Here is a 134,164-nt window from a genome sequence, read left to right as displayed (position 1 = left end):
AGAACTCAATAAATGGAAAAAAAAAAAAGAGAGAAATAACTCAATAAATGAAGTTAAAAAAATGCAATAGAGAGAATCTGCAGTAGAGTCAAACAAGTTAAAAATAGGGTAATTTTGGGATGCCTGGGTGGCCAGCAGTTGAGTACCTGCCTTTGACCCAGCATGTGATCCTGGAGACGTGGGACTGAGTGCCACACAGGGCTCCCTGCTTGGAGCCGGCTTCTCCCTCTGCCTATGTCTCTGCCTCTCTCTCTCTCTGTCTCTCATGAATAAATAAATAAAATCTTAAAAAAAAATAGGATAAGTTAGAGGATACAAATTTTGAAATAATCCAGTTAGAGGCAAACAAAGGAAACAATGAAAAACAAAGATAGCCTATGTAATCTACCGGATTCTATCAAAAGGCTAAATATTAGAATAATTGGGATTCCAAAAGAAGAGAGGGAGAAGAGAACAGAAAATTTACTTAAAGAAATAATAGCTGGAAAAAAAAATAGCTGAGAATTTCCCAAACCTGGGGAGAAAATTGGACATCCAAATAAGTAAAGCTAATAGATCAGCACATTTTAAAAAAATTTTTTAAATTTCTTTTTTTTAAAGTAATATCAGCGCCCAGCATGGGCCTTGAACTCACAACCTCAAGATCCAGAGTTGCACATTCTCTGACTGAGCCAGCCATATACCCCTAAGATCAGCCTATTATCCCCTTACAAAAAGGCCTTCTTCAGGACACATTATAATGAAATTGTCAAAACTCAAGGATAAAGAACAAATTTTAAAAGGGAGAAAAAATTATAACCTACACAGGTATCAGTGGATTTCTCAGTAGAAACCCTATTTGTCTGGACGCCTGGGTGGTTCAGTGGTTGAGCATCTGCCTTTGGCTCAGGCTGTGATCCCGGGGTCCTGGGATTGAGTCAGGCTCCCGACGGGGAGCCTGCTTCTCCCTCTGCCTATGTTTTTGCCTCTCTCTCTGTCTCTCATGATTAAATAAAGAAAATCTTTTAAAAATAAAATAAAATTTAAAAATGAAGGAAAAACAAAGACTTTCCCAGACAAACAAAGGAGAGAGAGTTCACACCACTAGATCTGCTTTGAAAGAAATGTTGAAAAAATTCTTCAGGCTGAAATTAAAAGAAGCTAATTAGTGACATGAAAACATAAAATGGCATACTGATAAAGGTACATGTACAGTCAGACCTAGAAAGTTCTAAATATGCAATAAAATGCTGTAGCCACTTAAATATAGTATAAAGGTCAAAGGAAAAGAATATTAAAAATAATTATAGTATTATATTGTGTTAACAAATGCACAATATAAAAAGAAGTCAACTGTGATGTCAAAAATATAAAAAGAAGGGAGTAAAAGAGTAAAGCTTTTGTGGATGATTGAAGTTGCTATCAGTTTAAATGGGGCTGTTTTATCTATGAGATGATGTATCAGATACATCATCAATAAGGAAATGATAGACCTGAATGATACAATTAGATCTAATGGACCTAAAGACATTTACCAAATATTCCATTGGTTAGATGCAAAATACATATTCTTTTCAAGTGCACATAAAGCATTTTCCAGGACAGACCATATGATAGGACAGAAAACAAGTCTCACTAAATTTAAGAAGATTGAAATAGTCATAATGCATTTCTTTTTTTAAGATTTTATTTATTTATTTGAGAGACAGCACAAGTTGGGGGAGGGACAGAGGGACAGAGGGAGAGGGAAAAGAGAGCTCTCTGCTGAGCATGAAGCTTGACTTTGGGTCAGTCCCAGGACCCTGAGATCATAAACTGAGACAAAATCAGACACTTAAGCAACTGAGACACCCAGGTGCCCTGCCAAGTTTCATAATGGCATGAAATTAGAAATCACATGAGGAAAGCAGGAAAAATCTACAAATTAGGTAAAAATTAACACACACCTGAACAACCAGTGAGTCAAAGAAATAAAAAACACAATCAGAAGATATTTCAAAAACAAATGAAAATGGAAACACAACATACCAAAACCTATGAAATACTGCAAAAGCAATTTTGAGAGGGAAGTTTACAGTAATAAATGTATATGTTAAGAAAATAGATCTCAAAGAAATTATTTTTTAAAAGATTTTATTTATTTTTTCATTTTTCATGATAGACACACACACACACACACAGAGGCAGAGACACAGGCAGAGGGAGAAGCAGGCTCCACACCAGGAGCCCAATGTGGGACTCAATCCTGGGACTCAATCCTGGGACTCCAGGATCGCGCCCCAGGCCAAAGGCAGGTGCCAAACCGCTGAGCCACCCAGGGATCCCCGATCTCAAAGAAATTAAACCCTAACTTTGCATCCCAAGGAACTAGAAAAGGAAGAAAAAACTAAGCCTATAGTTAGCAGAAGAAAGGAAATGATAAAGATCAGAATGGAAATAAATGAAATACAGACCAAAAAGCAACAGAAAAAAATTGACAAAACTAAGGGCTGTTTTTTGGGGTTTTTTTTGTTTTTTGTTTTTTTTAAAGATCAACAAAATTGACAAAACTTCAGCAAGACTAAGAAAAAAAAAGACTCAAATCAGAAATGGAAGAGATGTTATGACTGACACTACAAAAGTTCATAGGATCCTAGGAGACAACTATAAACAACTATATGCCAACAAACTGGGCAACTTATAAGAAATAGATGAATTCCTAGAAACATACAACTTACCAAGAATGAATCAGGAAGAAACAGAAAATCAGGCCAGCAACAAGTTAGGAGATTGAGTCAGTAATCAAAAACCTCCCAACACAGAAAAGCCCAGGATAAGATGGCTTCACTGGTGAATTCTACCAAATATTCAAGAATACTAATCCTTCTCAAACTCTTCAGAAAAATCAAAGAGGAGGGAACACTTCCAAACACTTCCAAACTTCCAACACTTCCAGCATTACCAAAGCCAGATACCAAAGCCAGATAAAAACCCTACAAGAAAAAAAGAGAGAGAGAAAAAAAAAAAAAACCCTACAAGAAAAGCAAGCTATAGAACAATATCCCTGAGGAATGTAGACATGAAAATTCTCAAAAAAAAAAAAAAAAAAAAAGAGCAAAGTGAATTCAACAACCCATTACACAGATTACACATGACTAAGAGGGATTTATCCCTGGAATGCAAGGATAGTTCAAAATACACAAATATAATACACTATATTAATAGAATTAAAGCTAAAATTCAGGGCATCTAGGTGGCTTAGGCAGTTAAGAGTCTGCCTTTGGCTCAGATCATGATCCCAGGGTCCTAGAATCGAGCCCCACCTCAGTCTCCCCAGTGGGGAGTCTGCTTCTACCTCTACCCCTCCCCTTGCTCATGCTCTCTCTCAAATAAATAAATCACATCTTTTAAAAAAAAAAGATAAAAGTCATATAATCTCAATAGATGCAGAATAAGCATTTGACAAAATACAACATCCTTTCATGATTAAAATCCTCAACAAATTGGGGATAGAGGGAACATTACATACTAAAGGTAATATATGACAAACACATTGCTAACAGTATACTCAACTGAAAGCTTTTTTTCTAAGATCGGGAGTGAGAAAGGTGCTTATTGTCACCACTCTAGAAATCATGGCTAGAGCATTTAGGCAAGACAAAGAAATAAAAGGCACTCAAATCATAAGAAAGAAGTAAAGAAAGAAGTAAAATTGTGGTTATTTGCAGATGATATGATCTTATATATAGAAAATCCTACTTAACAAGAACAAAATTACTGTTGGAACTAATCAATGAATTCAGTAAAGTTGTAGGATATAAAATCAATAAACAGAAGCCAGTTCTGTTTCCATACACTAACAACAAAACATCTGAAAAAGAAGTAAAGAAAACTATCCCACTCACATCAAAAAATAATAAAATACTTAGGAATAAAGTTAATCAGGGAAGCAAAATATCTGTGCAATAAAAGATACAAGACCTTGATGACAGAAATTAAAGAAGCCACAAACAAATGGAAAGATAACTAACATTTATGGATTGGAAGAATTAATATATTCAAGATGCCTATACTACCCAAAGCCATCTCTAGATTCAATACAATTCCTATCAAATTCTAATGACTTTGTTTAATTTATAGAAATAGAAAAAAACTCCAAAAATTTGTATGGAACACAAAAGACCCTGAATAGCTAAAGCAATCAGGAGAAGGAGAACACAGCCAGAGGCATTATACTTCCTGATTTCAAACTACTATAAAGCTAGAGTATATAGAACAGTATGGTATTGGCATAAAAATAGACATACAGACCAATGGAACAGAGAGCCCAGAAATAGACCTCCACACATGTGCCAAGGGAGCCAAGAACACTTAGTGGAGAAAGGATATTCTCTCTTCAACAAATGATGTTGGGAAAACTGGATAACCACATGCAGAAAAAAATGAAATTGGATCCAAACCTAATACCACTCACAAAAATTAACTTGAAATGGATTAAACATAAGACTTGATACCATAATATTCTTACAAGAGAACATAGGGAAGAAACTCAACATTGCACTGTGCAATGGTGTTTTGGATATGACACCAAAACAATAAAAGTAAAAACCAAGAAATGGGCTACATTAAACTAAAAGCTTCTGCACGGCAAAAGAAACCATCAACAAGGGGCATCTGGCTGTCTCTGTTAGAAGAGCATGTGACTCTTGATTCTGAGATTGTGAGTTTGAACCCCATGTCGGGTATAGAGATTACTTAAGTAAATAAACTTTTAAAAAATTAAAGAAAAGAAACAACAAGATGAAAAGGCAACCTACAAAATAGGATAAAATATTTGCAAACATCATATATAAGGGATTAATATCCAAAATATGTAAATAACTCATATAACTCAAAAACAACAAACAATCCTATTTTTAAAAACATGCAGAGGAACTAAATAGACATTTTCCAAAGAAGACATTCAAATAGCCAACAGGTACATGAAAAGATGCTCGACATCACTAATTATCAGGGAAATGTGGATCAAACCCACAATGAGATATTAGTTCACATCTGCTAGAATGGCTGCCATCCAAAAGATAAGACATAACAAATGTTGGCAAGGATGTAGAGACAAGGGAACCTTGTTTACCTGTTGGTGGGAATGCAACTGGTTCAGCCACTGTGAAAAACAGTGCCAGAGGTTCCTTTAAAAATTAAATATAGGGCACCTGGGTGGCTCAGTGGTTGAATGTCTGCCATTGGCTCAGGTCATGATCCTGGGATCGGGTCATCGGGCTCCCCGCAGGTAGCCTGCTTCTTCCTCTGCCTGTGTCTCTGCCTCTCTCTCTCTGTAACTCTCATGAATAAATAAAATCTTCAATAAAATTTAAAATAGACCTACTGTATGATCCAGCAGTTCCACTAGGTGGAATTCTGAGTGTATATCCAAAAGAAATGAAAACAGAAGTTTGAAGAGACCAAAAAAAAAAAAAAAAAAAAAAGTTTGAAGAGACATATGCACTCTCATGTTCATTACAGCCATTATTTCCAAAGCCAAAACATGGAAACAAGCTAAGTGTTGATCAACAGATGAATGGATAAAAAAAAGTTGTGGTATGTATGTATGTACACATGTATACATATATATATGAATATATGAATATTATTCAACCATGAGAAAGAAGAAAATCCTGCCAACATGCAACAACATGGATGGATCTTGAGGCAGGGGGAAGATCTTATAGTAAGTAGAATAAGTCAGAGAAAGACCAATAGTGTATGACATCAATTAAATATGGAATCTGAAAAAGCCAAACTCATGAAAAACAGAGAGTAGAATGGTGGCTACCAGAGGCTGGGGGTGGATAAATTGGGAAATATGTTGTTTAAAGGTACAAACTGGAAAGTAGTAGATAAGGAAGTCCTGGAGAGCTATACTGTATTATAGACTTTGAAGAGTTCCTAAAAGATTAGATCTGAATTGTTCCCGCCTCTCTCTCTCTCTCTCTCTTACAGATTGTGAAACATGATAAAGATGTTAACTAACTCTATGGTGCCAGCATGTAGCTATTATTTAAATGTGCTCATTTTAATGTTTAGGTACATTTGTGCTGTCCCTAGCTGTAGGATTTTATAAATTATATATATATATATTTTTTAAGATTTTATTTATTTATTCATGAGAGACACAGAGAGAGGCAGAGATCTAGGCAGAGGGAGAAGCACGCTCCCTTCAGGGAGCCCAATGTGGGACTTGATCCCAGGACCCCAGGATCATGCCCTGAGCCAGAGGCAGACCCTCAACCGCTGAGCCACCCAGAAGTCCCTATAAATATTATTTCTATGAATATTCTAGTACATGTCTTTGGGGAGTGGAATTGCTGAATTAGAGAATATGTGCATGGTTATCTTTACTGGATAATGTCAAACTCTTCTCAAAAGTGGTTGTAAATTGTACCCCCACCAGTGTGAGTCACAGCCAATTTCTATCTTGGCTTTACCAATGTTTGGTACTTTTTCCTTTTGGCCAATCTGGCAGAGATGTGATGGACTCATTTTGGTTTTGTTTTGATAACTAATTAGGTTGACCACCTTTACATGTTTATTTGTTTAGTTAGGGCGATTGGATTATACTTGTTGTCCCAGCATAGTTATTAAAAGGGACTGCTTTTATTTTCTAACATGTCAGGACAATAAATTACCCAGTACCCTATTCCCTGGGGAGTTCCTTCCCTAAAAAGGAAATTTCTTTCTTGCTCTTTAGAATTAAGGATAATACTCGTGTGCCCAAGCGGCTCTATAGGGAAGAAGAAAAAACTGGGGTAGATACAGAGGATGGAGGGAAAAATAAATGAAAAGGAAACCAAGCTTATTAACTATGATTACTCAGTCTGACTCAGGGGGACCATTTCCAAAACAATTTGAGAAGCAGCCTTCTCGGGGGCACAGGCAGATGGACTTGATCATAATCAAGCAGTCAAAGTGGAAGAATTTGCTCATTTATTTCTCAGAAATGACTCAAGCACATTGTTTCAAAGCTGGTCACAGTGCCTACTGCAACCACTCATTTCCCTCTCAATCTGTAATCTCTTAAAAACTGGCAGGTAAAGCCAATCAGTACTTTTCTGACCTTTACATCATGTTAAGTCCCCCTACTCTTCTCTTCAAAGATATATTTATTTGAGAGAGAGAGAGAATGGAGGGCAGGGGCAGAGGTAGAGGGGTCCTAAGCAGACTGCACTGAGCGCAGAACCGGACATGGGGCTCGATCCCACAACCCCAAGACCACCATCTGAGCCAAAATCAAGAGATGGACACTTAACCCACTGGACCATCCAGGTGCCCCTCTCCTATTCTTGTATAGACTCAGCTGTCCTGATGCTGTTGAACCACTTCCATGTTATACTTAAATAATGCTCCATTTCCTCCCATCCCCAAAGGGGGAAACCAGTGACATATTCATTATAATTTGGGAGATACTTCACAGTGTTAAAATGGTTTATAATGCTTCTAATGGTTCTAGTCTTTCCTCAAAAAAAAAAAAAAAATCCTTGAGAAAGCATTTTCCCCCTAGCTATATAGATAAAACATAGGAAGCCCATGGAGGCTAACTGAGTGGCTCCTAGTCATTAAGGAGAGGAAACAGAGTGGTTGCTTCAGAACTGATCTTTGGTTTAGTCCAGCACATTTCCCAGCAAAGCACATTTTCTTCCTAATGTGAGCTACTGGGGTTGCAGTTCACACTTGTGCTGAGGACCAAATGTTAAACTATTTTCTCACTTTATAGTTTTCCACTGTTATTTCTAATAGGAGATATTTCTATCTTCCGTATGTCCCAAACTATATATTGGGCGACTCATCAATTGGTGTGTTATGGAGATCACATGTCTATATTGTCCAATACACTAGCCACTAGTAACATGTAAATATTCCATTTTAGTTACATAAAATTTAAAATTCAGGAGCTCAGTGGCCACATGTGGCTAGGGGCTGCCGTATTGGATAGTGTAGATGGGACATATGTGCTTTGCTGCAGAGAGTCCTTTTTTTTTTAATTTTTTTAAATTTATTTATGATAGTCACAGAGAGAGAGAGAGAGAGAGAGAGGCAGAGACACAGGCAGAGGGAGAAGCAGGCTCCATGCAGGGAGCCCAACGTGGGATTTGATCCCGGGTCTCCAGGATCGCGCCCTGGGCCAAAGGCAGGCGCCAAAATGCTGCGCCACCCAGGGATCCCCGCTGCAGAGAGTCCTATTGCATAGTGCTGCTTCTCAGTGTGGTGGTGAGCAAGATTCCCTAAAAAGCTCTGGTGTCTACTTTGTGGACTGCCTCATAACTCATTTCAAAGACCAGTGCCTTGCTGGCTGTACCCCATGCATATCACTCTTCATCAGACCAGGGTGCCTGTTGGTTGTCTACACACTCTCCTACCTCCACAGGAAGCCTCCAATGTAGAAATTCACAGGTATGTTAGGGAAGAAAGCCTTTGGGACTTCTAGAGCAAGGTGACAAGAAAGCTAAGCTCATGAGTGTAATCTATATAGTTCTGCTGACTTTATTTAACTCTTGATGTCAGATCCTCCAGATATCAGCTGGTCTCACCTATAAATGTTCCTGGCTACAGGTGAGCAAGGGGCCATCCTTCCAGTCTCCACCCACCCAAGCTCACTTCCCAACACACCCTGCCCTGCAGGTGCTCCACACTGCTTAAGTCTCCAGGCTTGCCTGACTCTCACATCTTTGTTTCTTGTCTTGGCTAAATCCACTACATCTTTAGCTGACTTCTTTCTGGATTAGCAGCTAAGTTTATGTACATACCAGAACAGAAAGAAAACCTACCATTTCTGAAGAAGTGAGGCAGTAAATGTACAAGGCAGGACAAGATTAGGCAGGATCAAAAGGCAAGAGTGGGATGCTCATAACAAAGCAGTTTTTAAATTATAACCGTAATTGTTCATTCTGTTGGAATTTACTGGCTGTCAGCACACCGTGGGTGTAAATTGTAAGGCATCTGGATGAGTGATCCCTCTTCTCATTCTTCCTGGCTGATAACATCCCTTACAAAGCTCAATGTCATCATTAAAACATAAAGAACAAACAGCACACTAATGAATTAATTTGCTTGAGTGCAAGTATTTGACCAGCTCGACTCACAAATTTGGAAATAAGGAAATACGTATTTTACATAAAGCAAGTATAAGAGTATGAAATTAATTAAGTACATGGAATATCCTTTTTAGTTATTAGTTAATAGCCCACTTATTAGGGTTCTTCTGAGAATCAGAGCCAATATTATGTGTGGGGTGGGCAGAGTGGGAAGAGAGATTTATTATAATGAATTGGTTGCAAGTCTGTTATCCACAGGGTGGGCAGGCTGGGAGTTCTTGGCAAGAGTGGATGTTATAGTCCTGAGTCTGAAGGCAGTCTGGAGTCAGAATTCCTTTCTCGTCAGAGGACCTCTTTTTATTTAGGACCTACAACTGATAGGACGAAGCCCACCTACTTGGTGGAGGGTAATCTGTTTTACTTAAAGTCTACTGATTTAAATGTTAGTCATATCTGAAAATACCTTCCTGAACACATCAAGACTGATGTTTGAACAAGAAGGTACCACAGTTTAGCCAAGTTGCCACATAAAATTAACCATCATGGCCACCAAAATCTAATGAACATAAAGAGTGGGTGTTTGCTAGTGCAACAAAGGACTACAGACTGGTTGGCTTAAACAACAGAAATGTATTTTCTCACAATACTGGAGGGCTAGCAGTCCAAGATCAAAGTGCTCACAGAGTTGGTTTCTTCTGAGGCCTTTCTCCTTGGCCTGTAGGTGGTGATTTTCCTCTTTGTGTCTTTTCTCTCAGCCTCTCTGTGTCCTTATGTCTTCTTCTTATCAGGACATCAGTCAAGTTGGCTTAGGGCCACTCCTTACCTCATTTTAAGTTAATTGCCTCTTTAAAGATTATCTAAAATAGTCACATTCTGGAGTATAGGGATTTAGGACTTCAACTTAGGGTGTTGTGTGTGTGTGTGTGTGTGTGTGTGTGTGTGTGTGATGGGGAACATCATTTAGCGCATAATAGTGGGAAACTATGAAATAATTTAGGAATGGTGGTGGCTGTAAATTGTGCTGAGAAGTGCTGAGTTCATTTTAATCATTTGCAAGTGATCCATTTGGGGGGATCTGGAAGCAGGTCATTGGTCTGTTTTGACAGATGGACAACTTTCCCTGTGCTAAGCTTTACAATGGTCTTCACATTTAAAGAATGAATGTTCACAGCTAACATAGTACTCGGTGAAAAACAGAGTTTTTCCCTTAAGGTCAGGAACAAGACAAGGATGTCTACTCTCAACAATTTTTTTCAACATAGTACTAGAAGCCTAGCCCCAGCAATCAGACAAGAGACTGCAAGGCATGTTACAAAACAGTAGTAATCAAAACAGTATGATACTGGCACAAAAATAGACACATAGGTCATGGAACAGGACAGAAAGCCCAGAAACAAACCCATAATTTTACGGTCATTTAATCTTTGACAAAGCAAGACAGAATATGCAATTGGAACAAGACAATCTCTCCAAAAAGTTTTGTTGGGAAAATCGGGCAGCTACATGTAAAAGAATGAAGTGAGATCACTTTCTTATACCATACACAAAAATAAACTCAAGATGGATTAAGGACCTAAATGTGAGACGTAAAAGCATAAAAATCCTAGAAGAGAACACAGCACAGGAAAGGAAACAACCAACAAAACTAAAAGGCAACTTAAAGAACAAGAGAAGATATTTGCAAATGATATCTCCCACAAAGGGTTAGTATACAAAATATATAAAGAACAGATACATTCAACACCTCAAAAATAAATAATTCAATTAAAAAGGGGCAGAAGACATGCACTGACATTCCTCTAAAGACATACAGATGGCCAACAGACTCATGAAAAGATGCTCGACATCACTCATCATCAGAGAAATGAAAATCAAAACCAGAATGAGAGGGCAGCCCGGGTGGCTCAGCAGTTTAGCGCAGCCTTCAGCCTAGGGTGTGATCCTGGAGACCCGGATCAAGTCCCACATCGGGCTCCCTGCGGGGAGCCTGCTTCTCCCTCTTCTATGTTTCTGCCTCTCTCTGTATCTCTCATAAATAAATAAAATCTTTAAAAAAATAAACAAAAACAAAACAAAAAAACCCAAAACCAAAACCAGAGTGAGGAAAAACAAAAACAAAAAACAGAATGAGGGACATATGGGTGGCTCAGTGGTTGAGCGTCTGCCTTTGGCTCAGGGCATGATCCCAAGATCCTGGAATCGAGTCCCACATCAGTCTCCCTGCAGGGAGCCTGCTTCTCCCCCTGCCTATGCTCTGCCTCTCTCTGTGTGTCTCTTATGAATAAATAAAATCTTAACACACACACACACAACAAGGTACCACCTTGCACTTGTCAGAATAGCTAAAATCAAAACCTCAAGAAACAGCAAGTATTGGTGAGGATGTGGAGAAAAAGGAACCCTCTTGCACTGATGGTGGGAATGCAAACTGTGGAAAATAGTATGGAGGTTCCTCAAAAAGTTAAAAATAGAACTACTGTATAATCTAGTAATCATGCTACTGAGAATTTACCCCCAAAATGCAAAAATATTAATTCAAAAGGATATATGCACCCCTATGTTTATTGCAGCATTATTTACAATAGCCAAATTATGGAAGAAGCCCAAGTATCCATAGATTGATGAATGGATAATGTATATATACACATACACACATACACACACAATGGAATATTATTCAGCCAGAGGAAGAATGAAGTCTTGCTACTTGCAACAACATGGATGGAGCTAGAGTACAATGCTAAGCAAAATAAGTCAGAGAGAGACAAATACCATATAATTTCAATCATATGTGGAATTTAAGAAACAACTGATCAAGGGCGGGGGGAAGAGACAAACCAAGAAACATACTTTTTTAAAAAAAGATTTTATTTGAGAGAGATGGAGAGCGGGGGGAGAGGCAGAGGGACAGGGAGAGAGAGAATCTCAAGCAGACTCCATAGAGTGTGGAGCCTGATGTGGGGCTTGATCTCATGGTCCTGAGCCAAAACCAAGAGCCCAGCACTTAACCAACTGAACCAGCCAGGCAGCCCCAGACTCTTACTATAGAGAACAAACAGATGATAGTTAGAGGGGAGGTGTGTGTGTGTGTGGGGGGGTGCGGGACATGGATGAAACAGGTGAAAGGCATGAAGACCATGCTTATCTTGATGAGCACTGAGTAATGTATGGAACGATTGAATCACTATATTGTACACCTGAAAGTAATAAAACTTTGTTAACTAAGAAAAAATTAAGAGTGTTTGTATGCCCTATTATTGGGTTAAAGAAACTGAGATATAGGATAGGGAATTAATTTGTTACTCCAAAATATAGGAGTGGAATTTCTGGGTCATACGGTCATTCTGTGTTTAGTTTTTTGAGGAACTGCCAAGCCATTTTCCAACATGGCTACACCATTTTACATTCCTAAGAGCAATGTACCAGAGTTCCAATTTCTCCACATCCCCAGCAATACTTTTTAAAGATTTTATTTATTTGAAAGAGAGGGTGAGACAGAGAGATAGAGATATGGGGGGAGCAGGGAGGGGAAGAGAGACAGAGGGGGAGAGGGAAGGAGGGAGGGAGGGAGAGAGGGAGGGAGACAGAGAGAGAGAGAGAGGGAGAGGGAGAGGGAGAGAGCGCTATTACGAGCAGGGGAAGAATAGAGGGAGAAGCAGACAGCTGAGCAGAGAATCTGATGGGGGACTTGATCCCAGGGCCCTGGGATCACGACCTGAGCCAAAGGCAGACACTTAACCGACTGAACCACCCAGGCGCCCCTCACCAACACTTATCTATCTTTTCATTCTGACCATCCTAGTGGATATGAACCACATTTTATTTATCCATTCCCCAGTTGCTGGGTGTTTAGGTTGTTTCCATCTTTTTACTATTATGAGTGAGTAATGCTACTACAAAACATTTGTGTACAAGTTTTTGAATGTATGTTCTCAATTCCCTTGGGTATAAACCTAGGTGTGAAATTGCCAGGTTATATGTAATTCTATGTGTACATATTTGAAGAACTGTCGAGTTTTTTGTTTTGTTTTGTTTTTTTACAGTGGCCACACCATCTTATGTTCAGTCAGCAATGGATAATACTGCGTGCTCTCATCGATACTTTTTTTTTCGTCAACATCATTTAAATGACAATTTAATAATTCTTAGTAGTATATAAAATAGTGCACATCAGTTATGTCTCAGCCAATGAAATACTATATGCAAATTTTCTTTTATTTTTTTGCCTTTTTCATTTTGAAATTTTCAAATAGAGATATGCACAGAGAATAAACATTTTTATACTTAACACCTATTATTGAGAAAGTAGCATTTTTTTCACTTCAGGTATTTTAAAATAAAATATAACAGACAAAAATTCAAGCCTCCTCTTCCCCTTCACCATAACTGTTATATGTTCCCTTTTCCAGAGATGATTGTTATCAGAAATTTGGCATTTACTCTTCTAGACTATAGTTTATTACTATTAATAAATATTATAAATGTAGTTAAAAAAATAAATGTAGTTGTCCTTCATCCTGAAATTCAGTCATTTTTGTATGAAATTTTTTATATATCTATTGATTTTTTTTCATTTAACTCTGGTATTTATTTATCTATCTGGAGTTGATTGTAGTGAATACAGCAGGATATTCTAGAACTTCAAAGTCCAGACCCAAAATTAGATAACATGGCTGCTCCTCTCTGAATCTGAGAGAAATGTTTAACTTTGAAATTTAAAAACCAAAGCTAAGATGTGTGCAGTGTTGTACTGGTTACTATTGCATTTGGCTTCCAGCAACAAAGAACCACATTAACCATGGCTTAGGTATTTATTTCAAGTGATAGGAAGTCCAGGGCTGGTAAAGGAGGCAATGGTGCCATCCTGGACCTAAGTTCCTACCATATTTCTCTGGCATCCTTTGCTTGTAGGACAATTTTCACATGCTTATTACCTCATGGTTACAAGATGACTGCTGCAGCGCCAGCATCAAGGCAGGAAATAGAAACAGTACTTGGATCAGGTGCTTGTCACAAAAGCTGGGCAAGTATTTTTAGTGGAAATATTTTCTCTTATCCTCTAAACAGAATTGGCATTCTGTTTGGCTGGCAATAGGAGAAGAAGGGAGACGCCTACCACAAGGGTTATTTGAAATGTAGATTTTATGTACATTAATTCATAGCAGCATCAGAATGAATGAATGCCGGGAACTTATTCAGAATTTTTTTAAAGATTTATTTCTGAGTGACAGCATATGCAAGTGGGGGAGGGGGAGGAAGAGAGAGAGAATCAAGCAAGCTTCACGCCCAGTGTGGAGCCTGATGAAGGGCTCAACCTCACAACCTTGAGATCATGACCTGAGCCAGAACCAAGAATCAGACGCATAACCGACTGAGCCACCCAGGCACCCCAAACTTATTCAGAAACTTTGACTACCTAAAACAGCACAGAGCACACTTTGCCTCGTTGGTCACTATTTTGTTCATTCCACACTACCCATGAAGTATCTAGGTCTCACTTCTCATTCCCCTTTTTACTAATTCGAGAAGAATGTAAAATGTGAGAACTGACAAATATTTAATGAGGCACATGCTATCTTATGAGGAATTTCTCAGGCATGTCTCATGCCAGAAAGTGCAGAAAACTTTAGAAGTATAGGCTGTGCGAGGCAAGCACATGAACTTAAAATCTAACTGGTTATTTATTGTTTTGTGTTTGTAAGACAAGTCTCCTTTAGTGTCTCATATTATTAACATAACTCATAAGTGGTTCTTTCCAAAGGTGAAAACACTCCGCACAAAAAAAAAAAAAAAAAAAAAATAAAACAACCCCAAAACACTCAGCAATATGATATGTGCAGGCGGGACCAGAGAGGGTGTGGTGCCTTTATAGACCATAACTGAGAGGTGAGTCACAGGGATGCTGTAAATTCAACAGGAAGGAGGATATCTGGACATGAAAGTAGAGCATACGTTAGATTCCACAGTGATTAGACTTTTCCATAAAAGTAGCATCTGGTTTTGGAACTTGCAAGAAGAATAAAAAAGATTTAAAGGAGCTCTGAAGGAAAGCACTAGGACTCATTAAGTCAGTAATTAACGAGTGAGTGCTGAGGCGAAAGGCTGGGCTGCCAAGTGTCGTCACCGACCTGCCCCCCAGGAACGCCCTGCAACTGGGCCTGCACCTGCACTGAATCACCGTTAGCAGCAAAGAGCGTAGCTGTGCATGTGTGCCTTTGCGTCACTCTTAATCTTCACTTATTGCAGTTACACTTGTATCCATTCCCCATTCTTCAATTTTCTCTCTTCTGGTAGAGAGCACAGAAACAGTTCTCCATCTACAAGTGTTTCTTTTAATATTTCGTATTCCCAGTGGAAGGATTTCATTCGAGTTTGCTGGATTCTAGACTTTCTGATAGAAGAAAAAAAACTTGGGTGATGTGCTCTCTGGTCTCAGACAACACAACGTGAAGCTTAGCGCCCTGTGCCTCTGCAGGAGTGCATGTGTAGAGTAACGTGAGGCACACAGATTACTACCAAGGATGGTTTCCTTCACCACGGCTGTGCGTTAGATCCCTGTTCGCGCACACGTTCTTGTGTAAGGGAGCCAGAGAGCGACAGCGTCAAGCTGCTGTGAGGACGGGACACGGCAATTTCTATTGCATACCAGTCGCACAGGGGATGCTTAGTAGATGCCAGTTCCTTGCCCTCTGTCTTTCAAGGGCCATCTGCATGCTAAGTTTGACTGTATTACATAGGTTTAGCCCTTGCTTTGGCAGGGCCCTTAGAAGGAACAGAGAGAGGATTCTGGGAGCAGGAGCTCTTCCTCCAGAGCCCGTGAGGTCAGCCTCCTTCCTGGTCTTGGAGCAGCTCTCAGACATGTAGGCTAACGAAGCTGAGAGACACAGGACTCATTTCACAGATTAGCAGATATCAAAAACCCACACGGGGAAAGGCCTTACCTCCAAATAAAGAGACCCTTAATGGGAGATGTTCAGAGTGAGACCTGTGGCTGTGGATCTGGGTCTAGTCCAGGGCTCCCCTGGAGATAGAGTGGTGCCTATTGCAGCATAGAGCTGGGGATCCTAGAGTCTTTTCTGTAGCTTACCTGAACATTGGCCTGAAGCTTATTTGAGTGGGAGAAGGAGGGGAATTTCTTTTTCCTAAAGATTCTTTTTTTAGAGAAGTTTTAGGTTTACAGCAAAATTGAGAGGAAGGTTCAGAGATCTCCCATGACTCCCTGCTCTCACTCACATATAGTCTCTATTATCAGCATCTCTCACCGGAATGGTGTATTTATTACAACTGATGAACCACATTGACACGTCATTATCACACATAGTTTATGTTGGGGTTAACTCTTATTGTACATTCTATAATGACATGTGCCCACCATTATGGTATCACTACCCTAAAAATTTTCTGTGCTCTGCTTATTCATCCTTCTCTCCCCCCTAATTCTGGAAACCACTGATCTTTTTACTATCATCCTAGTTTTGCCTTTTCCAGAATGTCTTATAGTTGGGATCATACAGGATATAGCCTTCTCAGATTGGCTTCTTTCACTTATTAATCTGCATTCAAATTTCCTCCATGTATTTCCATGGTTCCATCAGCTCATTTTTTCAGTGCTGATTCAGACATTCCATTGTCTGGATGGATTCACCTGCTGAAGGGCATCTTGGTTGCCTCCAAATTTTGGCGATTGTGAATAAAGCTGCTATAAACAGCTATGTGCAGTTTTTTTGTGCAGACATAAGTTTTCAACTCCTTTGCTAGAACTGCTAGGTGTATGGTAATAGGTTTAATTTTGCAAGAAACCACCAAACTGTCTTCCAAAGTGGCTGTATATTGCATTGCATTCCCACCTGCAATGAAAGAAAATTCCTATTGCTCCATATCCTTGCCAGCATTTGGTGTTGTCAGGGATCTGGATTTAGGTCATTGTAAAAGGTGTGTAGTGGTGTCTCACTACTGTTTTAAAGGAGAAGTCCTCAGGTAAAGATTCCCTTTATTTTCCTCCTGCGTAGAGGATTTGCTTGAGGTCCAAACTTATCATTTCTTGGGCTCTGACCATGGTGCTGAATCCTCTGTCTCAACAATGTTAACGCCCACCCTGGCAACTGATTCAAAGTCTCACAGTTGTGGGATATAGGGTGAGGGTATACACCCCTTCTTTCTCCTCTAATTCCACTAACCACATATTAGTTCTACTCTCTTTGACCTTTTTTGAGGAATAGGACTGGGGGAGAATTTTTGCCTAGAATTTACAGACTCTGATGCTCCTTGTTCCTGAACTACATCTGAATAGGAGTAGAAGATTTTTTGAATAGTCAGTAAACTGAATTCACAAGAATATTCCCCCCTTCATCTCTAGGGAATAGCAGCAGCTATGCTATAGTTCCTAAAACCATGACTGCAAAGCGGCTTCTGCTTCTCAGTGTGGAGGCCCCTGACTTCAGTGTAGTCGATTTCACTACTGACATCCAGTAAGTTTGTGTTTACATAAGGCTTTATTACAGGTTAATCTTCTGAAGGTTTTTGGGAACAGAATAACACTTTTCATGCCAATTCATCACAGAAGGCCTACACTGTGCTAGGCACATGGACCCTGACATCAAGAAGCTCACAGCTTATTAGGTAAGAAAAACATTAATAAGAGGGACTCCAACGGAAGGCAGAATGTCCTATGGGCTTTAGCAGAGATACCACGTATTAGAAAAATTGTGACAGTACAATGATACATTCTGATCTGGAATCTAACCAGAGAGTTCCCCACGGTCCAGAACTCTGGTCTTAACGTCCACTCATGTTCCATTTCAGGAGACGGGCAAACATATCTGAGTTGATGAAGTCTGGTCAGCCATAAACCTCTCTTTAGAGATAAATTCCACTTTGCTAGGAGATCCTGCTTGTGACTTTCAGGACTCTTGCTTGCTGGGAGCTGGGGTAGACTGCATTTGTTCCTTTGAGTACTGTCAACCAGCGAGGGGACAGTCACAGATGGGTTGGGTTACTCTGTCCCATGGACATAAATGCAGCTCCATCTCCACCAGCTCTCTGCCAACAAGCAAGGCAGGACGATTAGTGTTTTGTGTAAACAAAAGGACACACAGGTCTTTGTATAGGAAGGACAAACCATATGATCAGCCTTTCCTCAGCTGACTTGGGAGGATATTGGTCAGCAACAGGATCAGAGTATCTTTCATCTAATTAAACATCAGGTTTTCCTCCTTCTATTCATAGGATTGCCTCCTCAGAATTTTTTAAAAGATTTTATTTATTTATTCAGGAGAGAGACAGAGAGGCAGGCAGAGACACAGGCAGAGACAGAAGCAGGCTCCATGCAGGGAGCCTGATGTAGGACTCGATCCCGGGACTCCAGGATCACACCCTGAACCGAAGGCAGGCGCTAAACTGCTGAGCCACCCAGTGTCCCAACAGCATGGATTTTTAAGTAATTGCATGAAAAGATAGCATTTGTGATCAGTTTACCAATATCTTGATGTGGAAAGGACCTGAGCAGCACAGTTCTGGTTATGTTACAGGGAGACCTCTATAGGCAGTGCCTTGAACATTGTAGATGTTCAACAAATCTTTATTCAACCAAATTATTGGTGAGCTACTAAAGGGATGGGAGATGGGGGATGGGGGATGGCTGCTTCCCAAGGCCCATGTTGCACTCTCCAGAAGGCAAAGAACTGTTCACATGTTCCGGTCCTTGGAGACACTCGCACACTCAGCACATGGTAATTCTCGCATTCTGTAGCATGGAGGAACTCCTGCTGCTGAGATGAGAGGTGTGGGCTCCGGAGGAGCTCACGCAGGGGCCCAGAATCTTAGCCATCTCTGCCGGCCACATCATCCTCAGTTGAAAAAGGTTAGTATACATGTCTACTACCCATCTGTTTCTCTTTAGGGACGTTGCTACTTTGACCTTTAAGACATGTCAATGAGGTATTGCTATTGGCCTTATCTTTTAGTAGGAAAATGAGGCTACTGGTTTCTTTCATGCACATCAGTGTGGAAACATGACCTTTTCAAGGACATTTCAAAGTCATTCACAGGTAGGACATTCTTAGGGAGATCCTATCTGTTCGCTGTTTTGTCAGAGCTCTGTTCCCTTACATGTGTCCCAGCCTTTCCCCCCACCCAACTGTTTTTTTGGTTTGTTTTGTTTTTTTGTTTGTTCTCCATATGCAGGAAGTCAGTGAGCTAGGATTAGAACATGGCCCCATGTACAGTCCACACCTCCTTCCTTTGTCCTTGTTCTACTGCCTGCCCTTGACCTTCCCTCTGGCCTGTTCAGTCACAGGAAGGAAGCCCAAAGGGAGAGGCAAGGCAGCTGTTTTCAGAGACTAAAAATGCCTCCCACAAAAGTATACCCAAAGGCTGTGCTTTTTTCCAAGACCAGTTCTGACAACTAAGGCGGCTGGCACCCAACTGGCACCGTCCAATACCTTTGTCCTGTCACCTCCTGCCACATCAAGCCTTTGGCACAGTATTGGCTACTTAGCATCTGCCAGGCTGCACCAACTCTGCCCAACCCAGAGCGGGTGGTGTCCAATGTTTGAGGTTGATGCATATTGGTATGGGGCCATTATTTTCCTGACTTCCCCCGCCACCGCCATGGAGGCAGGATTTGTACCACCATCCTTCCTCCTGCCTCCTCTGACTTTCTCCTCTGACTTCTGATGAACAAGCTCTTTGTCCACTTAGAGACCCCGCTTACATCCCAGGAGGAAGAATTATGTGCTCACTGCCCCTCATCTCCTCTCTGCTTTTAGAAAGTGCTAATCTTGAAACAGCAAGTCTGTACAGTTTGGCCTGAAGCTTCCCGGCCGCACCCACATACCAGGGCAGTGCCAGCTCAGGCACTTATCTGTGGTTTCCACACAGTGGGCAGGGCTGGCCATCGGGCACTAAAGGCCACCTGGGTGGAATGAGCCTTTTCAAGGCAGGGTAGCTCCAAAGCAGTTGGCTAGAGTTTCTTCCTTGGCCCTCAGGAGAGAAAGAACATAAACGAGGGGTGTGGGGCCCAGAACATTCTCTAGAAGCAAATCATGGGAATTAAAAAAAAAAAAAAAAATGAAGACACTAGAGCCTCTTCCCACCCCTCATTGACCCACTATGTGGGTGTTAAGACAACAGTTCTCCCTTCTGATACCCCTATTTAACCAGCTGTAGAATGGGGTAAATACTGTTAAAAAAAAGATTTGGAAATAGGTTTTAGGGATTATTTCACTGGTAGAGCTGCTGCTTTCATTACATGCTGTAGGAAATGAGCAACATAACTTCTACTCAGCCGACTTGACTCCGTAAGGAAAATTATAGCATGCAAAAAAAAAAAATTACTAAGGCACAGGCAGGTGGCACAAAGGTCCAGGTGTGTAGCATCCATCCAGTCAGTAATAATCCCACTGGGGCCGTACACCTGGGGTTCCAAGTTGCCTCCACCAAATGATGACAATTAGTGTCACAGGGCTGACCTCAGCTCACTTCAGGTCCAGAGAGAAGGAACTGTAACCGCAACGTTGCTCCAATTTCTGGGTAGTCTGTTAGTAAGGACCCTTGACAATTCCCCATGACCTCCACTAAAATGTGCATTGTCCTGCTCCTCCTCCTGCCCCTCATCTTTCTCGGCAATAGAGAAAACAGCTCCGTTTGTCAGCCACTTAACCCACAGCCTGAAACAAGCCCATCTTCTCCTTAGCCTGACAGGGCAAGGCACACACAGAGTCCTGGGAGGGGGCTGCCCCTCAGGTCCCAAGGAGCTAGAAATAAAGACCCAAAATAACGTAGTGTCGTTGGGTACATGGTGATGTTATTAGCTAGTCTGTAGTTCAGTTTAGGCTGTTTTCCTGACGTTGTGATTCAAGATTGTGTGTCATGAGAGACTAATGGTCAGGGAGGCCACTGCTAATGTCGCCGGTACCGTATCAGATGCCTGCCGGCCACGCCACCGTTGAGCTTTCTCGCCATGAATCCATGCCACTTGTCATGGTGAGCAGATGACAGAGGCTTTTTTCCATCTCTGGTCAGTCCTTCCACTGGTGTGCCAGTTAGCCATCATCCACAGCCACTTAAATCTCAAAGCCCCTTTATACTCTCTGAACTGAATTCAAGACCAGCTCTTGGACTCCAGCTTTTTTGGTTTCCTGACAGTACACTGAAATTACCTCATCAACTTTAAAAAAAGGCCAGCTTCAAATGTCATCTTTGAAATCTATTGTATTATATTTAAGCCAACAGCTTTGGGAATCAATGTTAGGTCTTAAAGTGACCTCAGAGATGATCTCAGCCAGGGGTTCTGAACGTGGGGATGAATGCCCATGGAGGGTTTACGGAAGGCCTTTGAGGGCCTTCTAGAACACACTCAATTTTGTATGCACGTGCATTATTTTTCTTAAGCGGAGAGGGACCACAGCTTTCATTAGCATCTTTAAAAAGAATCCCAATGGCACCAACTCGCTTCAGAGGGGAGAAAACTGGTCTGACAAGTAAAGTGGCAAGGCGGCTGGCACCCGGACGTGGGTCGCCTGACTTTGAGCTCTTCACACTATACAATATTCATCTTAAAAAATCGCACAGACGTTCACTTAAACCCGGTCACACGTGGGCTTGTCGATGCCCTTCGGACACCCCACTAATCAGACGATGAAGAAGCAACTTAAGCACGAGCCAGCAGGACGAGACCAAGAGTCACAGCAGCAGGTGCGAGCGGCCCGAGGGCGAGGGGCCAGGACCCCGGGCGGCCCAGGGACACCCGCTCTGCTCCCCGTCCTCGGCGCCGCGCCCTCTGGGGAGCCGGAATTGGAGAAACTGGGCTTAGGGGTACGAGGCACCCCCAGAGACGGGCCCCGGGCCGCTCCTCCCTCGGCTCAGCTTCCGGGCGGCCGGGGTCGGTCGCCGCGCCGCCATCAGCCCCCTTGCCCTGCCCGGCTCCCAAGTTAGCCAGGGAGGGGACGGCGCCTGAGGTCCGGGAGGCAGACGGGACAGGAACCGTCGCCCGGTGTTGGATGAGGCAGGCGCTGGCTGCGGGGCCCCTGGATTCCTCCCCGAGACCGCCAGCCTTTGTCGCCCTGGAGCTCATGTCCCCGGTGACAGCTTCCAACACACTCCCTCCCCCGCGGCCCCTGCGCCCTGGAAGCCATCTTCATCCTTGGAAACTTCGGAGAGATTCTGTTCGAGCCTGATACAACCCCCAGCAAGAGACAAAAGGTCTGGCTCTGCGGAAACTAGGCCAGACCCAGGGAGGCAAGGCCCCCAAACCTCTAGTGATGCTGGGGCTCCCCGACGTCTCCGCCCCGCCACTGTATCAGCTTCCCGCTGCTGCTGCGACGAAGCACTCACTTAACCCAAGTCTTCCTGTCTTACCACTCGGAAGGCCAGAGGTCGGCTACTCGGCTACTCGGCTCACTGGGGTAAAATCCCTTTCCGGGGATCCCTGGGTGCGCAGCGGTTTGGCGCCTGCCTTTGGCTCAGGGCACGATCCTGGAGACCCGGGATCGAATCCCACGTCGGGCTCCCGGTGCATGGAGCCTGCTTCTCCCTCTGCCTGTGTCTCTGCCTCTCTCTCTCTCTCTGTGTGTGACTATCATAAATAAATTAAAAAAATAATTAAAAAAAAATAAAATCCCTTTCAGCAGGGCTGTGTTCCCTTCTGGAAGCTCTCAGGGTGATGGTCTCTGCTTTTTCCAGCTTCTAGAGGCCAACCGTATGCCTTGGCCAGCACATTGCATTTCCCTGACCGCCGCTGGGGAAGGTCCTCTGCCTCTACGGACTCACGGGATTGGGTTGATCCCACCTGGGTAACGCACGCGGCTCTCCCGGTCTCAGGGCCCCTAACCCGAATCACCTGTGCAGAACCCCTTTTGCTATCTAAAGCACGTTTTCACACATTCTGGGGATTGAGATGTGGGCATCTCTGGGAGGTGTTCATTCTGCCTACCACAGATCCTAAACCGAGGCCCAGGAGTTGATAAGTACAAAGTAGAGAGCGCTTTCACCAGTTTTAAGGCCCCATCCTTAAGTGTGAATGGATAGCCAAGAATCTACAGCCATTTGAGCAAACTTCTAATATGAAAGATGAAACTGAAACCAGGACACAAAGAACCTAGAAGAAACAAAGACACTGTCATGACCAGAAATCTTCAAAAAGGAAAAAATAAACAAACCCCAAAACGAATTAACATCCTTAGGAATGTTTGTGAATCTTCCAAACAAAATTCTAAGACAAACCTGTCAGATATTAAAAATACATTAGCAGAAATCAGAATTCAGTGTTAAGTTCTGGAAATAGGTGAATTTTCCCAGAAAGTAGGACAAGATCAAAAACAATGAAAAACTTAGAAAGGAAACAAATGTGAAAAATCACAGCGTTACTCCAGGAGGGCCAATGTATGAAACCGGAGTTCTAGAACGAGAATAGTGAGTATGGGGAAAGGGAATTATCTAAGAAATAATAGAGGGGAGAGACATTTTCTAGAGTTATGAGATGTAAGCCTCCAGAAGGAAAGGGACACTTAACTCTTGGCCAAATCAATGAAGCCACCCTCTATCCTGCCATATAATTGTGAAATTTAAACAACTCAGGGGATAAACAAATTCTCCTAAAATTTCTGGAGAAAAAGGGTCAGCAATCAGCATTGTCTCAGATTGTTCAACAGCTCCGGGAGCCAGATGGACATTATGGTTCTATAGAAAAGACCTGGCAATGAGTAAGCACGTGGACAATTAACAATATTTTAAAAAAGGAAATTAATTTCAGAACTTAGTTTTTTAAGATTTTACTTATTTATTCATGAGACACACAGAGAGAGGCAGACACAGGCAGGGGAGAAGCAGGCCCCCTCTGCAGGGAGCCCGATGCAGGACTCGATCCCAGGACCATGCCCTGAGCAGATGCTCAAGCAGATGCTCAACCACTGAGCCACCCAGATGTCCCCAACTTAAAAAGTTTTAAGAGGAAATCTCAAAATGCATAGCCATGGGGTCAACGGTATTGATAGAATGATCAACTCTCACTCAATTAGTATTCTTGATTTAACCCCAAAGCATGTAGTAACTAAGTTGTGAAGGTGGAGAGAGTAGTATACATAGGAGTGGTGGTGGTAGGAGCGAAATCTTCGTTTCCATGGTAGAAACATAAAGTCAAAACCAAGAAACAGCAATATGAGCATTTTATATGGAGGGAAAGAAAAGAAACCGATAAATGGGCTGAGTGAGAGTGGCTGCTTTGAGGGAGGGTAGAGGACAGCCCTTCATTATTGTAGGAATCGGAGCCGCTGACCTGTTGGGTCTATGGACACATATGACATTGACAAAAATAAAAACATGAATGTAAAGAACCACCCAAATGCCCATCCAACAGATGGGTGGATAAACAAATTGTGGTCCACCCACACAATGGGATAGAATTCAGCCATAAAAGGGAATGAAGTGCAGACACATGCTGCAACACGGATGAACCTTGACAAGTCACGCCAAGTGAGACGCCAGTCCCCAAAGGCCACATATTGTGATTCCATTTATATGAAAGTCTAGAATAGGCAAATCCACAGAAAGCAGATTAGTGGTTGTGAAGAATGAAGAGGACGGGGGAATGAGGGGTGCTTACTTAATAGCCATGGGGCTTCTTCTGGGTGTGATGGAAATGTTCTGGAATTAGTTGTGATGGCGGCACAATGTCATGAATGTACTAAAAGCCACTGAACTGTACACTTTAGAGTGGTTAAAATGGCAAATTATGTTATGTGAATCCTACCTCAATAATAAAAAAAATTTAAGGAACACAATATAATGGATTCTATCTAGTATACAAATTCTATTTTATTTTTGCCTAAATGAGAATTGTTTACAAAGTCTCTACAACATGTTTATACATTCTTTGGTTTTAGTAAACAGAGGACAATGCATTAAATTGAAGCCTTGATGATTTATGGTTTCCATAGTATCTGCGGATCATTCATCATTTTGAATAAGCCAAGATTATATTTCAGGCACAATAGGCAGAAATGAATTATGTACTAACTTCAAATGTGGTATTAGAAATATACATGCGGGGTAGCCCTGGTGGCTCAGCAGTTTAGTGCCTGCCTTCGGCCTGGGGTGTGATCCTGGAGTCCTGGGATCAAGTCCCACGTCGGGCTCCCTGCATGGAGCCTGCTTCTCCCTCTGCCTGTGTCTCTGCCTCTCTCTCTCTCTCTCTGTCTCTCTCATAAATAAAAGTAAAATCTTAAAAAAAAAAAAAGAAATATATATGCGTGCAGTTCTTCAGTAAACCCAATAGCTTGCTTTTTTGTAATCTGACACTTTTGTTTCAAAGTTGAGAAGTGCAGAAAAAAAAATGAATTCAGAGTTCTGGGAAGTAGTAGGTTATAAATGAGGTTACACTGTGTTTTGCTCCGTTTTTCCCAATTATATTTTATTTCTCTCTCCTTTGGCACCCCCTCTGTAAACTTTTCTATTCTGTTTTTCTCAGTAGTCAGCTATTGAAAATCAAGGAGTCCTGGCGATGAAGAAGAGCTGGACAGTGAAACCAAGAAGCAAACCTCGGCCACTAAGAGTTGGGGCCTCTCGTGTGTATTAATTTCCAGAGTTCAAATCTGTTTCTGTTATTTTTTTAATTACTTATTTTGGTTCTTTGGTAGGTCACCAAGATTTTTAAAGTCCTGTTTTGCTTAATGGCTTTTTAGGATCTATACAAAGCTTACCTAAAGTCACCTGATTTTCTCATTATTCACCTTGTTAAAAAAAATTCAACCAGGAGAGTGTGTGTGGAATTAGGATGTCCTTTCTTTCAAGCAACATCACTCAATCTTTCCCAAAAGCTTTACTTTCATATGGATTGTTCTTTAAGGATCACCTGGAAATGCTGCAAAATAATGCAGCTCAGTGTTTAAGCAATTAGGGAATAGAAATTTTTATTACCCTTTTACAGATTTACAAAATGTTTACACCGATTAAGCATTTGTAAATTCATTGTAAAATTCTGGTAATACAAATTGATACTAAAGGAAAACCCAAGAAGACTAAGTGACTTGGCTAGGATCACACTGCATTGGAATCAAGAATAAAGGAAATCAGGTCACTTAGATAAATGGTTTCCATTTAAATACTTATAAGAAAACTAAGACTCCACATATTAAATAAAAATTAATTTGTACCAACATGATAATGCAAAATAGCTATTGGCAAATCTGATAATCTTTGATAATCCTATTAAATGAAAATCAAAGTTTTAGTTTGTTAAGGAAAAACACTACTTTTTATAAGGTAGACTTGACATTTAGAATTTCTGACTTGTTGGGGCCTTAATCATTTTTTTTTTTTTTTTATGATAGTCACAGAGAGAGAGAGAGAGGCAGAGACACAGGCAGAGGGAGAAGCAGGCTCCATGCACCGGGAGCCCGATGTGGGATTCGATCCCGGGTCTCCAGGATCGCGCCCTGGGCCAAGGGCAGGCGCTAAACCGCTGCGCCACCCAGGGATCCCTCATTTTTTATTTGTAGCCATTCCCACCTACCCCTCAGTAATTTCACATAATAGACATTTGAAAATAGATTTTATTTATTTTATTTAGAGACTGTGGATGTCTGAGCAGGGGGAGGGGCAGAGGGAGGAGGGAGAGAATCTCAAGCAGAATCTCCACTGAGCGCGGAGCCCAACATGGTGCTCTGACAACCCTGAGACCATGACCTGAGCCGAAACCAAGAATCAAAGCCTTAACCGTCTGTGCCACCCACGTGCTCCTACACATTTTTCATTAATGGTTATTTTTCTTAATAATTATAAGCAAGACTCCTAATTAAAGACCTTGCTAATATTCCTTTATTATCTGTGAGTAGTCTCCCAGATTTTAGCAAACGTGTATTTCTTCTCTCCTGACACACACACACACACACACACACACACAAGCACAGTTATGAGGCATGATTATCTCCTAGGCCATTAAAATACGATAGCAATCCTAGCACAGAAAAAGGACATCAGGGCAGCCCTGGTGGCGCAGTGGTTTAGCGCCACCTGCAGCCCAGGGCGTGATCCTGGAAAAAATAAGACTACATAATAAAGCTTTGTAAAAAAAAAAAAAAAAAAAAAAGAAAAAGGACATCAGTGGAAAAACTAGTGAGATGTGAATAAAGTCTGAATTTTAGTCACCAGTAAAGTGCTAATGTGGGTGTAGTATTGACAAATGTACTATGGTTATAGGAAATACTAACAACAGGAAACCTGATGAGTGGCAGAAAAACTACTCTATTATCTCTTCAACTTTTCTGTAAACCTAAAGTGATTCTTCAACAAAATGTTTATTGGAAGACAAACTAGGTACCATAAGCAGGTATCTGAGTCTAGATATGAGTACTACAAGCTGTAATAGTCCTCTTTTGCTGCATAACAAATAGCCCCCCAAAATGCAGTGGCCTAAAATAATAAACACTTGTTATGCAACAATTTCTGTGGATTCTGTAGTTCAAGGTGTCTCTGGGCTGCAGTAAGGTATTGGCTGGAGCTGTAGTCATCTCCACGCTTGTTGAGAGGATTCGTTTCCAAGCTCATGTGGCTCTAGGCAGGTTATCATGAGCTGTTGCCTGAAGACATTGGTTTCTTTCTACCTGGGCCTTTCCACTGAGTAGCTCCTGAGAAGGCAGGTCACTTTCCTTAGAGAGAGAGAAAGAGTGCATGAGCAAACATGAAAGCATGATCATGGTTACAAAGGATCAGCCCCTTTGTAACCTAATCTTGGAAGTGACACCTCACCTTAGCCGTATTCTATCTAAGAGAAGCAAGTCACTTGGTCCAGCCCACACTCCAGGGGAAGGGACTGCACAGGGTGTGAACCCCAGCAGGTGGGGATCAACGGGGACCATCTCAGAGGCTGCCTACCCAGATGAGTGTGCCCACAATTACTACCATCAACCACTTTGAAAAGAATAGTACTAATTATAAGCATAGGCAAAGGAGTCAGAGAGATCTGAGTTTGTTTGTATACCTGCCTGAAAACTTGACAGTTACATGATCGGGGACAAGGACAAATTGTTTGTCCAAACAATTTGAACAAAGAATTTGAACAATTTGTTCTTTGTTCATCTGCAAAATGGGAATGATGAGAATTATAGTAACTACTTCCCAGAACTATTTTGAAAGTTAGAGTAAATTAGGTAATTCACGTTAAATGCTCAGCAAATGACCAGCACAAAATAAGAGCTCAGTGTTGGCTGCTATCATCATCGTAATTGTTTACTGTCCAATTTGGAATGCAAATCTACTGTCGACAAGCTGTGAAAGCCCAGGCAAGTTACTTTTCTGTGCTTCTACTTCCTTGTCTATGACTTGGGGGAAATACTACCCACTTGGCAGGGCTGTTGGGCACAATGGGCAGTGATCGTGCAGTTGGCACACAGTGGCTGTAAATTATTATATTTAATGGGCACAGCCTGCTCAGCAAACTCTAACCCTGTTAGAGTTAGGACACATCTGTTTTTGTGTCTTTGCTGTTCTCTAAAACAGGACAACAATCCTTCTAATAATTATTCTCCCCAAGGCTAACTCATTAAACACATCAATTCTTAGTACTTATGTGCGCTGAAGAAAAAAATGTGTATAATCCATCATGAAATATACATCAAAATTATATTTAAAGGTTTTAGAAAAGGATACGCACCCTTTGAAGCAGATTTACTGTCTTTTATTTAATTTGGGTCATTCCCATGAATCTGGAAAATGAAAATGGGAGAGAAACCCTGAACTGGCTGAAAAGCAGAAGCACAGCCCAGAAGGATCCTGCACACATATATGAATATGAATTGAATGTACATAGTGTGTACATTCCTACCACTCCTCTCAAATCCAACGATCTTACAAGCCAGCAGAGAAGACTGGTAACTACGTAAGTCATCACAGGACAACATGGAGGGTGACGTGAGGTTCTAAGGGAGGACAGGGAGAAAAGCCACTGCCAGTGCTCTAAGCCTCAAAGTTGAAGGCAAAGCGAAGGCTGCACTGACATGCATGCACACACGAGCCAGGGTTTTTAAAGAATTAGCTAGAGCTCTCAGGCTGAGGATGATGGAGTGGGGAGGGCCGGGCAGAGGCCCAGGCTCGGAAATGTGAAGGTATCTGGAGCAAGGGGCTGAGTGAGCTCAGGAAACAGGCTGGGAGAGCAGGAGTGGAAATCATGAAGGATGGAGAAAGGACGAGGTCCCATGTGCATTCAGAAAGAGAAATGGTGGCAACACAAAGGGTGACATTGAAGGTGGGAGGTGGGGCAAGAAAGCTACCTAGGAGGCTCAAGGCTGGATTTTAAAGAGTTGAGGGAGGGGCATCTGAGTGGCTCAATGGTTGAGCATCTGCCTTTGGCTCAGGGCAGTGATACCAGGGTCCTGGGATCCAGTCCCCTGCATCGGGCTCCCTGTGGGGATCCTGCTTCTCCCTGTGCTTGTGTCTGCTTCTTTTTCTGTCTCTCATGAATAAATAAGTAAAAAATCTAAAAACACCCCACAACAATAAAGAGTTGAGGGAGAAAAGCCACAGGACTTGGTGGGGTGAATGTGTTGGGGTGGTGTGGGTAAGGGCAAGAACCATCCTGCAAGTCTAAGGTGTCCAGCCTTAGAGCAGGGGGAGCTAAGTTTGGGGTGTGGCTTTGGTTTATCAAATTGAGGCAGGTTTAGAATAGCAGGTGGAACTATCTAGATGCCACTGAAAATATGGAAATGAAGAGTTCTGAAAAACGATCTGTAGCTAGAGCTCTAGTTCAGGGGGCAATCCATACATGCTGGGGGTCCAGAATCAGGGGAGGGAGTGAGATTAGTCAGGGAAAACAGAGCAGGTAGGAAAGCAACAGAGAGGGTCCTGGGGAAACAGTAATGACAGGACAGCAAAAGAAGTGACATGACTTCACTTGATGTGGTCGTAGACAAGGTTTTGGCTGCAAATTCCAAGTGTTTTCCCAGACAAATAAGAAGGAGGTTGAAAGGAGAATGTGGGTGTGGGAGGGGCAGGGCAGGTAGAGAGGCACGAGCTCCTTTAAGCAGGGTGGAGGTCACTTGTCAGGCCATGTATCCTTTCCAGGAAAGAGAGAGACTGGAAGTACAAGGCCCGGAATTCCATCAGGTGTCCTCCCCCCTCGACCTTTGGCTAGATCAGTACCTGTGGTCAGCAGCAGCACTGATGATCCCGGGAGCTCATTCTTAAGCCTTTTCTCCCCACCTTGCTTGGTTCTAGAAAACCAGTGCTGTTTTTAACCTCACCACTTCCCTTTCCATAGTAAGAAGGTGTAATTTAGGATTGTTCAAATATAACCTCTGGCTTTCTTTACCTTGTTTACTAACTGAACGGAACCATATTAACTTAGTTCTGTCTTAGACACAGAAACTTGGTTATCCACACCATCTTTCTTCATGCACCTTGTTAGACTGAACTTCTAGCCAGCCTGAGGCTGGGTACTGCCTTTTAGGAAAGTGACCTGGTCAACCATGGAATGAGCCCTGTCACCAGGCAGGAGGTCACAGATGAGGTCATGCATGCACATGTCTGTGAACAGAATTTACTCCCTCGATGCTCCTTTCAAATGACCTCCAGTAGTCTGATTTTATCCATTTTTTTTTCCTACATATCTAGCATCAAAACAAAAATCCTCAGAAATTCTGTGGAAAATTTCTCAACTAGAACTCTTGGCAATATGCTAACAGCTAACCGTGTACCAGTGTTATAACACACACTATACATGGCAATGAAATTCAACTTAAAAATTGAAAAGAACTACTTCGGTATTTCTGCTCTGTGACTTCTGTTTTCTCCAGTTCTTCTCCGTGGCCCCAAAGGTCACCAATATATTTTCTCTCCTTTCATCAGCTTCAGGGTGCTCTTCCCCAATCATTATAACCGATTTCAGATGGTGCTAGAAAATTATATTGACTCTGAACACCAAAAGAAATCAGTCATCCTCTAAGGGGTCACAGGAGGACGTGAGAGGCGGGAGGGACCAAGGAGCAATAAATCCGCCATGTATGTGGCCCTTTAACCCTCACATGATGGAGTCTGTCCTATCGAGGAGTTCTTGCACAGAACGAGTACACAGTTTTAATAAGAAGACATCCATAGAGTTAGCTTGTTAAACATGACACAACTGTTGGCAGGGTAAAAGGAACGCATCAGCTACATCATGCAGATGCTCACAGCCATATGGTCTTTGCTCTGAAATACTTCGGGGTCGTCCCATTCATTCCTTTTGTCACTGGTAGTGCAGCTGGCCTCCCCCAAGAACACTGATTTCAAATGGTGCTAGACAATCACTATTTAAATCTAAACCACCATATGAAACCAGCTTCCTGAAGAAGCTTTATGATCTATTTTTTCTTCAGAACGCTCTCTTACCATAGGCTCAATACAACCTAGAAAGGAAAAAGTTGAAACCTGGCTGCGGCTATTTGACTCTGTGGTCTGAACAGAGCTTTCGTGAATCATGTATGCATGTACCATTATCACCAAATCTGTGGCTGGAAGGGGTGAGGGGAACACACCTGTGCTCTTTATTCTTGATCTGCCCAAAGGTTTAGTTTTGTCATTCAGAGACAACAGCGCAAGTCAACAACCATTTTACTCTCTATGGGAAGTCAAGGGAGAGAGTCTTTACTTGGGTAAAACAGCAGAACTCTTCCTGGAGTCAAAGTACCCAGGTGCCAGACATCTAGGACCACAAACACGTAAAGAGTACAAAATAAGCAGGTGCTCTGGTAGACACTGAAAGAAAACTCTTTTTCCTAAACCTTACTTTCTCTTCGAGATAATTTCTTTTCGTTCAAGGGATTACTATGATTTTAGGGTCCAAGGAAGACAGCAGAACAGCTCAGAGGCAAAGTCATAGGCTGACACTAATGAGATTCTAATGGTTCTTTTTCCAGGACGAATTCCTTCAATTGCGTCAATGACTGAAAGATTTTTGTTAGCTTTGGGCAGCCCCGGTGGCGCAACGGTTTAGCGCCGCCTTCAGCCCAGGGCGTGATCCTGGAGCCCTGGGATTGAGTCCCACATCGGGCTCCCTGCATGGAGCCTGCTTCTCCTCTGTGTCTCTGCCTCTCTGTGTCTCTCATGAATAAATAAATAAAAATCTTTAAAAAAAAAGATTTTTGTTAGCTTTACTTAAGGTTCTCCTCCCCTACAACTCAAGAGTCAGGCTTTGACCTCTCAGTTTTCCTTGGCAGGTTATTTTTTGCTGTTTTTCTCCTTCCCATTATGGTTCCTGATATCATTTTATTAGGAAGACTGATGTCATCCCCTTCATGTTCTTTCTAGGAATCTGAGAAAATACTCACGCATCCAGGCCACAGGCCACTAACACGATAGGCATTCATTTTTAAAAAACTGTTATGAAAAATTCAGAAATATGTTAAATTAGAATGACGATAAAATGACTTCCTGGGTGCCTGGGTAGTTTAGCAGTTAGGCAGCTGCCTCGGGTTCAGGTCATGATCTTAGTGTCCTGGGATCGAGCCCTGTGTTGGGCTCCCTGTTCAGCGGGGAGTCTGTTTTTCCCTCCCCCTCTTCCCTTCCTGCTCATGTGTTCTTTCACTCTCAAGTGAATGAATAAAGTTTTTTTAAAATAAACTTTTTTAAAAACAAAAGATTTTCTAAATTCATACCACCAAAATTCAACCATTGTTCATTTTTGCTTTAGCTACGCTGTATATAAGGAACATGCATATTTCTGTGGATTGTTTGAAAGTAAGTTGACAACCATCCTGACACTCTGCTCCTAACTTGTTGAGCAGGTCTTAAAACATGAGGTCATTCTTCTACATAATTATAATACCTTCATCCTACCTAAGAAAATGAGCAATTCTTAGTATCCTCTAATACTGAGGCCATATTCCAATTTTTCCCATCAGCCCAGATTGCATCAGGGTTCACTCACTCAGACTCTTTTTAACACAAAAATGCTCCTCACCTTTTCTCAGTTTTATTATAACAGCATCACCTTGAGAAGATGGGTTCTAATCCTGGTGGCACCATTCACTGGGTCTGTCTGTCCTCTTGGCTTAAATAAATTCACTGATCTTCAGCTTCTCCTTTTGATTGTCCTTATACGTCATCCTCATTTATCATCTGTGATGAGTATGGGAAGAACATCTAATTATGATGTGCCTGTGGCTGGTGATTTCAAGTGGGTTCAGCAGGTGCCAAGTCAGGAGGGGTGGGGGCAGTGGGGGGGGATTTGGCTTAGGTCTGATGAATGTTCTTACGCTTTAGAGGAGTGCCTCCTCTTCCTAAGGAGATCCCAACACAAACTCCTCTTTCTTCCGGGAAAGGCATCTACTGAACATGTTTCCTGCTCCTGCTGGTTTTCTCATCTTCTGTAAGTAAGAGAATGAAGCCCATGGGCTTATAAGAATATACAGTCTTTACTGCAGCAAAGATGCAATGAAAGCTCCCGGACTGTGGATGAAAGCATATGCTCTGTGAAGCGACAGGCAGTTAGTTACCGGTTTCAACTGATAGTCAATTCAAGCATTTACACCCAAAAGTAGAGACAGAAGAATCCCCATAACTCTTCAATAACTGTTCCATGAATTTTGTAACTACTTTAGGGGTCCATTGCATCTGTGTATGCTAATATAATTCATAATACCAGTATGGAAACGCACAGAGGCAGCCAGATGATTCTCATCAGTTAAAAAAATCCAAAATCATGGGATCCCTGGGTGGCGCAGCGGTTTGGCGCCTGCCTTTGGCCCAGGGCGCGATCCTGGATACCCGGGATCGAATCCCACATCGGGCTCCCAGTGCCTGGAGCCTGCTTCTCCCTCTGCCTATGTCTCTGCCTCTCTCTCTCTCTATCATAAATAAATAAAAATTTAAAAAAAAATCCAAAATCTGAACAGAAAGGTCTGCTTATTCTTTCTTTTTTACAAATGACGAATTGCAGCTTTTGCTTCCTACCAGTTAGAAGTGTTTTTCAAATGACTGATGCTTCAGTTATGGGGGAAAAATCTTCTTAAAAAATTAATTTCTTCCTCTTATGTTTGGTCACATCATACATATCTCCTACCTCAAATGGACATCAGACCCATATATACACATACATGAATGTGCACACACACATGCTACATACACGACCATCGGTTTGGCTCCCTTAGCAGAAACAGATAGATATGGTAGGTTTTCTGCATTATATCTTAAGCCTGCTTTTCAAAAAACTTAGCAGAAGAGCAAAGGTGGATATGCTCTTTTGCATCCACCTGTCTCTTCCTGTGAGCCCAGTCTGACAAGGTATTTCCAGCAGGAAGAACTTCTTAAGTACAGCAATTTAGCATACTTCTCTGCAGTTTTTAAGCCTTGGGGAGAAACTGAGGTACCGGGCCTCCGTTTTCACATCATCTTCTTTTTTAAAAGATTTTTAATTTATTCATTTGAGAGAGAGAGAACATGAGTAGGGGGAAGGGTCAGAGGCAGAGGGAGGAGCAGACTTCCCCACTGAGCAGGGAACCCCCATGCAGGGCTCGATCCCAGGACCCTGAGAGTATGACCTGAGCTAAAGGCAAATGCTTAACCTACTGAGCCACCCACGTGCTCCTTCATACATTATCTTCTAAAGCATGAAGCCAATTTCTTGAAAACAAGTCGACGTGAGGAGACTGGAGACCGAATAACACGGGGAAAAGTTGCACTGTTTGCTAGTAGGGACATAAAAAAAGAGTAAGTTGATGAATTAATAGGGCTTCATTCATTCCCTTTCCAGGACTTGCACAAAGAAACAGAGTGACAGCGACTGATTCCTTAACTTAGGTGAAGAAGTATCTGCTTACTTGGTTGAATCTTTCAGTGACATTCAACGACAAGGAAAGCCAGTACTCAGGGAACACGGGCAGGCTTCCATTTCTCCATGGCCTCCAATCTCCAACAATCAATCTGATTGTTCTGTATTTTTAGGCCAGGATATGGGGAGGGCTGAATTTCTGAAACTCTGGGTGTTTCTATTTTAACCATCAACAATTTTAAAGTACTGCACCGTTTGAAAGGAGTGTTATTTATTTATTTGACCAATTCTTTCTCAGGCATAGAACACACACCTAAAATTGTTCAACTCTCTGACTCCATTATTAACATAATCACCTTTCAGGAACAAAAATCCTTCCTTGGCATCTCTTGGCCCACAGGCCATAAGAATGGGTTTCCATTTCAAAATCCAGTCTGTACCAGCATCTTCATGCTGTTTTTGAGCAAGCTGTCCTGTCCCTCTGTATTTTTTTCTTCCAAATCTGATAGGAAAGCTGGAGCCTGAAATGTGAATCAATAACCCATACCAGGAACTCCTGTGTGGCAAAAGCGGAACAGTGCAAGTACATCATTGTTTTCACTGAACTGAAATGCCAGTCCGTTCTTGCATGAACAAGCTGGATTAAGGTAACTGCCCCAGGGGCTTGAGGATTTCACAAGAAGACTGCATCTGCCTAGGACACTTCTTTAAGAACGCAGCTTCAAAATGCGGCAGACACCAGGACACGACTGTCCTAACTTGAGTACTTAGGCCACACTAAAGATGCGTGCTCGATCATTCAGTTCTAGGTCATTCTCCTGTTGACTTACATGCCTTTAAAGAATGCTTCCTTGCAAGAAGCAGACGAACCAGCGGCACAGGATCTGGGGCTGTGGTTCTGAGTTAAAGTTTTGCCTGTGCTGTTTACTAATGACGGGATCTCGGGCAATCATTTAATTTTTCCTAGTTTCAGTATCCTGAGCCAGAGAATGGAGCTACACATTCATATACTGGAGTGGTTGTCTGGGTCACATGGAATTCAGGATATGAAAAGAGTCGGTCTATTATTTTTAAAGCACTACAGACACATCTGTCATTTTATTAGATGGCTCAGGGCTGTGAAGTGCCTTTTTCAGGGTAAAGGCTGAAATAAACTCAGAAGTAGTTGGGAAGGCAGGGCACCTGGGTGGTTCCATGGCTGAGGGTCTGCCTTCGACTCAGGACGTGATCCCAGGGTTCTGGGATTGAGTCCTATATTGGGCTCCCCAAAGGGAGCCTGCATCTCCCTCTGCCTGTGTCTCTGCCTCTCTCTGTGGGTCTCTTATGAATGAATAAAATCTTAAAAAAAAAAAAGAAGTAGATGGGAGGGCATTTTGAAAAATAATGATAACTCTCATTTATAGAATGCTTCCTCTGGCCAGCACCATGCTACATGCTTTGTGTGCATTTTCTCAACATTCACTACCACCGAACAAGGCTGGTGGTATCTCCATTTTCCATGTGAAGGAACAGAAGTTTAGAGAAGGAACATGACTTGCCCTTCGTCACAAAGCTTATGAATGGCAAATCCAAACCCCGATGTGCCTGATTCCAAGCCACCATGCTTTCCTGCTCAGTGCTTTGTGATGCTGTACACGAAGCTAATCTTCAGTGGCCACCTGGACCTCTGAGCATACACTGGCTCCAAGTTTCAGGGTTTTATCAATGAGCCCATGAGTAAATCAGTAAAATCAGCTTTGGTTCTGATTAGCAGAAGCAGCACCAAATAACCCACCAAGAGGAAGGAGAAGACTTAGGAACAAGTAGGATTTGGCTAGCACTGAAGGAGCAGGGGCTGGACTCTCAGCCGCAATTCTGATTTGCAGTGTGACCTGGAGCAAGTCACATTCTCGGAAGCTTTGTCTTTTCATTTATCTTAAGGAAGCTCAAGTCAAAAGATGATGGTAGGAAAAAAAAAAAAGATGATGGTAGGCTAGCCCACCAGATCATGCATGCAATTGTGACAGAGCTAAAATACCGTCTCCAAAATACAGCCCAGCCATTTCTCCTTCTGTGTTTCCCATTTCTGCAGGGGCAGTGGGGCCAGAGGGGCCCTGCAGGCTTCTGGATCCAGAGTGTCAAGCTCTGCAACCAGCTCCCTGCACCGCCTTGAGTGAGTTACTTTGACCCTGGGCATCAGTCTCCTCACCTGTCAAACGAGGGTCAACAGCAGTACCTGCTGCATAAGGTTGTGACAATTAAGATACACAAGGAAAAGCAATTTGACTTAGAAAGAGCTCAAGATAAACACTCAGTAAATGATGGCTATGATGCTAGAAATAAGAAATCACTCTTCCTTCAGCACATTATAAGCAGAGATGTGTCTAAGAAATCTGTCACAGTTTGAAAAATGCCAGGCTCACAGATTCTGCTTGCATACATTTTGCTGTACAAGGATGCATTCCAGAGTAGCTAGCTATAGAGGTGTTTGGAGAATACTCGCATCTGAAAAGATGCCCTGGGATGCCCAGATGGCATCTCCAACTGAATTAAGTGAAATGGGTATCTTTAATATTTTCTAACTTCTCCTCTTCCCATTCTAAGACCCAAATATGGGATCCATACCCTTGCTTTTAAGCAAGAGTTCATATTATAGGCTTTTTTCAATAATAAATTGGGGGCTGAGTGTTTAAGGGGAAAGGTATAGAGATCAAACACTGATGATCATTCACAACAATTTTACTGTGGAATCACCAGCAACAAAATAAGACAAGACTCCCATAAGGTTGATTTACCAACACAAGCCTCTACTTACACAGGGATGTAAACGCAATCTGTTGACAGATATTTTCCAGGCACAGAAATCCTCAGAGGCATTCATTCCCGAGATCAGCACCTGGAATTTAAATGTGTGTGTGAACCCTCAGGAAATATCCCAGAGCAACAGATGAAGTAAAAGTCAGCTCCACCAACGTCCTAAAGAGATGAATTTTAAAAAAGAGAAATAAACACCACCTTCTCTTTCCTGCTTAAGACCCAGAGTTTGGGGAAATACCTGCACTATGAGGGACCTCATGCTGGTGCTCTCGGTCCGGGGCTGGCCACCACCACGGAAATCATCTGCTGACATGAACGGCGCATTTCGCAGATTGTCAGCAAGATGTTTTACGAAATGATACATGGTATAAACCTAGAATTCCAATCACAGAAGAAGGCATAAAGGCAGCCTTCCCCAAAGATGCGAGGAGGTTTCTATTTTAAAAGTTTGACTTTGCAACCTCATGCTGCAGCAGCAGGGACTCCAGAAGGCCAACAGAGGGCAGCACGAGCCCGGAGGTACCACCTCACCCGCCTGGGAGTGGGGCGGGCTGGCAGAGGGCAATTGAGAACTGAAACTGCAAAACTTTCCCCGCTCCGTGGTCGAACTCTAAAGCTGGAATGCACCTTTCACCACATCACAGGAGAGGAAGCCCATCAGAGGTCTCCTGTGCCTGAAAGCCAATCGCTCAAGGGCACTTTAGTCTTTGACATGCGCCCTGCCACAGCAAAGGGGTCGGGGGAGTGCCCGGGGAACAGCTCCATGGAGGGTTCCTCCCGAGGGGCTCCCATCCCCCAGCTCACATTGCAGCCGGCGGGCGCCCGGGCCCCAGTGACTCAGCGGTGTGATGGGGGCAAGTCTGTCCTGTCAAGTTACCACTGATCGCCAATTCTCAGTTAATGATTACAGCTCCACAGATGAACTTAAACACAGCTGAGGCCACAGCGCCGGCCCTGTGCTTATCGGTGCCCGTGCCGGTGGCCGGGTGGTACCGTCTAGGTCCAGGCATCAAAGCCGGCTGGGGAAGGAAACTGGACTGCTTTCTAAGCCCCCCACCGACTGCCCATGCGCTTCAAGATGCTATCACAACAGGGACCATTATGCTGGGAACGTTCTCAAGAGCTGGGACTGAAATTTGAGACGATCTTGACAAGAGAAATGTTCAAGAGAAGCCACAGTTGTATTCAATAGGGTCTCACAGCAGAAAAACCAGTCTAAGACATTCAATCTGAGAAGTACAAATGAGAAGACCTGCCAGGTTAAACACAAAATTCAAACCAATGTGGACTGTTAGATTACACACGATTCTGAAATATTTAAATACTGTTGTAGAATAATAGCATGTTTCCACACTTGTCTGATCACAAAAATGGGGGCACGACCCAAAGTCAGAAGGAGCTCTTTCCCCTTTCAACAGTAACTAAGATATGAATCAGACTGTGAGGAATGCCAGGCTGATTGTTTTCTGGAGCTTTTCAGTATTTGGAAAAGCCTCTGGAATAGTTCGTTCAAGATGCTGAGAAGTCCCGCTTTAATTAACTTTGTCCTATAAATGCTCATGAGAAAGCCTGATTCTGAACATGCTTTTCCCAGCCTTGCCATGGTTCCTCTGTGAACACTGCACCTGCAGCCTCCTCAGGTTCATGAGTCTGTGCATTATTTACAGACTGGAAGACCACAACACAAAAAGGTCTGGTTAAGAATACTGTATCAGTTAGTGGTAAGGCTTCTCCAGCTCTGAGGATAGGAGTTTGACAAATCCATGTTCAGCTTCCCACTAGCACCCCTGCCTCCCCTTAGGAGCACTGAATCTGTGCTTTCCACAGTGGCTCATGGGTTTTTTTTTTTTCTTAAAGATTTTTATTTACTTATTTTGAGAGAAGGAGAGAGAGGGAGAGGGGAGAGAGAGAGAGAGAGAGCACACGGAGCACACATAAGCAGGGGGGGAGGGGCAGAGGAAGAGGGAGAAGCAGACTCCCTGCTGAGCAGAGAGCCTGACGCAGGCTTGATCTCAGGACCCTGGGGTCATGACCTGAGCCGAAGACCAGCGCTTAGCCAACTAAGCCACATAGGAGCCTTTGGTGGTTCTAATCTAAGTGCAAGGCTAAGGCCTGTACCAAACCTCTCCCCACAGGGGAGTGCGACAGCCAACGAGTGTGCTTCACCACTGGGATTTCAGCAGCTTTCTGGAAAGGGAGTCAAGGGTCAACCTGCCTTCTCAACAGGACAGCCTTGGTCACAGAGGACTCCCATAGGGGTCATCCCCCTGGACATTTTAGGTCTTAGAAGCAGACCTCTATCAATCCCTGCCTAGAATCAAAACTACCAATAAATATCATTTCCCTACCTTTGTCTTTCCTCACTAGTCCCTGCTTGTCTGAGTTAATGAGCTTACACGTTGCCTTTTTAATGTCAAGTGCAATGAAGTGACTGCACATTTAAACTGGAAACAGAAGTGAGCAGTGTAAGGTTGGGGACCAGAAAGACCTGAATTCAAATTTTGCCTCAGTCAACCTGTTACACAGTTTGAGCAAACAATTTATCCCTTTCTGAGCTTCATTATTTGTGAAAATATAACTTAAATAAAACACAAGGTATGTAGATCTTCAATACATGTGAACCCCACTTCCACCCCCAAGCCCCACATTCTCCTGCTATCCCCATAGCACATCTAACACTTTGGATCAAACTTCCAAAGGTGGAAGACTAACCCTAACACTGGACATTAGTACATAGAGGCTGTGGGGCTAGGGGCTTCTCTCAGGAGAAAGGACAGCATGTAAGCCAAGGATGTCACAACAGGGATTCAGGAGTCTGGAAAAAGACATACAACCTGAAACTGGGATGAGGATCCTGCAACCTGTCCATCTGCCTATTCCTGCATCACTGACACATGGAGGAGCTGTATGAGGCTCAGAGGGTATGTGTGCAAACAAGGCAGATGAGTCTGGTGTAAGTAAACCTATCAACAGATGATGACAGCTCCGTATGGGAGTGGGGTGTCACGCTGGGACAGTTACGTCCTTCACAGAAGGCCCAGCCACAGCAATGCTGCAGAGCCCCAAATCCCTGCTGAACATTACTGATAAAGACAGATCCATTAAAATCAATTAATTGGCATTCACTGATGGCCCCCAAGAGCCCAAGAGCTGAGCTAGACACCGCTAGGAAAATACGTAGTTAGATGATGTGACTACACTTGTCTGTGACCTTTAACTGTGGAAGGAAGTCTAAGCCTAGGGACAAACGCAGTCTGAAGTATGTCTTATCGACAGAGATGACAAGGGTCATTTAGGATTACAGGAGTGACTGGTCTATGGGCCTCAGCGGAGCTCTGCAGGGTGGCCTGAGCAGGTGAACAGGGAGGCTTTCAGGGAGGGGACAGTACATCGTGTTAAACACAGCACGGAGGTGATGATCAGTGAGGATGGGGAAGCCACTGCCATTTGGCAGGGGGACTTCGGGGAGTGAGACTACAAGGGACTTGAGAGAATGCTGGCCTGCAGAAGGACAGAGAGATGGTGCACTCACGGATATAGCCTCCCACCCACCCTGGCCCCGGCCCCCTGGCACTCACACGGGGTGAGAGTTTTGGGATCAGGGATGGAACAAGATGAGAAAAAACATGAAATGTATGACGAGCAGGGGAACGGATGTCTGTTAAGACCAAGCATGTGGGGAGCACGACACCGGAGACGTAAAGGGAGGACTGGGCACTAATCCTCGGGTAGCTGGCAGGTTGGCAGGGGTGTAGACAAGTAAACAGGTGGTATCAAGACAACGGAATAGGTACCAGGAGAGAGAAACTCCAGGAGAGAGGAACTGTGGGCCCTGGGGACCTCCCATTCTCCATCTCCACAGAGGAACGGGCAAGAAGAGATGGGGTGGTCACTGCCTGTGGGTTTCCTTGAGAGGCTGGGGGCCTCCTTCCAGGATGCCTTAGCAAAAGGGGTATCCAAGCACCCATTTGTCTGGAATGCAGTTTCACCTGGGGACGGAACAGACTGAATGCCCTGTAAAATGCCCTTCAGGAGGACAGGAGGCCCGGTCCCTCACTCCAAGCCTCTAGAAGGCCAGAGGAAGATAACTGTGTCCTGAGATGCTGAACCACACACATGCTGAGGTGAAGTAAAGGCGTGACTTTCACATGCACAGCTGAGATAGTTCCATACGTCCATCAGGACCAGCGGCCACCAGGACCAGTGCTCAACCAGGGCTGACATTCACCATGACCAGTGGCCACCAGGACCAGCGGCCACCAGGACCAACACCCACCAGCACCAGCGCCCACCAGGACCAGCACCCACCAGGACCAGTGCTCACCAGGACCAGTGCCCACCAGGGCTGATGTTCACCATGACCAGTGGCCACCAGGACCAGCACCCACCAGGACCAGTGGCCACCAGGACCAGCGCCCACCAGCACCAGCACCCACCAGGACAAGCGCCCACCAGGACCAGTGCTCACCAGGGCTGACATTCATCAGGACCAGTGCCCACCAGGGCTGATGTTCACCATGACCAGCGCCCACCAGGACTAGTGCCCACCAGGGCTGATGTTCACCAGGACATCACCAGACTGGCGGAGAACACCAGTGGGGAGGAGGGGCTCTCATACACTGTCCCCAGTCCCCACCGCCTTGCCTCATGGAAGAAGGCTCTGAATACAGCACCACCCCAAGTTAAGAACCAGCAAGGGTAGGTAAAGGGCATGCTAAGTCAAAGCGAACATCAAAGTCTTAAGAAAACAACACAAGTTGCTTTCTATCCCATTTTTCCAGCTTCCTGGGTAATTCTCTGTTAGGAAAATTTTACCCACAGCTTAAATTTCAAACACTTGCTACATGATAATTTTTTAAAGTACACATAAATATAACAAGAAAAAAAATCCAAGGTAGATTTCAGTTAAAGCACTACCCGCATGCCTCTCCGCGTCACTCAGGCAGGTGCCAAGGTGTGCTAATGTCCTCTCATGTGACGCAGTCCCCAGGGAAGGCCACATGGACACAGGGCATTCTGTACAGCCAAACACTTCTGCCTAGCTCCGTACAAAATGAACAGTCTACCTTAACAATGAAGACAGTACAGTGATGAGAGGACAAAGTATGGTTATTTATCTGCTAGAAGCTAAACAAGGGATGATTTTTCTTCCACGTTGTCTTCAAGGGCCAGGAGGACAGAAGGAGTGGCCCCTGCTGTTACTAGGACTTCCTTCTATGCAAAGATCTTGTTGAGAGATGCTTCCCCTATGACATCTTTTAGTTTACGCTTTTAGGGCAAATTGCGTTTTGTAATCATCATGCCACTAACGTAACGAAGCAATATGTGACAGCTGCTTGACACCCTCCTGAAAGGTACGTTTCAGGATCTGCTCCCCAGAGGGCTTGTGGCCAGGAATCTGGTGCAGGTCCCTGCTCTCTGACTGGTTTTTCCTCCTTAAGATAAATTATCTCATCTCTTGGTTCAGGCTGTTGCCCTTCTAACAAATAAGGGCAACATCCTCTTCCTAGGCACCTAGGTGGGCTCGGGTGACCTGCCTGCCCTATGCTTTTCTGGCTCCCATGGCGACGGCAGGTGGCACGGGGTCCATAGTACTGGTCCTGTGTCGGGAGGCCCCAGCAGGGTCACCGGGTCACACCCTGGCTTCTGGGGAAACGAATCTTCCCTGTGGGCTTCCGGACATCCTCCAGTCCTCCTCCAGGCAGGAGGAGGCTGTGCCAGCTGCTCTTCCAAAGCCTTCCTCCTCCAGTCTGTCCTGTGTCTCTGCCCTGTTCTTCCCCCACTGCACCCCCTTCACTCTATTACCAAGAGGCACTTTCAAGCTCCTAGAGCATCCTCTAAGTATTACATTTACTTAGTGCCCAAAAGAGTACAACATGTTCTTAGAACATTGCTCAATTCTTTCTCCTGTGGGAAGGATTCAAAGTTTGTTTTATTAAGATCTAGTGTGGCATAAGTTAATTCTCATCCAAAAAAAGAAAAAGAGAGAGAAAGAGAGAGAGACGTGTATCAGGTCTCCTACTTTGGCAAGGAGATAGAAATGTTATTCTTATTTCTGCCCAGGAGCTAATAAATTCACAACACTGACAAAGGAGATTTTGAAAAAGCTGCTAATGACAAATAAATGACTGATTTGTTTCCTTTTTTAAAAAATGAAGTTCTCTGTTCTGACCTAAGTAGTTTTCTAAACATTCCTCAAAGGGCAAGTGGCCTCTCCTGGCTGGTAGGCCCTAGGCATGCGGGAGCCTCCTCCCAAGGCTTGGACGAGGGCTGGCGTGGCCAGAGGAAGGAGGCCGGACATGGACTGGCCTTTCCTTCGTCTCTGTGGCCTCCAGCAGACCAAAGTCCCTGCATCGGTTCTTCTCTCTGAAACAGAAAAGCTGTATTTGATCATTTGCCCTTTGCTCTAAAATAAGAGGATTCTAAAATACGACATTAAGTGTAAGGCTGGTTTCTGCTCTGGATCTCACCTAAAGGAGTTTCAGTCATTAGCCCGTGTATGTGGAGAGAGAGAAACATTCTGAATCATTCAAAGCCATTAAGAATGTTGGCTGGGACTTCTAAAGGGCAGGATAAACAAATCCGTGCCCAGGCGGGAACTCACTTACTGGATGTCTCTGCCCTTTTAACTCGTCATCGCCCAAGTGCTGCCCGTTACCTTCTAATGGCTTTGATGCTTCCTGCTATCACACTAGTCCTACTGACACAACCTTCTGAAAGGGTGGGCATATGTATCTCGGTACCGAATGCTCATTTACTTCTCTGCATGTTCACCTGATTGGCTTTTTGCAACCTTTATCCAAAAGCAGGGGAGTCTTCCCACCCCGTGTGGGTCAGAGAATAAAAACCTCTCTCCTTAAAAAAACCTCTTTCCCCAAACTGCACTCCAAACCCAGTGAGACTAGACTAATTCTCTTGACTGAAATGGATTCTAGTACAACCAATGGACCCTCTAACCTTCAAATGCTTTTGGGTTCAGCCTTTATCGATCTGAAATCACAAAGGTTGTAGGGATCAGCATAGAGTTCTGGTTTCTAGTAGAACCCACATCAATTCTTCTGCCCTACAAGAAAACTAGGGAAGCTTTTACTATTCCATATATTTCCATGGCTATTTTTTTTATACATTCAGGATTCATGGGAAGTAAACAAGAATAAAGGAGGAAACCGTGAGCTCTATCTGTGTGGGCCCCAGGGAGGTCACAGGGCATGTGCATACCACCCAGAAACTCAGGACAATCTGCTCAGGAAAAGACAAGGTTAGGTTTTTGTCATTAGAGACACTTAGCTACAGAGAATTAACCAGTCAATGAGGAGTAAAGTAAAAAAAAAAAAAAAAAAAAAAAAAAAAAAAAAAAAAAAATTCCCATACCCCAAAAGTGATCAATATGATGCCACTTTCTGTAAGCTTGAAAGCTCACAGTGGTGACAAGCAGTTAAGCACGTACATTTGCAATCAGGCAACTGACTAATTGTCACTGGACTTTTTTAATGGCCCTTATAGGAACTGAGTAAGCGGGTAGTATTTCCTAAGAATCATTGCTCAGTTGTGAAAATGTAGAGAGCTTTTTACTTTTGTTTTTTTGGAAAATCCTGATTAGCTGAAATGATGACTAGGTAGGCAGACCTGTACTTCTTTTGCCACTCGATAAGCGCTTATTCTGCTGGCAAGGAGAGATGTTAGAGTTAACTTTTTTTTTTTTTTTTTTTTTGACTGAGGTCATCTCTATTCATTGGTGTAGTAAACAAGCCAGACCTTTTCTTTTTTTTTTTAAATAAATAAAACCTCCTTTCAAGAACAACAGTACGTTTTTATCTCCCTGGGAATGAAATAAATTTAGAAAACAACATCCAACAGAGAATCTATGAATAATAAAAATGTAAAAAAACAAACCCTACATCTCATTTGATCATTTCCTAGAATACTAACAGCTTACATAGCTCTCCATTTTAGTTTTTAAGCTCTCTTAATTCATAAGCTCAAGCAGAATTTTAAAATATCACTTTAAAATCCTCTCCATTCCATTTTTTAAAGGTATCTGTAAATGGATAATTTTGGTGTGTTTAAATAAAACCACCACAGGCTGTTAACTGTAAATGTGAGAAAAATCCTGTGTTTTGCCCAAGACACCAGCTAGGGACTACCATCAGGTAAGTTCCTTTTTGGTTCTCCAATGGGTCTTATTTCACTTTTTTATGGGCTCAGTGATACACTAGATGCATCAAGGAGCCCATTTTTCTTTTGCTCTCGCTGTCTCACTGAGAGCCCTTCCAGAGCCAGGCAAGGTGGAGCGTTGCCGGTTTGCCCAAGCTGGCCTCCATAGGGCACCGTTCCCAGGGTGGTGACTCAGCTCTGGAGGCCACCTGCTGCGTGGGTGCCATCTTCCGGGTCATTACCAGTCACGAGGGTAGAGGAGCAGGGTAGAGCTGAATGGACCCAAAGGATCAACAGCTCAGAGCCAGGTCAAGGGCAGCGCCAGAAGGAGAACCTTTTTACGAAAGATCTGCCCCCCTCACAGTTGAGCATTAAATAAATAGTAAAGGGCTTCATGCCTGGATCCTAACTTCTCGGTCTCCACATGGCCATCAACGCCATGATATAAAGTGAAGGCAGGGCCATGGGGCAGTTCCCACTTTCAACACCATTTTAAGTCCATGGATTTCAAATGCAATAAATGGCTCCCATTGCCTGCAAGATATCCGAGTGCTGTGAGGCCTTTCTACCACCTTTAGCACTTTCTCTACTTCCTTGGGGTAAACCCTCTGCCGCAACCAAAAGGCCCTAAGAAGCCTTCCTGGACCGCCCTGTCAGGGCCCCCTCTTCTGCACTCAACATTCTTGCTCTTACTGAGTCTTGTAACATGTTAAGCTACTCCATATCAAACATTTAAGGGATACATACGCCATGTCAGATGCTGTGTCAGCGCTTGCAGCACCAAGGAAAAAGACACATGCTTGTGGCAGGAGGAGCCTTCCATCCCTCAGAGGATGAGAGAAATGGGCAAGTGCCCTTGGGCACATGTGGGGAGCCATGGGAGACAAGGGAGCAAGGAGGCTCGGCAGGTCTGCCTGCTGTGCCTGAGGATGCTCTACTGAAGAACTCTAGGTTTACTCTTAAAGGAGGGATAGAGTTTTTTGTTTTTGTTTTTAAAGATTTTTTATGTATTCATTTGTATTCATTTGAGAAACAGCACAAGCAGCAGTAGAAGCAGAGGGAGAAGCAAGCTCCCTGCTGAGCAGGGAGCCTGATGGGGGGCTCTATTGCAGGACCCAGGGATCATGACCTGAGCCGCAGGCAGATGCTGAACCATCTGACCCACCTAGGTGCCCCAGGAAGAGTAGAGTTTTAAAGGAAGAAGGGGTCCGACAAGGAAGGGAGATGAGGAGGAAAGAACCACACATGGTGCCTTTTCCTCAGCATCACTGCAGCATGGGGTTCAAGGTTGGGGGGGCCCATGAGCCTGGGGGGGGTGGACCAGGTCTCTCCCACGCAAGAACTCCGCACGGCTGAGTGGCTAGACGAGTGAAGTATGACAGCTGAGTTACCTCCGAGTGAGAGAGGGGCAGACAGCAGCACTGCTTGGAACTGGGGATTTTACAGCAAAGAGGCACCTTCACATTCACTACCTTGTTTCATCACCACCGCATTCTTGCGCCACTCATTTGGCAATTAATCACACAGCACCCTGTGACATGTTCATTTCTGCTATCTTGTTCCTTAATGTCTCCTGCCTCTTTTTTGTCTTCTCTTTTCTCCTGGACTATCAGGTTTTCACAGGCACACAACCATATCTTCTTTTTTGATGGTTCAAAAAAGAACCATCAAAGTGACTAGCACAGCACAGCTGCTTAGACCCACAGACCTGCAATTACATATGTCTTAACTGAAATTTTAGGATGTGCTTTTGCCATATTGCCTGTCATGTAAGTCATCAAATCTATCAGCAAATAATTCCTGAGTCCTAGAATTCAGATGGTCCTTAGAGCACATGTAAGAAGTGGCGTGAAATATAGGTGAGGTGGGGTCATGCCAGGAGGTCCTGGACTGCCACGCTGAGGAATCTGGAACTCTCGTATAGAAGAGTTTTGAGTAGGGAATTGATGGGATTGAAGCATACTCAGAAGAGATTACTCTGGAAGGAGGATGGGCTAATGGAGACAGAGAACAGTACAAGCAGAGGTTATTAAGAGGTTTTGCTTACTGAGGTGAGAGTTTCTCAACCATCTGCACGGATACAAGGGCCTTTGCTCTGGGGACCCTTGGGCTTAACTTCATTGTTCCGAGCTCCATCACACCTAAGGGGAACACTTGAGGATTTGGGGTCCTCGCCTGCTTTTCTTCCCCTTCCCTTTATTTCTAACAGCCATGGAGTAACAGTTCTATGCCAAAAACTGTGGTACGGAGATGAAAGTCCAGTATCTACTATAGGGCAGAGGGTTTCCCAAAGGAGGTGAAAGAGTAGATGGATCTTCAGAATGAGCAGGTGTTAACAGTTAAACAAAAGAGGAAGAGAGAAGAGCACATGCAAAGATGCAGCCCCGGGGCAAAGGAACTGGGCTCGAGGGTCTTCTGGGAGATGTGCTGGAAACCTAGAAAAGGAGGAACCATTAAAAGGCTTTACCAAAACCATCAGATTTCCATTACAGCAGTATCATCGGTCTGGAGTCTGAAGGTAGTGACCCCACTGGAGTCAAAGACAGGACAACATATAGATATGACAGAAGCAGAATGGTTAAGCCTTAGAGATGAAACACAGGTAGGGAAAAGGTGACTGAGAAGTCTTTGCGAAGGACCTTTACAATTGATGCATTTCACACGGGGGTCCGGCAACAGGTAACACACGCAACTGCCTGGTGCTGGCCACAAGGTGGCAGCCACACACAGCCATTCACCCCCCCCAACCTCCCCACCCCGTGGGTTTGCCAAAAACACGGGGAACAGACAGAAGTGGCTGGCCCTTTTTTAAGGCTTTCTGGAGTAACAATTCCAAGTAATAAAGAATATTTATCATTACTGTGAAGTAAATTTAAGACATCAGCTATTGAGGGTGGTTTCTCTTTGCCCCCATGAGACCTGACAAAATATCAGGTTTGTGGCTTGCAGACAATCAGCACTTTACTGCCCTCATCTTGTCTTTCTTTCTATCCCCAGACTGCTCACCTGGTTAGCACTCCCTCAGATTTGTAATGCTGCTTTGCCAGTCCCCATGCCTCCAGCAGGGCAGCAGAAAGACCTTCTCTTGCCTGGGCAGCAGCCTTTAAAGACATCATTCTTAGAGGTGCCTGGGTGGCTCAGATGGTTGAAGCGTCTGCTTTTGGCTCAGGTCATGATCCTTACATCCTGGGATGGGGCCCCTTGCTGGGTACCCGGCTCAGAGGGGAGTCGCTTCTCCCTCTCCCTCTGCTCACACTCTTTCTCTCTCTGTACCTGTTTCAAATGAATAAATAAATTTTTTTTAAAAAGTGTCTTTTTTAGTGGAAGATTTATATGGAGCCACCCAAACTGAAAAGAGAACAGGGCTCTCTGCCACGCAGGGCAGAACCGCTAAGTACATTCTGGAAGGGAGCCACAAGACAAGCTTTGTAAGCTTGCCCCCTAGACACACTTTCCTCCTTCTGAAAACCTTTCATGGCAGAAGCCATGACGTATCAACTGATTTGGGGGGAGCAGCATGAAAACCTCTTCTTGCCTCTCAGTGGGCTATTGTAAGGATGGCCAGCTGAGTCCTCAGAGAAGTGTGCTGAGCATCTAAACAGTGTAGGATGAGAAGTTTCAATGAAAGGGTTTTCATCCAGGAGAACCAGCCAGTGAAGAGCTTGGCCACCGTGACTAAGTCCGACAAAACCTGAGACGGCAGGAAAACTGGCGAATGCTGCCTGGGGACCTCAGCAAGCGTGGAGGGCCTACGTCTTCATGTCAGCACCTCTGCCTACCTGAGGCCCCTGGTCCCCACCGCATGGAGATTACCTGAGGGCAGTGTCAGGGCATGTGTTCCATGTGAGGCCGAGGGCAGCCACTTGTTCTGCTGAAGTGAGGACTGCTGTCTCAGCATCAGGCGGACGGAGGCAGGCGCATGACGAGGTGCCAGCCTGAGCACTGCTCCACAGCCAAAGGGCACTGGGGACCGCCTGCCCCTTCAGCTTCCCTGGTCCATCCTTCGCTCTGACTGGCTCTCCTGTGAACGTGTCGGCCACTTAGTACCTGCCGCTCAGGAGCAGAACAGCCTGAAGCACCGGGAGACAGAGCCGTAGATTCCGTAACCTGGAGCACGGTGTCACTCTGCAGTGCCTTCCGGGCATTTCACTTACTACCCGTTCGACCCTCGCAGTGGCCCCGTGAGATGGGTACTATGACCATTCTCAATTCGTGGGTGAGGAAACCGAGGCACGGAGACATTCAGTAACTGCAGGCGCCCAGAGGCACGCAGCTAGTAAGTGGCAGAGCCGGGATTCAGACCCAGCAGCCTGCCGCCTCACCTTGTCAGTGGGCAGAGTGAGGCCAGGTAACCCGCACAACCACAAGGGGCACTGGGGGTGGGATGGATGTGAGGTGTGGGAGGACGAGGCCACACTCTGGCCTCCTGGTTCCAACCCCAGTGCTTCCTTCACGTGCTGTTTTTTCTATGCTCGATAGCCAGGACAGACAGACAGATAGAGCCTCAATCAAAACATGCGTCAGCCAAGTAGAAGCTCCCTAAGAGAAGCCTTCCCTTGTACGGAAATCGACTCACACTTAAGGCCCTGTGGTCTTCAAAGGGATTCTGGAGAGGGTCCCTCCACCCCAGACAGGATTCCTTCCATCAACTCCCCTTAAGCTGTACAATTTATAACCTCACTGAGGTTTTTTTTTTTTTTAAAGACTATTTATTTATTCATGAGAGACACAGAGAGAGAGAGGCAGAGACATAGGCAGAGGAAGAAGCAGGCTCCACGCAGGGAGCCCGATGTGGGACTCCAGGATCACGCCCTGGGCCAAAGGCAGGCACCAAACCGCTGAGCCACCCAGGCGCCCCTCACTGAGGTTTTTAGTTGACTTAACATTGCCAGTGGTTTAAATCAGCACACCATAAGCGAGAAGAACCCAATCGCAGAGGTCACGCTGTTCTCAATATCAGAACTGTAACACCTGTTTGAATCGCCTCACAGGAAAAGAGCAACAGAGCAAACCGGGTCCTCAGGCGCCAACTTCCAGGGAAAACTCCTCTTCTGAGGCAGGGGGGTGGTCTCCAGGTCACAGCAGGACACGGGGAGCCCCCCTGGAGGCCGTCTGCAGTAACATCACACATTTGGGCTGCATGGAGGGACCCTAAAAACCAAGCCCATAGTGTGGGTGTCAAAGCTACTCCTTTGTCAAGTCAGCAACCCACAGCCCTCATGAATATTCTGAAGTAGAATATGGAAGTGAAATGCGTTATATTCTAAATTAGAGCAGATGCACTTACCGCTGAACACCCTGCTGGAATTACTTGGGGGCTGGGGGGGGGGGGGGGAACAGTGGGAACCAGTGTTTCCAAGCAGCCCTGATGCACTAAAAATATCTCTTACTTCTCCTTTCATCTGTCTGGTCACTGTCCCAGACGCAAGCTCAGCATTGCCTGGTCCACAGAACCTGCTAAACCGCCGTCTACCTCCACTTCTGGACACAGAGTGAATATTCTCAGATGTAAGCACGAGGTTATAGACTATGACATAGCAATGTCCTACTCAAAAAACAGCTGTTGGAAAGAACTGCTTCAGATTGGCATCTCCAGAACACTTGGAAAATAGAGTCCTTTTTTTTTTTTCCTTAAAAAAAAGGATTGATTGCTTTCACTCTGGACCGGTGAGAACAACTCACTCCAGAGATCCAACTAAATTGCTGGCACCGAAGTTCCTAAGGATACTCAAGCAAATTAAATCTTATAAAGGAAAACTTGTGCATAATATGCCTGTGGACATGGTGCTCTGACCTCCTCCTGCAGCTTCAAAGATATCCTGCTCTATTGCATAACCCATAGCCTTGAAAAAAAAAAATCAGCTTTTCCTGCCAGCAGCTTTGCTGCATCCACCTGTCCCTACAGGTAGTAAAAGATTAGAAAGATCAGAACCACAGTGTTTACACAACACGTTCCAGTACTCTCTTCCTTCTAGCCCCCACCCTAAAAAGTTCAAAGTTCATTTCTCTAAACCAAGGGCAGAGGTGGTTCACAGAGCACACGGGGCCAGAGGGAAGGAGCCTTGCTTGCTTGTCCTCCGCACCCCCATCCATGTCACAGGTGGGCATCACAGGCAAACGGAGGCCCTGGGGGGAGGCAGCTTTGCAGCAGGAGAGGGGTGAGGGGCTCATGAGAGGCAGGCAGGGCCTGAGGCCACCCGGATGCTCCCTTGGGATCCCCAAACTTGCAGAAGTTTAAAATTAGAAAGAGGGCCCCGTGACCGTCCCAGAGGAAGCAGGTTCATTGAATGCAGGGGACGACCTTCCCCAGAATTGTGGGGGGCCAGCTCTGCAGGTTTCACTTTCAGAAGAGCCAACATTGTGTTCTTTACTCCTACTGCCCTGCCGTGCTCACCACCCAGGTCTTTAACCCACAAGACCTGCATGTGGGAGCCACGGCAGAGCTCACCCCATCCATTTAAAGTCATTTTATGGTCCCGTGGGCCTATTTTTCATGCTTTTTAGCACCTGAAATGACTCCTGGTTTCAAGTTCACTAAAATCTGCTTTCACTATTACGTTTTTGTTTATTCTCCTTAACAAGTGACATTAACAGGAAGAGGAGAGCAGCAAGCAGTCTCTTGGGGTGAGGGCTTTCCCCTTTTTTTGGTGGGGGCGCTTTCCTAAGAGCCTGAGGGATGCCCTGGGCTGGGGACACTCACAGGGTTATGAAGAGACCCCAGGAGACTTCTGAGATTGACGCCTTCCAGAGCAGCAGCCGAACAAACCCAAGGCCTCCGAGGGGCCATACCTGCTGGCCTTGCCCACCCTCATCCTGGGCCACACCTGTCTTCATCCTCAAAGGCCAAACATGTCCCCACTCCAGAGCCTCTTACACATGCTGTCCTCCACGCTTGGAACCTTCACCCCCAACTCCTCCACCCACGCACTCCTTTCTCAACCTTTGGCTCCCACTCACCTTAGAAATTATCTCCTCAGAGAACTGCTCAAAACGAAGCCCCCTTTCATCTTGGAGCACCTTTTCCCTCACAGCATGTAGCCTGAGTTTGTTTGTTTGTTTACTTATTTATTTATTTATGAGAGGCAGAGACACAGGAGGAGGGAGAAGCAGGCTCCATGCTGGGAGCTCGACGTGGGACTCGATCCTGGGGGATCCAGGATCGCGCCCTGGGCCAAAGGCAGACGCTAAACCGCTGAGCCACCCAGGGATCCCCGCCTGAGTTTTGTTTTAAAGATTTTATTTATTCATGAGAGACACACACACAGAGGCAGAGACACAGGCAGAGGGAGAAGCAGGCTCTATGCAGGGAGCCCACCGCAGGACTCAATCCCGGGTCTCCAGGATCACACCCTGGGCTGAAGGCGGTGCTAAACTGCTGAGCCACCCAGGCTGCCCGGGTTTTTTTTTTTTTTTTTTTACTGGACTGCTCTTCTGGGCACTTCCTTAGCTTCCATGATGACAGAGATCACGCTTGTTTTTTTAATCACTACCACCACCACCATCATCATATGGGTGCCAATCGGTGACTGGCACACCGTAGATACTCTCGAAAGCTTTGATGAGTGAATGAACAATGACACCAGCCTCTTCTGACCTCCCTGAGCTGCTCTGATCTCTGAATGACCTATAGGAGGTGCCTCTAACCACATCTCCATCTGTCTCTGACCTTCCCCTCTCCCTCGCCCAATAAAACCATAATGAATGCTAGTATATCTGACTGCAAATAACCAGGTCTAAAAGGAGAAGTTCACAACTGACACTCCCAAACAATTGCTGAAAGGATTTATGAACTTGGCCTAATGTTCAACTGTGGTGGCAAAATTAACTTCTCTATGAAATTAAAAATTCCTCCCTGGGGGCACCTGGGTGGCTCGGTGGTTGAGCATCTGCCTTCAGCCCAGGGCGTGATCCTGGAGACCTCGGATCGAGTTCCACGTGGGGCTCCCTGCATGGAGCCTGCTTCTCCCTCTGCCTGTGTCTCTGCCTCTCTCTGTCTCATATGAACAAATAAATAAAATCTTTAAAAAATAGAAAATTCCTCCCTTGGTAACAGCACCGGGAATACCTAGAACAGAGCAGGGTTGAAGAAGAAATCCCGAATTTTATAGCTTAGGAAATGCTGCCCACAATCTCTCTCTCCCCCTCCTCTGAGCACACACTATTGCTGGGGCTCCCTGCCTGTGGTGATGACACAGGCCCTGCATCCCAGGTAAGTCATTCACATCTAGCTCTGTGTGTCCACAGATGCTGCCAGCTTCCCTGCTTCCACTCTGCTCCCCTGCAGGCCTGTGGAAAGCACCCCAGTCTATTATTAGGATCTGTTCAATGATACCGCCCCTCCAGCCAGCAACATCTTCCTTGCCAATCCCACCAGCCCCCCACTCACATCCTCTGGGGCTCACTTTCTCGCTTCCCCGGGGAACACACACATCTCACCCTTATTTCTCACTCCCCAACACACCACAAGCTTACATATTCAACATGCTCGCTGGCTCGCTCAGGGACTTCACTTGAACTCCCCCAGCTCTCTCCACTTTTCCACAAAGCTCCAACCCCAAGGGGAAGAAGGGCTGCAGCCAGCCTGGTCTGAATACAAACACAAGATTCACTGTCAGCACCTTGACACTTGGAAAGAATCCATCACATGTCAGTGTGAGGCTCTCATTGGGAAGGTAGAAGGATGTCACAGGGTGGAAGGAGAGAAGTGAAAGTCTGTTGATTCTCCCTCTGGATCTTGCTGGTTAGGACAAGAAAGACACTGTTTTTGTTAAAGACTCTAACACCTGTGTTACTGGCTGGCCTCGAGATATTCACACGGTACATTAGAGTGTAAGATCTGGGGTCAGTAGACCAAGGCTGAAATCCGGTAGTCCTCACCCTTCTCCATGGTTTCACTTTCCAGCTACCCATGGTCTCAGTGACCCGTGGTCACCCTCAGTCTGGAAGCTGATGATCTTCCTTCTGACTTATCATCACAAGGTCAATGACAGCCGAAGGCTATGTCACCAGCGCCTTATGTCATTCACCCCACAGCATCTCACCACAAATCCATTTTATCGTCTCACATCATTGCAAGAAGGGTGAGTGCAGTAAAGATATTTTTTTAAAGATCTTATTTATTGGGGGGGGGGAGGGAGAGAGCAAGAGGAGCCGAGGGGGAGGCAGACTCCCCACCGAGCAGGGAGCCTGACAACGAGGGGCTGGATCCCAGGACCCAGAAATCATGATCTGAGATGCTTAACTGACTGAGCTACCCAGGGGCCCACAATAAGGTATTTTGAGATAAAAGCAGCATTTAACTAACTTTTATTATAGTATATTATTATAATTATTCTAACTTATTGTTAGTTACTGTTGTTAATCTCTTACTGAGTCTAATTTATAAAGTTTATCATAGCTTTGTATGTACAGGAAAAAAACACAGTAATTAGGGATTTGGTACTATCCACGGTTTCAGGCATCCTCTTGGGGTCCTAGAACACATTCCCCCAGCAGGTAAGTGGGGATTACTATACTAACCATGTACAGGCACCGGGGCAAGCAGATGTTTCCAGGTTAGTACAATAGGGAATCAAGAAACTGACTTCCGAGAGTTGCTGTTAGGATTCATTAACGTCATGTATATGAAAGTACCTTATAATCTGCAAATATGAGATCCTGCATGAATTATTTTCCATTGTCATCAAGTATGTCATTTCTACCTCTCTCTCATTCCAACACTTGTTCAATGTCTGCCACTGTCAGGCACTGTCTTGTGTGTCAGGGTGTTTATCCAAAAGTAAATAGTACTAATCCTGGCTCTCACAGTGTCAGTGCAAACCAGGGAAGACAGACAAGAGACAGAAGTTGGAGCCTAGTATGATACATGCACAAAGAGTAAGCACAGCATGCTGGGGAAGCATGCAGGTCCTGAGCAGTCAGGGGAGGCTACCTGGAGGACCTGGAGGAGGATTCACCTGAAAGGAAGAGTAGTGATTGGCTAAGAACAGAGCGAAAGAAAGCTTCTATGTAAAGGGCAAGCATGACCAGCTTCATTTGGCTGGTCCAGAGACCACAGAATAGGGGTAAAGTTGGGGGGAATACCAAGAGATGAGAGCAGAGCACACAGGGCCTCCGTGCCTCACTGTGGAAAAGTAGCTTTCCCTGATGAGGCACTGTGCAGCCAACTTAGCAATAATATCTGGGACAACAGATTTTGGGGTCCTGACAGCAGACCTGAGTTTACTGGAAGGTACATTAACAAGCTCCCATTCATTTCCAAAAATAAAACAAAGGGGCTTCCATCAAGGGCCATGCCAAGTTGGTTTTTTCAAAAGATGGGATATCTGCTTTGTTAGTTACCTTTTTTGGACCTACTCTCTCATCACCTCCAGCACATTTGCTGGAGTCATGGGGGTGGGCTGTGCTAATATGCACCATTAAAAACAAGCTGTAACCAGGTGATTTAGAATAAGGTATGGCACTGGAAAGCCCAACTGTGGGGGATGCACCACAACAGACAATTGACTACATGAAGTTGATTGGCCCCAAAAGATAGAAATGGCTCTAAAATAGGAATCATTTATGGAAACTGAAAATGACACAAACTAAGTGCTTGGGGCTTAGGAGCCGGGCTACTGTGATCTGCATCTTGGGTCCCCCACTTACCAGCTACATGATCTTGGGAGAAATGACTTAACTTCTCCAAGCCTTAGTTTTCCATCAGAAAAGTGGGTATGATGATAGCACCTGCCTCATAGGAATGTTTACTAAAGCAGATGACCAAGTGGAGGACTTGGCACAGCCTGAGCACAGATGATGCTCAGGCAACAGTGCTAGCTACTGCTGTTACTACTGGCATCATGAGTCTCCTGCATCTGTGCTGGAGCAGATGTACACTCGCCTCCAGTTGACATGAGTGAAAGAGTGGAGACCTGAATACAGAAATGAATGATCCCTGACCCCAGAACATGGATGCCACAGGAAATGCAACTACAGTGACCTGGCGTTCTAGGTTGGTCATGGCCAACCTGTATTGCCTGTATTACATCATAGCCTGTATTACATCACAGGTCACTGACACTTTCTCAACGATAGTAGGGATACCTCAGTTTCATAGGAGAGGGCTCACAGTTAAATCAGCCCATTAAAGAATGCTATGCTGGAAAATATTCCTCCTCTATCGAAAACACTATTTCTGGGCCCCATGTCGACTTTTTAAAAAAATTCTTCAGAGTAAGGAATATTTCATGAGCGCCTTCTCTTCATGGTAGCTATGTTAAAAGTTAAAGGAACTACCACAAATATCTCATATCTTCCTTCCTAACCTATTCAACAATCCCATTGCCTGTGACTATGTCTAAACTTTATGTTTTAATTTAAACTCATCTTAAAGTTATTTATATCTTTGGCATGTTAACACCTTTGCAGACACTAGGTTCCAACACAGGTGTGACTCACTTGTAAAGTGGCCTCCTTGGGACTCCCAAGGCTAACATTCTGGGATCTGGTAAATGAACTTCATACTCACTCGGTAGCATTTATGATCTCACAGTCTTACTTCCTGCACATCTAGCCTGGAAGCGAAACCTTAAAACAAGCTGTGGACCGAGGAGATGATTCAGAAACTTGATGCCCAGCACGGTAGTGAATGGTGGGAAGAGTCAGTCTTCTTCACGCTTTTCACTGTAAGGAAAATGGCAGGTTACAGTAGCGCTTTCTAACTGCTCTCCCTTGCTCCTGGCAAATTCATGAACACCAAGTAACCTCAAGCTGCTAGTATTGGCCTATCTACAGCATGAAAGGCAGCCCTGGGCTGAGAGTGGGTAGCATGGTAGGGCTCCTCTGGGCGAGAGACGAGGGCACGGGTAAGGACACAGAGCTGCTTCTCAAAGACAGGGTAACAGGAAACAGCTTGGCAGGTTTGGGAAGCAGCAAGCTGACTCTTAAACGCAGCTTATTTCACTGTTTTTCTGAAAATCATTCACTCAAACAGGATGCCTCTTTTGAATGCGGATGTTACAAGAATACCAATTTAGATTATGTTAAATTTTTTCAGTAAAGCTGGTCCTTCAATGCTAAGCATTCAAGCTGGCCAGAATTCTAAAATACTACAGCACTGCTCACCGAGAACATGAAATTTAGAACAGGGGTGACACTGGACCACCACAGAGTGAGTCTCCTGGAGGTCAAGGGGGAATGTGCTCAGTAAGCAGCCAGTCAGCTAATCGGCTTCCTGTGAGTAAGGCTTCCTCTGAATGATCTCAGGAAGGCCCCCTCATCCCTTGCACAGGAGCTAACGGCTTTAACATTCTAGCCCTAGATCTCAGAGTCTGGTGAACTTCATCAGTGGTCATACCTTGGAAAGCATTATTCAGAGAAACTGAAAAAAACAAAACAAAACAAAAAAACAAAAAACGACCTTCCCAGATTTTTGAAAAAGGGGTGGAAACTGACCTATATTCACTGTTGTAGATTAAAATTTATCACAGATTTTAAGTGAAGAAAAAAATTTTTCCACATAAATAAAATCAACTCATTTTATAAACAGTAAAATTGAAGCTCAGATGGGGGTAAAAACAGTACAAAAATTAAAACACCATTAATGTTTGGTGGTGACCAACCATAAGGTGAGTCTAATTTTAATCAGGCTGTGCATCTTCCATTCAACCAGTTGTTATGCCGTGCTGAGAGGCAGATGTGGTAGGTCAGTTTACTGTAAGATACAGCTGCGAGCCCATCTCTAAAGCCAGGGTGCTATCAGGCCTCAAATACTCATGGGAATTTAGGGAGCTCATCAATTAGGCTGGAGGAGGTGACCCTGAGCTAAGGTTTGACCTGATCACTCACTATGAACCAGGGACACACAATGCCAAACAAACATTCGTAGGCAAGGTTTGGGGTGATAAGCTGCCCTGGGCAAAGCGGCCTTTATGCTAAGGGCTCCCACAGCAGAGCCTGATGATGGCACTTGGAAAGTGACCTGACTCTGGCAAAAGTTTTCTTATAAAGGGGATCCCTGGGTGGCTCAGCGGTTTAGCGCCTGACTTTGGCCCGGGGCGTGGTCCTGGAGTCCCGGGATCGAGTCCCACATCAGGCTCCCGGCGTGGAGCCTGCTTCTCCCTCCTCCTGTGTGTGTCTCTGCCTCTCTCTCTCTCTGTGTCTATCATAAATTAAAAAAAAAAAAAAAAAAAAGTTTTCTTATAAAGCCTGATGTGCCCAGGCAGCCCCTTTGCTAGCTTGGACACGGCCCACTCACCAGACTTCTACAAGCAACCCAGTGCCTACCGTGTGCCCTTCTCGTCCTCTCTTATGTATACTCTTCAGCTCCAACCAAAAGAACAAAAAGCAAGTGTATTGCATATGGGAGGATGGAGCCCATAAGAGGGAGTTGTATTTGAAAAATAAATTCATCGTATGTGAATAATAGTCTTAAGCCTTACAAATCAAGACATATTCATAAAATTAGATTACCAAAACATATCTTGGAAAGCAGCTTCTCTTCGTATTTGTTATATTAGTACAGTAAAATAGTGACCATCATAAGTAGCTGAAAGTTTCTTGGCAATCAAACCTACCAATTAGAGAAAAAAACAGAATGGAAGAAAATGTCTGATACTCCACTTGAATTCAAATCATGATTCAGGAGTTTTAAAAATTGTCACACGAACAGACCAATGATAAAGGGAAAAAATGGTAAAATATTAATTGTAGAGTCCAGTTGGTGTGTGTGTGGGGGTCACTGTAAAATTATTTTAACCTCACTGTAGACTTGAGACTTTTAGTAATAAAATGTTGGAAAAAAGTATTATCACACCCTCCACTCAGGTACCAATATCCCTCAAAATTCGTGTACTCTTACAGCTAAATATAACACTAAAAGGTCTTGAAGTATAAAATAAAGGAAGCATAAAAAATTAACTAGAGAAAGAATAGTGACTCCATATAAGATGCTGGGGGATGGACTACATGAAAAAAAATCCTTTACACTTTACTTCTAACTTGGTGAGTTTAATATAAAAAAGGGATTTTTTTTTTTTTTAATCAGAAGAGTATCTTTTAATTTCTGGGTGGGAATTCCTAAACCCATGTTAACAGGACAGAATCACACAGAAAAAAAAACTGATAAAAATCACTTATTTAGATTTAGGGGCAGCCCGGGTGGCTCAGCGGTTTAGCGTCGCCTTCAGCCCAGGGCCTGATCCTACAGACCCAGGATCGAGTCCCAGTCGGGCTCCCTGCATGGAGCCTGCTTCTCCCTCTGCCTGTGTCTCTGCCTCTCTCTCTCTCTCTCTCTCTCATAAATAAATAAATAAACAAACAAACGTTATAAAAAATCACTTATTTAACTAAATAGAATGTAGAATGTAAACATTCTCTGTCTTGAAAGAATCATAAGCAAAATTGAAAATCAAAGAAGCTAAGAAAAATATTTGCCCTAATATCACTAACACACACACACACACACACACGTCCCTCAAAGTGTAAGAAAATTGTAAGAACAGTCACACTTTGATAGAGGAGATGATAAAGGACATGAACAGAAATTTACAAGAAGACACAATGGATTAATAAACACAGGAAAAAGTTAACTTTTCCTGGAAGCCAACTACAGAATGCCATGTACCTAGCACAGAGTAGGCAGCCAACAAACAGCTGCCTAGGGGCCCTAGGGTGGCTCAGGCCTCTTGACCTCGGCTCAGAGCTCACATCTCCGGGTTGTGAGTTCGAGCCCCACACTGGGCTCCATGCGCTGGATGTAGCACTACTTTAAAAAGAAAAAAAAAAAAAAGCTGTCAAATAAATGAGCCAAAAATAGTGTAACATTTTTCTCTCAAAGATAATACTCAGGATGGATGAAGGGCATTTCATTCATTGCTAGAATGTGGGTAACTCGCTACAAAGCCTTCTAGGAAACAATTTGGCAAGGGTTCTCAAGAACCTTTAAAAAGTTTAATTCTGGGGTGGTTGCCTGGCTCAGTCAGTAGCGCATGTATGTGACTCTCAGTCTCAGGATTGTGAGTTCAAGTCCCATGTTGGACATGAAAGCCTACTTAAAATGAGATAAATAAATAAATAAGTTTTAATTCCCTCAACTTAATAAACTCACTGCAAGAAATCTCTAAGGAAATATTTTAATATATTATTTAATATTAATACATTCTTATTTTGTAGTAATATATTATCAATGTTTTAATATTAATATCATTAATTATTTAAATATATTTTAATGAAAAATGGCCAAGACTCATGTATTTAAAAAGATAATCATTATAACGTAAAATTGGCTTTTATAAAAAATGGAAGCCCAAGGCCCCCTGAGTGGCTTAGTTGGTTAGGCATCTGACTCGACTTCAGCTCAAGTCATGATCTCAGGGTCTTAAGATGGAGCCCCACATCGGGCTCCCTGCTCAGCAGGGAATTGGCTTGTCTCTTTCCTTCTGCTCCTCCCCCTGCTTGCTCACTGTTTCTCTAAAGGAAAAAAAAAAAGGAAGCTAACTAAACACTCTCAAATTTTGCACTGTTAAAATGTTCTTAAAGCATTTTTAAACACTTGGAGAAAATTTACGAAATGGGATATAAAAGTTCCTATACAGAATGATGCCAATTCTGTAAGCTGTGTGTGTGCAGGAAAGTCTTGAAGGGAAATACACACGTTAACAGAGCTTTGGGTGAGGAAACCAGAGATAATTTATATTTCTTCTTTATTCTATTTTGTATTTTAAAGAAGTTTTACTACACGAGTTAGAAAAAAAAACCCAAATACCATATAAACTTTGGATGAGTGATCCGCTGCTTTCAAAACCGGTCTCATCCGAATCAAGACCACCAGTAAGAGAATGGCTTTAGGCTGGACGTCTGGGTCCAAATCCATACAAGCCAGCTTGCCACTTTCCCAGGGTCCCAGGGTCCTACACACCGCGTGTCTGAGGGCAGTCTGCCACGTGCGAACACTGCCTTCTCTTCCCTCAGACCTGCGGCTCCTCTCGTATCTCACCTTATGGTGAATGATGCCACTTCCTCGCCTCACCTCATCACCTCTCTCCCCTTTCCCACCTCGCTAACCCCCACCCCGAATCTGCTGTCCTGGGCATCCTCATGGTCTCCCTGCTGAGGGCTCCGGCCGGAGCAGCTCTCTTGCAGTCAGGCCTCCCTGCCTTGCCTGCCGGGCCCTGCCTCCCTCCCCTCCACTCATTCTCTTCCAGGCAGCCTGGGCCACCTTTCCACTTTTCCCCCTTCACCCTCCCGGACAGAGACCTTCAGGCAGATGTGGTGTGGCTCCGGCTTCACCTCCTCTCACTGCTCCTCTCTCACACCCTCCACCGGACCTCACAGCCTCTGGCCCAGTGCCTCGCCACTACGCTTGCCTCCCTTCTCTGGCTAACTCTCGGCTAACTCCTTGAAGGTTTATCCTGCAAGAGTCCAATCAGACATCACCTTCGTCACGAAGTGTCACCAGGTCCCATAGTGTGCTGATTTTATGCAACCACAGCACTAACTGTATACGGTGATCCCCGGTTTTGTACCTTTGCCTCCTCTCCCAGAAGGTGAGCACCTAGCAAAGGAGGCCCTCAGTGTTTGTGGAATGAGTGAAGAAATGCTTTCCCCCCATCTCAGACATAGTTACCTATTCTCATCTTCCCTCCACTTGCCTCTCCTCTACTTGATCATCGTGGCAATTGAGGAGGTCTCTCTTATCTATTCATCAGCCAACACGTTTATTTATTATAGGCCTTATGTTCTTACAATATCGCTTTGGTTTTATTGGAGTCCATTTGCTCCTACCCCAGCCTATCAAAGAAGTGTCACCAACGTCCCCACACGGGACAGTCATTTAAGGAACTGCAATTTTGTGAAAGCAAGGCAGTGTGTGAGCTACCAGGGATAGAAAGATAAATCAGGCTCTTATTACTCACACAGACCATTAGCAAGGAACCCCTTAGCTTTTTTCGGACTGAAACTCCCAGTCACTTCATCCTTTGCTAGAAGGATGTGTAACTTCTGTTGCTTGTGTGTCTGCTCTTCACAGTTACCCAAAATCTCTTTTCAAACGTGACTGAAATTGGACACAATAACGAGTGTGACTAATGCAAGTCTTGTTTTCTTACCCTTTTATGTCATACTTCTGTTAATACACCCAAGATTCATGTCTATTTTTTTCCACAACAGCCTTACAGTACGAGCTTGAATTTACTTGATGGGCAGTAAGGCTACAGTTCTTCTAAATGTTTTTTTTCTGTACTCAACTAAACCACCTTCCATCTATCTCCACCAGATTTCTTGTGCTCAAGGAGAATAATTTTCCAGTTTGTTACAATAGTTTTTAATTATATTTCTGGAGTTCAGATGATTTGTAGTCTCGTCTAATTTGGTAACATACACAATGGAAAAGGCAAAAGAAAGAAAAGAGATTTCATTTTGTATGAGAAAAACTCACCCCGACTGTTAACTGTGAGTCTTAAAGTCTATACCAGAATTCACAACACACACTACAAATTTCATGGATAATATCCATTTGGAAGTTTTGAGAATATTATGCATTCTTTTTATTTAACATTAGTTACGTATTTTCTTCATCTTTCCTTTTTTTCAATCTTTGCCCCCTCCTACCCCCGACCTAGCAAACAGAGAATAACTTCTTTCTGACTTGGATGGCTCCTCTTTTAAGTCAGAGTATCTACTGGGAAGCTCAAGAAATCACGGCAGAAACATAAGGTCTGACTCTGGGCTGGTGTCCTTAACCTGGGGGCCACAGATGAGCCTCACTGAGCTCAAATACCTCGAAAACACAGGCAAATGCTTGTGTATGAATGTAGCAAAAGATTCGTGGCTTCCATCATAATTTCAAAGGGGTCCAACACCTCCAAAAGGCTAAGAACCCCAGCTCTAAGGCACTCAGACATAATAAAGCAGTAAACTGAAGAAGCAGCACCAGAATGATTCAACTTTCTACTCTGCCATTGAGAAAGAGAAATTCTACAGTAATTATACATTAAGCATCTTTTGCATCAACGAAGAACAGGACTTAAGGTTGTGATTTAGGAAATCCAGCATATACAAAATAATACAGAAGCAATAATCGAACACTTCAAGTATCAGTCACTCCAAATATCTGAGTTTCCACTTTTCACAAAGTTTGATATACTTTCTTTGTCCTCTTTTGATACCTCTAACTTATTTGATAACATTGGTTTAAAACCAAACCACCAGGAATCAGAAGTTTCTCTGCACACGTTACTAACCAAAAACATGTATTTTTTCACCAGCTCTTACTAACTGTATTATTTTTGCTAGAAGATCCTGTTCTCTTCCATACTTCATCACCAAAAAAAAAAAACACTTAACACAAATATCTCAAAATCAAAACCGCCTTCATGACAACATGCTGCAAAAATCAATTTATCTTAAGTCACAACTTCTACTGTCATCTACAGATTATGCCATCTTTTATAATCATCACCACATCCCGAGCATTTCCTACAGGTAAATGTGAAACGTAGCATAAATGGGTCAGGAAAAGATGCTGCCAAAAGCTTTATCCTTTGATGAAATGCCACTCAGAAATTTAGAAGAACCCGTGAAAACCAGAAACTGCTGTCATCCATACTCACCACTGAGCAGGACACAAAGGACCCCGAAGCGCAGGCTGGACTTGTCATGGGATTGAATTCCATTAGGAGAACAGGCAAGCAGAGACAGCAAGTGGCAACACTACCTTGCTCCAGCTCATCTTATTTGCAGACACACAGATTTTGGAATCTTCCAGGACTAACAATGAAAACCACACTAGGGTTGTTTTCCCAATTCCTATGAAATGAGTCAGTAGGTCAAACAACTTATCCACTTGGGAGAGAGAACAATTTCCTTCAACGGCACTCACTGTTTCCAGTGACTGTAATTCCCTCCCTATGCCCCCTGGATAAGCTACTGGCGAGCCAGCCGCGGGAGACACATCACAGGTACCGCCAAGAGGGGTGGCCTTCTTCATGGGATACTTTCTCCTTGTGAATATTTATAAGGAAAAAAAAATCCAGTTAAGAGGAAGATGTGGAGGAAGTCTCTTCATTTTAAAAAAGTCGGCAGAACTTTTCTCTGCTGAGACCGTGTAGTCAGTCACTTCTATCTCCTAAGACGGCAGAGTGATAACTTTAAATATAGAAAAGCAGTAACTGTACCTTGAAAAGCCCCCCACAAACTGCTTCCTTCTGTAAAACTTCCTTTCCTCCTCAAAAGGACTGGTATACTCAAAAAAAAAAAAAAAAATCCCAATGATTATTCAATCAATCCACATTCTGAAAAACCCTTCACAGGCTTCTGTGAGTCCTGCAATTCTGTCCATTAAACCATATAAAGCAGAAGTATTTACGATCTTGCCAGCAGTCTTTTGAATCCACAATCCAAGACCTTGAACCCTGGCTTAGCAATAATCACTGGAATCCATCACCTACTCACTGGATAGAACATTTCTTGTAGTTAGTGACCTTCTGCACTGGAAATCACCAGCTACCAGCAATGAAGCCATGGTTCTGAGAACTCACACATTCAGCCAGATACATGGACGTGTATCTGTAAATACAGGTACAGAGATCTGTGACAGTTCTTCATTTAGGAGACTGGAAGTACTTTTGCTTTCTGTATCGAGAGTACTTTCTTTCTTTTTAAAGAGGAGGTTTCGTTTTGATCTTGAGAAATTCTGATAAAACCACCAACTGAACCTGCCATTAGAAGCGAGGGATTTCACAACGTTCATTCCAAAAAAACTGTGGCTATTCATTTCTGGAAGTGATTCACTGCGAAAGAATCATTGTTGGCGGTGGAGGGAGCGTTCATTTTTAGAAGGCAGCCTGCCCTCCAAGCAGCCAGCAGAGCCCTCAGACACAGCAGCCACGTGCCTTGCTGACCCCATCCCCGCTCCCTGAATCACTGTCCCTCAAGATGACGAGCAATGACCAATTTCCTCTAACTCCCTCACTATACAAAACCCCCTTTGGTCTATGTGCCCTGGATTAATCCTCTGCTCTGGTGGAAATGTGCAAATAAATCTGGGAGGGCTGCAGCCGTATTCTCCACCTGTCAACGTTCGGTCGCTGGCGGGTAACCAGCATATGGATACTCACTTCCTGTGAGTCTTTCTTAAAAGAGCTTATGATATTTCCTTTGGAAGGAAAAAAAAAAGTGGGGAGGCAAGCAACGCAGGGATGAGAAGTAACTCCAACAAGCAAAACTAAAAGCATACAACGCGATCACTGTTTACCAGCCACGCCTAATTTTAATTTGGTTTCTCAACCCCTGTGTAATTAAGACAGCCAAGAGAACAGCATCGGGAGAAAGACGAGGGGAAAAAAAAGACATTTCACAAATGCTTAGACCTTCAGTGCGCGTGACCAGAAAAGTAATTTTAAGATTCAAGTGAACCAATCCGAAGCGGGTTAGAGTGTTAACCCTTTAAGAGTTCTTTTCACTTGTCCCCAAATTTCAAATATGGAAATCATCTCTCCACTGGGGCGCTGAGACACTACACACACAGTCTCTGAGTGCCATCCCCAGGGTTTGTAAGAAAGGTTTTTTCAGATTTGTTTGGGATGAGGAAGAAACATAGTTATTTATAGGACTCTCCGTCACATTAACAGGTTGGCCCTGTGGCTTTCACACCAGAGCACCCTTTGAAAGCTGGCCACAAAGGGCTAAAATATATGACTTCTTCTATTTCTCTTGGTGCTCGCCAAACCTGATCATTTATGCCAGAGTGGAGTAGAATTTCTTAACAACTGGGCAAATTTAGAAAGATTGCTTTTATCCCACCTTTGGGAATATCAGTGGTGACAGACCTCATTTTCTGAGGAGACTAGTAGACATTTTGAAGGAGGAGCTTTAAAAAATCCTGTCCTTTATTTTTAGGCTGTTCATGTGCTCCTGTCTTGGGTGAAAATGGCAGGAGGGAGAGCTCCTCAAGGTAGGAGGAGAAAAATATAAGCTTCCACTCAGTGTGAACAGGACTAAAGACCAATGAATCAAATGCAGGCACTCCCCTGTGACACAGCGCTTTGGCCCTTAATTTCTAACACTGTAGCACTGTGCCATTTTTACTGCGACTCCTTTATTTCTCTTCAAATACTCAAAATAAGCTAAGGAATATATGTGAAAATTTTTAATAAAGCCATCTGTATTTTATACTATGGAAGGAAGATTTCACCAAGGTGATAGGTTTTTATAATCTTTGCCAAATGGGTATTTTGAAAACAACAGTAGGGGAACCACTTGCATGATATGAAAACAGCACTGATGATTGGTGCTAAGAATTTTAATTCACACCAGAGGCGCCTGGATGGCGCAGTTGGCTAAGTGTCTGCCTTTGACTCAGGTCATGATCCCTGGGTCCTGGGATCGAGTCTCACATCGGGCTCCCTGCTCAGTGGGGAGTCTGCTTCTCCCTCTCCCTCTGCCCCTCCCTGCTGCTCCCCGTTTGTGCACTCACTCTGTCAAATAAATAAATAAATAAATAAAATAAAAAAGAATTTAATTCACATCAGCAATACTACCCAACAGTCACCCTTCTGTCCTCACTCTCAAGACCCTATGAACTTCCTCCTCCATGGCAAGAACAACATTCTGTAAAATGTCAAAAGAACAGGAAACTATTACAGGTAAGAGCAATTTGAAATACCTACAATTTCAAAAAAATCCTATTGCTACTGAGCTTGGTGAAAGGAAAAGCAATGACAACTCCTCAAATATCAGAATAGACTATCCAATTTCCTCACTTACTAAAAAGTCAGCCTCCCCCTCCTACTGGGTCATGTTCACACACATGTCTGCGGGTCTCAAAGCTTCTCTGCACTATGTTCCCATTTCAGACCTTGCTTTATAAGAAAGTTCCTCTTAAGGCCTGGGTGGCCAATGCAGCAGTTTTAAGAAGAGAAAGGAAAAGTAGAGCAATGCAGAATAAAGATCATGCTTGGGGTGGGGTGGGCGGAGGACAACACATAGAACAGGAACCCAACAGGTGCGGCCACTGCCAAGAAGCTGCTGCCCAGTAGGACTCCTCTGCCCTGTGGGGGCTGATGAGGGTTACTTCTCGGGTTGTCCATTTGAGCGTGACTGAACTACAGAGACTGTCCAGGTCTTGTTGCACTCAGCTATGCTGTGGACATCACTCAGGGGTAAGTTCACCGATTCCATGTTCACTCTCTACACCTCTGGGCCTGCTGTCCCCCAACCTTGTCCCATTCTCCCCAAACAAAATAAAATCCTGCAACAAATGTTCTTTACGTCCAACCTGACTCAAAGTTTTCTTTTACGGTATGAAAAGGAGTGCCCTCTTAGAGGCACTTTTCTAGAAAGGGGGGGCACGTGGCCTCACAAGAGGAAGGGCACCAGACTGTGGGAAGTCGGAGGGGCCTGCAGAGTTTTGGCTGTTCCTTTGGCTATGCTTTGCTCTGGTTCAGAGGCCCCAACCCCTTTAAGCCAGTTTAATCATCAGTGGTAAGAGCAAAATGACACACAGGGCTGGCTCAGACACCTCCAGGAGCTGTGCACATACCGACTCACTGAATTCTTACCTCGCTCCCAAATTCCATTATTATCCCCAGCCTATAGACAAGGAAACTGAATCCCAGGGAGTTTAAGGACTTGACCAGGGTCACACAATCAGTAGATGGTGAGGCGAAGATTCAAAACCAGGGAGCCTGGGCTTGGCCACTCTGCTCTGGAGCCTTCCATCGGCATGTCTGCCCAGTCACACCAGGCTGGGGCGCATGTGACATAAAACAGGAAACTACCTTTGAACTATACTTCAAGGCAGATTTTTTACTCATGCCACATGCAAATATTTTCTCTGCAGAATTTAAAGGAAACTAATGACAACTAAGTGCTGGTAACTCTAACACCTTCCTTTGTTCTTTGAGAATAGCTTCATTTAATTTGCAAACTACTGGGATCCCTGGGTGGCGCAGCGGTTTGGCGCCTGCCTTTGGCCCAGGGCCTGATCCTGGAGACCAGGGATCGAGTCCCATGTCTGGCTTCCATGTCTGGCTCCCATGTCTGGCTCCCATGTCTGGCTCCCATGTCTGGCTCCCATGTCTGGCTCCCGGTGCATGGAGCCTGCTTCTCCCTCTGCCTGTGTCTCTGCCTCTCTCTCTTTATCTCTCTCTGTGACTATCATAAATTTAAAAAAAAATTGCAAACTACTCTTCTTTGCAAAATCTGTGAGACTGAGTTTTAGAGATAGAAAGTATTTAGAAACTATGTTTTCAATCAGTGTGGTTAAGGGAGGCTCATGGTTACAGGGTTACAGTTTGAATCTCCATCTAGTAACTCCTGGAGTGGTTGCTGCGTCACAGTCCATGGGGGTTGGGGGTGCACGTGGAATTCTGAGACACTTCTCTGGTATTTTTATCTGACTGACTGGAATCCATTCATTCATGTGACACATGTGTGTGTAATACTGGTTCTTAGAACAAGCATCAGTTACAAACTTTCTTCAGAAAAAAGATAAGATGAGAAAAAATATCTTTTCTTTCCATTATTATTATTTAAAGATTTTATTAATTTATTTGAGAGAGAGAAAGCACATAAGCAGGGGAGAGAGTAGTTTCCTTGTTAAGCAGAAAGCCCGATGTGGGGCTCAAATCCCAGAATCATGACCTGAGCCAAAGGTAGACACTTAACCGACTGAGCCACCCAGGTGACCCTATTATTTAAGTCAGAGAAAAACAAAGCCTCTATTAAAGGTCTGCCTATGAGGAACACAACTGAAGTTCTACCTATTTTTTTTCCCTTTAAACTTGCTCATATGCAGACTCTTTGATGTCAAAGAAATTGTATTTCCCACAATGTCATTAAATGTGGCCACAAGAGTAAGAAAATTTGGGGGACCCCTCTGCTTAATGGTGAATGATGATTTAAGTCATTTACTCTTCAAGGAAACAGAAATTTCCTACTCAGGGTCTTCAAAGCTTTTCATGCTCTGTATTCTATAGTCTGGCCCTATTATATTCACTTAGAACCTTCTGAATGGTTCCATATTATGTTGGGTCACACCAAAGATATATGAAAACGCCCAGTCCTAAAACAAAGACATTGGATGACAAGAAAAGTTAAGAAGAGAAAGAAGTAAGACCACATTCTTGTATTACTTCCACTTAAGAGAGCAAAGATTCTGGGAAACCTATGTACGTTAAATTTATAAGCCGGCACTTTTTTTCCCCCAAAGATTTACTTGGCATAAAAAGTTACTTCCTGTACTATAATCATAAAGTCAAATGTTATTTGCTCCTATCATAACCATTCACATACTTCCTGTCATAAAAACTTGAACTTTGCTGGAATATTAAGTGAAACATGCCCCAAAACTACAGCTAGGAAGTGACCACATGGATACATATTGTAAATTCATATTCCAATCTAAGCAAGAGACGAGTCATCCTTTCTTGGAAAACCAATATTTTATCGTTTTGGGTGACTAATTCATCATTTACGGCCCACAGAATCTTTAAGTGTAAAAAGGGCTTTCCTTATTTACTGAATTTAATTAATAGTTTTGTGGCAGCTTTAAGATGTCTTTTGGAAGTACTGTGTGTGTACTGGGCTTCAAGGAACTTGCAGAGTTCATGGCCTGGAGCTAAAATCATGAAGATTCAAAACCTTATATAGGGTTAGATGTACACATTTTAAAAGCATGTGCCCATTTTTCTTTGATGCCTTCATACTTCTAAAAGAAAACAAGCTTTTAAATTACTAGGCTTCTGCGTGTCTGGAGGGAAAAGTGGAGCTAGTTGTACACACACGAAAAAAGTGTGTGGAAAGTATGCACGAACAGATTTGTTTACAAAACAGGGCCCAGCAAAGTCTGTCTCTCAGGGCCACAGCAGGATCCATCCAACGAAACAAACACATAAATGCAGAATCTATGCAGGCAGCTCTTATTTCTGAGGAAGGTACAAGGGTTAGTGATTTACGATGTAACAACGTGGTCCAGTCTTGAACTGGGAATACAAAGTCACAAAGTCCAGTTGCATATACTTACATGTAGTACATTGTTTCAGTGCTCCTTCTTTGGGGTTTCAGTCTCACATTTGTTTTTTTCAGCCTTGTCACGTTCTCCTACTTTGAATCCCTACATATATCCATCTGGAGAGGGTGGTCCCTCCTTTAGACACAGTCAGGAAACAACAAAACAAACTCTTATTTTAATTCATTGTATAGCCATCCAGGGAGATTTGCAAGTTCAGCCTTTGACTCCCTTCTACGTGAAGCCAAGTATGAGCAGCATTCATTTTCAGCGACCACTGGCTTTGTCTTCCCATCCCTTTTCCACTGCCAATAAACATGGAAGACCTCTGTCACTTTGTTCCTGGACACGCATGATGGCCTTTTAATTGGTTCCCTTGCCAGTGAGCAACTACCTATGTGATGGGAAAACACAGTAAAGGGTGAGAAGATGGGGTTCTAGGTTCAAGTCTGCCAGATACAAACCAGGGATCACCTGGTTGATGATCTCGAGATCATCGAGAAAACTTCAATTTTAGGACACCTGGGGGGCTCAGCGGTTGAATGTCTACTTTTGGCTCAGGACATGATCCAGGGGTCCGGGATATGGGATTGAGTTCCACATCGGGCTCCTTGCAGGTAGCCTGCTTCTCCCTCAGCCTATGTCTCTGCCTCTCTCTGTATCTCTCATGAACAAATAAAATCCTAAAAAACAAACAAACTGCGATTTCTTTAGACCTTACTCAGTGTACCCAACTACAGCATGAAGAAAATGACCATCAAATCATAGGGTTTAATCCATCAGGCACACAGTCACCAAATATAATCTGAAATTTAGTTTCACCGCATACCTTAAGAATCTTTAGTGACTGCTAAAATTTAAGTTCTTCTGCCTTAATTATATGTGCAAGTCTTCTGTAAACTGGAAGGCACTACACAAATGCAATAGGAACTCTAACAGGGATCATTTCTTGAGTTAGCACGCACTAAGTATTATCCAGGACTTTTATATACTTTTATACACTTGGGCTCTAAGTCCCCTGGACATTCTGAAAGGTTAGTTTTATTACTCTACATTATATATCAAAAACCTGAGGTTGTATGAATAACTTACCCAAGGTTGCATAACCTCGTTACGTGCCAGGAAAGTGCACACAAACCTCCATGTGGTTGATTATCAAGCCTACTAAGCCATACTGACTGCTTTATTATTATTATTATTTAACATTTATTTGAGAGAGAGAGCATGCACACGCAAGTGTGGGGTAGAGAGGGGGTAGGGAGAAAGAGGCTCTCAAGCAGACTCCCCAACAGCTGAGCAAGGAGGCTGACTTGGGTCTGCATCCCATGATGCTGAGATCATGACCTGAGCCCAAACCAAGAGTCAGATGCTTAAGCAACTGCGCCACCCAGGCGCCCCGAGTGCTTTAACTGTAACATAATATGGGGGGGGGGGTTTCCCTAATTACTTGAGTCATCATTCTCTGAGCCCTGTAGTGACCAGCCTGCATCAGGAAGCACAGGTCATCATAATATAAAAACACTGACAAAGTGATCACTTAATGCTCTGTCCTCAACACCAGCATCTATTCCTGCTCACTTTTTAGGTTGCTAAGTATCACAGAATACAAAGACAAATGCAATGTAGTTCACCTGTGACAGTTAACTTGAACAGTTAATATCGGAGAAAGTCAAAGGCAACGGAGATGATTTCATGAGAGGCAGACTCCTCAAGAGAATGGTTTGTATATCCAAAGATTACAAAACGCCCTTGAGAAAAAGTGAATGCTCACACCAAAATCGTTCTCTTCATGATTCTCCCGCAGAACTTACCATTCAATCTCTGTTCTAAGAAATAACATACTGTTGCATCATATCCCAAATTTCTATTCTATAATGTAAACCAAACTTAGATTTGACTTTTTAAACTTTTCAAGACTTAGTCCTAATAAAGTCTCTTAAAAATGTTTTACTGTTTGTCTTAAATGTTTGATTCAATTTCAAGTGGATTCTCTTAGTTTTCTGGTGCCAGTTATTCTCAGATAATAAGGACATTCTGAAATGGTAGTAATAGAAAAAGAAAGGATGAAAGGATTATTGATAGGTAAATGGTGGTCAACAAAAAAGGGGAATAGTTCTCTGGTCCATAAATGAAAAGTAATGTCTTAGTTATCCTCCCACTTGGAGATTCTCAGGCTCACCTAGTCCAAAGTACTCATGATGAAGCCAAGCTTATCAGTACCACCACTGTATCTACTGGGGCACAAATATGGCATCATATGACACCCTATGGAGAAAGTCTGACCATCTAGCAAAACCAGAGTGCAGTCCAGTAAATAGTGTAATAAAGCCCAACTTTACAAGATTCACTCCATCTACTCCAACTCTATCCAGTTTCATGATGATCTTTACTTTTTTTCCCCAGAAGACAAGAGTTTATAATCTGGAAGAATTTGGTCTTATAAAAATTCATTTTTAAAAGGCCTCACAAAAAATAAAATAAAATAAAATAAAATAAAATAAAATAAAATAAAATAAAATAAAATTCCTCACATATCAAGATCCTTCCCAACATAAACTGTGTTTATATCCTCGTATATTAAACTTAATGGTTTTGCACAATAAACAAGTGTTGTTGAGGGTGTACAAAAAAAGTAACCCACGTGCACTGTTGGTTTCCATGGTGCAGCCACCATGGAAAATATGGAGGTTCTTCAAAAAATTAAAAATAGAACCATCCTACATCCCAGTAATTGCACTACTGGGTATTTAGCCAAAAAATACAGAAACACTAATTCAAAGGGATACATGCACCTCTGTTTATTGCAGTATTATTTACAAGAGCCAAATTATGGAAGCAAAGTGTCCATCCATAGATGAATGGATAAAGAAGATGTGGCATATATACACATACACACATACACATACACGTACATATATATACATATATACACACACACACATACATACAAGGAATATTATTCAGTCATAAGAATGAAATCTTGCCATTTGCAACAACATGGATGGAGCTCGAGAGTACTATGCTAAGTGAAATAAGTCAGCCAGAGAAAGAAAGGAGGAGAAAAAATACAACTAAATGGTTTTGGCTCCTGCAAATAACCTTCAATCAAAAGTTCAGGAAAGGGCTATTTTGAGAATGATTTAATGGAATTTATATTATAAAACCTCAAATGCATATTGACTTAACCAAGAGGACTCTGGAAACAAAGTGTGATTATTGTGCTTTTTCTAGTGACTATAATGTCCACTTCCAAGAATCTAATAAAATAATGTCTCTCATGCCAAAAAGAAACCCAAGAAGGCATGCCCTCAGAAGACTGAGTCTTAGGTTGGTAAAGTCTGACTGTAAGGAATCAGAACAGTGTTAGTGACATTTTCACCTTGCAAAGTTGTTGTCTACTGTAGGGATCTCAGTTTGCTCATAAAGAAACAGCAGTTCTCTTTATAGCTCCTTCTGAAGGAGCTCCTTCCATCTGAAAAGCAAAGGGTGTTACTCTTCATTAAGAAAAATGAGTCTGTGATCTACACATCATAGTAGACATTCTCTTTCCTATTTGCAAAGGATATAGAAGCTCAATAATACACAGTGCAAAATCAGCATGTAAGCATGCAGAAGAGCCTTTTTAGATTTCAGCAATCTGAAACTGGGGAAGGGGGTGAGCAGAAGTGGGATGGGAAGGAAGAGGTGGCAATTCAATAGTCTTGAACTTCTGACTATGATTCCAAAAGACACTTAACACAGGACTGGTTTCCCAAAAAGGGTTTTCTAGCACTGACCCCAAAGGCAGCATAATGACGTTGTTGTAGTGTATATTAACGAAGGCCACTGATAATGATATTCTTTCTCTTAAGACAAACCAGAAGCTGACAATGCAAGCAGACAATGTAGAGCAATGTTGTGGTTCCATTTACAGTCCTCAGAAGCAGTGAAGCCTGTGCTTCAGCAGCTCAGGGTGGAATGCTTGTTTTGGAGAGCATCCAGCAGAGAGCATTTGGTTTCCTCCATTTAACCAGGTCACCCAGGCATGGAATGCACAGCTCTGCCAGACAGAGAGCATTTTGGATGCCTGAGAAACAACAGCTTGTCCAGGCTACTGATGCGAAGAGAGGCCACGGTTTCCTTTTTCTCTGCTTTGAATGGCGGCCTTGACGTCACAACAAACTAGGAACCACTGGAGAGACAGATAACACCGCACAAGCCAAGAGCGCCCTGCTCTGTTGCTCGGCTGCTCTAATCTCATTCTTATATCTTCCCTGGCCACAGAGAGTCAGCCTGAGCAGAGGTAAAGGATGGAACTTAAAAATAAGGGCGGTCTCTGGGCTGATGAAACAGATCTTGGCTACGCTAATCACCACCTTCAAGAAAATTCAACGTGTTTTCAACAGGGTAGACTTCCTGGCGAATGTCTGCAGTGATTCTGCTGATGGTTTAGACATCTGCGCTTTTCCCTGAAGAGCTAAACTTCCTGGGTATCAAAACAGAGCTCTTCTAAGAGGCGCGTGAAGTCCTGGGAAATGCAAGGAGCTTATGAGAGCAGGCCAACAGTCTTTGGACGAGACTTGTCTTGTTTTCCCGGATAAAAGCACCCTTTTTAAGGGATTTTATAATTTACGTTCGAGCAATTAAACATGCACAGAAGTACCCAACTGCAGGTGTCTGGACAAATGGTGAACACTGTTCAGATGCTGGCAGGTTCAACTCACTGTTATTTAAAATGAGTTGTCTGTGTTAGTCTTCAGAGCAGTCTGAAAAGCATGATCTTTCATGTTTCAACCTTACCTCAAAATTATAAATTATATTTAGCTATGTGAGTGTCAGATCATTATTTCCATTATAAAAGCAATGCTAACTACAGCCATACGAGGCAATGTGCAGACAGGATCTGAAAGCATCACCCCACCACTTTCATGAACAGAGAACAGTTCTCTGCTGCTGCAGGTATGCCCTAGGTTTGGTCCTCCCCGTTGGGAGCCAAACCTAAGCCCTAGCCCAAATCCACAGTGCTCAGGGTCCTTCGGGACAGGTGAAGCTGGAAGTCCAAGGACTAGAGGTTGGTTCTGAGGGTCTGTGTGTGTGTGCGATGCTCTCATAACTTCTATGCTTTCTGGAAAAGAAGTTCAGTGGGAGGAACAACATGTCCGTTTCTTTTCTTAATTAAATGAGCACTCCTAGTGTGGTCACTGGGTCTATCTTGTTTCAAGAGAATCATCTGCTGTGAAGACTGACTGACTTACCTTTGAAGACAAAAGAAGGTAAAATTCTGATCTAAAGCTCTCATTTGAGACCTCTGCAACAATACCGCCCTTCTGCCTCCGGCTGTCCCAAACAACCCTCACCCTCTATAGGTGTCTCAGGCCTGTTCCGGAAGCTGGTCTTTGGACTCAAGTGATCTTACCTGGGTAGATAACAAACTCTGTGTCTCTTTCCCACTGTTAAAAAAAAAACCTCCCAGTACGTTCAGTGATTAGATAATGGAGAAGATGCAGCAAATACTACTTTTCACCTACATTTTTTTTTCAAATGCTGGTTATACTCAAGAGGTGAAAACTTATTCTAGCCCTACCTGTGTTTTTACGTTATAGGAGCTCTTAATGGTTTAGGAACTATGATTAAATCTCCTCTGAACTGATTTATTAAATTTAAGTTTTCAAGAAGACAATGAAAGGATTTCTCAAACTTAAGGAAGACAATTTATTTTTGTCTAACATAAACGACGAGAAAACGAGAGGGGAAAAATAATTTTTTTGCCATCCGTATCTTGATTAGAATTTTCTGATGTTCAAATTCCTGGTTATAAACCACAGTAAACAATCAGTCATTCATTAAGGAGCAACTATTGAAAAGGCGATATTTAAAAGAGGAAAAAATAAAACATGATGTGATTAAAACCCTACGCACGTCTTCACTTCAAGGCAAACGCTGTGCCCATCTGGGTATTTAGGGGGTGCCAAATATCATTGGGATCTAGATTTAATTCATGTCATAAAGAAAGCACCGTATTTAATTTGCTCATAAAAAACCTAGAACCTCATGGAAATGATGACGGTGATAAGGACAGTGAAGTGAACTTATTACTAAAATGAGGTATTCATTTTTAAATTATTTAAATGCAGTATCAGTCACAAACGTGAATAAACTTTCAACAATCTAGTGTTCCACTCCTAATGAGAAAGAGTAATTTTGAAGACAATTTTCAGCTTAAATAAGTTTCTGCTCTAATTTGCTCCTCTGTTAGGAAATCTTTAAAAATTAGTGGGTTTAAAAACCCTGGCTGTGTTTAGTCGGGAGGCCAAAGAACAAGAGACAACATTTGTTCCCAGGGAACTCAAAGACAGATCCTGAGAATTTATAGACACTAGACACATTACCAGAGCTGAAGGCACTGACTTTGTTTGCGTTAGCGGATGCTGAGGTCTGAGGATAACCTGAGTCCATAGTCGTCTTTTTGAGTGACAGGAAGCTAGACACGCGTCGGGCCAAGCAGCCCCCACCATAGGTGCAGAGGTACCCAGCATTTAGATGTGAAGCCTGCATCTGCCTACCTCTGCCTCCCAGGATGGTCACCCTCTCGTCTGGCGGCTTCCTTAGGTCCCCCCTCTCTTGCTCACTGAGTCTCACATGAATTGCTGACCTGATCCCTACTTTCAGTCCAAGGGTACTGACGGGATTTTTCTACGCATTTTCCTTAGGGACAACAGCGAGAAATGACCTCTCCCTTTTCCAATTCCCTTTTCAAAATGGTAGAGAGTATGTCTATCTTAGCTCTAACTATATTTGTAAAAAATAAAATTTAAAAAGATTTTTCTCCTCCAGTCTATCACAACTCAACCAACGGTCATCATCCGATCCCGTAATGCACATGAGAAATTAGTTTTCACAGACTGTCACTTGTGCTAGTTAGAAAAAAACTTTGTAGGGTACGTATCTATGTACCTACGTCCTATATGTACCTATGTATCAATGTATCTACCTAGCGGTCTGTACTTTACCTATAGGAAAACAAATTCATGATACTAATCTCCAAAAGTGATTCTGTACTAGATACTTTATAAAACCAAGATCTTAATGCTTATAGATCTACCCTCTAAAAGGCAACAACAGAACAGCTCTTGTCATTATCCTTAGTTTCTGAACATGTACATGGAGAGTTACATGCCCTGGTGTTAACCCAGCTTCTTCCCTATACGTGTTCTTTTCCTTCACATCACGTCATAACCTACAGTTGCCTTTGTGTGCTTGCATGCTACCTGTTTCTTCCACTAGCCTGTATATTCCATGAAGACAGGATTAATGTCTGTGTTATCCTTGTGTCAACACTGTGGATGAATGGAGGGAGGGAAGGGAAAAGAGAGGGGGGAGGGAAGAAGACAGAAGTGGCAGGTAAAGCAAGGGAAGGGAAGACACGTTGCATCAGCAGCTATGCTGGTTGCAGTAAACAGAAGGACTTCCACGGTTTCATTAGATTTTCACTCAGAGAATTTTAAATTCTCTGTAACTAAAACTTCATCATGTCTCATAACTTCAAGTCATCCTTTAAACATTAAATTAAAATTATTACTTAGGACACAAGGCACGGGAAGGGAGGAGTAATCCGCTCCTAGGTCTTTTATGTTGTGTCTATACAACAGCCATTGAAGCAAGTAGTTCTGCTTCCTGGCCTCTTAAGTTACCTGTTTATAAATACAAAGCTGTTTTAGTGGGTAGTTTAAGAATTGGGATAAAGTTCCAGTATTTCTTTCCTTTTGATTCATTCAACATATCCTGGAAACACAAAGCCTCACTTTTAACTTTGGTTCTATTTATGTACAGGAAGAACTCATTCTTAAGAAGTCCTTCTCATTTTTACCGCTCACGTAACAATGGAGTTTCTGAAAGAGGACACCAGTCATTGAAGAAACCCTTTGCCAATAATAAGCAGGGTCACTGGGCTCAGGGCAACCTCAGGGTTGACGGCTACGAAGGCAGATGTGTCACTAACAAGAATTCTCGGGAGCCCTGATTGCCTGGCTGGAGGTGGGAGCCCCTGACATGTTCTTCCTCATACAACATATCCCACGACGAGCCCAGTTGTCAACACATAGGACAGATAAGGACCTGCCCGAGCTCACAGAGCCCCATGCCTCCCCATGGGCCTCACTGCTCAGTCTCTGCAGGTGACGCAGGCTGCAGGAAGTGGCAACAAAATCATGTGTGCTGCAGACAAGGCGTGAACGCTGACTTTTTCTACGGGAAAGAAAAGAAATAGACCACTATGGGTTGGAAGCATCTTGTCCAGGAACCATTACTGGCGGGAAATTCAACCTGCGGAGCTGAGAGCAGTGCCCAACCTGTCTGTTTTGCCACAACTGCCTAAGGCTCTCCTACTGAGGCAGAGACCAACGTCTAAACTTCCATCCTTGGTAGATGCCCTGGGGATTGTGAGAATTAACAGAAATAATGTGTGTCTTTTGCACCTCAATACTGTGGGGCTCCTGTGAGAATCTTCCCCTATGAAAAATACATCCAAACCCAGCTCTGACCCAAATGCAGTCAGACCACCCTTGGAAATTCAGCTTTTATCTTGCTGAAAACTTTCCTTCAGTGGCTTCTCAGTTTATCGAAACAGACTGATTATTTGCAGAGGGTCCAGAGTACATGTAAGCATTCTTCTGGTGACAAAAGTAATAAATTGCTCCCTGCACTTTCTCACTCAAGTAGTTCATAATTCAGATGCTCTTCCCTCCCTGTTCCTGGATGCCTTCACCTTTTCCTTGACTGATGTGGCTTTGGAAAATAAGGTGCATTCACAAACCCAGGAAGCTACCCTGCATGGCACCCTGTCACAGCAAGAAAGGCATAGAGGTCTCCCTCTTGACGGGTGGGCTAATTCACTTGGGTCCTGACCTGTATCAGCAGTGTCCTAGGAATGTAGCCTTCACCATCACACCCTCCTGATGGCAACCAGCTGTGGCTTGCTGACTCTGTGGGTAGACCATCGAGCATTCCAGCTTCATGTGCGAGAGTATTTCCTGGTCCAGCTGCAGCCTGTGGCAACAGCAGAGGTCTGAACTCCTTCAGCAAGCCTTAGTGGGAGATGGACTTGAAGCCAACAATCCAGAATCCATCCTGGTGCCAGCGTGGCTTTGTCAACAGCCCTCAAGAGCAAATCGTGTTTTCCCTGGCTAGGGCTTGGCTTCCTTGCTTTAAAAAGGATTCTTAGTATTTATTGCAGTAAAATCGAGCACTTTCAAATTTCTGCCAGATTCCCCTGGAGAAATTTGGTTTATTAATACCAAACAAATGTGATGCCTGCAAGGCAAGGGACGCAGATTCTAGTCCCTGGCCCACTACTGACTCGCTGGGTGGCTTCAGGCAAATCACTTAAATCAAGGAAGCATCCTATTCAGCAGGCAGAGAATGGGTCCCTGGTAGGTGGGCAGTGCTCTGTGAGGTCTGGGGCCAGGTTCAATGGTGAAACTAAGTCAGTACAGACAAAACCCTTTTGCTAGGAGCCACTGCCTGGAGCACCATCTTGTAGCTGGGATCAAAGTGGCCACTCTGAAAGATGACCCTACCATTTTTTAAGTCTTGAAGCTGAAGAAACTGGGTCAAACTTTGAGGGGCAGTCTCACATAGTAGCCAAGAGCATGACTCTTAGGAGCCAACTCTGTGGATTTGAATCCTAGGTCTACTGTTTATGAGCTTTAGTTTTCTCATCTGTAAAAGTGGTATCTACCGGTCACAGGTGGTTGTGAAGATTATTAGAGTTAATACTTGTACTGGGGAGGTGAGCATGACCTCTTGGCACCAAGTTAACAAGGGAGTAAAATCAAGTATCACTAAGCATGTATTCTTCTGGATTACAAAGCAGATCCATACATGTGGTTTCATTTGCGACTCACTTGCACTTACAAATAATCTTTATATGGCCCTTCAAGGTATGCAAAGACACTTTCCCCCCTATTTTCTTTGAAGCTCATATTCTCATTTGTTCTTTTACAAATCACACTTCAGCAAAGCTACCAGGCAGGTTGGAAAAACAAAAACAAAAACAAAAACAAAAACAAAAAGAAGCTTTAAGGAAAAAAAATTCTGAAGTAAAAATCTAATAGCCAGAGAAATAATGATTTAGATGCCATCCACATGCTATCTCTACCTCAGACCTCTCTCCTGAATTACAGACTTTAAAATCCACCCGTCTACCCAACAACTCTATGAGAATTCTAATGGCCATCTCAAAGTCAACATGTCTAAAACAGAACTCCTTGTTTTGCTCCATCCCCCCCCCTAAACTAGGTAAGAGGTAGAATAGGATAAACTCACACACACTGAAATACTGTAGCAGCATATAAGAAGAATAGCTATATCCCAACAAGATGAATGAATTTTATAAACATAATATGGAGAGAAAACAGAAGCTGCAAAAAACTACACACATAATTACATATCTCAAAATACCTTTAGCAATGCACATTTATGTGCTAAGATATATAATATATATATACTTCTTTAAAGAAAGGTAGAAATGAAGTACAGAAAGATCCAGAAGTATTTGAGATGTTTTAATTCTTAAATACGTGGCGGCGGTTCACCAGAGCACATTTTTTTAAATTTTGCTTCAGTATTTTACACATAATGTTTCGTATATATAAAATAATCAAATTAAAAAGAAATACAACTAATAAAAATGAATTGTGTTGAAAGTTACGCTTCAAAACAATAAACGAAGAAGCACTGCAGGAAAGTAAATCTTACTAAAAATAGGACTAAATTCATGTATGTTAATAACATTAGTTATGAAATATAATTACTTTATCAAGGATGACTAAAACACACAAGTGGTAGATGGATCCAATGCCAAGGGAAAAAAAAATATCCCGACCAGGTTTACAGGTCAGAACAAATTTATTTATCAGAAATATCTTTCCTATTTTGCTAGGTTCTCTTTGTTAAAAACAAAATGGATTCGCGTTCCTTGCTTAGCGTTTTTTTGTTTTGTGAGCAGACAATCTACGGCCACTAAGGACGAGGATGTCTCCCTCTCCCTGGCCTGCCCCCCTTGAGGCTGAGGTTTGTGTAGGAGAAGCGCAGAGCCACACCTGCATGGTTTTACATTTATTCTTCTTTCCTGCATCAGCACTGACAGCAATTTGTTGTAGCTAGACTTAAAACACGCTTTCTTCTGTCTAAAACATCTAAGTTGTAAGTCCTTTTTTTTTTTTAAGATTTTATTTATTTAATCATGACAGACACAGAAGAGAGAAGCAGAGACACAGGCAGAGGGAGAAGCAGGCTCCATGTGGGGAGCCCGATGTGGGACTCAATCCCAACACCCGAGGATCACGACCTGAGACAAAGGCAGATGCTCAACCACTGAGCCACCCAGGTATCCCTAAGTTGCAAGTCTTAAATGAGCCACAGTATAAATGTCTATTTTAGAAGGAAGTGGCCAAACTCAAAGCAACGCTAGGCATGATATGCCTTGTTTATCTATCTGTTTGAACAGGCAGGTATAAAACAAAAAGAGGCCTGTGGATTTCTTGTCCTTTTCAAATAAGAACTGGATCTATTTGAATGGCCAGGGAGGAGAATATAGTTTGATTTAGATTTGGCATGGATTTAAGGGAAGAAATGTCTTTGTAGCTGGTCCTAAATATTATGGTAACTTGGACTGAGTTAGTCTCCAAGGGAGAAGTCGCCACATGTTATAACAGAAGCCACTGGGCTTGGCAAGGAAGGGAATGAAAGAATGGCAATTAAAGCAGTACCATTTCACCATTATGGTGAAGACACGCCGGCCAGGACGATTCCCTGTCCTCTTTTTCCAAGGCTGATCCAATTAAACCATTTGCCCTTTCAAGTCAGCCTTCACCATATTCTAAAGGGTACTGAGGGCTGAGATGAATCTTAATCTCTAATGAATTCTTGAGAACTTTTTCTTCCTTCCTACTAAGAAAAGAACAAATCAACAGATTCAAAAAGAGGAGTGCCAGAAAAAAAGTCTGAGTTTGAGAACATTGCGAAGGTACATTTTTCAAACTTACTTGTTACTTTTGTGGCTCTAATAAGACTGTGTTCCGTTTTGATGCATGCTCTACCACTCCAAATTTAAATTTCAAAAAATTACATTCTTGCTTATATCTGCCTTATTTTGACTGGTCATTCCCAAACATAAACTGATCTACTCTGAGGCTTTCCAAAGCTGTAAGGCAGTGCATTCTGGTACAAAGTAGGCTGTTAATGAATTTTTACTGAGTGAATCTGCATTCTTTCCTGACCTTGATTTGGATATAAATTATAAGACTTTTTATACCAACAACAATGGAGTTTCTAGCCAGCCAGGTTTTTTTTAAGGTGAAGAAAAATTATAAAAGGCATAAATCTTGGCTCATAGATTAAGGATGTACACCGACCCATGTATTTTATGAAACATACAAGCCCAGAGGTGACTCTTCTAGACCATATCATTTGTTTTACAAAGAGAAAAAAAGAAAATTCACACTATTTACTACAGGTCTGCAGAAATCATCACCTACTTGCATGATTAAAGGCAAGAATATAAGGCTAAGTACTGAATGCTGCTTATTCTTATATTGTTTTGTCAAACTCATCATAATTTACTATTTCCAGGAGGAAAGATAAGCTTATATGATGGTGCTGATTACAATATCTAGTTTCCAGCTAGGAGAAGCAAAGGAAATGAACTCTGAGGAAAAAAATGGGACAAAATATAAATGTAAATAACACAGTTTTGGTTTAACAAAGTGGTTTTCCATGTTCTTCATTTGAAAAGAAAGGAGATATGTTAATTAGATAGGTGATAAACTAAGGCGTGTGACTACGTGAGTGTGAGTGTGAATACAAGTGCATCTGTGAGTACAAGTGTGTAAGTGCTCACGTGAGTGTGATATGGGTACGTGTGTGAGTGTGCACGTGTGTGTGTGAATGAGTGCACATGTTAGTGTGAGAATACATGTCAAAGAGAAACAGCAGAGAATGAGAGGGAGATCTGGAGTAATGGAAGAAACAGAGACCTTTAGGGATGTCTTACAAACATATAATTCGACATCTCCTTAAAAAGCATCAATATTATTTAGATATTGTCCTATATCAGTATACAGCACAAACTATAAATTATCAGTCCTGAGTGCTAATGACAGAGATATACATAACATCATTTAGAGGTCTTTGGAAAGGACATTTACTGATAGAGCCATGCAGTACCTAGCTGAAGGCCAAGCTGATAGGCTCATTCTGAAACCCAGAGAAAATATCCTCCAACAGGTGCCTGAGAGCTAACTCCACAAGAGTCCAGAGTACCCCCAACAGATTGCTCTCTCTGGCCCACAGCTGGTTGGTGGTGATCACAGAGAACAGTGAGTTCCATCACTCAACATCCATGCATTAAATACCTACTATGTGTCGGGCAGTTCCCTTGGTAGAACTATGAACTATGGTAGTGAACCCAGTGAAGAAAAGTTCCTGCCCTCATGGAGCTTACAGTCTAACAGGGAAGGGTGGAGAGTCTCAGGAAGGTACAGCAGAGAGACTGAGAGCACTGGCTGGTGTCATTAAGATAAAGTTTAAATCCTGCTCTGCTACTCACCTTGAAAACATTCTTGAACTTCCTAATCACTGCTTTCTTTAAATGTGAAAGGCGATGCTAATGTTGAGAAGACTCCATGAGATATGTTTGTAAAGCACCTGTTAAGAGTTCTGGCACACAGAAGGCCCAGTAAATGGCAGTTACGATGGTTATTCCTGTAGAGAACCAAGGGACATACACATAGAAGCTTGCTATCCCCTTCCTCAAAACACATCCCAAATTGCTGAACAAGGAACCAAACCACATCACTACTTTATCACTTTTCTATATGATTTTGGCAAATCAGATGGCCATCAGTGTTTTAAAGCTAGACAGCGGGATCCCTGGGTGGCGCAGCGGTTTGGCACCTGCCTTTGGCCCAGGGCGTGATCCTGGAGACCCGGGATCAAATCCCACGTCGGGCTCCCAGTGCATGGAGCCTGCTTCTCCCTCTGCCTGTGTCTCTGCCTCTCTCTCTCTCTCTCTGTGTGTGTGCGACTGTCATAAATAAAAAATAATAATAATTTAAAAAATAAAATAAAATAAAATAAAGCTAGACAGGAAAGTCTAGTTGCTAAAAATATACCCCAATAAGAGGCCCAAATTGCTGCTGTAATGGGTATGTCTTCTGTTCTCAAGGAATTAGCAAGCAGTTATCATCAAATGGCCTCTTAGAACTTACATAACTTATACGCATTTTCTCTTTTGAAATAAACCATATTAGGGATGCCTGATGGCTGGGTCCTGAGATTGAGCCCCGCATCAGGCTCCCTGTTCTTCCACTACCCCTACTTGTGTGTGTGCACTCTCTCTCTCTCTCTCTCTCCCCCTCTCTCCAATAAACAAACAAATACATAAATAAATCACTACAATCTTTAAAAAGATAATAAAACCCTATAAAAAATACCACTACCACAATCAATGTTCTATAATGACTCCACAAGGAGAGATGAAGAGCTATGCTCAGGGCATCTATGCTGAGAAGTAGTAGAGTGGAATGGTTAGGAGCACAACGTCTGGAGCCAGGCTGCTTGGGCCCTGAGCACCCTCTATCTCACCACTGTACACCAATGTCCATGCCGTTCACTGGGACTCGTGTTTAAAATCTGTAATATGGGGATAATATCAGATCCTATATTACTGAGTAGTCATATGGATTAAAATCATGAACATCTATAAAGCAATTAGATTAATACCCAATATACAGAAAACATTCCGTAAACGTTAGCAACCATGTTATGTTAGCATAACCTTTAGCAACATAAAGTTACTGCCAAACCCAGTAACTTTATTATCTTGCTACTAAAAACATGAGAGCCAAGTACTGAGACAAGAATTGGACCACACCAGAGGAAACTGAGGTTTTTTTGGCTCTCCCATCAATTTTATGCATCACGGGGAGTACATTTTACATCCCTTCCACTGTTCACTTTCCTCATCTATACAAGCTATATACAAATAGAAGTATAAATATATATGTGTGTGTGAATGTATGTATATACACATGCACATACATATACACTAAGACTGCCTAGAGAGACCTGGTACAGTTTTTCGTTAATATCAACAGCAGACGAGCAATTTAAATGTCTGTATTTTCCTATCTATGATAGTTATGATTCTCAACAACTAAGATGTACGCGTGCTTGCGTGCATGTGTGTGTGTATGAGTCTGTCACCGTATGAAAGTATGGCAGAGAGAAAGATGGAGAATGATGGAGATTTATTTTAAGGAACTGGCTCAGGTGATTATGGGGGTTGGCAAATCTGAAATCTGCAATCAGGCTGGTGATCCAGGGAAGAGCTGTGTGGCAGTCGAGCTGGAAGGCCAACCAGGGACAGAATTCCTTCTTTCTTGGTGGGAGGGGGAAAGGAGGAAGGGCAATCTTTCTATTTTAAGGCCATCAACTGGATGAGGGTAATTATGGAAGATAATTTGCTTTACTAAGAGTCTACTGACTTAAATGTTTAACCTCATCTAGAAATACCTTCACTGTGACATCTACACTGGTGTTTCACCAAATACTTGGTACCCTGACCTAGGCTAAGCTGACACATAAAATTAACCATCACACTATCCTTTGCAAGAGAGATGATGTTCAGGTGGTACTTTGATGTAGGAAAAGCCCCTAGAATGCACAGCAATTTCACTCTCTGAGATCAGATTAAAGGCAAGATATTCAGATGAGGCTCCTATTTTTCTAGAGGTGAATTCTAAACAAAACATATCAAATAGGGGATCCCTGGGTGGCTCAGTGGTTTAGCGCCTGCCTTTGGCCCGGGGCGCGATCCTGGAGTCCTGGGATCAAGTCCCGCGTGGGGCTCCCAGCATGGAGCCTGCTTCTCCCTCTCCCTGTGACTCTGCCTCTCTCTCTCTATGTTTATCATAAATAAATAAATACATCTTAAAAAAACATATCAAATAGATGTAGAAGATGATGGCATCGGGACAGCAGGATGAGTGAGGAGAATGAATGCACTCAAGGCCACAGAAGGGACAAGCCTTTAGAACGAGGGTTACAAACAGCACCGTGAGAGCCAGGCACATAACACAGATGAGTGACTCAAACAGGGTGTGGGGTGCGTGGAATGCACAGTGCACATCGCATCCTGAAGAGCTGCCCTACTCTGCTGCTTGCTGCCAAAGCCTCCATTCTTTCAAATCCAGCATTATTTCTGCAACGGCCCAAGGATGCAGCCTGGCTGGGTGGGAGGCTGTCAACTTCCAGTGAGGCGAGGGGGCCCGGTCTCCTAGCTTGACCACTTGTCAGCACGATCTGGAGTAAGTTACCTACAATGCCCTGGGCCTCTGTTTCACTTACATTACAGAATTATTATTATCAACACTCAGGGAATGGTGCCTAAATTGTGATGGCATGTGTGCATATACATTAACGTACAATATATATTATTAGTTATTATAACATGTGTGTTTCCTTCTTTGCTTTTATTAACCATCATTTGTTATCATTTACTGTGCCCAAGGTGCTGCTTTACGACTCGTGTGGTCCTAACAACAACCCAATGAGGTGGGTACTCATTTTACAAAGGAAGCACAGAAAGGGTTAGTTTGAAAAGCAATAGGACACATTCTAGCAAATTCTAGGAGACTGTCAAACAAATACAAAATAGCACAATTCATCATTAGATGCCATAACAGACTCACTTCTCAAGCTACCATAGCCTCTCCTTCTTTTCTTTCAACCAAAATGTGTTGCAAGTGGGGGTGATACTTGCTGCAGTACTTGGTGATTCCCATACACTCCCTAATTTCTGGCCTGGCCATCACCTCCAACACTCCAAGGAGCTGCTCTCTTTCCCAGCATGGTCTACTTTGGGCTCATCCAGGGAAGGTCCCTCACCAGTCCGTTCCTCCTGAGCCTTGCACTAGCGGGGCGCTGCTCAACACCTCCTTCTTTGGCATAGACCTTCTTTGGTCTTCCAAGACTCTGAACTTCCATGTTTTTCCTTTTTGAAAATGTCTCCTCAATCTCCTGCCACCTCTAAACTCCTCTCAGAGGTCTGGCCCCGGGTCCTACTCATTTTGTTCTCATGCTTTTGCTTTTCTTTGCTTGCTAACGCTGTCATGCAGTCCATGGAAATCACATTTCCAGCGCACATCTCATTGCCCAGCTGCTTGCCTCCTCAACCGGTGGTGACTGACCTATGCACTGACCCTCTCTGCTCCAAGTCCAGCCAACAACCTTTGTGACCCCCTCACCTCCAGGTGAAAACCCCCTCATCTCCCACAGCCCGCCTCCGCCCTCCACTTCACCCACCTGCTCTTGTGACCTTGTTCTCTTACCATCCCTTGAACTGCTTCACTTGCGAAATAAAAAATCTGGACATCCCGTTCTCTGGCCGCAACCTCCTACCCTTCATCTCTCATTTCCTGTATTCTCCAATTGCCAGTTACTCAGAATAACCAAACCCAAGCAATTCTCAACTCCAAATCTGACCCTTCCACTATGCCCTCTGGCTAAATTTCAGCAACTACTCAGCTGTCCATCAGAAACTTGCATGTTGGGAGCCTGGGTAGCTCAGTGGGTTATGCACCCAACTCTTGATTTCGGCTCAGGTCATGATCTCATTGGTATATGAGATCGAGGACCACGTTGGGCTCCTCAGGGAGAGTCTGCTTGAGATTCTCCTCCTCTACCCCTCCCCCTACTTGAATGCATGCGTGCTCTCTCTAGTAAGTAAATAAACTTTAGAAAAAAGAAACCTATATGTTGACTTTTATTCCTCTCTCTCATCTTCCATACCCAGCACATCCCCAAATTCCATCACATCTACCACTCTTAAATATCACCCAACCTCTTTCTCCATGCAGGTCACCATCATCTCTCACCCAGATTCCTGTCTCCAACAGTCCCTTATGTGTTTTCCTGCTCCCACACTTGCTTCCCTACAATCTATTCTCCAGCAGACAAAATGGACATTTATTCATTTATTTACAATTTATTTTTAAGTAATCTCTGCCTTCAAAGCAGGGCTTGAACTCACTATATAGAAATCAAGAGTCTCAGGCTCTTCTAACTGAGCCAGCCAGGCACCTCAAAATGGGCTTTCTAAATATGAATCTAATCATGTTACCTCAGTGCTTAAAATTAACCAACACTTCCCTGCATTCTTAAGATAGTTATAATGGGGGGGTGTTGGCAGCACCCAGGTGGCTCAATCAGTTGAGTGTCTTGATTTCTGCTCAGGTCATGATCTCAGGGTCATGGGATCAAGCCCCATGTCAGGTTTGGTGCTCAGCACAGAGTCTGCTTGAGATTCTTTCCCTCTTCCTCTGCCCCCCGCCCCAACTCTAAAATAAATAAAATCTTAAAAAAAAAAAGAAAGTAATTGGATTATTTTGCACAGTTTCTGAGGCATTTCCTGATCTAGCTGCTGCCCATCTCTCTAGCCTTAACTGATATACTCTTACCTCATTCCAGTCATATTATGTCCAGTTCTTCAGATATACTATATTTCTCTCTTGCCTCTGGGTCTAGTACAATCTATTTCCCTTGCCTAAAATATGCCTTTTTTCACTTTATCATGGTACTCATCTTTGGGTGTCCTATCAAGTACTACAACCTCTTCAGAGACCTTCTGCGTCCCCAGATTTGGTTATGTCCCCTGGGTGGCTTTTCTTATTGCAAACCTGCACTTCCCCCTACATTATACTCAACCCATAGGGTGGTGTCTCCCTCCTTAGCCTGCAGTTCTGTGAATCAAGACTGTGGCTTGCTTGTCTCTCACTGTATTCCTCTGCCATGTAGGACTGGTCCAAAGGACACTCAACAAGTATTTACTGAATAAACAAACATGCAGTTGATTCTTAAATTCCGATCCTCCTGACTTTGTCCTGGAGATCAGTTTCCCATCTCTGGTCACCTGATGGACATCTTACCAGCACCTAAACTGTGTGTATACAAAGTAACAGAGATCACCTTCTCTCACATCTGCTCCCTCCCAAACCTAGCAGAATAGAGAGAATACAGGCGTGGAAATCAGGGACCTCTGTAGGGCCCTGTTCTATATCCTATTAGCTGTACAACTTGAGACCAATCTTCCACCACGCCTTAGATTTCTCATTTCTGAAATAAAGACAAAAATACCAACTTTATACAACTAGGATACAATCAAATGAGATGACGTATGTGAAATACCTGACAGATGCAGAGAATTAATAAATAGCACTTGGGTTCTAAAATTTAAAATTAGTTCTCCTTCCATCCTTCCTCCCCATCGGCCAACCTCTGTTACCCCAGCAGTTCTTAAACCTAGTTTTCTCTATTCCAATTGCCTCTCATCTGAGCCCTCTTCCTCTCCTCCCTGGATGGTTTCCCCAGCTCACATGGCTTCCCGCTCTGATTCTCTCACTGGCCCAATGCCCCAACACTGACACTAGATGAAGCTTCTTCTAGGACAGCTTCCACTGTCACTCTCATGACCAGAACTCTTCCACTGCTCCTCAATGGCTTCAGATTAAGTTTAAATCATTTCATCATCTGACATTCATGGCCTTCCCGGATCTGGCCTCAACAGACCTTGGCTGCCTTATCTCCTCATTAGTCACTTTTACACACATGGTTGCCCGGCAACAACAAATCAGGGGCTGCCCACTCCATCCACTGGAATTTCCCATCCCTCTCTATGCCATTGCTCAGCTCTCCTTGGACTTGGATGCTCTCCCTCCAAGGCTTCAAGTCCAACACTACCCTTCTGTCAATGCCCAGCTCAAATGTTCCTTAATCCATAAAGCATTTCTTGATCACCTTGGCCACAGCAGAGCTTTCTTTTCTACAAATGTGTGGTGTATTTAGCTACCTATATGAACACATCTCTCTCTCCCTCTCTCTCTACATTCATTCTGTCATCTGTCCACAGAATCGTATTGCAAGCTCTGAGGGCAGCATCCAGGCCAAGCCCACATGGCCAGGATCAGAAAAGCACCTAGGAAATGGTGGCTGAATGTACAGCCCCACAGAGTCCTACTGAGTAGCACCAGCATCTGGCGTCTATAACCAATCAACTCGCCTTCTGAGCAGCTCCTTGAACTGTGCCTGCCACAGAGTGACACTCCACAGGTTAACTGTTAAATGAACTTACCCACAGAGAGATCAACTATTGGCTAGAAGACAGAAATTTTGTCCCCATGCATAAAATCTGAAAGAGGATGTGAAGAAGCCTTTTCTCTCCCATAATACTTAGAAATGACAAGTTTCAGGTCTCCCACAAGCTATTCATCTATTCTCAGCAATAACTATGGCATGTCATGCTTTGGTATATTGAGTATTTCAGAAGTACCTAATTTTAATATGTAACTAAGAATCATTCTTCAAAAAGGTCTCCTTTGGAGAGTAATACAGTTATCCTAAAAATGTCAAAAAAATTTTTAAATTTATTCATAACTTTTTTTTATTTTGTTGGGGAGGAGCAGAGATAAAGAATCTTAAGCAGGCTCCATGTCCAGCTAGGAGCTCCACAAAGGGCTCAATTTCACAACCCTGAGGCCATGATCTGAGCTGAAATCAAGAGTTGGATGCCTAACAGACTGAGCCACTCAGGAATCCCAGATATCTTCTTTTTCTTTTAATCCAAAGAAGTTGTGATTATAAGGGCACCTGTGTGGCTTAGTCAAAGTTTTAGAGTACTTGTCAGGATGTAGTGTTAGCTCTGTATACGTCCTTTATCCCACTCAACTGTGTCTTCCAGGTCCATGGTGTGTTCACTTTGGAATCTGCAGTCCTTACTATTGGAACACAGTAGGTGCCTCAGTAAATGTTTACATGAATCAATGACTCAGATCAGTTATTTGATCCTAAGAAGTCTGTTCATCAGACCTAATTACTGGATCCTTGCTAGCCTCAAAGGACAGAGAATTTCACCACAGGGGGTGATAAAAAAAAAGGATGGAAGGCTCTTAAAGCAGTAACAAACAAAAACTTCTAAGTGTGTCTTTGGCAAAGGTGGCATTGCTTATAGTAGTAGCAATTCTTCCCAGGTGACAGGGTACTTTAAAAGGAGGCAAAATTCATTGGCATGTCTGTATGTCCTTTGCTATGTGTGTTAAAATATTCATCGCATTACTTCAAAGTCACACTTTATAGACGTGTTTCATTCAATTCATTTATTTGGTTCCCCTGAAATGAATATAAGACAGATAACCAAATTAGTGTTAAATCACACCTTGGAAACTATAGTTAGCGAAGCACCTTGTCGAATCTCTAAAATTATTACATAAAAACGACGAAGAGACTTCCCCAGCACTGTGTACCCTTCAGTGATTGGGAAATAATCTACTTTTCATTATCATTCAATCATGCAGACTAACGTCAGTCTCCAGAACCTACACACTGCTCTTCCCAAATTCAACAACATAAGCACATCTACAAAGAAAGCTCATTATAAGTTGATGACAAATTGGAAAAAAAAAAAAAAAAAATTTAAATAAAATTACACACGACTCACAGTTGGGCTTTCCAAACACTGATGGCTTAAGGGACACCAGATTTCCTTGTCACAGGAGGTACTAAAGGCCAGCATACTCTGGAAAGTCCAAATCTACTGCCTGGGCAAGCTAAACAGTGTGTCAGGACTGAATCTTTTTAAATGACTGTTCACACTTTGCTTAGGTACATAAAGATTGAAAACAGAAACAACCAAAGACATTAGAATTTTTCAGTTGTATGAAATTTTTATCAAAGACAAAATATTACTTCATATTCTCTTAAATATTTCTGAAAACAGCACATATTCCTTCCCTTTCAAGAGGTGGAAACTGAGGCAAGAAAGTTTGATCATTTGGTTAGGGCACTCTACATTTCAAAATAATTAAAAGCCAGGACCCCAAATTAAATTCTCCGATAACCCATTCCTATTAAAAAGGGGCTAAAAGGATTATTGCCCAACTAAAGGATAAACAATGCGAACTATTTCAATGACTGGTCCAGTAAACCTTAGTAGACAACTGAGTAATATGGGCGTCGGTTAACACCCTTGTTCATGGTTTCCCTTATGATGACATGTGTAGATATCATAGTTAACAGGCTGCCTTGATTTTAATAAGAATAGTATTTCTGGGGATACCTGGGTGGCTCAGTCAGTTAAGCATCTGCCTTCAGCTCAGGTCATGATCCCAGAGTTTCAAGGACTGAGCCCCGCATTAGCTCCCTGCTAATCCCTGCCTCTCCCTCTGCCTCTGTCCCTCACCCCCTCATGCTCTTTCTTGCTCTCCCTCTCTCATAAAAAAAAAAAAAAAAAAAAAAAAAGGAAGTATTTCTATACATCCCCAGTGGACAGTTACATGCTGCCATCTTCTGATTGTGCCCAGTGGAGTGTAAAAATTTTTTCATGAAAAAGCAAAATCGATAAAACTAAAATCCCCACTTCATCTGCCAGCAGTGCCCTCAGAAACAAGAGGAGCAAAAACACCAACACAGAGATTACAACACTCTCAGACATAATTCAAGCAGAATTCTAAATGGATAAGCACGTTATAAACTTTTTTTTTTTTCTTTTGCAAGTGCCTTGCATGCTTATGTTACTATTCATTCTGAGATAGATCATCAATGACCTTCTGGGTCACTGACTAGGGAGAAAGCGGACTATAAAAAAGAGTGGGAGAAAAAATAAAGGAGGGGGTGCTTCCTTCCACTCCAGGCCCCCTACTGCCTTGAATGAAAGAAGACAGATGGTAGCCACCTTCCCCTTTAATTAGGAGGGGCAGCTCAGAAGGGGACAGCCCTGTTCACTTGGCACCATCTTTTAACAAACTGTTTCGATGGTAATGCTCTGCTCATTCCCACCCTTGTTTCAAACTGTTCTCAATCTTTAATTTACAAACCAAATCTCAGTAAATTTAAAATCTTAGCTCTGAGTACATAAAGAAGGTATTTAAAGAAGTTTGCTGAGTCAGTAATTCACAGACATTCACCTAAAGAGCCCAAGTCCTACCACCACCACCTTGAGATAAAATGTGAATTCCCATGAAACAGAAGCCCTAACTTAAATTCACAGTATTCCATGCTAGATTTAGAAATAAGGTCTTTGATCTCTGCTTCCAGTGGCGGACCACAGTTACACCTTACACCGCCTCCTTCTACCTTCTAAGTGTTTCAAGTTGAGCAAAGTCCACTTTATGAGGAAGGAGAATCTAGTTGCAAATCACAAACTACACTGCATTTCCATTTGCATTGCATTTTCAAAGCCATAGAACTTTATATTAAAAATATACTGAACCATGCAAGTGCTCTGGAGCTAGGATCTGATAAAACACAAACAAACAAATAGAAGACAGGGGTCAAGTGTCAGAATTAGGCTGGTGTCCTAAAGTCACCTACACAGGTGATGATGCCTCTTAATTATTTTCTGAAAGCCACACATTTTCTATAAATCTATAAGACATGAACCTTTTTAACGTGAAGGTAATAAACTTCAGTTTCTACTGCCAAGTTTACATCGTTATACGTTTTAGCCCATTCTTATATGAAGTCTTTTTTTTTTCCCCCACCAACATTAAATAATTTGTATTCCTCAGCTCTTTCCATTTCCTGATAGGCTTTTAAATTACAGCCTCTTGTCCAGGCACCATTCCTGCCCTGTGTCTGCAGTTCCCACAGGAGGACTCCCCGTTTTCACATGTGTCTCATACACACACCCCTTTTGCTTCCTGAAGTGAACTGGGGCTGTTTTCCTAGATGTGCTCCTGGCCACACCACATAAGAAGCTTTGCCCGTGTCATTGTCATTTAATTAATGGCAAAGTTCTTGGACCGTTTAAAAAAAAAAAAAGAACTTTTTGTTTTCTAATTGATAATAAATTCCAATCTCCTGCTATCTCCAACAAGCCAGCCAGCCTAGCGCTAGATAGAGGAAGAGAGACAGAAAAGATAAAAGAAACAATTAGCTTTTTAACAAACTTCATATCCTACTTCCTCAGTGAAGGGGAAAAAAACTTGGCATTTGCCAGATATTGAGCATCTAATATAATGTTAGCAAGAGAAAACATGTAGGAGCGATTGGCTAACAAAGAAACAGACAAAACTTACTTTGTTTTCCAGCAGAGTGAGCAGGTCGGGAATGAGATGAGGGTAATTCCTTCCTCGAGGCCCCTGCTTTCACTTTGAGCGCCGTGTTTACACTTACATCCAGATTTGCTGGGGCACTCCAAAATGCCTGCACTGCTCAGGACGCCCCTTTACAGTTCATCTCAGAAGCCCCATGGACCAGGCGGCGACCTCTGGGCACCACGTGGCGTCACTGCTGTTGCCAGCACACACACATCGGGGACACCCACTTATTACCTCAGGAACCAGGCCACCAGCAGATAACTGCTCAGATAAGTGTCCAGAGTCTCCAGCCTCTAGCATTCTCAGGTTCGACGTTGGAAGATGCATTGAGATGAGCACCACGCAGTCAGCAGTATGGTGTGCCATTAACTTTCTGCTACTTCAATGCCTGCCTAAAGAAGAGCAAAAGGTACAGAGTGACAAGAAATATTTTACTAGTGATTGTGATTGACAGTTACTGTGTACGAGGTCTTATCTTGCTTTCTAAAACTGCATCTAAGAACCCCTACGTCAGGGGCATCTGGGTGGCTCAGTGGTTGAGCATTTGCCTTTGGCAAATCTGGTCGTGATCCCGGGGTCCTGGGATCGAGTCCCAAATCGGGGTCCCTAAAGGGAGCCTGCTTCTCCCTCTGCCGTGTCTCTGCCTCTCTCTGTCCCTCTAATGAATAAATAAATAAAAGCATAAAAAAAAAAAGATTCCCTGAATCAGAATTATTTTCACTTCCTGTGAAAACTAAAAACAAAGAAAAATTATAATTCTGCTTAAAAATGTTAACCTTACTAAATCTCATCTGCTTAATTTCTTAAAACCCAAAAATGTAAAACAAACAAACAGAAAGCATATAAATTCAGTTTGTTTTGAAAAATTACTTCATCCACATACTGTCCAACTCATAAAAACAAACCTTCCAGCAAAACGGGGCACTTTGACCTTGTTTACTGCAGGGTTTTGAAACCACCAATTCGTAACTCCTGACGTCACTGGACACGCATTAGCACCTTTACTGCTGTTGGCTGCACGTGGAGCTACCTGGATGGTCTTCAATCGTCCCCAGTTGAACAAATCCTCTCCCAGAACAGTAAGGGTACTGGCGTTAGCATTAAAGCCCCGAAACTCAGATGATATCTTTTCTATGTGTCACCTCTCTGATCACTTTTATAAGAAAGCAAAAGCCTTGAACATCTGATACTTTTTAAAGTCCCAGAATCCAGACCTAGTACGGATCATTCTTTCTTCTGACCCCTTTGCCTGCCCAAGAGAGGAGCTTCCTCTGTCACCAATCACCGTATTGGCAAGAATTTCTGCCACAGAGCTTTATGAACAGAAGATCCCGACCTACTTTCTCCCAAAGAAGATTCTCACAAACTTTCCTAGAGGATAGTTTATTTTACTAAATTTTAAGAGTTTCAAAGACTACTGCATTTGAAATTTTGACAAAGTCCTATTATTCCATTTTTTAAAATTTGTGGAATATGCTTTTGGTATTGTATTTGAATGTTGTATTTTTAAAGAAATCATTTCCTCCTGTGAGTCTGACACATTCCCCTTCAAGTTCCCCAACTCTTATTCTGGATATATCCAAATCAAATCAAAGAATAGTAGTAATCCCTGGAGCAATTAAATTTTGAGGAACCATTAAATTTTGAGGAACATCTCCCATAATCCACCTCTTTAAATAAAACTCAATTCTGGTGCTATAACGGCAGTGCAATTTTACAGACTAACTAAAAACCCAAGTTAACCTATCTGAAACCAATTGATAATATTCTTCTTTTCCTGAAACAACTTAACAAAACACCAAGTCCTCAAACTGTAGTCACCAAGAAATAAGGAACATGAAAAATAGATATTTGAGCAATTATGGCCCTTGTTTGTCAGACAGACATAGGAGAGAAAAACATCCAGAGTTAATAAAATTAATTAACTCTTGCTAAAGACTTAAAAGCCCCTCCAAATGTCATGCTGTTACTATGACAACTTCAAAACTGCTTTGAGAAAATGTGAAGGATTTTAAGATCCATGATAAAACAAGTGTCATCCAGCCTGCGAGAAATTACTTTCACTTATAGCAGGCAGCAGAAAGGCTAAATGGCCATTTACAATTCTGAAATATCAGATCGTCTGTTACCTTTTGAGAGATGCTGCACTCTTCATTCAGATCATGAAAACAGTAATAAGTAAACCAACAGCTCTCTCAGTAATCGGAACCATTTTGAATTCAGTCCTGGAACTCTACCACTCCCACAGTCTATCTAGTTGTTACATTATTTTTTATAATGAAAGCAAAGTCTGATTCAATCTGAAAGGGAGGGGACAAAAAAAAAATCCCTAACCATCTCGTTTCCAAGTACAAATGGGCAGGCACACACTCACTCTGATTTTTTAGGTATCAATAACGAAACAGAAAAAGAAAACAGTATTCCCGCCCCCCTTAAAATTCCTGCTTTTAGGTATTTTGGACCGATTTATATTTTACGTAATCTTGATGGCTCAATCAGGAAGTGAACATTTTAAGTGCGTGTGTTACAGACGGGAAGGATCATGTGACCCACAGCAAAGAAAATTATGTAGTAGACTAGCACACTAAGAAAAATAAGCTTAAAAAAAAAAAAAAAAAACAAAAAAAAAAAAAAAAAGAAAAATAAGCTTAACAGAGTTTTTAAAAATACTGTCTTTAGGATTCACTGAGTCATGAATATAGTATTGGCTTTTGAGAAATAATAATTTGTTTGGAAGCCTTGGAAATAAGCCCTCAGGACATTTTAAAAAATATTATGAGATCAAAGCAATTCACAGGAAGAAGTGAAGGTTTAATTAATAAGGCGACAGTTTCTGTGAAGATTATATTCTAAAACTCAAGGTTTATTTGAAAGGATATTTTTCGAAGTTATTTGAAGATCAGGCAATAGTAATTGTAATCAAACAAAACATCAGTTGCAGCTACGTATACATACTTATGCTTTATTTAATATATAGAGCTGTGCATTCCTGAAGCACAAACGAGGAAACTGTTCAGATTTATCCAGCCTCCACCCAAGTTCTACAGATTTGAAGTGGCCACTATATTTTATCATAGCAAATACATTCTCAAGAGGCAAACGTCAATGCATTGAAATGTTCATCTGTGGATACAAACTAGTAAAAGATAATCATGAAAATAGTATCTGAATTATTCTTTTGTGTTAAATACATCACGCCACAGACATCAGACCATGTTCATTTGCTCTGGAAATCAAAAAGTGGAAGACGAATGTTAAAAAACATTCATGACAGTAATCAACTGAGAGATGACTTGTTACAAAAACTACTTAAGACATTTTCTCTGTGCTACCTCTCTAAAACGGAGTATGTTAATGTAAAGATACTTGAAATTGGAAAGGTTTGGCCTGTGGTTGTTTCTCAATGTATTTTGTTACTGATGTTAATAATTTATTAATACCTATAATAAACAATGAACATGGTTGAGAGTAGGTATTTGTATCTCATCGACGTTACTTTTATCACTTTAATGTTTTGCCATTTACAAAATGCTTTTTCACATTTTTATTTCAGTTTTTCAGAAAAATTTATACCACAGCTCTGGGCAAGTGGCAGGATAAGCTCTGGGTACTGCTTGATTACTTGCTCATCTTTCTTTAATTCTTTTTTTTTCTTTCTTTCTTTAATTCTTAAACATAAAAGACTGCTGGGCAAAAGAAGAAATTATTAGGAACAACAGAAGTCTTTCTGAAGGGAAGCTTGAGGCAGATTAAAAGGTAAGAAACATCAATTCTCCAAGGTACAGTATTAAATGACATTGTGATCGCCTTACTGAACTTGCTATCATCCTGAATTAAGGAAAGTTGATATAGTTACCAAGAAATATCCCCCAAAAGATTTACAGCACAAACTAGCCCTGCCACTTGCCTAGACCATAATTTATTGAGACTAAACCTCAGAGAATATACAACTCAAATCCGTAAGTCTATAAGTCAGGAAATTAGAGAAGTTAAGAGACTTAATGTTGCACACAGATGATTGACTGGCAGCTGAAACTGGACCCAAGATTTCTTTTTTTTTTTTTTTTTTTTTAAATTCATGATAGTCACACAGAGAGAGACAGAGAGGCAGAGACACAGGCAGAGAGAGAAGCAGGCTCCATGCACCGGGAGCCCGACGTGGGACTCGATCCCGGGTCTCCAGGATCGCGCCCTGGGCCAAAGGCAGGCGCCAAACCGCTGCGCCACCCAGGGATCCCTGGACCCAAGATTTCTGACTTTCTCAGGCTAGGGCTCTTTTTCACTACACGCTGCCTCCCATCTGTAATCTAAAGGTTCAAGTAATCTCCAAAGATCAGAGCCCTGGTGGCTTATCTTCACTGTGAATAACTGAAGTAGGGTCAAGACTTAGAGGGGCTCACTCTGGACCACTTAGTCCCTAACGCACAGGCCTCCTGACCCTTGTTACTGCTGCTATTTGGGTCCTCCATTGGTCTGTGCTGAGCATCATACTTCCTGAGCTGGAAAGAGACAGGGCAGGTTCTGGGATGAGGGGTTAAGTTCTGAGAGATGGTGCTAGTCCCTCTTCCTGGCTCTGCACTTCCACCTATCAGAGCCTCCTCATTTTTCTCCAGTGGGAAAATCAAGACACTAAAATAAGAAAAAACATTTGTTTTGGTTCATATCTCAGCTTCCCTGGGATTTTGGACAAAGATGAATAAGAGAATATTCTAGAAAAACTAAAATTAGTTCCTGCTTTATAACCTTCACCAAAATTAATTCTGTGAAGATTAAAGAGTTAAATGTAAATGGAGGGAAAAAAGAATACAATTAGAAGGAAATATTTCTGAATCAAAGATAGGAAAGGGAGTAATGAAAAAGGTAACAAAAGGTTACATAATGGGAATCAATCTGACTCCGTTAAAATGTTTACACTTATGTAAACAGGTATGTTTTGTATATCCAAAAGCAGCTGAAGTGAAAGGTAAAGAAAAAAATAAAATACTTGCAACACGGTAATAAACTTTTTATTATTTATAAAGGTAAAAGGTAAAAGCCATTAACAGACCATTATGCACTCCAAAATACAAAAGGCCAATTAATGTGAAAAAGTGTTGAATTTCACTAGCAAACACCAAGACTTTTTTTTAGGCATCAAATTCACAAAGATGGAGAACAAAGTGAGTAAGCTAGTGGAGTGAGGTGAGGCCATCAGTTCAGGAAACCAGCAATATCTTTTTATAAGCCTTAAGACTGTTCTGACTCATAGCAGGTCTATAAATATCACCTCAAGAAACAATCACAGATACACAGAAAGATAACTGTACAAGGACACACTTACAATAACCTAAAATTGCTATTAAATATCCAGAAGTGGAAGGAAGCATAAGACTAAGTAAATAAGACTAAATTCATGTGTTTAATGGAGAATACTTAACACAAGATATGATGCTGGGTGAAAATGCTGGATATAAAGATGTGTATGAATATGGTATCAATGTTGGTATGTAAGAAAGGAAGGGGAGAAGGAGGGAGGCAGAGACAAATGAGGAGTACAAAAGCTGATCTCCAAAACATACTGGAAAAAATTTAAAAAGCTCAAGAAGGGGCAGAGAATTTAGATTTTTCATAACTTCTTCATAATATTGAGATATTGAGATATCACATTTTCTAAAGGAAACCTTGTTTTTAAAATTGGGAAAATGTTTCTTAAACTAATGAACGTCCTGTAAGTATTTTTCAGTCACATAGAATAATTAAAATATTTGCAAAGATCTTTTTAACAAGAGAATGCTTATACTTTATCTTTTAAGATTTAATTTATTTGAGAGAGAGCGCCAGCGTGTGTATGCATGAGCAGGGTGAGGGGTGGGGGGTAGGGGGAAGAGAGAGAGACAGAGAGAGACAGAGAGACAGAGAGAATTCTCAAGCCGACTCCACGCTGAGCACAGAGCCTGACACAGAGAGCTCAATCTTACGATCCCAAGATCATGACCTGAGCCGAATCCAAGAGTTGGACACTTCACCAACTGTGCCACCCAGGTGCCCTGAGAATGTTTATACTTTATTAGGTGCAAAAAAGAAATACAAAATAATATGATCTTAAATATGCAAAAACTCACATTAAAAAGACATGCACAATATGCAACAAGATTGTTAAAAATGATTACCTTTCAGTAGTGGTACTGTGTGTGATATTTTTCCATACCTTGCATGTTTTCTACCATTGTCCTTATCATTTTTATGACAATAAATAAACATCAATATCATAACTATAGGACTGATAGATCAAGGAGACACTACTATTAAACAGTTAAATTTCAAAATACAGAAGATCTATAGTCCCCCAAATCTGTCCTATGACTAAGGGAATTTTATCTTTTTCAATTCAAGAACCCAGTGGCCCATCCTTCAGAAAACAGGAACAAATCCTACTTCTTAGTTGTCAAACTGTTTTCTCCATTTAATAGGTCTGTGAGGGTCATACTGAAGTATGACGATCTCAACAGCAAGACATTATTTGGAAAATAGTGAAGAAGTTCAATGGGAGAGAGGTAATTAGTGCAGGAAGTCCATGAAGGTAGGAGTCCAAGAAAACAACAGAAACGTAAAGACCGAAGGTTCAAGAAATCATTAGGTCCAAAATAATTCAAAGGGTCTCGAAGAGATACATGTATATCTACGTTCATACACCATCATTCATAATAGACAAAAAGTGGATGCAACCAAGTGCCTATCCACAAATGAATGGATAAACAACACGTGGTATATAAATATAATAAAATATTATTCAGCTCTAAAAAGTAAGGAAATTCTGACACATGCTACAATAAGCTTGAACCATGAGGATATTATGCGAAGAGATATAAACCAGTCACAAAAGGACAAATATTGTCTGAATCTGCTTATAGGAGGTACATAGAGTAGGGAATCCATAGAGACAGGGGCTGGGGGAAGGGAAGCAAACAGCTGGTGTTTAATATGTGTGGCATTTCAGTCTTGCAAGATCAAAGGACCCCGGGTATGGACAGTGGTGACAACCATTCAATAATGTGAATGTACTCAATGCCACTGACTGGTACACTTCTAAATGGTGAAGACTGGTAAATCTTACACTGCATTTTACAATTAATAATTATCCATGCATATACATTTATACTTGAGAGAAAAAAATCATTAGAATTTTAAGTCCTGAAGAAGGCTTTTTATTTGGCATGAAAGAAAGGTTAAAGGATTCTGATTTGACATGTCAAGGGTGCAGGTATCAAAATAAAAGAGATCTTATTTCTGATATTAGATTCTTGAACTGTAATTACAGAAGTCAGTTCAGCAACACAGAAAATCAAAACTGAGAATTAGAAGGGACATCATGTGTAACTTGAAGAGAACATACCAGACCTCTCTGCGGTTTTTTGAGACCCTCTCATTATAGCCAGTTTGAAAAATTCCCTACAACAAGGAAAGAACCTGCAAGCCCAAGCAACATGGTGACGTCTCTCATCATTTAACAGGAAAGAACACAGCTATGAGGGAAACTCTGAGTAGCCTAGAAACATACTCTATTCTTTATTGCAAACTAATGTTTGAAGAACCGATCTGGGGGTCCCTCCTGGGTGGCTCAGTGGTTGACCATTTGCCTTTGGCTCAGGCCATGATCCTGGGGTCCCAGGATCGAGTCCCACATCAGGCTCCCCGGAGCCTTCTTCTCTCTTTGCATATGTGTCTGCCTCTGTGTGTCTCTCAAAAAAAATAATAAATTAAATCTTGAAAAAAAAAAAAAAAAAAAGAACCAAACTGAAGAATTCTGGAGTTGAACAAAGGCCTTTAGGTAAAGCTATTTCAGAGACACAGACATCCAGAGAGCTTGCCCGGGCTCACTCAGTAATGCTGGATTTAAAGACACAAACTCCTAGAGCATGGGTATGGTTTGTTTTTGTGTTATTTATTATTTTTTTAAAGATTTATTTATTTGAGAGAGAGAGAGAATGAGTGTGAAAGGCAGAAGGAGAGGGAGAGAATCACAAACAGACTCCATGCTGAGCGTGGAGCCCAATAGAGGGCTTGATCTCACAACCCTGTGATCATGACCTGAGCTGGAACCAAGTGTTGGAGGCTTAACCAACTGTACCACCCAGGCACCCCTGTTATGTCTTATTTTTTAACGAATGCCTTATTAAAGATAAGAATATTGGAATGCTCTTTCTATAAATCATTTTTTAAGTCTGTTAAAAAAACTGAGTACACAGTACATATTGCATATTATATATAAGGCTAGGTACGGTATACTGGGCTAATCTGGACAGTGAGCAGGAGGTCACCACCATTCCTTCATTGGATTAGCAATTATGATTTAAAGGAGGCACAGGATGCCACTGGTACTCACAGAGGGGGCTCCAATCTGGTCTACAGGAATGGAAATCTGTAAGAAGTGACACTTTTGATAACAGACACTATGATATCATTGTGGCAAGCTTGATTGATAACCACTATGGGTCAAACAGTTTTAGGCACTTTCTACGAACTAATTAACTTTCACTACAATCTTACAGAGTAGGATCTTAAAGATGAAAAACGGAGGCACAGAGCAGTCGCACAGCTCTCACACAGTTGGGTCGGACCTACCTGTGCCCTTATTCAGAATCTGCTTAAAAAAAAAAAAAAAAAAAAAAAAAAGAATCTGCTTTGAGGAGAACCCAATCTGAGACAAGATGGGGATGCAACGTTGACCAGAACATTCAGCAAAGCGAGAGGCTGCTCTGAGTAAGATAAGTAGGACAAACAGAGCAAGAGATCTACAGGTGGAAGTGGCAGGGGCTGGGAAGCAGGGACAGGTGAGTGGGGGAAGGGTGGAGGGCAGGGAGCCCTCAGGAATCTCAGGGCGGGGGGTGGCAGGACTGAGTCCAGCGCAGGTCTTCATTAAGTTCTGCCATGTGGAGTAGGAAGTACTCTCTTCTCCATCTCTGCATCAGTCACGGAGATTTGATCACTTCTTTATGCATGGGGTGAAAACACAACCACGGAGGCACCAATTTGGGGACTAGAGATTACAGAAATGGGCAAGAGTTCAGGTAGAAAAGTGACACGACGTGGATGCTTTTTAGGAGCATCACTCTGGATGCTGTCAGGGAGGTGCACGCATGTAGAACAGACCCGGGGAGACTGGCCATTGTAGGGAGAGGGCGCTAAGGCAGCAGCTGTGGTTGAAGGTGATGAAATTAGCAGGGACACACTGGAGACAGAGCAGATGGATTTGAGATCTTGACCAGATTTGTTTTTTTTGTGGATTTTGAAGGGGAGGAGGAAAGAAGGATTTGTCAGGAGGTCACAGGTTTCAAGCCTGAGTAACTCGCATTGGTTTGGATATGAGGTACCAGTCAAGATATCAAAGTGGAAGTATCCAGTGGCATTCGAATACAAAGCATGGAACTTGGAGATAGAAAAAAAGAACCTGCAAAGGGCAACAAGCAGGATAAGCCAAAGGGGCAGCAAAGGTCCTGGAGGCCAGAGTGGGGGACACTGCTGTGAGGTCAGCTAAGAATCCAGACACAGCTGATCCACGTGGCAACAGCAGGATAGGAAGGGGACCACTGGCTTTGGCCAGAGCAGTACCAGTTTAGTAATGGGTACAAAAGCTAGCCTGGAGTACCCAAGGAGGGGGCAGGAATGAGGGAGGAGAGGCAACATATATGGCAATTTTTCCACAAAGTCTGGCCCTGGCAGGAGAAGTGAATGGAGAGGGGAATCAAGTGTGTGTGTGTTTTATTAGTAAGGCATACGTGTGTGTGTTTAATCAGTAAGACATGTAGAGGGTTAAATGCACACAGGGAGAAGTGAATGGCAGGTATCGAGAAAGATTGGCTCTGAGAAGGTGAGGGGGGCCCGGGGGCTGGTATCCGGAGCCGTGGGCATGAGGACTGACCCCTCTCCCATTGCAAGAGGAAGCAAGCTGTTCAAGGCTGGCACAGACGAAGTGTGTGGACAGGGCAGGAACCCAAGTGAGCTCACCTCTGGCTTCTTTATGCTTTGTGACGCGGGAGGGGTTGCAGCTACAGAGAAAAGGAAGTGGGGTGGGGGAGTAAACAAGCAGTGAGTGCAGGAGCTGCTGGGGGACGAGACAGGGCTAGGATGGCAGGGAGGACAAGTTACTTTCTGGAATGTGTTTCTCCCATATGTCAACTCAGGAGAGCCTCAGGCCAGAACTCTGCACCTGTGGCATTTACCCAACAATACGGAGAACATAAAAACTCAGTTACTTTGAGCAGACCTCGTGAGAAGTCTTGTCTTCAATACTGTAAGATCAGGTAAGTCAGCTTGTAATAATGTCAATGCTTCTCAGGCCTTAACCACGTATGTACAACAAAGACAAACACTTCACACAGCCTATGATGGCCATCCTGTGACGATGTGTAGGAAGTTCCTATTTCTTTCTTTGGGCGAACTTGGTTTGTATGTGTAACCAAAACATCGTTATTTCACCTGGAATTACATCATCAACAGTGCATTAGCAACCTTCATGTTTGGCCTGAGCTGGGTTTTGCTTTTGGGTATCATCAACCCTTCTACATGTGCACACAGGGTTACAGTGACGGTCAGACACGTCCCTCCTTCCAAAGTCCTTCGGGGAAGACTAGTGGGCAGAAAGGCCTGTCGTGGCCACTTTTCCCATACTCGGCTCTAGTTCTTGCTCTGGCCAGGAAATCACTAGAGAAAGCAAAAACAGGGGCCAGGAGCTGAGCACAACCGTACAAGTCCAAACATAGGCTAGGGAAGGTGGTATGTTGAGTGAGTGAGTGGATGTGTCTTACTTGAGTTACCTGAGCAAAGCAAGAGGTGAAGACATGAACTTAAAAGAATATCTTTCCTTATAAAATCTTTTTACAGAGACAAAAGTAATTCTAGGAATTAGCATAAAGTGCCTCTTGTATTTTGGGGCATATATCTCCCAAGGAGCTCAAAAGAAAATCCTTTAGTTCTACACCCTTTTGGGGGAGAAAGGGAATTAACAGTAAAATCTAACCAAGCCAACCAACTGGGAAGTCTCTCTTATGAATAGGGAGGTACCTGAATCATCACAGGATAATGGAATCTACTTTTGCTTTCTGGCTTTTCTTTCTTAAAAAAAAAAAAAAAAAAAAATCCTATTCGTGCGTATTTTCATCATGAAAGTAATATAATGTTACTGCTGGCCAAAAGTTCCTTAGTGCTCACTATGACCTGGCACTGCTCTAAACCTATACTTCCTTCCGATACTCTTATTCTCTGGGTTTTCAGGGCAAAGCACAGAGGCGTCAAGTCCTTTGCCTGAAAGGACTAGGAGAGCTGGTATCCCAACCCAGACAGGCCAGCATCAAGGTCCTGAACTCAGCTACTGCAAAACTGTTTTTTTTGGGGGGGAGGGGTGGAATCCCTGGGTAGCTCGGCGGTTTGGCACCTGCCTTTGGCCCAGGACGTGATCCTGGAGACCTGGGATTGAGTCCCACATCAGGCTCCCTGCATGGAGCCTGCTTCTCCCTCTGCCTGTGTCTCTGCCTCTCTCTCTCTCTCTTTCTCTCTCTCTCTCTGTCTCTCATGAATAAATAAATAAAATCTTTAAAAAAAACCACTTTTTTTTAGCTTTAAAATTAATTTATTTGAGAGCAAGAGCACACAAGCAGGGGAAGAGGCAGAAGGAGAGGGAGAAGCAGGCACTCTGCTGCTGAGCAGGGAGCCCGACATGGGGCTCAATTCAGGAACCCTGAGATCATGGCCTGAGCCGAAGGCTGACTGAGGCACCCAGGTGCCCTTACTATGTAAAAATTGTTTACCAAAATCTTGCCAAGTAGAGATTCTACTCGTAGGCAAGATTTGTTTCAAGTCAGCAAACCTATTTTTGTGTACAGTGTGCACAAGTTATTAAAACAAACTTTTCTCCACAAGCTTCTCTACATTATGAAATAGTTCCTTTACGAATAGTACTTTTTAGAGGTGCCTGCGTGGCTCAGTTGCTTAAGCACATGCCTTCGGCTCAGGTCAGGATTCCAAGGTCCAGGGATGGAGTCCCATATCGGGTTCTCTGCTCAGTAGGGGGAGTCTGCTTCTCCTTCACCTTCCACCCCTCCTGCTGCTACTGCACACTCTCTCTCAAATAAAATAAAATCTTAAAAAAGAGTAATATTTTTTTTAGTCTGACCCACACTTAATTTATGAGTTCCAAATCAGTCATATTGAATCCATGCGTATCGTTTTCAAACCAGAAAAAATCACTGTTTAGTTCTCTGTGAAGTTGCCTGCAGGCTGAGGCTGGATCTCACAGATTTGATAGAATTATTTCTTTGTAGATAAGAGCATTATATTTAATGGGAATGCTGGGACTTCTGTAAGCCTCAGCTGGGTTAGCACGCAAAAAATGGCCCTCATACAGTGTCTGTCAGTGACTTTTGATGCAAATGTTCCATGATATAGAAGTCCAAGACTGCCAGCCGCTTGAGGTTTATTAAAGCTAACCAATATGAATTCATTTCCTAGACTTAAGTGCATGCCACATGTGGTCTACACAAACATTCTTCAGTTTCCTCTGAACCAGACCAACACATATATGGACGACTGATTTCAACAAAGGTGCTAAAACAATTCAACGAGGAAAGTCTTTTCAACAAATCATACCGGAACAACTGGGGAAACACGCAAAAAAATTACCCTTCACCTCTATCTTACCTGATACACAAAAAATTGATCTATGATGGCTCGTAGACCAAAGCACAAAAGTTTAAAACATAAGATCTCTAAAAGAAAACACAGAAGGATATCTTTACAATCTTGGGAAGGCAGAGTACTTAGAAGACAGTAAGTACAGATAATATAGAAGGAAATTTTGATTAATTAAGTGACTTCAGAATTAAAATCATCTGCTCAACAGGGGCATCTGGGTGGCTCAGTGGGTTAAGCATCCAACTCTGATTTCAGCTCAGGTCAGGATCTCAGGATCCTCAGATCCAGTCCTGCGTTGGGCTCCCAGCTCACCAGGGAGTCTGCTTCTCTCCCTCTGCCCCTTATCTCTTTTAAATAAATAGATTAAGTCTTTTTAAAAAAATCTTCTGCTCATCAAGACATTTTTAAGAATATAAAAGGTAAGCTACAGACTGGAGAATATAATTGCATCACAATTTTCTGAGATAAGGGGGATACAGATACAAATACAGGTCATCTTGCAGGCTAGCGGAGGAGTTAAAAAGAGACTCAGGTTTTCTTGAACAGCAGGTCTTGGTATCCCTGTCTTCTTACTGTGAACATGTTCTACATCTGCAATTTTAACTTCAGACTGTTGTAAATATAGATGTCCAGGTTTTTATATATATAAAATCTACAAATGAATAACAGTAAGAAAAACAATGCAAAATAAAAATGACCCCCACAAAAATTTAAAAATGGGTACAATATGAAATAGATACTCCAAAAAGGAGGATCTACAAATGTCCAGTAAGAACATGTTAGTCATCAAGGAAATACAAATTAAAAATCACAATGAGAAACCACTTCATATCCAGAATAAAGGCCAAAACCAGAAAAACCAGTAACATACAACTACTGAGAAGGAATTAGAGAACCTAGAACTCTCATCCACTGCTGGCTGGAGTGTCAAATGGCAATTACTTTGGAAAACTGCTTGGAAGTTTCTCATAAAGATAAGGATGCACATCTGGGATGGCCCAGCCAATCAAGCCTAAATCTAAAACAGGATGTGAGTGAGGGAGAACATGCTCCCAGCACCTTAATATTCACAACAGCCAAAAAGATGAAGGCAACCCAAATGTCTGTCAATGGGAAAATGGAGTGACAAATTGGGTCTATTCATATAACAGAATGCCACCCAGCAGTATAGAAAGAATGAACACCCAATACACAACACAGAACTGGGGTGAAAGGCCAAACTGAGAGAGTACATGCTCTATGATCCCATCTATATGAAGGTCAAGAACAGGAAAAAAAAATTCTATAGTGACAGAAATCAGAAAGCATTTGCCCTGGATGGGGGGCATGAGAGAACCCGGATGGCAGACATGTTCTATATGTTAACTGCAGTTTGGTTATGTGAGTATACCTGACATTGGTGTGTTCCACCACATGTAAATTTTACATCTATTAAAAAGGAGGTTTGGCGGTGCCTCCCTGATGCAGCTGGTTAAGCATCTAACTGTTGATGTCAGCTCGGGTCGTGATCTTGGGGTTCTGAAATTGAGCCCGCATCAGGCTCCACATGGAGCCTAAGATTCTCTCTTCCTCTCCCTCTGCCCCTACCACCCAACCCCTCTCTCGAATAAAAGTGGTAGAGAGGGTTGGTAGGGCTCCCTAAATGTCTTCTTATCCTCAAGTCCTCCTGAAGAATGTGATTTGATTTGCAACCCCTGGCCCCACCAAAAGGAGACTGTACCTGAACTACTATCAATAATAAACAACCAGTCTGACAGCTATCATGGTTGTCTCATTTCTTTTTTTATTTTATTTTATTTATTCACGAGAGGTATAGAGAGAGAAAAGAGAGAGAGAGAGAGAGAGAGACAGGCAGAGGGAGAAGCAAGCATGATGTGGGACTCGATCCCGGGACTCCAGGATCAAGCCCTGGGCCGAAGGCAGGCACTAAACTGAGCCACCCAGGGATCCCTGGCTCTCATTTCTTTGGGACACCTATACAAGGTATTATCTCCAAGGGAAAAGAAGGAACTCGCTAGGTTTCCTCTCATCCAATGGTAATAGCCAATTAACATTCCAGGTTCCAAAACCAGTGTAAGAGTGTTCTAAAAGCTCACAGAATGTCATTTTTAGGTTTATCATTTTTCAGTATACTACTGATAACCTGTATTCAACACATTCCTCACCTCCCGAAGGTTACAGAGGATAGATGGAAGAAAGTAAATACGGGAAGAAAGGTACCTAGAACAGGCTGATGATAATTGTTCTAGCCAATAGCGAAATAAAATTAGAAGCATGTCCTGCTTGCCTGGGAGCTCAGGACAGTTCAGTATTTTCCGTATCTGCTTCCGGGGGGCATGGCCTCAGATGGCTTGCTCTTGTATCCAGAAGTCCAAAAGGCTCTCAGCTGGTAAACAACTTACAGGAAACAGAAGTCAGACACCAAAGGACCTTTAGGATCTTCAGGTACCTCTATGCCATTGCACAAAGAATAATTAATATCCAACTGTACTACTTTGCAAATTCTAGAGATAGATTTGGGGCTTCTGGCACCAAACCAGAGATCAGATAGGTCTGAGAAGATTCTGTTTCCAGTTCAGTCATGTCGAGGCACCTGTCCCTAACTATGGAGGACCTCTGGGAGAAGATCTCCAGGGATTTTTCACAAGAAAATGGCTATTTTTTTCCAAATAAAATGAGGGAATGATAAAGCAAGAAACATCAATTCAGAGTTTCTTCTAAGTCCAAACGGATACCACTTGCATCAGGGAAGTTAAAGGACACATTAGTTAACATCTAATATTTCCCCTCTTCATCGTATGTACTATGCATTTTCAGGAACTACACAACAAATACCAGAAAGGAATGATCAATACGATTTTGGAATTTTTTTCACAAAGAAAATGGGAGGGAAGAATAGGAGATGCTTCTTACAAGAAAAGGGAGAAGTGTAGAGGTCTATCCCCTAAGGAATGTAAGTTATAGAGATGAAGGAATAGGAGATTATCTCAGGAACTCCTATGCCAAAGGGCAGAGAAGAAATTTAAAAGTAAGCCTATTCAGATTTACATTTGTATTAAGATCAGGAACAACTATCACTACTCATATATTTTTTAATACCTAAGTTGAATGTTTTACAAGATGCATCTTTTCTTCAAGCAACAAAGCTAGAAAAGCCTGAGAGGGCTTTGTGATTAATGGTTTGCCTCCATGGCGGGAAAGCATTATCTATGTAATAACATCAGCTCATTGTTCCTAGCCAGCCAAGTTATTTGAAGGATTAGCCTCCCCAAACCCTAATACCCATTGTAGTTCTTGTGCAACCCCATCATATCTTTTCCCGAGCTAATTTAATTCTCTAGACATACTTCTGACAAACCAACAAATGCAAGAACTTCCCATTCATTAGGAACTGAATGTTCATAGGCCCCAAGTATGTACTCTAATGGTATTAGGAGGTGGGGCCTCTGGGAGGTGTTTAGGTCATGAGGGTGGAGCCCTGAGGAATGAGGTTAGTGTGCTTATGAAAAAGACCCCAGAGCTCCCTCACCCCTTCCACCATGAGAGGACACAGCAAGAAGACAGCTCTCTATGAATCAGCCTCCAGAACTGTGAGGAATAAACTTCTGTTGTCTGTAAGCCATGCAGTCTATGGTACTTTATTACAGTAACCTACACTAAGACAGCATTTCAAAATGGTGGTGAGGGCACATGAAAGACCCCACTATATACAGACCCCATCTATATATAGATATAAAATAGGATATACACCCACAACAATAAAAACACTATCAGGAGCCTGAGAGATTTCAACAAATGTTTGAAAGTCAGAACTACTGACTTGTAAAAGCTGAGCACAGGCAGACAGATCCAAAAGTTCTCTGACAGGACTGCCACTGAGGAGGAGGAAAATTGACTTCCCCAGGGAAACCCCAAAGAGGCTCTAGACTCAGAAAAGGCAGGTATAGTGTGGGACAGAAATGGTCAGAACAGCAGAAAGGAGAAGATTAACTGGAAAGTCCAGTATCAACAATCATGCATTCCATGTCTAACTCCTGCCTTTATTAGAAACAAAACTGAGAGGCCCCCCAGGCAAAAACTAAAAATTAAAAATTCATTCTCTAAAGTAACTAAACAAAATGTCTGGTGAGGACTGATCAGTTAGTATGGTTCTGAGAACACCAAAGTCAAGCCCTCTGCACCCGGACACTCGGTGGCTCCCCATCATGAGGGCAGGATGCGCCACATGCATAGAGCCCCGTGAGCCTTCATGCCACCTTGTCTTTACACGAATGAAGAGTCAAGGATGGAAATACAACTCAAGAAAGCCTACAGCGTCAAAGTGGAAAACTAAGATAAACAACAAAAAGACCCTGGGAAAAACAGAAAATTCAAGGGAGAAAAGATATTTTAGAAAGAATTCAAAAAACAGCTCTAATTAGTGTCCCCAGAAATATTTAAGAAGCAATAATTACATCCATACAAGAAAAACAACACAACGAAATACCACAAGAAATAACAATCCAAGAAAAAGATTTACCAAATTAAAACTGTGGCCCTCCAAAGTCTGAGTGAACACCACATGCATGCGCCTGGGTACCATAACCTCACAGCTGTGATTCCAGTGATGTAATTCTACCACACTGACGATACCTAATCTAAGATGAGCTATATTTACAACAGTCTGAAGTTAAAATTGCAGATGTAGAACATGTTCACAGTAAGAAGACAGGGATACCAAGACCTGCTGTTCAAGAAAACCTGAGTCTCTTTTTAACTCCTCCGCTAGCCTGCAAGATGACCTGTAAGCTTCTCTCAATACCTGTCTGTCCTTTCCTGCAGAATGAGAGAAATCAAAGGTCATGTTTTTACAGTGACATAATGAAGACTCCTGGAACGCATTACTAAGGAAGAACTAAACATGAACACTTCAAGGTACTAAAACATATTAATGAGGTACATGTGCAATCTTCTCTGTGAACTTCACAGAGAACATAAACATCCCTCCCATCTGGGTGACTTGGATACTGTCCTTTCTGAAAAGTAGAGAGGGAATGGAGTATTGGTTCAAAACTGTACTAGTCCCAAAGCTCTGTTTTTAGAACCAAAAATTCTGTAATGCCCTATTTATTACTACTCTAAAATAAAATAAATCGTAACTAGTATACATATAATTTTTAAAAATAAATATAGTATTCTAAATGTAAGATAAAGGAGAAAGTAAAATAAAACCAATTTATAACAAAACACTGCATATTCAATACACAAATAATTTTTAGGTCTAATTAACTATGTAATGAAATAGATGCTTGTAACTTACTTATAAGGAGTAAGCTTAGATTGCGAGAAGCCAAATAAGAAGCCTTCCATCTTGAAAGTGCTGGAAAACAAAATAGGGGCAATATGGGTGGACAACAGGAGGAGAATGAGTATATTTCGTGTATGAAAGAAGTATGTTAAAGTTAACTTGTGTTCTCACATAAAATGGAGTTGGGCCCTACAATCAGATGATTATAAACTGATTTTTATATCCAAAATGGCAGTTGAAAATCATGTGGGATACAGGACAATTCTAAAATCTCTGACTCTCAACCACTAAAAACAAAAACAAAAACAAAAACAAAACAAAACAAAACAAAAACACCACCCTTCACCATAGAACCAAACACTACCTCATTTCTATTATGTCCCCTAGGGGGCGGTACTGTTCCTGTGAGGACCCCTGGGGCTAGATGAGCGTGGGTAGTCAGGCGTCTGGCTTCTAGCTCTCCTGTTTTACCACAGAGGATCAACTCCTGAGGGACAAATCAGCAACATACTTAAGAAATATATTCATTTGATGTGGAAAATGACTATGAAGAAATTAATTTAGGCTAGGCGTATGCCATTAACTAGAGCCACAGTCGACATTATTTCCTCTTCTTGAATTCAAGATAATTGGTTACTCCATATAGAATATGGAGTGAAAAACTCTATCTTTATTTACGCAGCACAAAGTGATTTGGATTTCAGAATCTTTAACATTCAAATCTGGTCATTAATAATAAAAAGGGGGTTTTTCATAGAACTCTACAATTCTCATTTCCTCAAAACAAGAATTAATGCATTCTTTCACATGTGGTCATTACAGGAAGGGGGGGAGCCATTTACTGTAAATGCTTTTCTGATGCAATTCCACCACCTCTTTCAAAGAGAGAATTCATCCAAGAAGCCTTAGTCACTTTTTCAAGAAAAATGCCACGGCACTGAATGTACACAGACTAAACCACACGCCTGAGCAAAGAAGCTGAGCAGATCCCACCACCAGAAAACAGGGAGAGAGGAGAGGCAGGGCAGCAGGGAGGGAGCAGGGACCTCCTGTCAGAACACATTAAGCAGTAGATCTCAGAATTTGGCCTTTAATAAAGGGAAAAATCTGACACACATTTAACATCATGGTTTTATAAATCAGATGCAAACATCGATTTCTCCCTGCCCAACTTTTAAAGCATACTTCCTAAAAATATAAGACTTCAGCTCTAAACCAGGAAGCTTTGTGTAATTAGTATCTTAGCAACTATAGTTATTTCGTTCAAAGAAATTTCATCCGCAGAAAGAAAAACGGAATTCTCACTTTAATATGTGAAAATGAAACTATGTTTTGAAGCGGGTGGATTTTCACATTAAAAGGATATACACCGAAGAACACTATAAAGAAATTCAGAGGGAAAAACTTAAGACACGTAGTTCTGAGCTCTTCTCAAAGAGAGGACTAATTCTTCTAAAACCTCAAATCCACCCAAAGGAAAAAAAGGAATGAGTTATCCAATTTATTCTTACCTGAATCACCATTAATTCTGCTAAAAGCCAGATGCACCTACTTGTTTCTTTGCAGAGTCAACGCAAAGCCCAAAGCCAAGCAATCACCCAAAACTCAAAGCAGTGTGCTGCTGGAGCCGAAAATCCCCTTGATGAATGAAACTGCACATCGTAATATCCACGTTCTGAGCCAGCTATTGGTTACCAGAAGGCAGAGCGTGTGGAAGTCTGATTTGCCCCCTCCAGGGCATGCCTCTTTTATATCCCATCTCAGAAAACACTACAGACATACAGCTCCAGAATCAGTCAAAACTAGATAGGGTTCGTTTTTCGGTAACATTTTCTTTTAACACTACGGAAACCACAGGGAGACCAAACCACAGTGAGATTCTTCTACTAGGCAATGCCAACGAAAGAAAGAATTATTATGTCAACATTGGTGATTTACAAATTAATCTCAAACCACTGCCGAAGTTTCTCATGTTCTGTGACTGCTTATGAGTTATATGTAGGTATAGGCATGGTACACATTATTTTTAAGTCAAGAATTCTGAGCCATGGTTTGGAGGCTCAAAATTACCAAGAAGTAGTGGGAATTCTCACAAATTTAATCTTTGTGCTACACTAATAAGGATCAACCAAGAAATTAAAACCAAGAATAATGAAGCAATGGTGTAAACCAATCTTTCTAGAATTAGGGTTTTCAGCATGTAGTCCTTGAGCCATGTGCATTAGAATGACCTGAGATTGGACTTCGAACTCCCTGGGGTAAGGGTGCTTGGATGTCTCGGTTGAGTATCTGACTCTTGATTTCAGCTCAGGTCATGATCTCAGGGTCCTGAGACTGAGCCCTGAGCTAGGTTTTTGCTTAGGATTCTCTCTCTCCCTCTGCCCCTGACCCTCCCCTAACCCTTTCTAAAAAATAAAGAAATCCTTAAAAAAAAAAAAAAGGCCTTTCTGGGGTATAGCCCAGGAATCTGTATGTTAACTAGATTCTAGGTTAGTCTTACATACTTTTAAAGTTTGAGAACTACTCTTCCTGTCAATAGAACTGAATAGCTGATTATAGTGGTGGCCACTTTCTTTTCTTATTCAGTTATTTTGTCCCTCAGATTACCGTTGAAATCAGAAGCAATGAGAACATGAAAGCCTCCTTAGAATAATTAGTGGCTTTAATTCCGGGGGAAGGAGAGCCAGTCTGGGTTTAGCTGACCACGCCCCGCCCCACCACCCCCACCACCTATCACCTCATTAAAAGAGAAAAGCTCTAGCTGCATAACCTGAAAAATGCAGTACTCAAGGCTGAAATGAACATTAACGTTAAAAGATGCTGCTACTGGAAAACAACAAAAAATACACTGCTAATAACAAGAGAAGAAAATGAAGGAGAGAGGACACACATATGTTTATTGACTGCTTACCACGTCCCAGGCACCAGATCAAGAACTTTCCATCAGTTTGTTTGCCTCAGAAGTCTCACCAAAAAACGACTTCTTCAGAAGGGTACAAACAAAAACAAAAAATTAAAATTAAAAATAAAATAAAAATTTAAAAAATTAAAAAAAAAAAGTGTACAAAAAAAAAAGGGTACAAACACACAAATTCGAGAGTCTACATCTAATAGCAAGGACATGCCAGCAATGCATTCTCTAAGCTGGACTTCGTATTGGTCTCCAGTGCCCACCTCCACCCCCATTATCTTCTCCACATAATAGATTTTTAAAAAGATTATTTATTTATTTGCACACGAGTGGGAATGGCAGAGGGAGAGAAACTCAGGTGGACTCCCTGCTGAGCACTGGGAAGCCCTGATGCTGGGGCTCAATGCCACAACCCTGAGATCACGACCTGAGCCGAAATCAAGAGTCAACTGACCAAGCCCCGTCACCAGGCACCCCTGCATAATAGATTTTTTTAAAAAGGAAACTGAGAAATGTATTTGAAATGATGCCATTTTTCCATAGTTCTTGCTTTTGGTACCTTCTTTGTCCAACCTAACATTGTGGGAGCTTCCAGAATATTTACAATAGTTTTCAACCACCTGTATCTCTACTTTGGTCAGCTTGCTTCAGTCCAAAGTGCTGGGGGCAGGGCGGGGGGGTCCAATCATTGTAACATGAACAGTAAAATAAATGTTTTTTGAACAACGCCAGCAAGTGTGAAAATTGTTTTACTTTAATAAAAAGGATTTTACCTTTTCCTCCAATACACATGAAGTTTCTAAGGAAATTTCCTGGATAGGGGGACCCCTGTCAGAAAACAGCACACTTAGAAATAAGCTCTCCAGCGTGACCCTCTGTGTTTCAGGTTGACCAGGCACTCTGACTTCTGACAGTAAGAAAGCTGACCTTATACCTTCAACTTTTTACTCTAAGCTGATCTAGCTATTTGACATTCCAGGTATTTTGTCTAACAGGAAAATTAGGATCTGTCAGGACGGCAGTTCTCAAACTGTACATTAAGCACTGGAACCACTTTTATTCCCCCAAATGAAATCTTAGGATAAAGTCCAGCATGTACCTGAGATTAAAGTGCAGCATCCTTAGTTGATGTGGTGGACTAAAGGGTAGAAAGTCCCTCCTTGGGGGCTTATTTGGGCTCACTTTTTCATCATCCCCCAAGGTGGCTAATAAGACGACACTGCCAAGCCACAGGAGCTCTATTTTTTAAAAAGATTATATATGTATTTATGTATGTATTTATTTATTTATTTATGAGAGACAGAGAGAAAGTGGAGGGAGAAGCAGATGGAGAGAGACAAGCAGACTCTGTGCTAAGTGCAGAGCTTGATGCAGAGCCGATCCTAAGACCCTGGGATCATGACCTGAGCTGAAACCAAGAGTCAGATGCTCACCCAACTGAGCTACCCAGGTATCCCCCAAGGCTCTATTTTATCCCTTCTCATACCTTGGTGACTTTTTAAAACTCCTACGTTATTTAATTCTATGTATGCCTTTGTGTCTTAGAGTTGGGCACACATAAAAATCTTTTTTTAAGTGTCAAGTCTTATTTCAAACGCTCCTTAAACTACATTCAACTTGGGAATTCTATTTCATATTTGGCTTATGTGGACCCTAACATAAAAATCATGGTCTCTATTTGTATCTCTTTGGCAACAATATCCTTAGCATGTTTGCAAGTTCAAGGTCATTCTTTTTAAAGAGAAGGAGAATTTCAAGCAGGCTACATGCTCAGTACAATGCCTGACGCAGGGCTTGATCCCCACAACCCTAAAATCACAACTTAAGCCAAAATTGCCTAACAGAGTGAGCCAACCAGGCACGGCCAAGGTCATTTTATAAACACAAAATTTTGTCAAGAGAATGTATTTTATTTTATTTTATTTTATTTATTTTTAAGAGAATGCATTTTAAATGAATAAGAACATCATCAGGACATATAAGATCCCTTGCTGTGATTCCACCTTCATCAGTGGGTATCAGCTTGCTACAGATGGTACAAGTTTCAGACTCTACACTAAAATGCAAGCCAAAAAAAAAAAATGTTACCTTGAGATTTAACATGAGCAAAGAATTTAAAGTGTTGCTAGGTAATCATTATTTTAAAAAGTGTAATACCAGATCAACACACAGAACAAAGACTGAAATGCCTTCATGAAAACCCAAAGCCTCATATATTCTGGTAACAGTCTTATTTAAAAAGGTTAATGAACCTCCTCAGGCAAAGACATCACCATTTCCAGTGTTTATGCAAGACAATGGCCAGAGTGAAGGAGCTGTCCGGAGTTGCCTAGGACCACCAACTTGAATCAGGGAAAGGCCCCAATGTTTTGTCCCTCAGAACACACAGTGTTTAAAAGTAGCAAACTCTATGTCCAAGACAGTCTCATAAACATTCACATAGGAATAAAAGTGACTTGTCATTTCAAAATTCATGATTAAATTAACCGTGTTTCTCATTTCAAAATACTGTGGATTTTCATTTTAATTTACTATTAAAAACACTTACGGAAGTATTCTAGTAGTACATAAGATGATTTTAAAATAGTCAACTTCTTTTCAGGGACAAAAAGCATGGTTAAGAGAAATAAGGACTGTAAATAATCCTCAAACACCTGGTTAACTTTCCCCAAATATACCTATGTTGGTGTTTTAGAACTGGGGTATTTTTCTCTAAGGAATGATGCTGCTAGTGATAGTATCCAGGTCACGCCACAGAAACTTACTTTACTTATGATGTGTTTGTTATACTATATACCTGAAATGAAATATATGTTGTAACTGTTTCACAATACTAGTAATTATAGGGGCACCGGGCTGGCTCAGTGGATGAGCGTCTGCCTTCTGCTCAGGCTGTGATCCTGGGATCCTGTGATCAAGTCCCGCATCGGGCTCCCCACAGGGAGCCTGCTTCTCCCTCTGCATATGTCTCTGCCTCTCTCTCTGGATCTCTCACGAATAAATAAATAAAATCTTAAAAAAAAAATACCAGTAATTATATAAGGAATAAACTAATAGAACTAAGAATGATTTTTATTTTTCTGTATGCAAATGTATAAGAAAATTTAATCAAAAGAGAATCATCCACACTAAGACACTTAAGATTATCTGAAAGTTGATGACGTTGGTTATTATGCCTTATTTTATTCTTTCAAATATACTACATTCTTTTCCCTTGATAATAACTCTACCCTTGAGCTTATAGCTATGACTAGCATCACTGGGGTCTCTCCAAATGTGAACACAGGGAAGAGAGAAAAAAAACTTAGAAAAAGATTTACTTGAAATATATAAAAGTGTGGGAATATGTATGGGTGGAATTTATGAACACTAAAACCTATAAAACAGGGCAGGAAGAGAAGAGAATTTAATAGAGTTCCATCAAGTAAGACGGGAAAGTGTTGGATTAGATTTCTTAGCTGAGTCAGGACAGCCTGGTTGTTGTATGGAGTGAGGGGTATGGGAGGCTGACCATAGGCAATGTGCGAGTGGTCACGGGGGTGACTAGAATGTGTGCGAAGCAAGTGTTTATAATCTGGAAGGGCTTTGTGTGGTAAACCTGGTAAGAATTTGGTTGTCAATCTTTGAAAAGAAGCAATTTATTTGGCCTGGCTGGTGACTCAGTCAGTAAGAACAGAGTCAAGGCTCAGCATGGGGTAAGTGAGTGGTCTGTGCTTAGCTTCAGGGTCACAGGGCATGAACAGCTGTAGGCTCCCGAACAAACAGTGCTGGCCAAGAGGAATAAACCAAGCCTACAGATAGCACAGTATAACAACTCTCTAGTTCTAACAAGAACTCTCTAACAGTCAAATCATTTTTCTGTATGACCCTATTAATTCATTATTTAATTGGAAAGGGGTAGGATGGAATAGAAGTTAGGCATCACAATCTGAAAAATCAGTTACAATTATCATACCTAACCTTCAACTATGCCCTGAAAATGACCATTGGGCCCTGTCCTGTAGTGGTATGAGCGCCATTCAATTTTTCTTAAGTAAGCTCTACACCCAATGTGGGGCTCAAACGCATGACCCTGAAATCAAGGGTTGCACACTCCATGCACTGAACCAGCCAAGTGCCCTGAGCTACGTTCATTTTTAATGTCACAAATGGGCTAAAAGTAAACCTGAAATGCAGTAATATTTAAAGGCCTTTTAGATGACAACACAAACTTCGGTCTTACTAAATATAGATGGACTGCATTTTTGAATGTGAGTATGAGCATGAGTGTGACTGTGTGTGTCTAAAGCTGGTGAATTCCTGTTCTGTTACCATCTATGCCACAAACAGTTAGCCTCTTTTACACTCTGATACCCTGACGCATTCTGAACATGCTTCCCAGCAAATTAGTTCAAACTCCATCTCGTCTTTCCCTCTCTAGAAAATATGTAAAAATGCAACTATGTCCTTAATTCATTACCAAAAAGTATTTATTTTAAAGTTAAAGAATTCATTCTCGGTGCTTAAACTTTCCTAGACAGACAGGAAAATAAGTAAAAATCAACACTATTTTTTGTAGCACGGTTACCTTTCCTTACCTTAGCTACCAGGTCCACATTAAGAAATCAACACAGCGCTGTTTAAGTACTGAGCAAACACAACGTGCTTCTCCACAGTGAAAGAAGAAGGAAGTACTATTTCTCTTCTTACACCATCTGAGTTAAGAAGGCCAGTTCAGAGGCGTCTGGGTGGCTCAGTCAGTTAAGTGTCTGCTTTGGGCTCAGGTCATGATCCCAGGGTCCTGGGATCCAGCCCTGCGTCGGGTTCTCTGCTCAGCTAAGAGTCTGCTACCCCCTCTCCTCCACCTCCTCCCCGGACTTGTGCTCTCTTTCTCTCTCTCTAATAAACAAATAAAAACTTTTAAGAAATAAAGCGGTCAGTTTTAATATATCCTGAAATGAAAGGGAAACCATGTTTAGATCTTGGCCTGACCTCTCCACCTTGGCCACATAATTTGAAACTTTCCTCATAGAAGTGCCTTTTGGCCAAACATAATTATCTTTCAAACCTAAATTATAAAAAATTAATGCGTAACGATACACTGTATGTGGAGAGTTAAGTTATCAGAATAGCTCAGGATTCTTTCAAAATGCAATGTAATACTCCTAGAACTAAGTCAAAATCTGAAGCTTAGGTATATTGTGACAATGCTTTCCCACACTCTGCTTATATGTACATTCTCCAAGAAGCCCTATTAAAAGTAAGGCAATGGTAGGGGTGCTGGGCTGGCTCAGTCAGAAGAGCATGCGACTCCTGATCTCAGGATAAGTTTGAGCTCCACATTGGGTGTAGAGCTTACTTAAAAGTAAATAAGTAAACATTAAAAAAAAAAAAAAGAAATATGGCAATGGCTTAATACTTTTTTAAAATACATATTATATAGAGTTCAGACAAAATAAAATTTCCGAGTAGTAACTGTGTAACTGCCAGTGTCAATGTCATAACTAAAGTCAGAAATATGATTTTACTATTTGTCATGGCAATACTTTTTAGGTTATTTTTAAGTATATTTAAAGTTACTTCTTTTCTAGGTCAGATTATACCGTTTATTTCTAACACACATCCATTGTGTCTAAAATCAATACTTTTCACAGGGGCTAGGGTACATTTTCTATAGTTTAAAAAAAAGGATGATTCAAGTATATACCAATTTAGTTGATCAGTTTCTAAGAAAGATAAAGACTATGGATAAAACATGACACTTTTTACTAGTGATATTACATATTGGGACTTTTTTGGGTGATGATGCTCATTTTGCTGTCCATTTACTGGTTTCACGACTTGGGACTGAGAGCCTTCATTTTCAAGACTGCCATCTAGATGAGGGTAGTACTTGGCTGTGGGAATTAGATTTTCTTATACTGGGGAGCTGAATGATTTCTGGGGCGTGGAGAGGGGAGTCAAATGTAAAACTGTAACCTCGGCAAGCTCAGTACCCTAATAAGTTCATGGCCAACACTAAAACTGCTTCTATACCAGTAAAAAATAATGCGGATAATAACCTTCTGAACAGGAACATTTTATTTATTGAGGGGAACTGCCAGATGCCTCCGTAGAACATACGATTTAGGGGTGCTATTCTTTAGGGGTGCACACAGCTGGAAACACATGGAACTTCCCAGGGAGCAACTACTGTTAGAAAAGAAAGTAAGTCCAGGTTTAAACATTATCCCACACAAACTTCATGTTCATGGAGGCAAGATCTGGGCTTCTCTCTTCCTTTCCTATCTGTGCAGAGGTCAGGCTGTCCCCAGTCTAGCAGAGTGGGAGAAAACAGAGCTCTGGGTATAAGAGTAGGCTCTCTGCTTTCCAGGACACTCGGCTAAGACATGTGCTTTCCAAGTAGTGTGTTAAAAACAAAAGACGAAGAAGAGTGAGGTTTAATATCCATTTTTGAAAATTATTCAAGTGAAAGGAACCCTTTGACCAGGTATACATATGTCAAAGGATGTTTTATTTCACCATGTTATTTGTTAATTATACCTCAATAAAGGCGAAAAAATGCCATTAAAACTTCTTGATGAGTGTAACTATCTACGTGCTAGGATCAGTTTTGCCTCTTACTAGCTCTGCGGTCTTGAGCAAGCCCCAGGAGCTCTGAGAAACTCACTTTCCCTATCTGTAAATTGGAAGGGTTAAGGTAAATGCCCTCGAACCTTTCTTTCAAATCCAAATTCACAAGCTTAAATTTATATCATTTTCTAACTTATTTTCAAGTATCTTTGATCTTAATCCTACACAATTTTGCCTTAAAAGAAAAAAAGGGGGGGGGGGATAGTGGGGAAGGGCAGCCAAGAAAGCTTGTCAAGACAGATTCTCTCTGACTCCTAACTCTGGGAAACGAACTAGGGGTGGGGGAAGGGGAGGTGGGCGGGGGTGGGGGTGACTGGGTGACGGGCACTGAGGGGGGCACTTGATGGGATGAGCACTGGGTGTTATTCTATATGTTGGCAAATTGAACACCAATAAAAAAATAAATAAATAAAAGACAGATTCTCTCTTTAACTTCCTGCTTTGCCCTGGACATTCATAGTTTTAAGAACAGGCAAGTGAATATGAAATGTAATAAATTCCCTCTGTGTTAATTCTAAACACTTGGCAATATTTACAATGTATTTTTTTTTTAATTCATTTATGAGAGACACAGAGAGAGAGAGGCAGAGACACAGGCAGAGGAAGAAGCGGGCTCCTTACAGGAAGCCCAATGTGGGACTCGATCCTGGGACTCCGGGATCATGCCCTGAGCTAAAGGCAGACGCTCAACCACTGAGCCACCCAGGCGTCCCCAACGTATTTTAAATTATAGAGGTATTCCTGTCTTTCACAATTACATATTGAGCTACTTCTAAATTCACTGCCAGGCCCTCTGTGCTCCAAAAAAAAAAAAAAAAAAAAAAAAATACACAACAACAAAAAAAACAAAAACCCAAAGCAAAAGCTTGACAAGAAAATAAGTAACCGCAAAAAAGAAAACTTCTGATTAACCATGTTATTGTTTCTACCCATTAAGGTGGTCAGCTGAAAACTGGTTATAGATATATATTTGTTCCAATTATTGGTATAGATATACCCAAAATACTGAAATCCTTCAGAATCGGCCTACCTTAAAGAACCATTTCCTACCAAAATAGCAAGATACACTATATACTTCTGAAAATACCAGGATATTCAGGAAATAAATTCAGATATTCATAGTGATTACACAATTTTAAAAGAGAATGCTACCACTAATATTTTTAGAAATATTATACTATTCTATCTCTGAGGACTAAAGAGTAGACTATAAACTGCAAATATTTACTTAAACATCTAACATAAAGATTATTTTTTTAAAGATTTATTTATTCTTGAGAGACAGAGAGAGGGAGAGAGAGAGAGGGAGAGAGAGAGAGGCTGAGACACAGGCAGAGGGAGAAGCAGGCTCTATGCAGGGAGCTCGACACGGGACTTGATCCTGGGACTCCAGGATCACACCCTGGGCCGAAGGCAGGCGCTAAACCGCTGAGCCACCCAGGAGTCCCTAATATCAAGATTATTAAAGCGATGCTCCAAATTTGGAGAAATATAAGTTACTTTCTTTTAAGATTTATTTATTTATTGGAGGGGGGGTTCTGCCCAGGAAGGGCAGAGGGAGAGAGAATCTCAAGCAGACTCCCAGCTGAGCGTGGAGCCTGACTCGGGCTTGATCTCATGATCCTGAGACATGACCCAAGGTGAAATCAAGAGTCGGATGTTCAACTGACTAGCTACCCTGGTGCCTGAGTCACTTTTTAAGTCCATTAAAACCCCTTTTCTTTAAATGAGTGGTATCTTCCTTTCTGGCTATCACAGCTAATCAACAACATAAAACAAAAAGCTTTTTTCTAAAGCTTTAAATGACCAACATTATTCAGAGCCAACTAGCATTCAGAGACTGGCTATGGCTCATTCCCAACAGGGGTCAGGTAACTAACTGAGTTCTTTCACACACTAGCCTAACTGAGCTTTCTTGTAACATGCAATACTGGAATACATGCCATTCAATACTGGAATGACAGCAGTACCTATCCACCCTCATATTCTTCATCCAATGTTTAGCACGTATGAAATACTCACTAAATGCTAGTCACATCGTTTTCTTTGCCATACAAATTGTCACAAAAAATATAGAATAGATCAAAACAAATCCATCCCTAACTGTAAGAAGCACGACTATAAGAATTTACTGAGAGTGCCAGTGAGAAGATTTGTACATGGCAGTAACAGAGACTGCTACGTATCGAGCACTGACAATGGACCAAGCAGTTTACTTACCTTATTTCAGGACAACAACCATATAACCAGACTACAGCACTGAAGTCAAAACTCACATGCCATACCACACTTTCATATCTTATTTTTTGCGGTCTTCTGTTTCTTTTACTCATGATTTTAGAAGAAATGTTTGGCTACCGGATTCCCCACTTTTCATGATCTAGGTGCCTTGATAAAAGGAGTAACAGTTTGTATTTTCATTTCAGGTTCCCCTCTTAGCACGGGAATAAAGAAGATGGCTGGGATCCCTGGATGGTTCAGCGGTTTGGTGCCTGCCTTCGGCTCAGGGTATGATCCTGGAGTCCTGGGATTGAGTCCCATGTCAGGCTCCTGGCATGGAGCCTGCTTCTCCCTCTGCCTGTGTCTCTGCCTCTCTCTCTCTCTGTGTGTCTTTCGTGAATAAATAAATAAAATCTAAAAAAAAAAAAAAAAAGTCGGACATTAAAAAAAAAAAAGGAAGATGGCCAGAAAAACAGGGCGACTATGAAATACTTTTAAAAATACATGCTATTCTTCTGGTTTGGGTTTAAACCCAAACATAGCATTTCATGTTCTCAAATACTGTTTATATTTCTGCCATAATTTGTCCCTTTGAAGCATTAATAACATCTTTTTCTGCCATTCCCTGAAGTCGGTACAATCTTGTTCAAGGATGCTTAGTTTTATTCTTTCAAAATGGAGGGGAGAAGAGACAAGTGCTATGAGGGGAGCCATGGCAGGGGCAAGGATTTAGCTCCCTCTCCTGCACTCTCTCAAAGCTCTTGATTAAAGGGACTGACAAACACATTTTGGTGTTTTTTACTGGCTTCCAGGCATGAACTATGTACCAGGAGTAGACAAGGACAGAAAACTGAAGTATGCTGCCTCATTTATTGCCTACAAAACCTTAGGAATGGTTCTCAAAGACAGGTGGGTATTAGTTTTGTGTAAAAGAACCACTTTGTGGGGCACCTGGGTGCCTCAGTCAGTTAAGTGTTCATCTCTCAATTTTGGCTCTGGTCACAATCTCAAGGTCATGATCTCAGTGTCGTGAGGTCGAGTCCCATGTTGGGCTCCATGCTGGGTGTGGTGCCTGCTTAAGATTCTCTTTTTCTCTCCTCCCCTTCCCCAAGCTCATGTGCAAGCTTTCTCTAAGAAAAATAAGAATTCAAGAAATAAAAGAACCACTTTGCACATTATAATCTTTCAAATCTGTTGTATGCCCTGAATAATCTCAGGTGTATATAATTATAATTTCCTTGTAAGTTAACTTGCCTCTGAAATCAACAAAAATTTTGCCAAAATAAGCATTGCACAGAAGTCACTATGATATTCTAATTAGGACTTCAAAATAAAGAAGCAATAAATTTTTAGATTCCTGTTTTCCAGCACTGGACTTATAACTAGAACCAAATGTACCACCGTTAGAACAAACCAAGCTGCAAACCTAAACCATTTAAAACTTAACTTCATAACTATCTTGGAAGAGTGAATTATCATTTCCAAAACATTTAAATGGATCTCTGCTTACTGGGTGCTTTACTAAACTATCAATTTGTGGTCCCATTAAGAACACTGGAAGGGAAGAAATCTAGTTTTACCATGAAATCCTTTTCCCCATTAGGTATCAGCTTCTTGACTGGGTAACTACATATGAATATTTTTCAGTTCATTAGATGTGGAGCTGGAAATCCCAAAAATGCTTGAGGGGATTAGCAACTGACTTCAGTGCATTCCATATACAAGCTTACCTGTGCATTATGAAAGTTTAAGATCCTAAAAAAGAAAAAGAAAAAAAAAAAGATCCTAAAAAAAAGACAATCTGATACACTTTAGGATAGAAAAACAATGCAACTCTACATCTGAGCCAGCAGGTGTCTCTCTGCAGCTCACAACACCAACCAAAAAACAGAATACAGAAGACCTCAGCGTTGCTATAATTCTGTGATACCTGGGCCATGTAGGGGCATGAATTGTGAGGTCAGACCACCAAAAATCTTAGTTTCTGAGAAATTGAATATGGGGCCTAAGCATATATAGGAATTAATTAAAAATAAGTGTAACTTTTTGAAAATTTTATTTAACATGCAGTATCTAGTAGTGCAGAAGAATCTGTTTCACTCAAAATGGTAAAATGATTCTGGATGATTGGTGAGGAGAGAAAAGTCAAAGTTCAAGCAAAGAAAGCCAAGAAGTGAATGGTATGTGATAAACAGAAACACAAGCTTAGTTACAAAAAGGAGTAGAAGGGTGCTTGGGTGGCTCAGTTGGTTAAGCATCCAACTTTAGATTTTGACAGGTCATGGTCTCAGGGTCCTCGGATAGGAGTGTCTGTGTTGGGTTCAGCACAGAGTCTGAGTTTCTCTCCCTCCTCCTCCGCCTCCCCCACCCCCACCAATCCCGCCCATGTGCACTCTCTCTCTAAAAGTAAATAAATGAGTCTTTAAAACCGCAAAAAAACAAAAGGAAAGAGGGAGTTTTGCACATAAAGATTTAAAATAAGGCCATGAAATGTAGGTTTTGCCTACAAAACCTTAGGAATGGTTCTCAAAGACAAAAAAGACTCTCAAAGACTTTGCTCTTCATAAGAGCAAAGTCTGAGGAACTTTAGGGGTGAGAGAGACTTATGCATGTTACTACAGAATACGGAAAGAAAGAAAGCATGTGCCCCTACCACTACGAGCTTGTCAAAGTACAACTGAAATACTACGAGCTTGTCAAAGTACAACTGACTGGCAGAATATGAAACCTATTTGTAGGTTATGAGGCGCATTAGAGATAAAAGAAGCAAGAAAAAAGAATAAAAGGAAATTATATCACAACTCACAAACAGTAAAGGTATTATTTTGGGAAACCACACATCCACATGTGCAAATGTGTGTACCAGGTCCTCATGTAACACTCACTTCTTCCTGTGGGTTTCCAATACAAAGGTCTGAAAGTCAGTACATGTGGAGTGCAACACCAGCACCCACCTCTCTTAAGGTAACAATGTCATCTGTAACACTTCCAAATAAAAAAGTAACTTCCAGGGGCACCTGGGTGGCTGTCAGTTAAGCATCCAACTCTTGACTTCCACCTAGGTCATGATCTCAGGGTCTCACGTGAGATTGAGCCCTGCTTGTTGGTCTCGGAGCTCAGCTTGGAGTCTACTTAAGGTTTTCTCTCTCCCTCTGCCCTTCCCCTTCCTCTTAAACAAATAAATCTTCTTTTTTTTCTAAAGATTTTATTTATTTATTCATTAGAGACACAGAGAGAGGCAGACACACAGGCAGAGGGAGAAGCAGGCTCCATGCAGGGAGCCTGACGTGGAACTTGATTCCAGGACTCCAGGATCACGCCCTGAGCCAAAGGCAGATGCTCAACCGCTGAGCCACCCAGGTGTCCCAAATCTTTTTCTTTTTTTTTTTTTAATGGAACTTTCAAAGGCAATATCCCAAAATCCTCCAAGGGAAATGTGACAAAACATAAAATGACAGAGTATTGAAAGTAAACAGTGTAAATTGCATAACAGAAGTTGGGGGGAAGGAAGTGCAACGTGAATGCCACCTAGAGAAATGTCTAACTTTACCTAATCAGACTGTGGGCCCCCCTCCCAGCGTCTCCTCTGAGTGCCAAACTGAGCTGATGTGTTGAAGGAGAGGAGCCTGGGGAGATAGAAGAGCTGAAATGAGAGGGAAGGTGAGATCTAGAGCATTGTCCTCACCAGGAGACCCAAGCCTCCCATAGCAAGGCAAAAAGGCAGGAATTGTGCAGATTCCAGAGGTGGACACAGTGAGGAGAAAGAGGATAGTTCAACTTTGTAATCTCATTCCCCATATGATAAAAAACTGTCTCTTCATGAATTTTTTATTTAAAAGCTTGTTTTCAAAACTGAAACGGATCTGATACTTCAAAGGTCATCATGAACGAATGCTCAAAATAAAAAACGAACGGTTGTTCAAACACTTTGGGTGCGGTGCTCAAAGATTAAGACAGTAAGTTTCTCAGGCCAGCATATACGACCCACAGAGACCATGTCAGAATTTACCACTGATGTTCCCAATTGCTTTAGGAGCAAAGGGTTTGTTTTTGTTGGGTATTTCTTGGTTGTATGACTCGTTTGTTTTGGGCTCAGGCACATTTAAAAGAACTTCATAAGAGCAAACACTTACATATAGTATTTACTATGTGCCAGATATTCTTGTAAGGACCTCACAAATATGAATTGATTGTATTACTGTAATATACAACCCCTGCTGATTTCACTTACCTACCTGTTCCATAGCTCACTCTGTGCCGTCTCAAAGTACCTTGGTTTTTTCCATTTTTCTCCTAAAAAAGATGAAGAAAATACAGTGAGTAGTCATACACTCACACATGTTGTATATTATTGTTTGACATCTTCTGAACTCAGGAGCACTAAAAGGGCTTCATAAAATCTTAGTCAATTATTTCAGCTGCTTGACTTTGCTGAGTCCCTAGGCAGAACCCATTCAGACAGTATCCTCGTATATCTAGATAACAGATCTGGAAAACAAATACTTTATGGTATCAGAGGAAATCAACATGCCATTTAAAAAAGTTAGAAGCATAGGGAAACAATTTAGAACAAGGTTCTCCTTGACTCTAAGTCTTTCTACATTTATTATGCATTTTCAAACTACATTCCCTCTCAAATTCTTTTTTTTAGGTGGGCAGTACTTTTTTGCAACTGTAAAGCAGAAACAACAAAAATCTAAAGCTATCATATATTTACTTAAAATTTTTAAAAACTAACAATGGAAAAGCAATCATCAAAAAAGATGATTCCTCTGGGAATTAAGGAATGACATTTACCTCTGCGAATTTATGACTGCCTTTCAAATCTCTTGTGTCCAAAAGTCAACCTCACTATGGTTCCAGAAATGATTATGTTTATCAGCACTGATTGCTAACAAAGCTCGTAAGAGACTGATACATAAAGCTGTAATACCTTTATATTCATTTACAATGAAAAGTATAATTGCCAGGCAGTTTGCATACTTACTCCAACCAGCTTGACCAATATATTCACATTTCTTTGGTCAACAAGTATTTCCTGAAATCTCAGGTATAGGCACCTTATAGGTAGGTTAAAGGTCAAGCCAAATTAATTGAAGATTGTTCAGCAAACATATGGGAGCAATCACAATCTGGATGCCAAAGGTCTCCAACATTCTCCCTCCAGACAAGTGTCTACCTATCTCCTGTACCACCACCATCCTAATCCAGGCTTTATCATACTCCTCCTGGACAAACTTAAGACACTCCCATGTATTCCCAGCTTCCACTCTCTCCCATCCAGTCCATTATCCACAGTGTGTCCAGAGTATACATCCAAAGAAAGAAAATAGGTCATGGCTCAGCCTTACTTAAATTCCTTTAGTGCTGTACACTGGGCTCATGATAAAGACCTAAAAAGTTGACTCAATGATCTCACTCTGGCCCTGCTCGCCTGCCTGGCTTCCTCCAGCACCATCCACACTGTCATCTTCACCCACTTCAGCCACACTGGTCAACTTTCACTCTCTTGAATGTGCAAGATCCCTTATCACTTCAGGGATTTTGCACACCCCATTTCCTCTGCCTGGAAATCAATGCACAACATTATGTCCCTTCCCCCCACCCAAAATACACACATGCCTAGTAACTCTCAGATCTTACCTCGAATGTGACCTGCCCCCAAGACTGAGACAAATTCCCCTATTTGAAGCTCCCATAGCACCTTGATCTTCTTTGTAGCACTTAACACAGCTTATAATTACACATGTATGTGATTATTTATTTCTTCCATTAGAGTATAAAAAGCTCCATGCCCATGGACACTGGGCTCACTTTATCAGCACATTCCACAAAAGTGGACATTCAAGAGATACTTTATGAAAGAAGGATGGCTTGGGGCTGTAAGAACCTGTTGCATCCACGACCAAAACAGGAATAAATCTGCCAGATAAACCATATGGTTTCCCTGACTGGGCTCCATCCTCCCCAGTGCGTCCTCCTGCCCCAGCAACAGCAATGATTACATGAGCATTGTCTACATTCACGTCTGAAACGTTACGGTCACCTAAACTCCCATGGCCACAATAAATCTTAAGATACGAAAAGACAAATAGCACAAAGTTCAAGATACATTTGGGTAGCAACTCTGCACAGAGGACTTGTGGCAATGGGTTACTAAGAAACACTATAAACAAAAGGGAAAACATCAACTGTGGCCAAAGGAAAGCCTTGATGAGACAACACTGACAAAGAAACACACATGCACACATGCGTGCACAGAAGCACCCACAGCACCGTCCTTGGAGGAAGGGGCACGTAAGACTCTGAGTGTCCTGTGGGGTACTGCCACAAGTAAAGGGTGGACAGCAAGAAGGTGTGAGGTCTCCTGCAGGAGGCTCCTGATACTGCTCCTCCGCTTCCTCCCCGGGCCCTGGCACACGGGGGACCTGGTGTGTACTGTGTTAGTCTCCCATTTGCCTTACAAATCAACAATTAGTTGGCATTTCCTAACTCACTGCGTAGAATGCTTTCAATGGCTCACAGCTGTGGCTAATATTTTTAAGATGTTCTCCTAATGTTTCAGTCCTCTTATGTGACATGAATGAGAACAGTGCTGGTAGGAAGATCCACAATGCCCTTGGATCCAAATTCATGTCTAGTCATGGAGCTGGAAAGAGCTGACTCCACTCATTCATTCCACAAACAGAATGCACCTTGAATAAGCCAGGCACTGTTCCAGGTGCTATGAATATAAGATGAACAAGACCAAATCCCTTCTTCTCAAGGAAGTAATATTCTAGAAAGAGCCAAACAATGAACACATTAAGTAAAACATAAAACATGTCCACTGTCTGGGGGAGTACAGGGAGGAGAGATTAAATTTTAAATAAGGTAGTCAAGGAAAGCCTGAATTGAGAAACTGATATAGGAACAAAGATACAAAGAAAGTTTGGGAAGGAGTTATGTAGAGAGATTGAAAAAGATAGTGCCAGACAGAAGAATCCACAAGTGGAAAGGCCCCGAGGTAGAAGTGCGCTGTGTCTGAATTGGGATATGCAATGGAGACGGTGATAGGATATGGGGTCAGGGAGTAATGGGCTTCTTAGGGACCTATAAGGCCTCTGGCTTTAATTCTGAGAGCCCTAGAATGCAACTGAGGTGTTTGGGGCAGAGGTGAATATGATTTGGTTGCTATACTGACAGACTGAAGAGAGAGCAAGAGGGAAGACCAGTTAGTGGGCTACTAAGATGATCCAGGCCAGAGAGTGCAGCCAGAACACTAAACTAGAATACTGCAGTGACAGGGTTTCTGAAAAGCTGATGGATTCTTCCTGGCACTTGAAGGAAATGCCCTGGGATTTAGAAGTCTAACTCCCTTAAGGACTGATTCCAGTGGCCTTAATCCTTTTATCACTAAGAGGGCTGGGGCGGGGGGTGTTAATTCTTACTTACATAAAAGAAAACTTAGTGGATTTTTTCTATATAGAAGTAACATACGATCATCACAGACAGTGGAAAAAATCAAATGCGAAAAAGTCTTTCCATCACTTTATGAAAGAATACCCAACAGACATACTTTTAAAACCAGGCTTGGATCAATATGATCTAGCCCTGACATTTGTCAGCTGTACAGGTTTGAGTTCAAACCAGAAAAAAATGCTTGGCACAACACCAAGGAAGCCACACTTCTTGCAGATTTTCTCCCGAGAAACTCATGATGACAACATGATGTAAAGCAAAAAATGGACGTGATGAATATTCTAAAAAAAATTTTTTTTTAATTTTAAGTACTCTTTTTATATTCTCTGCTCTTTGGTTAATATGGGGGAGGAGGGAAGAGAGGGAGCAGAGCAAGGCCCAGCTGTCGTCATGGAAACCATTCTGCCCTAGGGCAGAGAAGCAGCTCTACACTTGCTGTCATCAAGCCAGAGGGCAGTCATCTGTGCAGTAAACAAACCCCTGCTCTTCCCTAGACAGAGTGCTGTGGTTTAGTCAGACATGATCAGTAGGCCTGGTCTCTAGCTGCAAACAAAATTAAACTCTGCCAGCATCAAGTACCTATAGCTGATATAGCTCATCTGTTCAGCTTTTCTCAAAGTGTGCTAAGACGGGTAAATGGCTCACAGTCAATCAACCACTGTCATCGCCACCCTCTCCCTCCCCCCTAGCAGGATTTTCTTAAACTACACAGTATCCAGGAATTGCATAAGGATCTGTTCAAATGCAGAATCTGACCTGGTACCTCTGAGGTACCAGGCTCTTTGGTAATGCTCACACCGTTGGGTCTGTGGACCACAATTTGAGTACGCAGTGGTACAATATTTATTGTCTTGTCTTCCTCTCCCCTCATTTCCTTTTTAAAAAAATATTTTTAAAATTTATTTATTCATGAGAGACAACAGAGAGGAGAGGCAGAGACACAGGCAGAGGGATAAGCAGGCTTCCTGTGAGGAGTCGGACGTGGGACTCGATGCCAGGACTCCAGGATTACGCCCTGAGCCAAAGACAGACACTCAACCACCGAACCACCCTCCCCTCTCCCTTCCATTCCCTTTAGAAGTACCAGTGTTAGGAGACTGAGACATGGACAGTTAAGACTGTTTTACTTTTGTACTGAAAGTAAGAGTCTGCCCTCCATGATGCAGGATAATTAAATCCCAGCAATAAGCAGTCTTTTCTGAGGCAGCTTTAGCTAACTGATCTGAAACTCCCATTTGACCAAACACACAAGGTTCTCTTTCTCTCCCCTCTCCCTCACTCACCCCTTCCCCTGTGGAAGAAGGGTCCCCACAAAGAACCCTGCTATATAGGTAAGCTCCTAGCTGCAGCAGGAGTGAGGGTGTGGGAGAACCAAAATTACTCAGCATTTTCCATCTCATCCTTTTTTAGTAAAGAGGCTAATCCATAGACAATTTTGTGACAGGATTTTCATCACAGGGGAAAGCTGATGTCCAGTGACTGCGGCAGGCACCGGCATTACTGGCTTCTCTCAACAACTAGCCTTACAGAGCCCTCCGCTACGACCCAATCCATCCACTTTCAGGCTGAGGAGTCTCGTGATACACACCTGGCCAAGTCTCTCCTTCAGAAGATAACGGGTATTTTCTAATCACAGATAATTTGTGTGAAAACGTAACCTGAGCTATAGCACGCTTCCCTCAGCCCTGAGCTAATATTTTAGCGCATCTTCAACAATCTTTATTACCGTTTCACAGGTATGTATTTGTTAGTTTGCTTTTAAATTATAGTAAGTAGTGAGACTGTTAAATAGAAAGAAGAAAGAAAGAAAGAAAGAAAGAAAGAAAGAAAGAAAGAAAGAAAGAGAGAGAGAGAGAAAGAAAGAAAAAGAAAGAAAGAAAGAAAGAAAGAAAGAAAGAAAGAAAGAAAGAAAGAAAGAAAGAAAGAAAGAAAGAAAGAAAGAAAGACTTTTTTCTAGGACAAGGATCCCCAGCACATGTGTGAGAAAAGTCTACTTGTTTCTGTGAAGCTCTAAGATGACCAAAAAGAGATGAGGTGGTGGGAAAGAGGAGACCGCAGGGCCAGACTCACAGCCCGACTGCTCCCCCGCTCAGGGGGAGGAACCGGGCAGAAAGGAGCCAAGCACCACAGGAGGGCACAGCGGCAGTAACGGAGCTCTC

General features: G+C 42.3%; 2 long non-coding RNA genes across 3 annotated transcripts; both read right to left on the bottom strand.

Annotated features, from left to right (window-relative positions):
• Positions 1-26,575: 26,575 nt before the first annotated feature.
• Positions 26,576-31,274, bottom strand: LOC125752449 (uncharacterized). Its single transcript, XR_007401965.1, has 2 exons — positions 28,693-31,274; positions 26,576-27,688 (listed from the first exon to the last, which is right to left on the bottom strand). It is a non-coding gene; the product is annotated as an uncharacterized LOC125752449 (long non-coding RNA).
• A 100-nt stretch (positions 31,275-31,374) lies between these two features.
• LOC112675108 (uncharacterized) lies at positions 31,375-115,534 on the bottom strand. 2 transcript variants are annotated; one of them, XR_007401962.1, is made up of 6 exons: positions 114,313-115,534; positions 112,814-112,873; positions 94,828-95,240; positions 70,736-71,114; positions 33,269-65,277; positions 31,375-33,131 (listed from the first exon to the last, which is right to left on the bottom strand). It is a non-coding gene; the product is annotated as an uncharacterized LOC112675108 (long non-coding RNA). The 2 variants fall into 2 exon arrangements; XR_007401961.1 differs by lacking the exons at positions 94,828-95,240; positions 112,814-112,873; positions 114,313-115,534 and having other exon boundaries at positions 70,736-94,821.
• Positions 115,535-134,164: the final 18,630 nt, after the last annotated feature.

Source organism: Canis lupus, chromosome 14 (genome assembly GCF_003254725.2).
Source record: "Canis lupus dingo isolate Sandy chromosome 14, ASM325472v2, whole genome shotgun sequence".
NCBI lineage: Eukaryota > Metazoa > Chordata > Mammalia > Carnivora > Canidae > Canis > Canis lupus.
The sequence above is the reverse complement of the archived record's forward strand: the minus strand, read 5'-3'. Positions and strand labels throughout refer to the sequence as shown.